Source organism: Melitaea cinxia, chromosome 13 (genome assembly GCF_905220565.1).
Source record: "Melitaea cinxia chromosome 13, ilMelCinx1.1, whole genome shotgun sequence".
Taxonomy (NCBI): domain Eukaryota; kingdom Metazoa; phylum Arthropoda; class Insecta; order Lepidoptera; family Nymphalidae; genus Melitaea; species Melitaea cinxia.
In genome coordinates, this window is record NC_059406.1 from 3,463,568 (window position 1) to 3,607,746 (window position 144,179).

General features: G+C 31.9%; 3 protein-coding genes and 3 long non-coding RNA genes across 6 annotated transcripts; 4 read left to right on the top strand and 2 right to left on the bottom strand.

The window, feature by feature from the left end:
• Positions 1-2,572: 2,572 nt before the first annotated feature.
• Positions 2,573-14,911, top strand: LOC123659244. Its single transcript, XM_045594493.1, has 4 exons — positions 2,573-2,722; positions 5,917-6,098; positions 6,308-6,418; positions 14,767-14,911. Exons 1-4 carry the CDS (start codon positions 2,573-2,575, stop codon positions 14,909-14,911), a joined length of 588 nt encoding a protein of 195 aa, XP_045450449.1.
• Positions 14,912-20,503: 5,592 nt separating this feature from the next.
• Positions 20,504-22,883, top strand: LOC123659245. The gene is made up of 4 exons (XM_045594494.1): positions 20,504-20,656; positions 21,121-21,332; positions 22,030-22,140; positions 22,673-22,883. Exons 1-4 carry the CDS (start codon positions 20,504-20,506, stop codon positions 22,881-22,883), a joined length of 687 nt encoding a protein of 228 aa, XP_045450450.1.
• Positions 22,884-29,584: 6,701 nt separating this feature from the next.
• On the bottom strand, positions 29,585-108,139 carry LOC123658862 (acetylcholine receptor subunit alpha-like 1). The gene is made up of 7 exons (XM_045594154.1): positions 107,954-108,139; positions 55,180-55,224; positions 39,768-39,877; positions 32,876-33,056; positions 30,917-31,504; positions 29,876-30,151; positions 29,585-29,797 (listed from the first exon to the last, which is right to left on the bottom strand). Exons 1-7 carry the CDS (start codon positions 108,137-108,139, stop codon positions 29,585-29,587), a joined length of 1,599 nt encoding a protein of 532 aa, XP_045450110.1.
• A 3,231-nt stretch (positions 108,140-111,370) lies between these two features.
• Positions 111,371-121,581, bottom strand: LOC123658865. The gene is made up of 3 exons (XR_006743947.1): positions 121,501-121,581; positions 112,264-112,266; positions 111,371-111,381 (listed from the first exon to the last, which is right to left on the bottom strand). It is a non-coding gene; the product is annotated as an uncharacterized LOC123658865 (long non-coding RNA).
• Positions 121,582-123,379: 1,798 nt separating this feature from the next.
• LOC123658863 lies at positions 123,380-124,562 on the top strand. Its single transcript, XR_006743945.1, has 2 exons — positions 123,380-123,670; positions 124,071-124,562. It is a non-coding gene; the product is annotated as an uncharacterized LOC123658863 (long non-coding RNA).
• A 5,037-nt stretch (positions 124,563-129,599) lies between these two features.
• On the top strand, positions 129,600-130,499 carry LOC123658864. Its single transcript, XR_006743946.1, has 2 exons — positions 129,600-129,890; positions 130,291-130,499. It is a non-coding gene; the product is annotated as an uncharacterized LOC123658864 (long non-coding RNA).
• Positions 130,500-144,179: the final 13,680 nt, after the last annotated feature.

Below are 144,179 nucleotides of genomic sequence, written 5' to 3' on the forward strand. Positions count from 1 at the left end.
TTAAAGAAAAAAAGTAATAAAGCATTAGCAGTTATGCTAATAGTACTAAAGTAGTGCTAGTATTAAACTGAATTGAATCGGCCAGTAGCCTATAGTCGCGAAAAACCAAAAGCATCGCAGGCGCAACCTACCTCGACCCTCCCAAGGATTTCTGGAACGGCCGGAATCCTACTGTTCCCTATTTCAATAAAAGGTGCTTATTATAATAAGTGAGACCAACATCTTATCATAAAATTAAATAATACTTAAGCGTGCCTTAAAAAATAAATGATATTCAAATCGTTTTATAGATAGTTATCTAGAAATTTGATAAAATCCATTGTTTAGGCATTGTTTTTTTAAAGAGACAGAAGAACAAACCTACAAGTATGCACAAATACTTTAATAATATTTTAAGACTTTGAATCGATTTTATAAATATATTATAAATATATTTTATAATACACTATGTATAATATCTATATTTTTTTTCAAATACTTATCTTAGAGGTAGGGATAGCAACTTTATACCACTTTTTTTCACCTTAACAAGTTCTTGGAATATTGAGTTTACTTAGAATTTGATTTCGTATAATTTGTAACGTAAAGCCGATTCATCTTCTTAGAAATAAAAAAAAAAATGTTATTTCAGAAAGTCAAAAAAAAAATCCGAGCAATATTGCAATTGTTAAAAAGAAGTTAGACTTGAAACTATATCTAATGCTTTAACTTTTACTTTTGGTTCACAAATGGTTTATTTAAGTATCGTAAAGCTTGCAAACAAAAAAAAAGCAATTTTGCATTTAATCGAGGATTGCGATGTATATTCTACTTTGACAATTGTTATAAAAACAAAACATTGAATAGGAAAATTGAAAATCTAACATGAGTTTTTATTCAATTTATATTTAATCTGATATCTCTCTGTCATATGCGAATGGCTCCGCATTGCACTGGTCAATGTAAACTAAAAAAAAAAAATCCCATAGCAATTGATATATTTCAATTTGTTTTTAGTACAAAAAAAAACATTTTAGTTTCGAACAGATCGCAGTGTTTTATTATAGATGAAAATATTCTAAAAGTTTTTTTTAACAACAATAGTTTATTGAACATTCCGTCGGCTTATTGCAAGAAGTCATTATGTGACAAAGTCATTATTCTGAGATAAACGGTATTTTAGTTCGATTTAATTAGTGGTTATGTTGATTGGCCCATATTATCCTAAAGATAATTAAGGTGACTAAAAATTTAATGTTTTCGAGTAGCCTAATATGTATTTTAATAAAAACAAGTAAAAATACCTAATCCTACAAAGTTATTTATTTTTTAAAAACTCAAAATAAAAGTTAATGACTTCTGACTACTGTAAGTCTGTTCGGTATGTGAATTAATTATTTCTTAAATTGCAATAAAATAACGAAAATCTAATCACTTGTTATCAATTATTTATAACAGAAAGTAATTAAATGCAACTAATGAACTTTATCGAACCTAATTCTAAGCTATTTATGCTACACTTGTTTCGATAAAGTTAATTACATGGTAAAAATGAGTTCTGTATTATAATGTATCTTGTTATTTTAATAATTATCTATTTAATAAAAATAACTTGTACAACTTAGTGATTTTTTTGTAAATGCCTGATTTCCAAAGTTGCAGTTATGGATTTAATGGTAAAGCCGTAACGCCTAAAAATTGACTAGATAGAAATTAGTTAGTTTTTGCCTTTTGTAGAATGTGCCAAAAGAAGTCCACTATAGATAAAAACGTATTTAGTGATTTTTTGCAGTTAATGAGTTCTTGCAATAAGCCGACGATTCTAAAAGTGTTGGTCATTTTAATTTTTATCGATGTACCGTTTTTAAAATGGTAAAATTATAAATGTATCATTCATCTATTTTCATGCGATGATTTCACTCATTCACACCACACCACAGACGTTCAAATTCCACATTTTCTTTTGAGGATTTTCTTTTGAGAGAAAAGTTTTTGTTGGTTAATCCACTGCTCTATTGAAAATTGACGCATATAATTTCTTCTAAATGAGTTATCAAAGATTGCCTTCTTTTGCCAATTATTACGAATTACGAATAGTCTCAAAGACAAAATCTAAGTGTTAGCCGTTATATTTTGATTTTGAACTCGTTACCAGCTTTTGTTTTAATGTTCTATCTACTAAACCATGTTGGCTCAACAATATATTAAGACATAGAATCGAAACGTAGCATTAAAGAAGCATAGACGATTTTTTTCTCTTGATCCATGTATCAATGCAACAAATTAGTCTAACTTCTTTTAAACATGCAAACAAGACAATTATATCTCGTTATTGTCAATATAGTGAGCTTCTATTAACTTAATTAAAGTACAATAAATGTTAAACAATTTTAAATAGGTGTAAAATTGACACGTCTCACGATTCTTTACTCCACGTTATGTCACAAAACAAATAGGCGACGTCAACAAAATTTGTGACAATCACGTTCATTACGAAACAGGAGTTGTCATGTTGCTGTCGTAACGAAATTATCGAAATATATTTTTTTTAAATACTTTATACGATTTTGTAAATATTGTGATATAACAAAAAATGAGAGCATATTTAATTGTCATCTTAATTGCGACGATTTTGGAGTGTTTATGTACAAATTCGACTGATATTTGTCCCAACATAAAGACCTCGTTAGGATCTGTGAGGAAGCGAAGACATTTGACGTTTCCTGATGGAAGTAATTTTGTTGTAAGTACTACGCGATAGACTAATACTTACGAGTGTTTTCGTTAAGGAATTACTCCTGCATTTTCAACTAATTTGACGTTGGCGCAGTGGTTACAGCAACTAATTGTTACGTCAACTATCACGGGTTCTATCCCCGCTTATGACAATTGCGTTTTTATATTTGTTGTTTATAAATTTTCCACCCACTCGACTCTAGTGTGAGGTGATTTTTGTATAATTTATATCATGAACTTTGGTTACTAATTAAATTTATACCCTATTTATTGATTGCGAATAATAAAATAAAAGCTGTAAATTTTCTCATATTATTTTACAAATTCTAAAACTTTATCCTGTAATGTTGACACCAAAAATGAATTGTAAAAAAGTAAATTTTAAAATACTTTTAGCTTCTTAAAAGAAAAAGTTTTAATTCAAAAGACAACCTTGAGCTTTTCTTGCTTAAGTTTTTGTGCGCGATATTTGATTATTTTCAGCTAAATATACTTTTTTTAGGAAAAATTGTATGGTTATATTACTCTCATACATATACTTGCAACATCAAATAAATAAACTACAAAATAACTTATAATATATGTGATGACAAACCACAATCATGATAAAATATATTCAATTAAATTTATTCAGCCATATATATAATGATTTTAAAATACGAGTGTAAAATCGTGTTGCATAATATAAATAAGTTTTTGAATGATAAAACATATATATAGGACATATTAAATATTCGATATCGTTATAACAACGAAAACCTGTCAATGTCGGATCCTACCAAATCTAGACAGTTTTAGAACTGCTGGTCTGAAGTTAAACTATTGCAATGCACGCCGTATAAGTAACAAATGTAAAAAAACTTTGTAAAAAAAAATCAAAAATTCGATTTATAAAAATTTACTTGTTCATCATTCAATTCGAATAACAGATACTATATCTGTTTTTAGTACTGAGTATCGTTTTAAGATAAAGTATATTCCGCTAGGGAAGCAAGGACATAATAATACGAGTATGTCTCGGAGTTTATCTCGAGATATAGAAATATCCTCAAAACAATTTTCATAACCTCTAGGACTGAGATATATTTTTTAATTGCCGTTATCATAAAATCTAACGTCTAGATTTAAAGTCAAGTGGTTAAAAAATATTAAAATATTAAAAAAAAAAAACATTTCTCGTTCAAAGGTATCCAGTATGATTTTTTTGAGATGCCGATAAAACACAATCAAATTCACTCAAATCATGATAGATATCTGTTGGAACTGATAATATTTTTCATATTCAGGGGTTGAACTAGTAATTCCTATGATGACATCGTCGTCTTTTAATCTTTGGTAAACTTGATTGTCATATGTTTTAGTTAACACACTGTCGTAGATATCTTGCAGAGTTTTTAAGCTTTCGTTCACATTATAATGGTCATGGGAGGACTAGGGGTGGTTGCTGTAAAGTATCTGAAACGTCGGGCATTCAAAACTTAACAAACCGCGATAAAATCTGAAAAAATTCTTTCAGTAATAATTAACATTTTCATTTATTACGGGATATTCAATTTGAGGTTCCCCGATATTCATTTATTGATAGTGACGTCCTCGACGCCGCTGCCGCCAATATATCGAGAGTCTCAACATGAAAATCATAGTAATTTCAGTAAAAGAAGGTACGAAAAATTGTGTGATTTCCGGGTTATTTTTCTTCATAAGTAAATTTAAAATAGTTTACTTTATATTGTTGTATTATCGTATAAACTACGGATTTTAATATACTATTAATAACTGCAGGTAAAAGATCTCTTGAATTTCTATTGTTGGATGGAAACCATCCTAGTAAAATAAGACTTCCGAGATTAGAAAACTGATCAGCTGTAGATAGGAATACCAGTAGGTACATAAAGGAAACCAATTTAATAGCATTTTACCTGCTTTTGTGTAATAAGCCGATTTAAGTTATCTTTATAACCTTAATTTTATTAATATATAACATTTTTACTAAAAAGATAAATGTTTCAAGTAGGTGTAGATTATATAGGTACCATATTACAAAAATATTTAATGGATTTGCAGAGCTTTTTTTGAGGGCCAAGAATGTTAATAAACATAAAATAATATTTTTATTTCTTAGGTAATAGAACCAGTAAATTAAAAAAAAAATGCAGTTTATTTTTTGATTCCATAAATTCGCTAGTAAGAACTTTTAAGAATCTTATAAGTTAATAAAATGAAATATTTTTATCCAAGTTCAACTTTATTGCATTCCAATTTAAACTAAAGTGATATTTATACGCTGTATTTGCATGGATGATACATTTTGAAGTGAATCATCCCCGAACCTAATCGCCAAATTCCACAGATGCCACAGATGATGAATGAAGATGGTAGCAATGTAAATTTCCTCTGGATAAAATTCCCTTCTCTTATTCTTGAAGGGATAAGCTTCATGGGAGGGATTACAGCTTAATTTGTTAAATTATTTCTTGCTAAACTGTCAGATGTAGATCTGTAGGAGTTTCCTCAGAAAATTATAGCTTTCAAAATACACGACAAATAAAATTTTCTTGCAATCCTAAACTACATTGAAACTGTCAAGTTACTAAAGTTTCAAACTTATTTGTACAATGCTACTTCCAAGTAACTTTAAATAAAAATATTGTATAATATATATAATAAGTACATAAAAGTATTTCGGAAATTTAGTATTTTAGAAAACAACAAATACCGTAAAATAAAATAAATCAAACAAAATAATAATAATAATAATAATAATTCAAAATATTAAGTGAAATAAAACAAACATGGATTTATTTAATTTTGTCGACAGTATAAAATTACATAAATAATTTAAAAAAAGTTTACTAGTAATATTTTAGTTTTACAAACGTCATTATACAGAATATTAATAATTATTAATTATACAGTCGTGTTACTGATATTACGTCACTTCCTTTAAATATTTTTCTTATGGTTTTAGTATCACATTTTTTTCAGTTCACTCGCCCAGCCAAATACAATCAATCCTCAAGCCTTACTTCGTTACAATAAAAATATGATAAACGTAAACAGGTTTATTACTATGTTAATACAATCACGCTGATATGGCTTACAAGGGGATGTATTTGTCCAAAAATTCCTATAAGATTAGGCAAATCAACATATAGGTACATCTTTCTTAAAATTTCCTTCATGAACTAATTTTGTTCTCAGCTCACGATCTCGTTGGTAAAAGCGTTCATGACTCACGCCCCGGCTGGTTGGAACATAGTTTTGGAGGTAGACGTTCTCTTTCCTCTTCCTGATGCCAAGTTTACCAGTGCTTATTTTAGGAGGAAATTACACCATCGACAGAAGAGAGATTTCTGGGAAAGACTTCAAAATGCTATAGATTTGTATGTACTTAACTTTTAGTTGTTACTTATTATTGTATTCGTTTTTTAATTCTAATATAAAATCTAAAAGCGATTTCATCTATCTCTTCGTTTGTATTGTTATTATCTCAATTTTCGAAACAAAGTGGAAAAATATCGAATTGATTTGATTTACTCTAGAAAAAGGATACCTTTCTATATTATTCCTAATAAAATGAGTTCGTTTTTAGGCACAATTTAAATGGTCGAGCATGTGTCATAAGGAGTATATGTGAAGCTAAATCACACCTTGCTCCACCAGGAAAGTCTTTGGTCCACGATTTATTAAGGGCTATATTTACGTAAGTTTATTTTATAAATTTTATTTTTTTATTAAATTTGATGACCCTAATGTGGTGTGGTTTTATGGAAAACAATTTTTTATAAGAAAAATAATTTTTTGCTCGCAAACGAAAAAAAATGACTACCATACTGTTGGTCTACATCGCCAAGTAATAAAACATAGTCGAAAATGGTAATTTCAATAAGCAATATTAGGGATATCTCAAAAAGTACTCATCGTATGTCGATTTGGAACCTTTGATTAAAAAAAGAATCATTAATATGGGTAAAACCCGTAAAAAGTATAAGGTTAACACATACATAAAAATACAGTCGAACTTAGAACCTTTTTTTGAGTCGTTTAAACTTTAAGAAAAAGAGTCGCTATATAAGTATATTTTCTACAACATTCCAAAGTAGTACAATATTCTAACATGTTATTTTAATATTACGTATAGTTTATATGTAAACCGTATCTAATTTAGTTAAAATTAAATATGTAAATGTGAACCTTGAGGTTGTATTGGTTTAGTATAGTCTTATATAACAGGAAATTTTAAATATAGCACGTTGGTTAAGTACTAGATAATCGTACACTCCCCAACGTTTAATGCTGTTGCGTGTTAGAACAGAAACATACGGGATCGTAAAGCGAATAATAAACGTCGTGGTTCTGATAATAATAAAATTTTTAAAATAAAAAAAAAACAATCACTAAAATCTACTTGATTCAGGATTCTAAAACAACTATTGTACTAACTATAAATTATAAATCATTATTTCACAATATTTTATAATTAACTGGGAAGTTTTAATACTATGGTCTAGACATGTGAATTTGGCTATAAGGGAAACAGATGTAACTTTAGAATTATCCACTTCTTTTATTAAAAAAAAAAGTAAGTAGTGTCTTTGATTTTTAGATCTTTGTAATTAATTCTGATTTTTTTTAAAGTATTGCGTTGTGCCTATTTTTATACATTTGAACTTTATGATTAAGTAAAAAGAATTTTTTTGGGAAGGGGAAACTTAAAATATACGCAGTCTGGATTTAGGTGAAGTGAATCATTAAATACGTTAAAAAAATCTTACATATAGTAAGTGATCGCGAACGATGAACCGCACAAAATGAAATAACGTGTATTTTCATTGGGTATATTCTTCATATCAACTTAATTGCCTTATAATCCGCGTACGTGACGCTTATCTATACGTGTTCGGATTTAATTCAAAATATTAATTTCAATAGCGGTTTTATGCTAAGAGCCTCTAGTGGAAACTGGTTGGTTGCGGTGATTTTTTTTTTCTTTAAAATTCACCATCTTTGAACTGAATTATTAATTTTATTGACATTGCAAATTAAAGGTCTTTTTTTCATATATTCTAGCTAATTTAGACCTAGCTTGGCATTAGTCGCACCTTTGTTTACATTTATTTGTAGTATCTGTCGGAATCTCTAGCAAGAGTCGTAGCTAGTTGATAATCTTATAATAATTAATATTCCTTCGTAAACAATCTTTTCATTTGGTAATGTTTTTTCGAATATATCCCAAAATCAAACCATTAAAATATCATATGAACTAATCGGCTTTATTATATTAATAATAGCTGACGTGGCGAACTTCATAGCACCTTGTTTTTTTTTTCTTGAATAAAATAAATACATATATCTAAATAAAATATACCCTATCTAATATCTAACTTGAAAAAGTTGGATCAAACTGCACACGGTGTACAAATTTCGATTAAAATCGTTTAAGTAGTTTAGGATCACGTGGACAAACAACGTAACGATAATTATATATATTAGGATCTGTACATTTAATGTGAGTCTGGAGGAGATAAAATTGATGCAGAAGAGGTTATTTGTCTAATAATAAAAGTTCAATAAGATTACAATAAATATTTAATTCAATTATCACTAACTAGGTAACCCAACACCGTTTCTGATGGCAGATGTTGCTCAAATTGCAAAATCCTATTACCCAAGGCTTGTTGTTTTATTTCAAATAAGCTTAATCCGATATTTCTCGCTTTGTCAATTTCTGATCATCACTATGTCTACTTGTGGGCCACGCTTGCGCTGCCCATTTAAACACAAGGGTCCACGATTAAGAATTCAAGAAGTTTTGTCTGTTTCCAGAACGCTGACCTAGGTACTACTAACTCCTCAAATAACCTACTAACTCCTCAAATAAGACAGGCGATGGCAGACAGGCCAGAACCTCAAAATTTAAATATAATTACAACTCATAGACTACATGTTTAATTATAGTAGCAAATATAAACGATTACGAAAGCTTGAACAAAACTGGTAGTAGATAAAGTCAATTTAACGTACACGTAATACGTCATTAATGGATTCATTTCTTCAGTTAAATAATTAACATTTAAATCTTGAACCACTCCTGGCTTTTAACTTGAAAATTTTATTTCTATTTTCGTAAAATTTTAATGTTGTTTAAAAACTAATAAAATTAAATACAACATTTTTATAAAATAATAGTTAATAGTAATTTGGATGCTTAGCTTAATTATATATATTTTAATTTGAAAGTTAGAGTTATCGATCTTGAAATCGGTGATGACAGATTAGAGCTGCCACAGACCAGAACAGGTTAAATTAATTAACAAAATGTATCAAATTTTATTCTTAATATTTTTTTCTTTGCTTGCATTTTTTTGCATTCGGGTGGATTTGCAGTCAAACCGAATATTTTAAAAAATGCAAAGAAATAAGGTATTGGCTACCTTTAGTCAATCAATAATAAACTTTTTATTTCAAAGTTTTACTGTCAACATTATGGTTTAAATCTTCAACACAAACTTTTTAAAACATGATTGATACATAATTTACAATCGTTAAAAATATATACATTATTACAATCGCTAATTATATCATTCGGTATACCAAAAAGGATCACTGTAAAAAAGTAATTATTGAAAAAAAAAGATAAAAATTTACATTTTCCATTGTGGAATTTCGTACAGGAATTTAAAAATGGAAGATCAGTTCCATTTTCCGTAATATATTGGTCAACTGGACAATAGGAAGCTGAAAGACCACGAAAGTCGAATTTGTCACATGCGGTTTACGTAGCGCGTGATTGATGGAACTATGCTGTGTATAGAATCGAATTCTTTGACGTCAGATAGATTACATTTTATTTTTAAAATGCAAAAAAGAGGTTTATATTTTTTATAACATAAAAAATAAAAATTAAATTTGTATAATAGGTAAAATGAGAGTTGAAGTTACATATAAGTATAGGTGTATATGTAGTGTAAAATATTGATAGTTAATTTATTCTTGAGAAAAATCATAATCATCACCATCATCATTTCAGCCTATTGCAATCTACTGCTGGACATAGGCCTGCACAAGTTCGCGCCAAAAATGCGTGAACTCATGTGTGTTGCCCATAGTCACCACGCTGGGCAGGCAGGTTGGTGACCGCAGGGCTGGCTTTGTCGCACCTAAGACGCTGCTGCTGGTACTTGGCAGAGCCATCCCATAAATGGCTGCAATACTCTATGCACGATCGAAATTGTGCTTGGTACAGAATAAGAAGAATTCCGGTGTGAAGTACTGCCTGATTTTATTGAGGATATCAAGTTTTTTACCAGCAGTTTTTGCCTTGGATTCTATTGAATTGTCCGAAGTTCAGATTAGATGAGACATTTATGCCTAGAAGTTCAAATCAATCGGTTAAAGATATATATATATATATATATATATATATATATATATATATATATGCTTAAAAATTGAGTTTCAAGATCCCACCCTAAAAAACATACATACTTATATACTGCTTGCTAGCTAGTTTAATGAAAGCTTTAAAAATCATTTTGATCAATATCTTCCATAATATTAAATGTATTATATCTACTAAGTTCTGCATTATAGTGTGTACTGTTACTCTATGTAGTTTAATAACAAAACAACATGCTTGTCAAAATTTGAATTCTACATACGACGACAGTAAATGGCAAAATTACTGAAGCCTCTTGTTTATTGTGGTTCAAAAGTATGTCAATTTTGTAGCAGCTTAGATGAATGAACTTGAAAATATTTTATTATCAAATATTTTATTTTACATCTCATGTAATATTCAATCACATTGTACGTAAATTATTAAGACCAAGGATCACCTTTAATATTAATAATGAAAGGATGACAACACGTCTTATTACCAGAATCATAAAACTTGGGCCTGAGACAATAAACAAATCAGAAGTGAACGTCAAGGGTTGTCCATATAGATAGGATGTTAATGTGTGGGCCGAAAACTTTTAGGTGACACGACAGGTATTAAGAAGTACGGTTTTCCAGGACAGAGCGAGGAGATTGAGCGGGAGAGTTGGCGATCGTATCGTAACGTATTTATGAATATTATTATAGATATTTTATAAGGTGATAAAAAATTAATGACGTAAAATTTGACAAACATTTGTATTGGTCATACAGATGTTTGCCGTGGTCTGTTTGTTTGTGCAGTCTTTGTGGGTCTCCCCACCGTGCCTCGGAGAGCACGTTAAGCAATCGATTTCGGTTGTTATCATGTATATTGATCTATTTGTGTATAAATATATAACCAAATAATTATCAAATTAGACAATTGACACGACTTTAGATAAAGATAGAAATTTCAACTGTTTTAGTTAAAGCTCTCTGTTTATACTTTCAATTAGGCGATAATTTCCAGGCACTTACGTTAATACAGTTTTCGTTATTAATTTTGTGTGCAAAACTGACAATACCAATTAGACAAAGGTTCTTTTTTGTTTTAGTGTAAAATGTAATATCGAGCTTGTTATTTGAAGTTGATTTATCGATGTTAGTAAAAAGATTAACTATAGACTAGTATAACTCAAAATATTACATGTATCTTTTATTCAATATTTTAATTGATTAAATGTCTTAAGCCAAAAAACAATTCGTGAGATCGATATGTTTGAAATAGAACAGTACGTAGGCAGAACAGATCGTTAAAAAAAATCGAATGCGAGCATAACAGTAAGAAGTTTAAATTAAGACTGGTTCCTACATTTAAAAAAAAAACAACTCGTTTTGTAACGAAAGAAAAGAACGAAAAAGTAAAGAATCGATTCGGGTTCTCAATTTGACTGTATTTTGTGAAGCCGACATATGGTCTAGGACTGCCTACCCGGGCGTCCTAGATATCACCCGTAAATGGGTTCCCCTGCGATACCAAAAAAAAAAATGTTTGGTGCTGTAATTAATTATGGCTAATGTGACGCTTCTAATTCGGAAAGTTCTTATATTCTGTAGATATGTATAGGCCAAGAGGTTTGAGGCTACTATTTTATTACTTCAGTCAAAATTAGCTTTAAGTAAAGCATCATTAAACACAAACATTTTATATTAGCGAATGAGCTATTTAACGATATTTCCTCCGATTTTATAACAAAGAAAAATTGAATTAAAAACAACATTCACGGAGCAAAATATATAATAGAATTCATAGATGATAAATTTAAACTATAAAGATAATTTCCAAATACAAATTCTTGACATCTATCAATTAAAAAAATATATATAAAAATTAAACATAAAATGAGGTTAATATATAGGAAACGAGGTTATTATTATTATGGTCATAGATATAGTAAAAAAAGTAGATAATGCGCGGCCTTTGTTGTTAGTGAAGCCACAAAACTCGGCTCCTTCAAGTAAATACACGCGCTCACGCACACATATGCATCAAACTACGCTCATTTTCGTTAGTATGTCACGAGGCTTCATACAGTAACTTTGCTTATAAAATGCCGTCTTGTTTGATTAAATGGTGCAAAAACAATACCAATGTAAAAAAAAATCTGAAGGAATATCGTTTCGCACGTAAGTACATATAAAACTTTAAATTTATTGTTATTCCAAAATAATAATGAGGTTATTCGGAACTTATAATTTCAATGTCACGAAATGACGTACCACGGGAGTGTTGCCAGTAGTTCTTTTTTTCAATACCCCAAAATGTAGATAAGTAAATTGTACGCAATCAGAAAAATAATGAAGTAAAAAGTAGACATAGTTATTGTTTTTTTTTTCTCGTGTTATTTTATGTTACACAACTTGAAAATAAAAAAATCAAAATATATTTATGAATTATTAACTCGTTTGTTTTATGTTTTAACTTTTTACAATGTTTGAGTAAACTAGGTACCCATATTTTACTATCAAATTTCATGGTTTTAGGTTTCCAACGAATATTTTAATAAGAGGTGAATGGGTAGCGGCTGTAAGACTGAGAAAATGACCACGATTATGCTGGCCATGCGCATAAAGTCAATTTAATACGATTAGAGATTGAAAAATATTTGAACATAAGACTACATCATATTAGTAAAATGCAAACAATGACGATGACTCTGAGTTCTAAGCGACAAAAATTTAAAAAACTTATACAACATAAAGGATTCTAGGTTTAAGAAAAATAGTTAAACAAAAAACCGACTGCAAACTGAAAAGAGATAAACAGAGGGGATAGGAAGTGTCCATTTTACCTATATTAAATTAATTGTTTAATAAAAAATTTTTAGGGACTTTTTTTAAAAGGTGTCAACACTTCACTCACTCACACATCTTTAAAAAAGTGGCTTCAGTTTTCTGTTCTAGGTGCGTTATCTACCTTTTTTTACTTGATCTATGATTATGGTATAAAAAGTTTGTATATTAAATTATTATTACTCTAATCTGGGACGAAATAGTGTGCCTTAGCTATACAATACTTTTCAATTACATTTGTGTGATTGAAGGCTATTGAGAAATTGATAATCTTTTTATACTTGCTGATGCTATTGAAGATCGGTGATAGAATCATTGATAAATTGCCAACACTCGAACGATCAGTATCAATCACATTAATTAACAGCTATACATACTATACGTAGTGTTTAATAATTACTTCAATAATATCTGTTAATAAACTAATGGATTTGACAATCACAATGAACCATTTCGCTTTGTATTTTCGCATTTCGTTATTTATATTTTGTCTAATTTTTGTTTAGATAAAAAATTTCTTTACATAATAAAAATCTCAAAAATTATATCTTAGGAATTATCGCAAAAGCAAAACTTACGCGTGACCAAATAAATTCAAGCGGTCTCACTTCAACGCTTCATGAGCAATGAAAGTGCCCCCGCACGGCTCCCCGCTGTCGCCAGAAAATGTAGGCATATAAGTAATGGTACCCACGCGACGTTGGAAGCAGGTCGCTGCTAGAGTAAAAGTATTATACAAAAATAAAAAGTTACACAAAGGCGTTAGTAAATCGTTTGCTCTCTAAATTAATATTTTTGCACTGCTCCTCATTGAATATTTGACTATATACATACTTTGAAGGAAATATTATAAGTATTTTATTTGCTATGTCAGCCATGCGATCAATATTATTGTCATTTGTCCCATCGTCATTTGTCATTTCTGTTTCTTTTATAGACATTTTATCAATGCTTATACAAATTAATAATTTATTCATCACAAGTATTTCCCTTTGAACCAAACTGTCCTTGACATCATTTGATTTCATTGAATATCTTAGAAGATATCATAGTTTAAAATAATTATCATAAAAAATAAAAAGTTGATTTTATTGCATTATTATTAGCCAGGTCAATGAATCCTTACAAATGAAAAGTACCTCATCAGCACGGCAATTTCATGAATATAAACTGTATCTCTCATATCATTTAATTTGGTCACCTAATTTAGAAGATAATATGAAATCAAATGAAACGATGCCGCGTCGCACCGCGCTCCCGTGTAAGTCGCTCGAAATCTACAACAACGGTTAAAAATATTATAGTTCGTTTTTTTCTCAAACTAATGTGAATGAAACCGCGGTTCCAACCACAGTTTGTTGTTTAATATGTGTATGTCATGTGGTGTCGTCCGAGTAGTGTTCTTCCCATGGGGGTCGTAAAAAGCGACCGAGGGATAAACCTGGCTCAAAATCATCAGGGTCCTGAAAAAGGAAAACTTCATTTGAAACCCGGAATGGGGTCTCCGTCAAGCATTCGTGGCATAGCTATAAAATGCGAAAGACTCCTGCAAGCAAACTGGCTCCACACGTATCGACTCGTCGTTCCTGTGGGCCTAGCCAGTGAGGTCGAGAGGGTGGCGCAGAGCTTAGGCAACTCTGCGTTTTTCTGAACAGTGTTCTAGGCGACACAGTGTTTGTCTGATACTGTCTAAATCGTCTGCAATAGACGGACTAAGGCCAAAGAATGTGTGTTCTAATTAAGTATGAAATTAATGGCAATTCAACTAAATAAAAAAAATATATTTTAATTTTTACTACGTCAACTTAATAATTTCGTTTAAAATAATTTTTTCAGAGCTCCCGTTCATGAAGAAGACTTTACAAATGAGGTAGCGGATTCGTACAGGGAGATACTGGAACCGAACTTCTGCGATCAAGTCAACGATTGTCCGTTTTCCCTTTTACATTTTACTTTATCAATGAATAAACAAAAATATTAAATTGTGTTTTACACCACCTTATATATTTCGTAATAATGCCTTTGTCCAGCAATAGGTCCCTTACACAAGTTATTGTTTTGTGTAGTTTGATTAAAAAAGAAAAAATAATAATAATGCGTTAAGCTTTGTTTAATGTAGGTATTGAAAGATCACTCTGCACCTGATGAACACTGTGAATACTCCACTGTCCGTCCGTTAGTAAGTCTAACTAGTCTTTATTTTTAAAATTCATAATAGGTAAACATTTTTTCAAAATGTGTGTTGGTATTGTAACTATATACATATATTGATAAATGTGGAATAAAACAATTGTTTGTTCGCAAACAAAAAAAAACCGACTTCAATTACACCGACCAGTATATAATACAACGTAAGTAGACGAAAAAGAGTTAAGTAAATACGTGTTATCAAAGATTACTCAAAAAATAGATATTAAATCTCAATCAAATTTAAATGGTTACCAGATGACAAGCATCATTTTTCGATTAAAAAAAGAATCATCGAATTCGGTTCACCCAGTTAAAAGTTCTGAGGTTATCATACATAAAAAAGCTGTCGAATTGAACCTCTATTTTTGAAGTCGGTTAATTAAGTTAAAATTTAAAGGTGTATCAACTCAATATTTAAAATATGTAGTATTAAATATTAGTGGAGTAATTAAATAAAAAATATCGTTATTCAAGAAGGCTTCGAAAGTGATTTTGAATCGTCATTTTAAAATTATAATTATATTAATCTTTAACAAATTAATCGAGAATGTAAATCTACCCACAAATTCGGAATGTACTTTCTGCATGGAAGACAACTAACAAAATAAAGTTTAAATGTTACGTAAGAAACTTTTACGTAGGTAATGAAACGAGGTAAAGAAAATATAAAGGATCTCGATACAAAGTTTACGGACTTATGACAGTTTTATGTGGTTTTTGTGATCCTGTGTTTTATTAGACTACTAGTACCCATGCAATTTCATCCTTATTAAGTTCCAAATTAAATTCTAACTTAAAATAATTGTAGTTTGTTTTGTATATCCCTTTGAAATTCGCAACTTGATATTTTAAACCTTTATGAACCGTACTGCTCGACGAGGCAGCCATAGATAATAACGACACGTCCTAGATTATCAAAGGACACATGTCAGGAAAATATATGGCAGCATATAGCGGCACAGGCGGTTTTGTGGGCAAGGTTGAGGCTGCGAGGAGAGAAAATACGTCACCAAAATTTTTAACACCTGTGAGAGTTTTGGTGGTTGCCAAGTGCATGAGAGTAATGCTGGATGACAAGATGCTTAAGATGACAAAATCCATTTCAGGGGATCTTAACAAATGGATTCAAAGAGGGCACGAAATGTAACCGTTTAACGGACCGGAGACCGGACCGGTTACCGGAGTATATGCCATCTGTGAGGTATATGAAAATATGTACTCGTCAAATCCGACCGTCCACTCCCTCAGAATGAATAGATACACTGACGCGCCAATACCAAAACTTCAAAAGGACACCCTATACTTGGACTATACGCAGGAAGAGAAAAAATCTTGATAGATCAGGGATAGAGCACTGGAGAGGGATCGCTCGTCATGAGCATTCATGAAGCACAAGGGCAAACCTACGGCGAGGTCATCATCGACTAGACAAAGACCGAGAGGCTACAAATCCACGACAGTGTGCTTCATGCGGTACTAGCGTTGACAAGACACACTAACACCTGTGTCTACTACACCGACGAAGGTGATGACGCAATCGGCAGGTTCGTTAGCCAAGCGCTGGGTGCCTCGACGAAAACCATCTTGGAGCACAATCTAAAAAAAACTATCTACAAGCGTTATATGCCGCTGGCAAGGGCTTATGTTCAAGATGCTGGGGGCAGGCGTGACGTATGATATACAAATAAAGTAAATATAGATATATAATTATGTAGATGTATTTATGTAAGTACGCAATGTAGTGAAATTTCAGTAAATAATAGAAATAAATAAATTATCTTATATATAAAAATGAATCGTAAAATGTGTTAGTAAGCGTATAACTCAACAACGCCTGAACCAATTTTACCAATTCTTTTTTTTTTTTAATGTTCGTTGAACTCCAAGAATGGTTTTTACGGCGAGAAAAATTCGAATAATCTCCGTGAAAACCCTAAAAACAGCCCTTTTCTTTTTCCAATACAAACGTTTTCCAACTAAAATGTAGAGTCAATTTTATTGCTATTCAATAAAGTTCATGTTAAATAATATATTAAGGCGCATTTTACGTAAGTTATTACTTATTCTTAGGCGCCATTTTAATTTAATTTACATACAGTAAAAATGGTATTAACTAGCTATTTCACATTGCTTATAATATTGTTGCGGGGAACAATAGAAAATTCCCGTTTTTAAAATATCGACTGCACTGAGTATTTGGTACGAATCTCTTATATGTGATGTAGAAACGATCGATGATAGAATTTTCGGATAACCCAACCAACAAGGATACCCAACATACAAATCCAATAAGGATTACGAGGGTGGGCGTTAACAATGAAAATTTTAAATGTATGTAACTCCGAAACTACTGAACCAATTTTTATTAAATTTTTTAATCATCTGTAATTTGGTCCAACTTGGGAGATTATGTAGTTTTTATCTCAATTGGACCCGATAGGTGGCGCTGCTATTAGTATGTAACTCCGAAACTACTGAACCAATTTTTATCAAATTTTGTACGCATCTATAATTTTGTCCAACTTGGGAGATAGGGTAGTTTTTATCTCAATCGGACCTGGTAGGTGGCGCTGCTATCAGTATTTAACTCCGAAAATACTGAACCAATTTTTATCAAATTTTGTAACATCTGTAATTTTGTCTGACTTGGAAGATATGGTAGTTCTTATCTCAATTGGACCCGGTAGGTGGCGCTGCTATCGGTATGTAAGCTATCAAATTGCTGCAATCAAATATCAAAAGCTGTTTTCCGGGCAGGACAACGTCTGCCGGGTCCGCTAGTAAATAGATAAATATAAATAATAACTATATATAAATAAATATATTAGAAATTTAAAAAAAAATCCCTTACTAACAGTAACATAGGCTAAGTGTATATTGTAAGTAGAACATAAGTGTACATATATGATAACTTGGAAATAAGTGTACATATATGATAACTAGCAAATAAGTGTAAATATAGACATACATGAGAAAAATAATAATATGTTCAGAAATTACAAATGAATGATGTGTATGTATACTTTTCCATCAAACAGTATTTTGTAAAAAACCGTCAGCGTCGGACCACGTTCCTAGGTTCCCTAGTTTTACTAGGCAGTCACAGGACTGTCGATCTGTAGTAATAAATGAAAAATCGCCTGTGGTATTATTATAATGCATGTATGCATGATCAACAAAAGGCATGGGCATTTTGAGCCCATGGATGTAAATTTTTAAATAATAAAAATAAACCTTTAATGAACTTCATTTAAAAACAAATTAGACAAGATAAACATCTGATAAGAAAAAAATATTTGTAATTTATGTCATTCTGCTTATTGATCTCGAGTGAAAATTTCCATATTTAATAGAAATTCTTAGACACGTTCTTATAATCACGTCAATCTACAATACCGAGCGTTGCTGATTACGCCCTTATCCTTAAAGTAAGGATAGCACTCAAAGCCAGTACGAATGTTTGACATACCTACTACTACTTAAGTAATTACTTAGTACCTACTTATTAAGTAATTTAATTACAATCATCCTTGGCAGGCATATATATAAAAATCAATTGCTGGTCGTTTGTCTCGCTAAAACTCGAAAATGGCTGGACCAAATTAGCTGATTTTGAATTATAAGGAAGGCTTATATGGCGAAAAATATAAATAATAGGTAACGAAAAATGTCCCAAGCTGCCAAGCATTTGATGTCATTTGTCTTTTTAGAAATAAAAAAAAAATTGACACTTGGATGTCAAATATTTATTGACGCGTTCAGAAAGTCTTTTAACAAATATGAGTATATGTAGGTGAGACCAATTTCTCCAGGTCAACTAGTAGACAATATTTCTAGGTTAGCGGTATGCAACACACTTTTTTTATTTTAGATGTTACAATTAAATATATTCATAAAGAAATATGTTTAAGCAGCATTATTCTTCTTGATAACAAGTGCGGTTTCATTTATGTTGTAGTTATCCTTGTCATTCGTGGTCGCTGCTCACTTATATTTATAATAAAGCCATGCCAGCACATAAGCCTAGTAGGTAAAATCATTAGCGAGGACAGGAAAATGTATTAGTTATTACTATTCTATACTTAAATAATTATTTTCAACCAAAATAAACTTTTTGATGTCTAATTTATTTATTTAGTAAAAATTTACTGCACAAAAAAAAGATACAATTTAGATCCTAGGCCTTAGCGCTTATAGCCATCTCTTCCAGACAACCTTTAATGAAAGTAGTATAGGAAAAATGTGTCGGTAATAGTGCGGAATCAATAACGCCAATTTATACACACAATGAAATCAATTTATAATACTAAACATAGTTATATGATATTCATCTAATATTAACATCTATTTTAACACCTCCCTGAAGATGCACATAATATATTTAGTAGTAGAATGTAAAATGGAATTAAGATGATGATGAAGGTAACAGAAACTTTCTCTAATTTCAATTAAAAGTAACATATACTACAAAATAAAAAAGTGATTCTTATTTCTGACCCAAAGGAGTCAGGAATAGCTAGGCCAACGAAATTATTCTAAGCATCTAATATTAGAATGACTTTTTAGCACTTTCTGCTTATACAAATAATATAATGCTTTTTTCCTTGATGACCCCAATATTAGACCCGAGTCAATGTAGAACGGTCTAAACATTCCAGTGATATCATTTAGCGATAATTTCTCATTCACTACCGCTTTCAAATGTATTTGATATATATAGCACGGGTGCAATGCTGACACTAAATATAAAATATGAAATAAATATTTTGCAATGTAAGCGCAAAAAAATGTGTTTATTTACGACGACACAACACATTAGAAACCTCTAAAACTATCAGTATGTCTCTACTATATTATGCATGTATTATACATATAAACCTTCCTCTAGAATTACTCTATTTGTAAAAGAAAACTGCATCAAAATCCGTTGCGTAATTTTAAAGATCTAAGCATACAGACAGCGTGAAGCGACTTTGTTTTATAGTATGTAATGATATTGCATTATCGCAGTATAGTCACTTCTATGTTGTATCTATCAGTGGGTGAGCAGGGAATAATACTGAAGGTGAAGATTCTAGATATTTCTAAGTTTACTGAAGATTAAGTAAATTTATTTTTGATACTTATTATTTTCTTGTTTATTTTTTTTTACATAATCAGAAATCAACCTATTATAAATAAATAAATAAAATAATAAACGGCCTACTTGTAAGAGTTAGTAAACATTTGACTTTCATTAACAAGTTCAAGTACATGGTAATCATTTTTACCGTTAGAGTGGACGTACATTTTTTACCACAGTTTGTAGTATAGTGCTTGTGATTTAACAGTGTGAACATTTTTCTCATTTCTAATACAACTCCTACAATTACTTTTACTAATAATGTGTGTGAAAACGCTTTGTAATATGAGATATTCTATTTTTTTAATTCTTATTTACGCGGTTTTTATATCATCTGAAGATAATGAAAAAAAATTAAAAGTTCTTTCCAGGAAGAAAAGATATGTTGCGTTTCCAGAAGGTTCGAGTTTTTCTGTAAGTATCAGTCTGTAGTTTTGTGACACTTTTAAGCAAACGTTTTACAATATTTGTTTGAATAATTAAAAAGGTATGTATACATCGAATTCGGAATACGTTAAAAATAAGGTTAAGCATATACTGTTATAAAACAGTACGGTTCAAAACTGGTAGATATTAATAAAAGATTTTGGACTATTATTACATGTTTCTATAATAAATTATTATGTGCTGCGTCCTTAACATGACTGCCTTAATAGTTGTAATAATTAGACTTCTGATTATTTATTGTGGAGAAAACTATTTAATTGCGAATAAAAATCATTTGAAAGATGATAGCAAATTGAACAAAAGTAAGAGAAAAAATTTATAATAAAAGTCTTAATTAACATATGATAAGAATTAAATAATATATAATATATACTCATTATAAATGAAAATATATTTTGGTTTAAAGACGTTGTCAAAATTTTTCTTTCTAGTGTGCTGGCTGCTTGACTGTTGGTGTTATTGGTCAGCCAGCGCCAGCTAGTTATCCTGGAACATTCACCTTCGGTCTTAACTGGGGTATAGCTTACGAATTGCCAAATAACACCGAGACGTCTTTGTTTTATAGACGCAAGCATAAGAAGCCCCTAGCTCAGAGACGAAGCAGACGAGAAATTTATGAGAGGATCGAAGTAATTTTAGATAAGTGAGTATAGTAAAAATGATTTACTAGACTCATATCTATACATTAGCAGATGTGTTTATGATCACGATGTTGTGAAGTTCTCCAGTGGTTGTTTTTTCTTTTCATCACCTGACCCGTAGATCCTTCGACTTTCGAACAAACAAAAATTTGTATTTTTTTTACCATTAGCTTAGAATTTATTTACCATTAGCTTAGAATATGACTAGCCCGTTGGCGCAGTTTGTAGTGACCCTGCTTTCTGCTCCGAGGGTTGTGGGTTCGATTTCCACCCCGAGTCTGGGTGTAATATATATATATTATTTATTTGTATATTTATCAAAAAAATATGTAGCTATTATACCATATACCAGTCGGCTGTTACCTATAACACAAGCATTAAGTTGCTTACTTTAGGAACAGACGACCGTGTGTGTATGTTGTAAATATTTATTTATTTTTTAAAAAGACAAGCTCTCGAAAAAAATAACAATACAGAAAGAAAGTATGACACTATTGTTCTATTTCATGGAATGATGACAATTGATGGTGTTGCCATACGCATGTAGGCAATTTTGGCGGTATCTGTGACATTTTCTTAACGTGTACCTAAAACTGTAACTGCTTGTAAATTCCAAAACTGGACAACGGTTTCCTGGTCTATGAACTGATTCTGTTTATTATTTGTAAACTATCAATGTATGTTGTGCTTATATTTTAGCATGGGGTATAATGGAAGAGAATGTATATTGAAAACTCTATGTGAAACAACCCAGCGCATCATGCCTCACGGCGAAAATATGATGGAAGAAATCTTTAGAACTATTTTTACGTAAGTAAAATATATTTAACATGACAGCGTAAATAATCCTACAATTACAAAAAAAAAAACCGTAGTTTTACTGCTAACTGATTTTCTACAGAAATATCCTGCTCATAATATAGAGCAGCCCGACTGGCGTAGTCAAGGAGAGTTGTGTTCCTGTGTTGTGTAAGGTGACCAGAGCTCCTGGAGGGGAGGTGGGGATTTAGGAGTACGGTTGGCAAGGCGCATGCGATGCTTGTAGTGTTGCAGGCATCTATAGGCTACTGTAATCGCCAACCATCAGGAAGCCGTACGCTTGTTTGCCGACCTAGTTGTATAAAAAGCTTTTCTCATAGATATTTGACAAAAGGAAATATATATGTGTATTATAAATAATAAATATATCATTAAAACTAAACAAAGAAGACCTATTCCATTTCGCCATTCAATACTATTTAGTCAAAAAGAAAAAGCGACTTTTTGAAACAAAAAATTATAAAGTAATACTTAATTTGATTGGCATGCATAAAGTTCTACATCCTGATTTTTTTTGTTTCAGTTTACCGATGATGAAGGTTCTACCTTCAGAGCCACCTGAACACGCTTTATACGACGCAGCTCATCGGCTTGGAGTTTTGTTGAAGTCTTGTGATAACTTCAAATGTCCACTATCATTAGTAGACTTAGCTAAGGGATATTACAACGCACCGGCACCTACCTTAGATATCGCAAGTCAACCATGGGCACTGTTTAGCAATACATTTGGTTAGTTAGAAATAAATAAATTTACAATTAAACCAAGTTAAACTTTTAGTCGAAGTTGTAATTACAGCAAGAGGAATATAACTAGTACGCCATCTTATGTCTTCCACCATGTTGGATTCAGAATGACGTCATAAAGCTAGCCTTTTATTGTCATTTAAACTAAAGATGTATACAAAATTTCAGCTTGATTGGATGAAGAAATGTTTCGAAACTGAGTTGCAAAATTCCACCCGAACAAACATAGTTATACGTAAAAATTATATATTGCATATAAAAAAAATGTATGTAATTAAATTATATAGTGCAATTTAGTAAAAGCTCGTAAAATATAACGTTGTTATGATTGTTTGTAATTCCTAAATGTTTTTTTTTTTAATAGAATACTAAATGAAACACTAAATTATTATTAACGCATAACATTTAATATTTATAGTTCATATTTATAATACATTTCAATATTAGCAGTAAGAATGAGTGTTTTTGTAATAATACGTGTAGTGCTCGATTTTAATTAACATTACAAAATGAGACTTATTAATAAACCTTAGACGATATTATTATGTATATTATTTCGTATTTCTTACACGATACCTTTTCTTACTCTAGACATACACAATTATGTTACAGTTTAGGTTATTGAGCTACACGAATTACTTGTTATTAGTATCTGTTACATGTAGGTAGCATGTATGTAGTGCATAAACCTTACATCAAACTCTGTGGCAAGTCATTTGTCTTATGACAAACTGTTCAGAATGTTGTTTAATCTATACACTAAAATATTATGTGATTAATGAATTTTCATTTTTTTAATGTATTAATTATATTTAACTTACATTATATTAAAATAAATTTAGGAATTCATGTGTATCTATATATTAACAATTATTTTGTAATATTAATGTGGTGTTCGTTTGAATGTGCCATTTTCACCGTTCGCAGCATTTGTACGAAAATTGTAAAGTTATTAGACGTACTCGTTATGAGAAACCGATTTTGTTCATCGAATCTATAAAATAAAAATGAATGTTGTATATATATGTGAGAAAAGCGTATAACTCGAGAATGTGTCGATCACTTCGGCTATTTTTTTTTTGTATGTGCCTTAAGGCCCGGCCCACAGAAGGTTTTAATACAAAAAAAAACCTATATGAATAAAAAGCTTACTAACTTTTGACATAACGAAATCTGTCAGGGCAGCTAGTATATTTATAAAGACGATAATGACAAATAATTCGTAAATCGACTATTTGAACTATTTGAATCTTTGAATTAATGAATGAAAATATCAGATCAAAGAATTCTTAAACAGTTACAATTTTCGCATAAACGTGCCGTTACTCGTGACTAGAAAAGTGAAACATAAAATTTAAAATCAACTAAATGTTCATTACGACTAGTATTACAGGACATTAATTATATTAATATTAACAATATAAGATAAAATTCCAAATTACATCAAATCTTATTATCCTAAGCGATTCGCTTTCGCGACATTTTTAACGAAACTCTAAAGGGTTTACTAACAATAATATATGAATATCTTATAAAACAGCGTCAATGCGATTGATTTGTTAAAAATATAACGTAATCATATTATTAATAATTAATCAGCAACAAATGTTACTCTAGAGAAGCTTAATAAAATTTAAGGCACCAAGAAATAAGTTTAATACAAATATCAAATTATTAAAAGCAGCGTATTATAGATACAGCATAAATTAAATATAATTTTAAAAACATTTATTACAAAATGTTACAATATTCTCAAACGCATCCATAGTTAAACAAAAATGTTTTTTGTAATATCATTTTTTAATTTAGAACATTATGATTATTCGGTACGATGGGTTGATAACATTTTTTGATACAAGGTTTTTATTCTAGATTTATTGTTTGTAGTGTTACTTGTATTTTTTTTTCAGAAATTTATTTTACAATAAATCCTAATAATTATGTTATAAATTAAAACCTAACTAAACAAAGCGTTACTCATATTGTTTCATCATTTTTTATAATGTGAGACCAATAACAAATTAAATTACGAAAAATAAATAATATATAGCAGTATATTTTTTACATTTATTATACATATAAAAGAAACAATTAGTAAACAATATGATAAAGATCTTTTAATTACTGTATTTACATCTAATCGTGTTGGAAGCTCAACGCAAATTTCGTGTGTTTTTTCCACTACTTATTTATTTATATTCCTTAATTTTACATTTTACTTAATTATTACACACATTATACTAGTACGAGATATTGAAAACTTTTAGATTAGTATACGGGATAAGCTAAAATAAAAATAAACATAATTTTTTTTTTATTAAAAAAAAATGTGTCAATTAAGATTCTATATTTTTATTAAACTCATATCTCGTGTTAGCAAATTAAGTAATGTTTAAATTAATATTTTTTTATCTTGATCAGATTGTCAAACACATATTAAAGATCACAAAACAAAACAAAAAAATTAAATAAAAATATCTTACGTCACTTTTGGAAGACGTTTGATTAAACATGCAGATACGCCTAACTTACGTAGATATTCATAAGTTTAAAGATTATAATAATATTACAATATCATAGATGTAAACGGTAATATAATAAACGATAGACGTGCGATAAAACATATTTCCAAAAGTGTTAAAGAAGAAATTGCTAGACGAAATTCTAAATTTCGACGAACCTAATTATAAAGCGTTACGGATTATCTGTTAACCATTCGTGAACTAAAGCTTAAAATTACGAGTACAATGAATGGCATTAAAATATATATTCAAAAGGAAAGAAAGGATGACCGAAATCAAGTTATTCAGAATTATTGCTGATTGATATTTTCCTTACGGATAAATAAAAAAGTTACATTAAATACATACATCTACAACATTTATTCACTACGATTCTAATTTAGCACTAAAGGTACTGTGAAAGGAACGTAGAAAAATAACTTGTCAATTTAACATTATTTTTAATTTATCTGTTGATCAACTATATTTACATGTCAACACTTCGGTTTAGTTGATTCTTAAAATTACTGACAGCCATGTGATAGCTGACTATGAGTTCGAAGTCCCATCACACGATGGAGACAAACAAGGTGTTCATTAGATCAAAACAACAGAGTGAAAATTGAAGTAAATAAACATATATATATATATATATATATATATATATATATATATACTAAAACTTTATAAAAATACTTAAAAGTGACCCATAATAATCAATATAAAAAAATAAAATAGAAAAAATTAGTTTTAAAGAAAAAATGTATATTAAACTGAAATAATAAAAAAAAAATCCTATATTAAAATTAGTACTCATTTTAGTATCATATGTTTAGTAACGAACGAACTAGCTTTAATTGACATTAGTTAAATAATAATAGGTAACAACAAATTTGTCAGACATCGTGCTTACGAACCGACTCATTCGTCGACTAACTCTAATAAACATTGAGAAGCTAAAACACCACTTATTCTTATACAATTATATTAATTAACTTACTGACGACGTGATTCTAGCGTTATTTATTGTAAATTTATTATTTACCTATCTAAATTCACAAATACGACAAAACTACTTTCTCTTACCCGTTTATCACCCGAAACGTGCATATACAGACATAGTACAATTATAATAACGACGTCGTTCTAACAACTAAAGTATCAGATCAAACACAACAGGGAATAAATAAATAACTTACGAAGATGTCTTTCAGACCACAATAACAAGGGTACAACCAAGGTTACAAATCACAGAAAATGTTTAAGTAGAACGCCCTCGAGCAAAGATAACAAAACTGGATGCGAGCGTAACGAATTGAAGGATTTAAGAGATTGAAAGCTTTACCATAATCGAAACTTCTTCCGTACTAAAAAGAATTAGGATTATTAATCGTTGTATCGGCTTAGCTCATCCAGTTTCACCACTTGTGGGGCCTATTCTAGGTTATTTATATTCACATCTCCTAAGATTGAAATTCATGAACCTTTCAAGTCTTTCCAAAACTTATTGCAAAACGATTCGTCGTATTACGCATTTACATTACACTTGAATTCCAATTTCACGCTCTCTTCGACACAGAGTTATTTACATTATTTTCCACCTTCACTTCTAATATTTCAATCGGCTATCATTCAGTATACTTAATCGCGACAACACTCGTCTTCTAAATATTTTATCCTATGGTGTTTCTTTAGAAAATCTATCTATTATATTATTATTTGCAGTCATATAAAAATAACAACAGACCGTTTATTTTCTAGCAAATATCTACAATAAAAGTCGGATAATCACGGAATAGTGAGGGAAGCCAGTGGACTTAACTAATTATTATTTTTAATGACAATAATATTACTAATTTGGTGTATTTCGGTGCGTGCAATAGCACATTCCTACTCAATTTACCAATGTGACTTTTATCTTAGAAAATTAATTCTAAATATCAGTTATGTTGAACAATTCCATCCAAAAATTCCATCGAATAAAAACTGGCGTCGTTAGTGCCAAAGTCACAACTTTAGCAGCAGCTGTATACGAGGTATTAATGGCTATCACGTGAGCGTTGACCGATAAAACATTTGCAAGAACAATGAATTAAATTCTATCGGTCAACTCCCAATAAGAAACATTTCGAAACATTCTCACAAAATACTCGTATAATTATTATGATTTAAAATACTCAGAGCTGCATAAAATGAGCGTGACTTCCCTAAAGACAGAGCTAATATTTTAGTTCTTTCAACCTTTAGCGAGCTTTCGAAGGGACGCTTACGAATAAGCACCGACCGTTCTCCATTTACAACTAACGCATTTTTACGTATTTTCTAATCTACTCTAGCCGAGTGCATTATTGGCACAAACAGCTACACATTCAATAACACTTATAATATTAAGACGAATCACACAAAACAATTTGAATTATTTCACTATAACCATCCCTGTTTTCCTAACTGCTCGCTGTTGGATTCATTAAAATATTATTAATTTCAGTAACTAGGTAATCATTATCTAATCATTATCATGAATTACTTTGACATATCAAATACGCGGCTCGAAATTTTCTTTTTATTACGACAAAAGGCTACATTACCCTACGTAATGGGTTGAGTTGACTTTATACGTAATATGTCTAACATGTAAGGTAAACGTTTTAAAATTATTTTGAAAATACAACCTACTTAATAATATAAACATGAATAGGTAATTAACAAAAAGTGATACCTAATATAGATTCTAGTCTAGAACAAAAGAACGCAATGCTACCTAAGTTTTTGTTACATACTAATTTCACCAACCTCAACAATGACTTTATTATCTAAGACGAGTGGTAAAGTGCCTATATAAGTGAGTAAAAGATTTTATAATCGGTGAAAAAGTGAGAATAAAAATCAGGGGAAGTTATTTGTGTACTAATTTTACCCTGTACTATAGGATTAATGAAAACTGTATGTCAGTTTGTGAAAAATCCAAAATTCCTAGTTCATTGCAGACATAACGGTATAGCTTTTCAGTCGTTGCTTCAAAGGGCAAGTATTAGATGTCACAGAATGAACAAGCACACTTAAAATAACACGACAGCTCTCACAAATCAATTTATGAATATTTGGCCTTTTATAAGAAACTATGATGGCAATATTTGGCACTTTAAAAAAATTTATTAATTAAATAAGTTATCAAACTATCTAAGAATATCGAATTTTATAAAAATTTAAATTACAATTGGCAGTCAATTGTGTATTATAAATATACCTATAATGAAATAATATTATCACCGTCGCAACGTGACATTTCTGCTTTCATGGCGTATAATGTCAATAGTCATCGTTCCTGGTGTTTCACTTATCTAATTAATTAATTATCTACAATCCCTTAACTCATTACATCTACGGGGAAATTACGATTCATTCACGTTATCGATCGATATTGTCCTTATAATTTTTACGCGAGTACGTAGTTTATAAAATACTAAATGTATATTTTAATGTTTAAACTCACCGATAAATATTAAGTACATCATCTACAATGTCCAACTGCCATTGAGGACGTTTTCAAGAAAATGTATTTATTTTATTCAATTAATATAGTACGTTCGAGTGAAAAGTACCTCATTACAATCTAATTATTACGAAATTGAGCTCGAATTTATTCGAATAAATCCTATATTACGGTAATTAAATATAATTATGTTTTTCCATACCAAAAATGCAACATAATTAATGGCAACAAAATTATTTAAAAAAAAAATGTAAACTCTACATTACAATGTTTGTGCGCTCATGTCAAAAAATATTTAGAAAAATAAACTAAATTTAAAATAAAAATATCTTTAAATATACACGCTTAAAATTATTTACGATACAGTGATTCAAATATAAAAAAATATTGACGCAGATTCGACGTCAACACAAAACGGCCATACATTTGAGGTTCTTCCGTTCCTGTTTCAACTATCGACGGACACAGTCTCGCGTATGAGTTTATATAATTATATATAAAAAGACGGTTTTTGACACGCTAGCGGCGTGAACACGTCCCGCGGCGCATCGAGCGCTTGGCACCACACTGAGCACAAAACATGTTCTCGCCACACAGTTCCCATCTGGGCGCTTTACATCGATCATCCGTGCCACCACATCACGATCAGCTCCCAGAACGTCTTCGGCGGCGAGTGGCCGAAGACGTAAGACGAATTTCAGAGACCCGGATCACCTTCCGAGCCCATTTTGAGCAACTCCAACTTCTTCTTGGCAATTTTCGAGTATAATATGTCAATGGGCTTTGTGTTATCGTAGAACGTCGGTGCTCTAAATATTATGAGAGCTGTACCGAGAACACAAGCTATCGTGAATGCGAATAAGAAAATTCTATCCAGTACCATGGCTACGTATTTCCAGTCGTCCTCAACCTGTAAGTATGAAACAAAATAAAATAATTATACTATCTATTAAATTGTACAAACAAATAATTCAAACTTTACGCTTACACTCTCAAATTTATCCTTATTTTTAACATGCTGTGCAATAAATCTAGATCCCTCTATAGTTTTTTCCATCTCTCTAACATAAGGTTTTTCTAGAGATGGACTATCGTCATCTAGATCTAAGCGGCAAGGGGATCCTGGTGGTGGAGAAAATAGTTCATCGTCACCACCTGGAGGAGGCGGTGGTGACGGAGGCATTCCAGGTAGTTCATACTCCTCACAACCCCATTCCTTAAATTTTCCATCCATGTCATCGCCGCCAAAAACATCTGTAAGTACCTAAAACATATAAAAACTTCATTACTATTAAAATCACAAGAAAACAATTTTTTTTTATTCTATGTGCTATATGTGTTAAAAATTTAAGTCGGTAGTGGCACCTGAAATCCTCACAGATTAAAAGTCAAGTCGCATTCTCGGGGATCGGTATATCGACATAGCTTGTCGGCTCATGGAGTACAATTAGGTTGGAGTGGAGGTTTCGGTTTCGGGCCGCGTCTGTCGGCTCGTATATCGTGATCCGTCCGCAGTCACCAGAGAAACATAAATAACAGGGGCCGTGCGCGCTCGTTAAGCCCTCTGGCATTGAGTAATAAAGGAAAATCGAAATGGAATGAAATTGGGCTGGAAGCGATATTTTCGCGATACATGCGAAATAAAATAGATTTAGAATACTGTTGAAGGAATGTTACCCAGAAAGTTCCACGACGTAGGGCAATTAAAACGGTTATTGTTATAGGTGGCGTCGTGTCGACTGTAATTGTGTTTTGTTTGTATTGAATCCATTGTGATGGAAAATGTTTTGAATAAAGGAAAGTCATCGAGAATAAGTGCTGTGTTGTTTTTTCTCTTTAAAATGGAATCCTTTGAGGAACTTCATCTGTTAGAACTTTTATTAAATACATTAAATTAAACCCTTCGATACAGTGATATTGTTTCTAAGGCAAAAGTATTCTATTTCTTTGAAATAGGGACATTTATCGTGCTTCTTTTATACTTTAAAATTTTCTGCATTGTTTTATTATCGTTTATAATATTTCTTACCTCAGTCGGCTTATCATTTTCATCATCATCAGGCGGTTTTTCAGGTCTTTGTATACATAATATTCGGGGTAAAAAATCTATAAAGACTTTTCGTACCCAAGGGGCCATATGATGTGTAACTGGAGACCTAAAATTTACGTTTAGCACCACAATAGTGACTACAACTGATAACGTGACTAGCATCATTGTAAATAATAAATATTTTCCTAATAAAGGAACAGTCAGTGACGTTGGAGGTATAATTTCAGCTAACAATAAGAAGAATACGGTCAATGATAGTAAAATTGAAATACAAAGTGAAATCTTTTCGCCTGAATCCGAAGGAAGATAGAATACGAGTACTGATAGAAAAGAGATTCCAACGCAAGGAATGATGAGATTGACCGTGTAGAAGAGAGTCTTCCTCCTGAGGGTGAGGTTAAAAATAATATCAGGATAGGGTTCTTCGCAGCACGAGTAAAACTTTTCGTTCCGAGTCGCCGGTACCCGCATGATGTCCCATTCGACCGAGATGTAGTACTCTGACAGATCTATGCCCATTCCTATGTGATCAGAGTCCGGAGTCTGCTTCAAGTGCCTCAAATCAACCTAAAAAATATTAAATTTAAAATTTTGTACGAGATATAAAACTTAATCAAGTTCACAAATTTGTTTTACTTTAACTGATTTTACTAATTTTTAAAGCTATCGAAGTTTACTCAAATTTTTATTTTCTTTAAAATGCCAATTTTTTTTTATATGTCATCATTACAGCCTATACAGTCCACTGCTGGACATAGGCCTCCACATGTTTACGTCAAAAATAACGTGAACCTATGTGTTTTGCCCATAGTCACCACGCTGGGCAGGCGGGTTGGTGACCGCAGGGCTGGCTTTGTCGCACCGAAGACGCTATATTTTTTATATGTAGTTGGTGTTATTGTATGTAGCTTATGTGATTTAGTTTATTGCAGTTCGCTTAATACACTATGTAATAGCTTTATTTTTTGCCTTTGGTTCAAATAAAATGCCGTTACGGTTGTAACAGCATATTATCGTTAATCTCAATGTTTAATACGTCAGTATCAATGTTTAATATTATTATATTTAATTAATTTTATATTCTAAGCTTATCGTTTCGATCTTAAAAGCGGTTTCAGTGATTTAGTTTTAGTCTAAGTTTTAGACTTTTTTATGTCTAGAAATCTGTTTGTTCCGACTCATGCTATTTTTTTTATATTGAACTTTATCATTCAATTAATTATTGTCAGAGACTAATGAAACAATAATGTTTTTTTTTAAACTTTAATGTTGGACATCGATTTCGAAAACCAGAGACAAAATGTAAAAAAATATATTGAGTAAGTATTATATTGTATAACGACTACGCCTAAAATAAAAATACTCAGCAAAAGATAAATATTTCGAATTGCCGTAATAAAATAACTTTACGCAGTAATGTAACTCGGCTTAAGACAAAGTGAAATTGGATTTTTTTTTTGTTAATATCTTATAAAGAAAGATACGAGTAAAAATATATAATAACCGCCACCGACAAAGCCAAGACTTCAAATTATTTATGAGAAAGTTGGAACAGCTCAGATTTATTGTCTTCCTCGCTTTGATAGAGATAGATATCCGCCTTTCAGAATCCTCACTCTAAAGTCCATCCCGAACTTCTTATAACACCCGCCTTTCAAGACATATCTCATAGCTTGTATTATTTATCGAATGCCAATATATTTTATTTTTACTGACATTGTATCAGAAAAAAATACTGTAATTTATCTTACTTTATTGGTATTATCAAATAAGATAAGCGGAATAATAAAGTAATGATTTGTTTACATAGTTGTATCTTGTAATAACTAACACGTGAATGAAAGTAACCTTGGAAAACAATGAGCAAGGGAAACGTTTTAAATTTCGAATTTTCTAGATACAAATTCTGTTTTAGCTGATATCAAAAGATCGTATTACCGTGTAACCGTCGTAACTCCATGAACCGAACTTCATGAAACAGGTTTGCACATCAAAAGGGAAGTACTCGACGTCGATCTCACAAAAGGACTTATAGATGGCAGGCGGCTTCCATATAACTTTTCCGTCGTGATGAAGGATAGCTTTAGTCATAATAGTCACTTCGTAGTTGCCATCCGCACTGAAACAAAACGAATTTATTAAGAATTGTTTCTTTAATTTTATGTTAATTTATTTTTATTATTTTTATTAATTCCGATATATTATATGTGGATACTTATGTATATTTTTAGTTTATTATAGTAAATTCGATATAAAGTATCTAAGATATGCCTCAACTGCTGATACAATTTTTGATTTTTTAAATATTATTTGAATTCCGAAACAATAAATTTTCACTCATTAATAATTTATTTTAATAAATAATTAATTTCAATTATTTCATACCAGCTTTAAATATAACCTCGTAAACAGGTGATTAATATCTACAAACACAACATAAAAGCAATAGTACACTAATAATCCTTTCACAACAAACATTATCATATTGAGCAAATACCTTTACGTAATTTATGAGACCAGAGCCATAACAAAACATTAATTTACATCGCACCGTTTGTTGATCTAATCTGTAACCCTTTGTACCACTAACAATGGTTCCCGAACTACGCGATCTGCTGCGTAATTATCAAATAAAACACTATCCATTGCTGTTTACTCAATGGATAAATGTTTTGTTGAATACTGATGTCCGCCAATGGAAATCGATTAGGGACAGGTTGCGGGTGGATCGCTCTCCTGCCGCAACCGCAAATAGCTTGCTGAGCTGGTGAATACATGCTTTAAAGTGATACATTGCTGTTATATATCGTCTCAACTAAGTTTCGAGACGACGTATTGTACTGAAATAATAATAAAAATATATAAAGGCAAGTGTGTATTAAAATTAAAAATTAAAGTTTGTTGTTATATGTATTGTCTAGCTGTGTTTAAAATTGATCAAAGTCTCTTGATTAAAATAGTCAAAACAAATGTATAAAAGTACAATTTTAAAAATAAAATATTTTTTATGTGTATATAATATAAGTTGTAAAGATTGCGTTATATCCTTATTGTAACTCTATTATACCCATTTTTATTTTCCTGATATAATTCCTTATATTAAATGTACGCTTCAGCCTGTAATATTCCACTACTGGGCATAGGCCTCTTTCCTCATGTAGGAGAAGGATCAGAGCTTAATCCACGCTGCTCCAATGCGGGTTGGCGGATGAATTCCCTACTATGAGTAACGATCGCTATCAGGTGTACATGATAACAACCGGGACCGACGGCTTAACGTGCTCTCCGAGGCACGGTGGGAGGCCCACAAGGACTGCACAAACACCCAGACCACGGCAAACACCTGTATGGCCAATACAAATGTTTGTCATGTGTGGGGATCGAGCCCGCAAACGCCAACGCGGCAACGCGCATTAAATGTATACAGTTATTATTTTATCTAATTAACAAACATTAATAAATTACAGGAAATATGAAAAAGTTAAAAAAAAAAAAATATACGTAAAAAAGATTACTTTCCTAGTACACAGACAAGAGAGCAAGATTTATTTTAATTAAAAAAACATCGAAGACTTAAATTAAAATTGTTTTATATTAAATGACGCTTGAGAAGTGCTTTTGTGCTTTAATTTGTCGGGGAGGTTTCAATTTTCAAATAGCCATAATGTGGATGTATCGTTGATTTTACCACAAAAAGATAAAGAAAACTTTTCTGCTTATTATGAATAGTGCATAATGAATGTATTAAAAGTATTTTATGAGTAATAAGTAACATATACTAACTTTGGGAATTACATATATTCAGTAATGACGTCACTTTATTACTATTTTATCATCCAATAAATTATGAGTTGATTTTGTATTTTTATTTTTATAGATCAAATTTAGTGAAATCGTAGGCGATTTAACAATACGCGCGGAAGCATTGAAACAGAATGGTGTACGTTAACCCAAGTAAAACCACTCAACTTTAGTATACGCTTATTTTTGGATGATTATAAATAAATAAATAATAAATAAATAATAAATAAATAATAAATAAATAATAAATAAATAAATATCTACACAATACACACACAGTCGTCTGTTCCTAAAGTAAGCAACTTAATGCTTGTGTTATAGGTAACAGCCGACTGGCATAGCTACATTTTTTTTCGATATACATACTTATAAATAGTACATATATAAATAAATATATTACACCTAGACTCAGGGTGGGAATAGAACCCATTATAATAGAAAAAAAGTAAGTAACTTAAAATAAAGAAAAAACAAAATAAAGAACAATTGCTTTTAAATTCAAGAAGGTTAAAATAAATAAATAAAATATTTTTCATTGAAACTAAATTATAATTGTCAAAGTAAAATCTCGAAAGACAACACGGTAAAGGACAAAGAACGTTCAGTCACGAAATCAGTTTAAGTTAAAATTAAGCCGTCAATTTCGTTACAAGAAAACACTTCATTCAAAGGCCGACTTAAGCAAATTTTGTTGTCGCCTCTTCTAAAAGCGTTGTCATAGCAAAGTTTCACATCCGTGAAAATTGTGTCATAAAATATGGTTCGCGTTGTCTTCCATTATGCTAACGTTGTGCCATTAAAAATAAAGTTTACACCGTATATTCGCGAGAGCTTTTAGGGTAGTCACAGGTGCATTAAGCAGTAACCTCTATCCGCTCAAATTTAAAAATATGATCTTCGCGTCTCGTAATTGCGTCTAATGCCCCCAGCGTACAATAGGGTGCACTACTCAAAACTATGCCGTGAGTTTCATAAATCAAACTAATTCTGAGCAGTTTCAAATGTCAAAAGGTTAATCAACCTTTTTTTTCAAGTAAAAATTGTGGTATCACGTTTTAATAACGTAGTAAAAATGTGGGTAGTTTACAATTTTGTCTATACTCGAATCGATAAATAAAATATAATAAAAATATAATAGGCCATATAATATCCTGCTGCTACTTAAATGAATACATCAATTGATCTGACGTGTATTAGCATTTAAGCTGGGTGAAATTGTATGCGATGCGTAGTTAAATATTAACATTGTTCAAAGTAAATTTAAATAGCCTGTAAATAAACTTGTTTTAATATAAATATTTCCTTTTTTGGAAGGGTTAATGAATTTTTTAAAAAGTATGATACAAAATTTCCTTGTCAGATGTTCTTCGATATTCATGTCCAATGAAACTTACAAGGATAAAAATCTAGTTCAGAAATAAATATTGGTATTTAAAAACATACGCTTCTCACAGGAATCGTGAACATATTAATGGGACATTTGTCACACAAATAAAATCACAATCACAATATAAAATTGTACAAAAATGCGTTACGTATCTAATAGTAATAATTAATACGAACACATTTACGTGAATTTGAATAAATAACAAAGGAGACTTTTATGGGCTGAAGCGTAAGCCTATCAAGAACACGAATGGATGGATGGAAGGGAGATGGTAATAAAGTTTCTCTGAAGAAATATGGTAAAATTTATTCTATTCTCGCTCACACGGGGAATGTATTGCCTATTGATATTTTGAAAAGATAAGTCACGGAAGGTTCGCGGATGACGAATGAAGGATTCTATGAAAGGAATATCTTATGAGTATGTATATTTGAGGAGGTTTGCAGGCATCAGTCAAACATTCAATATTTATTGGTACGTTTTTTTTATGATGAATATTATGTTTCCTGTCTAATAAATATTGCGTTTTAGTATCAGTACAATAATTATATCTTAATACCAAAATTCTTGACAACCTCAAATTTATAATAAAACAATTGATACCAACGAATTACGTACCCAGTGCGAGTACCCTGTTTCAGGTATTCGTAAGTAAAATACAAAATACTTGCCAGGTGTGGAGATCAAATCCTACTAGCACATCAACCGGTAGTTTTGACGTCAAAAAGGAGTCATCTTTGTATAACAGTCATCTGTCATTAATGTCATTAATGTCATAGACGTTTATGAAGTCAGTTGAGTATGAAAAGTTTATTTCTATTCTCTTAATATGAGTTTTTAAATTTTTGAAAATCTCAGCCTCCGTACAATATCTATCAAAAATGAACAATTTTTGTTATTGTTTCAAAAAATGCGTTTATCTTCGATATTTTTTCAACTTTTGTGTTTTAAGTTTCAACAAACAAAATGATTATCATGAAAGGAACACTGTTAATTTATAACTTACTAGCGACCCCCCCCGGCTTCGCACGGGTGCAATGCTGATACTAAATATACTACAGAGTGTCTTTATTTATAGTATGAAGCTAGCTTTATAGCATGGTTATTAACATAATTCAAATATGCATCGTTAGATTACACGTTGTTACAGAATGCGTTGAAGAAATAAATGTTTACTGCTCGTTCCCCGTAGCCCCCGTAGGTGATAGCGTGATAATTTGTAGCCTATATGTTGAACCGACTTTTTAATATTATTTGTGCCAAATTTGAAGTAAATCCATGCAGTACTTTTTGAGTTTATCCTGGAAATACATACAGACAAACAGACAAAAATTCTAAAAACTATATTTTTGGCTTCGGTATCGATTGTAGATCACACCCCAAATATTCTTTTAAAAAAATCTTCCATATACAGTTTTGACTTTCCTACCATTTTATTATATGCATAGATTGTTAAATAACTTATTATTAAAGCAAATAAACCTAACAAATAATCAAGCATAGATACAGTTTTGTAGTGGAAGTGTCAGATACGGAAGAAAACGTTCTTGTATTTTACTCATATTTACCACAAGGATAACGTCGTCAGAGACTCAAACATTATGCATAAAGGATGTCCACTTACACATGATCGGGCATAAAGCTGTGAGCACTTGAACAAACATGGTTGTTTCACAGCAAAGTAAGCTGGGCTGTTACCAGCTTCCTATAAGCGTTATCTGAATTGCAATAGCGGAATTATGGATTGCGTCTTAGTTGTTTGTTCAGTTGTTTGTAAACAGCCACGATGGTATCTGTTTGTTTAATATTGGAGATAATACACGTATACTGCACTGTATTAAACTTGGCTGCAAAAATGTTGCAAAATAAATTGGAAATTATTGTATAGATTTTTCGCGTGTGAGAATTTGAAATATCAAGATCCAACCAATACTCAAATCTTAGATGAAATAGTATATGAAAAAATATAAAGATGAAGAATAAAAATTTGTTTCTACAGATAACAATAAAAGTGTAGTGTTATAGAAAGAAATAAAAATACTAACTCGGCTTCAGTCGTAAACTGCACTGAATAGAATATCACCAAACAATTGTTATTGCCCTTTTTATTTCTACCTTCAAAGATTTAAAAGTGCTCGGCTACTAATCCTTTGCTTCCTTCGCAATTACAGTTAAAAGAAGCGCCTGTCCCCGTTTGATGCGATTTAGTCAGTGTTTATCCCACCGTATTTAATGCTACCTTGATGCTATTTAGATTAAAGGCTGCACTTATCGTGCCTTTCGCCTGGCCGACTTCAGGCACATTCTACTCTGCCATTTAACTAACCGCATTTGAATTTCAACTCTATTTTGAGGACCGTAAGCAGGTCGATACTGTTAGTGGCGTCGTTGGGTGGCGTTAATGCATAGAAATGCGGTGAGCTGCCAGTGATAATGGGTGACGCTGGGAATATATGGGATTTAAAAATGGCTTTAAAGTTAGCGAGACGATCCGAATCGAATTAGTGCTTGAGTCTTTATCAAAAATCGATTACTGATTTAGCTACGTACACTGTGTAGCTTAGTGATGTGATTTTTGTATGTAGATTTTAGATATCGATAAAATTTTAGCATAAAGACAGATTTTATATCGATTATTCGAATTATATTGATTCTTTTTTTTATTATAAGTATTAGAATGTAGCCGTTTGTATGTAAGTTTATTATACATCTACACCACCCACCCAATTTTGATAATAAGTTTCCTTTTTATGTCTGGGTTGTCTGGAAGAAATGGCTAATTAGCCATAAGTCCGCCTATTGTACTTCACTGTCTGTAACTACCTTTATGCTTTGTTTGTAATATATTTGTTGTGTACAATAAAGTATAAAAAAAAATATTTATAGATTTTAACATTAATCAGAAATAGACTTACTAAAAAAGTTTAAGATCCTTTCTAACTTATATCTGGTCTTCGCCAAATGAGTCGTAAGAAAAAAAACACATAAAAATATCAAATAGAAAATTACTTTAGAACTGACACGAGGATAATTCCATGTTTTTCAGGGTGAAAAGAAGGCCGGCTTTGGAGTTTTTGTTGCGGTTTGGATGCCCCGATAAACTTGTCGAGTCATCGTGATAATGCAAAATAATGGCAGTTGCCCAAGGAAATAAGGAGATAAGGGGACCGCACAAATAAAATCACATTTTATAGACGAAGTTTGAGTTCATTGAAAGAAATTGGACTAGTAAAACTCGTGATAGCGGGACGCAGGTTTCTAGTGAACTTTCTTAAATTGATTTCATCGTAAATAGACCTCGAGTTGAACTAATGTTTGGGTTACTTCACAAGACTTTAACTTCTTTGATGTAACGTGGAAATACAGAGCTCCTATAACAGAGCTACAAAAATCTATCTTTAAGTACAACAAAAGGACGTGTAAAAAAACTGAATCCTTATTTTGTAATCTCAATTTTAGTAAAGTCAAGATTATATAGTCTATATTAAAATAAGTTGGTAGTGTTAAATCGAAAATCTTTATCTGCAACTGCTTAGCAGTTACGCTAATATTATTAATTTTAAATATTTAATATACTATAAATATTCTCTTTCTTATCACAAATAACTATTGCTGTATCTGATATTCAAAAAATTTACTCACTTGTTATACAGCACGATATCCGGGAGCCATATGTGTTCAGAAGGCACGTGCAGTGTTTCGACGCCACCGTAATCGTCGGGGTTCCATTTCAGCTTGTAATCATTCCATTCCTGTGACAAAAAACAAATAATTTATATTCACACAATTATTAGTGGTCGAAATCCGATAATTAATTGAAATTATAATTTTGAACATTATTAAGGTTCTGTTGTCAAATAATGTTTTCTACAATAAATAGAACTACTACACTACAAAAAATAGTATATACGCGTGTGTGTGTTTAATATATGGTCGTGTTTTTATTGTTATTTTTAATGTATTTTCATGCATTATTAAGAAAATAGCATTCTGCATTCCTTCTTTATATAAACTATAAGAGTGCGAAATGTCATACTCCTCCGTCCGCGCAATTTACGTAAAAAAAGATACAAAGTTTTTGCTTCGCGTATTAACACATAGATGACAACTGACATTTTTGGAAAAAAATCGATATTTCATTTTAAAGTTTATTGTCAAATCAAAAATAGTTACAAGTAACTTAACAGATTCGACGGCGCGTTGGCGCAATGGTCACAGTACTGGGTAAAACATTTGTATTGGCCATACAAATATTTGCGTTGCTCTGGGACTTTATGTTTGTGTATTTTGTATGTTTCCGGACCCCCGACACAAGAGTTAATCCTAGTAGGAACTGTTGAGTGTGAGACGTTTATTATTTGTTTATTTTTTTTATTTAGATAATATTTGTTTACGAGAGCTTGTCTTTACTCTTATGGAACTGAGTACTATTTATATGTTCTGAAAAAGATATATTTCTTTTACGTGTTTTGTATGTTTAGGACACAAGAAAAGGAAATAATAAAAGGTTCCTTCTAATATCTTGATAGCACATGCGTCATTAAGTATTTCTTTATCATTCATTCACTCAGGAAGTTCTATTCCATCCATTATAAAAGCATTTAAGCCCGAATGTCCTCGGGCCACATTCGTATATTCTTGAAAGTGTTCTTAAAAGAGTTTTCGCTTGGGCCCAAATAAATCCGGTCTGTTGGCTTAGAGCCGTTAGCGTCGGAAATTGCGGGGCCTTATTAGATTCCGGCTTTAGCGTCAATTGGGCTGGATGTAAGTGAAAATAGACTGGTCTATTTTTTACTTTAGACGTATCAGGAACGTAAAAACTTTCAAAAGTTCATTATCATTGTGTCTTCTTCTACCATCTCCAAGACCATTGCAAGTTTAACTCATATTATTTTGTTATTTTATGTGATGTTAGGTTATTATGTTAGGTAGGTTAGGTGTGGTCATTAATGTTGGCTGTTAGCAGTTACGGATTATATCTAACGACAAATGTTTGTGTCGGCTGGGCAGACATTTGTCACGATATTTGTCAATTTATAATTTTTTTCTTCAATGTTTGTAATACAAACTGGTACGGGATTTCTTCCTATTCAGAAGCTATTTAGAGGTGTTTATTGTTCAAAGATATTGATATAAGCACACAAAGCTTAATTATAATCTTAGATACAATTGAAATAATAATCGTGTTGACAATTTAAATTATTAATTACGAGTACAAACTCTTAAAATAAGAAGCATTTATTAAATTTTAGTTTTGTATAAAACTAATGCCTTGATAAAAAAATGGACAAACTGAGACTCGAGAGAGCTAAAGTAACAATTATTATGTCCAACTCAAAAAAAAAACTACAAAATTGAAAAAATCTATGTAATAAAATTACCCTATTCATTAATAAAACGAATTTGAAACGAGATCTCTTAAAACACAACTGAATAGCTGCTTCATCGTGAAACTCATTTATTATTTTGTTGAGCTTTGTATGTTAAATGAAATTACTGTTACCAAAACTCAATTTAAATTAGACGACGTGGCCTTAATTCGGAATCGTCTTTGTAAATAACCGCGTATAGGAAGCGTTATGGTAGATATCTAATTAAATTACTCATTTAATGAACGCGTTTTGGTACTGTAATTCCAGTCTTGCGCATCAGGTTTGAGGAAGGTATTGCGGGAATCAGAAAGTTGCGTTTATACTACTTGCTTTAGATTATTCCGTGTGATTGGTTTTTGCGTTGTATCTAATATATACGTGAATAAAATTTAACTATTATTTAAAGACAAAACTATTACAAAATTTATTAATTGTTATTGCTTGATGACGTATTGGCGCATTGGTCACATCAACTGGCTGTTTTACTATTTGTCTCTGATTCAGTGGCTTCTCCTGACAAAATATACAAATATATATAGCCATTTGTTATGGGCTTTTGTGTTTATATTGCGTATATTATTGTGTTCCAGATACAGAATTTTTACTCTATGGGAGACGTTGATTTTAATTTAATTCTTTTAGTTTTAATTACAATTTTCGTCATCACTTCATAACAAATGTAATCATTGGAAATAATAAAACAACAAGTTTTTCTTACAATAAAGTATTAATTGTTTGCTATAAATATTTCAAAAAAGACAAATAATATTGGAGTCCTGCAATAACAATACAAATTTGGTTCGCCGAAAGATATCTTCATTATATAATTCATTTCATTGTTATAATATATGAAGTAGTCACAATGATAAAAAAGTCCTATATTACGATATATTAAAAGAGAGTTATATGCAATTTTAATTTTTACATGTTGAGTTACATGTATGTTATTCTTTATACGGTTGGCAAACACTCGTACGGCTCACCTGATGATAAACGATTACCGTAGCCTATAGACGCCTGCAACACCAGAAGCATTGTAGGCGCGTTGCTGACCCAATCCCATTCAGGAGCTCTGGCCACCTTACTCACTAGAGGAACACAACACTGCTTGAAAGCAGTATTATTTATCTATAATCTTCTGTAAGGTCAAGATAATGTCCCAGTCGGGCTGCCCCGGATTTTGAGCAGTACATTTCATACTGTTGCATACTATCTATTTATATATGCTGCCGAAATTCGATTATTTAGCTGCCCTTTGTAATAAAGTTTTTGGTAATTTTTATTGGCTGAAAAACGTAAAATGTTGAAAATGTTTTACGTTACTACTGATAAAAACTCTGAAACGGTTTTCTAAAATGTGCGGATTCCTGTTTGAGATTACAATTTCATATCTTAGTTTAGCGTAAAATATTACTAGAATTTGCTATTTAGATACACATACATAGCTTTGAATAAGCTAGTGTAGATCAATAGCTTGATTTAATTTAAAAAATCTATTTTTATACCACTACTTAAGGATGTTACGTTTCTCATTTTACTTTGAAAAGAGAACCAACAATATTTTGTCGGGCTTTCGTTTTAATTTAAAACGAAAAAAAAAACGCTAGACCGAGATACTTTTTTAATTAGTAAAGGAAGAAATGAAAAAAAAAACACAATTCGTTCATGAGAAACGGAGTGGCGAAAAATCCTCTATAAAGCCGGAACATTTACTGGAATAATGCAGAAAGTTCGAAGAACTTTTGTTACGTTGTTTACAGAATAATCCAGATTATGAAATGCGAAGTAAAGAAATAATATCGGATACGAATAAAACGCCGAATATAATCTACAAAGCGAAAAAGAAACGGGCAGTTTGAGAATTGTTTGAAACAAAAATGTTGAAAAGTTCAACACTCGGCTCAAAAGAATGCGCAGCAAGAATGCGTTTCAGTGCTATGTTTCGTTAGTTAATGAATTAGTACCTGGGTGACCGAGCTCCGCTCGGTATTTTTAGTAAATCGTGAAGGATTAGTAGTAGAAAAGAGTTAAAATGATTCGCTGCCAGTTTGGATGAAGTCTTTTTTAACCGACTTCAAAAAAAGGAGGAGGTTTCTCAATTCGGCTGAAGGAAACTCAATATATATATATCGCACCTTCGGTGCAACAAAGTCACAATTCAGGACACTTTTTTTGTTATGTCTTTTATTAGGACTTTTTGATAATTTAATATAAGATTTTTAAACTATAGCAAAGAAAGTAAACTATTAATTTTATAAAGATTTCAAACCTACCATAAATAATAATCCAGAAAAGAGGAAGTAAAAGCGAAAAAAAAAAATTAAAAGTCCTCTCCTGTAAAATTAAGAAATAAGCTGTTGTGACTTTGTTGCACCGAAGTTGCGATATATATATCACTACATAGCATAAAACAAAGTCGCTTTGTCTGTCCCTATGTCCCTATGTATGCTTAAATCTTTAAAACTTCGCAACGAATTTTGATGAGGTTTTTTTTAATAGATAGAGTGATTGAAGAGGAAGGTTTATATCTATAATAACATCCATTAAATAGTGGAGATATACTGTTATTTTTGAGGTTTCTATTGTGATGTCGTAAATAATTACAATTTTACCGCTTACATTGCAAACGCAGCCTGAACCCTACGAGATTTATCAAAATAATGTACTAAGTATTATACACATTGAAAAGTTCTACAGAAAACTCCGCTATGGTATATATGTCTATCTCTTATGAATATCCCACAATAAAATTTTTTTGTCATTTACTTTTTACGACAAATAATGGCTAATTTTCAAAGCGATTTTAATCAATACAGCATTAATCCTTATCTAATTAAATACCTTAAATACATTGTTGATTTAATATAGATCTATATGGCCCTTTACAGTATATGATTTAAATAAATATTTTTGAAGATATTGTAGATTTAAAAATTGCGGTACGTAGCGTTTGCGGCAGCTCCTGCCGGCTTTTACTCTAAAGTTAACGCGTGCGGACCACAGGCAGTAATGAATAAATCAAAACTACTGGATCGATATTAATCGTTTTTTTTTCAGTGAATGACATAGGCTATAATTATATTTTATACCCGTGCGAAGCCGGAGCGGGTCGCTAGTATATATATTAATGTATGTTCAGGGATAACTTCGTCGTTTATGAAAAGATTTTGATAATTCTTTTTTTGGTGGAAAGAAGATATCCCTGGTGTGGTAGCATGATAATGAAACCAGGATCTGATGATGGGCTCCTAGAGAAATCGAGGGAAACTCTCGAAAATCCACATAACTTTACATTAACTACATAATACTTAACATACTACTGGGTGTACTGAATTTGATGATTTTTAACTTAATCGAAAGCCGATATTTATCATGTGGTCATATTTCATCGAGATCTGATTACAACTTTTGGAGTAATCTTTGATAATGCGTATTTCTCGACTATTTTTCCGTGTACCTACATTGTATTACCTGTCGATGTAATTGAAGTCGATTTTTTTTTCGTTTGCCTGCAAACACAATTACTAATAATTAATTAACACAAAATAAAAATAAAAAATAACGATGAATTAAAAATTGATATAAAATACACAATTACAAGATTGAGAGTAATTGCTTCTCAAAACTGATAGGCGCTCCAACAAATCGTTTTTTTTTTTTTGAAAATCATATTTACGAATTACATATTTATAAAATATGAATAATATTTTTTTTTACCGACAATAATAAAAACTATAAATAAAAATAAAAAATCAAAAATCAAAAATAAAAAATAATTAAAAAATAATAATGATAAAATATGAATAATATTTTTCGATTTTACCGACATAATAAATAAATAAAAAGGAACAGCCTATTTAAATAAAAAATAACCAGTGCAATTAGAAAAAGAAAAAGAAAAAATAATTGACCAGGGACATGGGGATTTGAACCATGATCTTCTCGGTTGGTCCCGACCGACCGATTTCCCACCGAGCTATTGCAACTAATTTGACAAATGCGAAATTTACTTTCGCATTCTAACGATATTTTTTTCACTCCCTAAAAACAGGGATAAAACGACATTTCCTGAAAATGAATCCTAGCTAGATAGATTTATCTCCCCCGAAACCCCCTATATACTAAATTTTATGAAAATCGTTGGAGCCGTTTCCGAGATCCAGATTCTATATATATATATATATATATACAAGAATTGCTCGTTTAATAGTATAAGATATTATTATGAAACTTATTTCATAACAGTCTCGTTTGATCTTGAAGCTCGTATTTTATTTTAAAGAATTTTAATTTTATTGGATTTACTTTAATACTTGCTTAACCCTCCGATGGTCGCGTGGGGTCTTTGAAAGCCCAGGTGTTACAGAAATGTAAAATAGTATAAATAGATAGTTAACATTTAAAACCATCTCAGCGATTCAACATTTTGGGTACCCTCCTAATTTGGATTATACTTGCTGCGTATCCCCGTTAACTTCAATTCACGCGTAAGTGCCGTGAGATACAAACGTGTTTTGTGCGTACGGGCTTTGAAAGACCCCACGCGACTAACCACGTAAGTAAAATTGAATTGATTTTTTTAGTTTAGATTTCTTTTGTAACATATTTTTATGTATTTTTTTTTTTGTTATTTTAAATTTTATTAACTGGTAAAATGGACAAAGAACAACAACGTCGTATATCAAACTGGTTAGATGATGAAAATAGCGATGTTTACGGTAGTAGTGATGATGAAGATGGTGAAGGCGGCATATATCCGGAAAATATAAAAGGAGTAAGCATAACACTGATTCTGAGCAGAAATGTGAAGATGAATCTACAGAACAACATGAGGTATCTCGGGACGAACTGCTTGAGAATTGGGAATCTTTGCGTACGCTCACGCAACAGGTTTTGGAATCGTTGGACGAACAGCATGTGGTTTTGGAATCGAATGAACAACATATAGATTTGAAAAGTTTGTATAGAGATGATGATGAAGAGCCATTGAAAAATATATCGTCACAAAAGTTTTTCATCGTCAAAAAGAGGGACAGAAATGGCACCTACAAAATAATTTGCAAATCGAGGAAGACACCTTTGCATTCATTGTCCAAGACCAACAGACGAAAACACACCGAAATCACAACAAAAATTCAAATCTGTTTACCATTATTGTAAGGGTAACATATGCCCAACACATATTAAAACGATATACACCGATTGTGTTCAAGAAAATAATCGATAAAAAAGGACTGACTTCAATTGGTAAAAGTTTATGTTTTTTTTTTGTTCGTGTTTTGCAAATTTTACGTAACTGTCTTTGTTATTTTAGTGTTATTGTATAGAAATTTATTAAAAGGAGAAGTTCATGCATTTAGTTACATTAAAACATTTTTTTTTGTGATTGTGATCTCAAGGAGAGAAAATTAGGTGCCTACTTTTAGATTGTAAGTTGAAGGCAGAAATAAAGGAATATTTTTACATAACTCGTTGTACTTTTATTGTAATTAGGTTAATTACCAATAATTTGCTAAGATAATTAAGAAAAATTAATTAGATAGTTGTTTTTTAGGCTGTTTCTTTTTGGGGTCTTCAAAGCGACCCCGACCCCACGCGACCAACCGCGTAAACAAAAAATGCGCGACTGACCGAAGGTTAATTTAATACTTTAATTATACCGCAAGCTTCGTGGTGCTTCATCATTACAGCCTATACAGTCCACTGCTGGACACAGGCCTCCACAAGTTTACGCCAAACATAACGTGAACTCATGTGTTTTGCCCATAGACACCACGCTGGGCAGGCGGGTTGGTGACCGCTTAATCAATGAATATTATTTCACCTTGTGTGGAAGAAGATTGGATATATATGGTCATACCACCATCATCTACGTTAGGTGCGAGAGTATATATATCATAAATAGTTTTATAATACATTTAGATTTTCGTATCAAGCATTTCGTTAATAATAATAGGATAAATTTACTAGACAATTTCAACTCTCAAGTTAAAATTTCACGCTTTAAATTTTCACGATCACTATTGATAATTAATTTGTATGGAACTTACCAGTCGTCTCATAATCATGGCGTCTGCAACATCGTGTAAATATCGGGAATATCAAAAAGATGAACGAGATAAGTCCCGTGTTAATGAAATTACTAAGTAATAAGAATATCACAATAGCATAATTATTAATCATGTGTTGTGAGTTCAACACATTCTTTATTTGTTTCAGAAATAGTGTAAGACTTAGGGCTGAAGGAACTATAAAATAAGAAGTAAAAATTGCTAAGCTATTTAGTACACGGGGCGAAGTCGCAGCCGGCAGTTAGTGCTAAGTTTTCCTCGAAAGTAACATTTTGTTTTACAATCTCTAAAATTTCTTTATTAGCCATAGCGTTAGCTTTCAATAAATTCTTGTTTTGCTAAAAGCTCCGAAGTAAACAGTTTACTACAATTTAGCCTTGATGTCACGAATGTTGGTAGTGGTTTACGAGGTCAGAGTTCATTTTAGTTTTATAGTATTTTATTAAACTAACGTTGTAAGATAAAATTTGCCAAATATAAATTTTGATTTTGGCTTGTGAGTCAAGATATAAGAAAATTACTTGTTTTGATAATATCGACTAGTCAAGATATTGGAAAAATGCTTGCTTTGGTAATTTTAGCTCAATACTTATCGATAGGGCTGCTACTGGCCTGAGTAGGTACGTCTATTCCAAAATCAACAATTTTGTTCAAATAGGCATCAAAAGCACTTTTGAATCTTCATTTTACAAATTAAACTTTTAAAGTGATTATTATTTTTTAAAGTAAAGCTACCACCGATTCAAAATGTAAATTCTGCTGAGAAGAATCGACAAGAAACTCCGCAGATACTACTTTGAAAATAGCATATAAACTGTTTTAGTAGAAATATTTATGTCACTTAAGTATCTTCTTTGAAGGTCTAAAAGTTTTATAAACCATCAAAATAGTTACAAGATAAGTTAAGACAAATTTTTAAATAGCGCCAAATTTGTGACAACAAAAAACATTTTTAGTAAAACAGCCTTAAAATGTCCATAACTGGGTAACAGCATCTTTTGCAAATTAACAGAAAAGTTTTGACCTAATACAAAATACTGAACAACTAAGTATTAGCCTATATAAAGCGAAATTTATACATTTATTTATTTATTTTATACGGCAATCCAATAGCGTTATGACACAATAGTATGTTACAATATAATGTATAAATATGGCCAAAATAGGATCACACTGATATGAAAAAATTAATCATTATAAAATGCATAACTAGACATTATATTAAAAATTAAAAAATTACTAAAAAATAAGACATAGTTCTTATGCACTGTAGTTAGAGGTGTGTGCATGACATGAAAAGGTGTGTTCGTGTAGGTGTGTGCATGCATAAATGAATAAATTTAAATATATTATACAAACAACCCGCCAAACCACATTGAAGCAGCGTGGTGTCCTTCTACTACATTGGGAAAGATGCCTATGCCCAGCTGTGGGATATTACAGACTGAAGCGTAGCGTAAGCGTATACCCACAAGTCAGTCCCTATAATAAGCATATAAATGCTTGTGTGATAGGTAACAGCCGACTATTACAGCTAAGTATTTTTTTGATAAATATAAATAGAAATATTACATATATTAATATGTAAATACGAATATTAGAAACAGAGTTTGGCGGGAATCGTACCCGTAACCCGCGGAGTAGAAATCAGGGCCACAACTGAGCCAACAGGCTCGTCAATAAAAAAAAAATACATGTATCAAGAAAATTTAATATGTTGATTGATTGGATTTATATTCCTTTATTTCGATACGATAGCAAACACACCTCAAAGTGGTCATATACATTCAGAATTATCTTCATGTTTTATTCATTGTACACGTGACACAAACAAAATAAGAACGTGTACTCTTTCGTATCCACTAATCATTATGTATTACAGACGCTCTTTTATCTTGTAGTACGAAAAATATTATGTTAGACGAAACTGAAGAAAATACATGAAAAGATCGCTGACAACCAAGTTCATATAAAATTCATTATCGACACAACACTGTCCTACTTATAAGAACTTTCATCCCAGTTCGTATCGTTAAGGTCTAAAGGTTACAATTTTTTGTCCTTATCTGACATATTCAAAAGACGATTATCTATCTCTCTCTTTTCTATATCATTTATAGAGAAGGTCACCCTCTGGCCCTTTCGTATCATAAATCATCGGGGGACTAACTTGCAGTTAACACGTTTTTGAGTAACGACGAGTGTAGAGCCGTCAGAATAGATAAGCGATACGGTACACTGAGCAATTCTTGAAAAAATATGCGACCGTGTTACACTTTATTGCTACGATACGGTTTCCTTATACTTCAACTAATAATATGAGTTTATAAATCAAGATTGATATTTTTACGGCAATAATAATTTACTTAAAAAAAATTCATTATTTTTTTATTTTATTTATTTCAGTCACCAACTTACAATTACAGGTACTACCCAATTCGATAGTGAAGTACACATAAATTGTCTTATATAACAAATAACATATAACGCTATCCTTGTGAATTCATTCAGTGTACACGTAAAAATATCTGTCTCCTCTGCTACGAGGTTGAGAGGGCGAATTTATAGTTTTTATCTATGTAATTATTAAGAATCGCCTAATTGCGAGAGATAAATCACCTATGACTATGACGTTTACAACGCCAAAATATCCGATAGTTTCAAAATGACAATCGCGGTGTCATTTATAAGTAGAAACTACATTTATAACTGCTAAAATTATTTTCTGCTAGGTGTCCGGACAGACTTCGTTCTGTTAAAAGTTAATAACATTTTTTTTTTTAAGTATTAAAACCTTAAGGCCTTAAGGAACATACAAAAAAATAAATTTGCCGAATCGGTTGAACCATTCTCGAGTAATAAGCTACTTTATTGTCATAAAGTTTTCTATCTAATCAGTAAAGAGAACTAAACAATCTGAGTTTATCTTCAATGTAATTTTCTATTTTGATCTAGTTTAGCAAGTTTAGTGATCAATGTACGTAAAAGAATATAATGCAAATATTTTTTTTATTTTCTTATTTATTAGTGGAAAAAAATCTTTCATCTATTTTAAAATCTATTTACAAATTACAAAGTCTTAAATAAATAATTGAAAAAATATTAAATAAGTCTTATTTTTTGGTTATTTTTATATTTGATGTGAGAAACTAAATTTTTAATCTAATCTGTGAGACGTCAGACAGCAGCTTCAATTTTAAGTCCCGTGGATAGTAACTAATAAAATTTTATGATGTCTGTTCTTCTATTTGTGACTCTTCAGACTTCAGAATTTATTAAGACAATATATCGAGGCTTAGAACGCTTATTCATTTATTAAGCTTATTATTTAAGGTTATTTTCCCTATAAGTACAAGGAGAATATAATTATTTTTAGGATTCTTTTTTCTACGGAGCGGGAACGGGTTTCTTAAAGGAAATTGAATTAAAAGCGATTTTGGTCTATAAAAACTGTTTTTATAAGCTTTTTATTAGTTTCACCTGTATATTTGTATGTTTGTAACTGACTTCTTTGTACTTTATTTTGATCATTTAAGCTTAGTAGAGTTATTTAGGACCGATGACAATACACTAATTTGAAAAGATTTTTCCATTATCTTAATTCGGATCATCAGGATTAAATTATAAAAGCGTTTTTTTTTTAAACTATTATTAGATTATTAAATTCAGAAAATTAATCTTAATTCGCATGCACTACATATGAGACAAAAAACTTTAACAAAATAATTGTTTGCAGGCAAACGAAGAAAAACCGCCTTCAATTATACAACGTAGGTAGGCAAAAAAATTGTCGAGTAAATACGCATTATCAAAGATTACTCCAAAAATTGTAATCAGATCTCGATGAAATTTAAATGTGACCATATAATAAATATCGGCTTTGGATTAAATTAAAAATCATCAAAATCACCATACACCCAGTAAAAAGTTATGCGGCTTTTCGAGAGTTTCCCTCAATTTCTCTGGGATCCCATCATCAGATCCTGGTTTTCTTATCATGGTACTAGGGTTCTAGGGATACGTAACTAGGGATATCACCTTCTCCAACGAAACAAGAATTATCAAAATCGGTTCATAAACGACGGAGTTATCCCCAAACATACATAAAAAAAATATATACGGTCGAATTGAGTAACCTTTTTTTGAAGTCGGTTAATAAACATAATTATTTTGGAAAAACCAATCATTCAAGTATAAGAAAAGACTCAGCGTGTAAAAATAGGGTTATATAAGGAAGAATGTAACAAAAAGAGTCTATCCTTGTAAAATATAGCTTCATTATCTGGTATTTTGTTTCATATTTTTTATTTATTTATTTATACTTAATGTACACTGAAATACAGACACATATAAAGAAAGATACAGTTTTTTATATTTTAATTTATAATTTTAATATATTTTTAAAATAGTTATTAAAATTGTGTACTTATATTTTTTACGTGTAACTATCATTACAGCCTATACAGTCCACTACTGGACATAGGCCTCCACAAGTTTACGCCAAAAATAATGAGAACTCATGTGTTTTGCCCATAGTCACCACGCTGGGCAGGCGGGTTGGTGACCGCAGTATTGGCTTTGTCGCACTGAAGACGCTGCTGCCCGTCTTCGGCCTGTGTATTTCAAAGCCAGCAGTTGGATGGTTATCCCGCCATTGGTCAGCTTCTTAAGTTCCAAGATGGTTGTGGAACATTGTTATCCCTTAGTCGCCTCTTACGACACCCACGGGAAGAGAGGGGGCGGCTAAATTCTTTAGTGCCGTAGCCACACAGCACAGTGTAACTATATATTTAATTTTTTTTTTCATTGATACATAAAATTTTTCAGCTTTAAATTTAACCAAATTAATAGTGATAAAATACTCAGTAGGTACACGTCCTTTTGAAGCTTTAAAATACCGTACTAAAATTTCATAATAATTATTATAATTTGGCCTTGAATTTCAAAAAAATAATAATAATAATACAAGAGATGTTATAATTTATAATATTATTGTTGATTGCCTTTGTAATTAAATCAGTAAGCAACCCGATACCCTTATTATTTGCGGGAGTAGAAATATTAATTAGGTATGTAAACTGAGCCATAAAACTCCGAGATACATCGCTTATATAGCCATGCTATGTAATAAAACCTTATTTACTCCACACGATATACATATAAACATCTCCATCTAACGTTCTTAGTTCGCTAAGCGTGTCTATTTGGACAAACTTTCAAAGCCGAATATAAGTTGCCGTCGTGATAATAAAAATGTTATGATCGTCGAATCCAAGTTTATGATTTATTTATACGCCTCGCGTAGTTCGCGAATCTGCGGAATATATGTATATATAGCGAAATGGTAATCCAATACATAAGGGCACTCAAAAGGTAAAACAAAGTAAAGTTTTCATCCCTAAAGGGGAAAACACGACGAAAATTATACAGAACTTGAACTGAGAACTAAAAGTATACTTATGAAGAATGTTTATCAACTTATACTTTCTTCGCTCTTGTAACTAACGAATATTTTGTTCACATACATTTCTTGAATGTGTTGAAATTCATAAATATGTTAAGAAAAATAATAAGTTTCTCTCGCATGGGTTGAGTTTTTATAGAAATTGTTTGACGTGTTCAATGAAACAAACGAATTCTTAACCGACCTTCAAAATAGGAGAAGTTCTCAATTCGATTGTACTTTTTTTATGTATGTTACCTGAGTACTTTTGATTGGGTACATCGATTTCGATGATTTTTTTAAATCGCAAGGTGATTCGTGTCATGTGGTTCCATTTAAATTTAATTGAGTTCTAACAAGTACTTTTTGATTAAAATCTAATTACGAGTATTTACTTGACTATTTTTTCATCGATCTACGTTGTATTATACCGCATAACTTTTCACTGGGTATACCAATTTTGATAATTCTTATCTTAATCGAAACCTAATACTTGTAATGTGGACTCATTTAAACATTATTGAGATTTGATGACTATTTTTTGAGTATTATTTGATAACGCGGATTCACTTGACCATTTTTTCGTGTACCTAAAACTTGTCGATGTAATTGAAGTCAGTTTTTTTCGTTTGCGAGCAAACACAATTATTAGTTTTACTTTATTATTGCGATTTGTTTATGAATTTTGTTTTGTTGTAATATTAATAAAAAAAAATCTGAAACAATCAATTATATCGAATACTAGATAATTCCCAAGAAAAATACCCTACAATCCTTTTTTTCTTCATTGCGTTTCCTTAAGGAAAAATCTTTTTCTTACCAGCAACAAAAAGTGTAAACTCGTAGGACTATGGATTTTTATATAATGTGATTTTCGAAAAATTTCACAATTAGGGTAATTTTTTTTTAGGTATCGAAAAAATAAGGCTTATATTAACTTCACGCTTAAATGTTTAATTTCGAAAAATGATTGATATTGGTGTTTGCTTATGTCATTAAATCGCACGTTGATATTCATTAACGTCCTTTGCCACTCCGAAAAACTCTCGTCACTACATACTATGTATAAAACAAAGTCGCTTCCCGTTTTCTGTATGCTTAGATCTTTAAAACTACGTAACAGATTTCGATTAAGTTTTCAGTAAATAGTGTGATTCCAGAGGAAGGTTTATATGCATAATATAGCAAAGAAACACTGACAGTTTTTGCATTCGTGCGAAGTCGGGGCGGGTCGCTAGTTATTATATAAAACGAATATTTAAAATGAAAATTACATATCACAAAGTTGAATTCTTTTAAGAAAATGAATTGAAAATCACCAAGTATCCAATAGCAAAACATGAACTGTACTCGAAGTTGAGACACGTACTAATTGACAGCTAGCTATACGCAATTCATAGCAGTTTACTTCAGAATTTTATTTTATTTTAATAAAAAACGAAATCGCAGAGGACATACATGGACGTTCTATTAGTTACGTTGAATCTTGACAAGAACTGAAAGAAAGGACCACATCTTCTTTCAACGTCAATTCCCGAATGACTACTATCATTTGTTAGCTACGTGACTTGACATGGCTACTCCTATTCAGCATTTTACTGAACTTTTTACCCGACAATGGATTCTTGAAAAGGGTTTTGTAAATGTCGCACGTGTGAAGAATTGTCGAGTGTCATAGACTGTGTGCACTAATTTTATGACAGGGTACGCCTCTGCGTACTATTATCTCTATACTAGTGTGCTACAAACGCAACACATTCGAAAAAAAAAATGTTTTGTTTAAATGAATTCAGTTCCCAATAATTAGTAACAAGAAGTTTGAATCTAATTTTACTTGTATCTTAGAGTTCTTGCTACTGCTTTCGTGCACAAATCTTATTTGTGAAGTTAATGTTAAGACATGTCAAAATATTTTCTTGAGACTATTTTTTTATTTATATTTATTGAGGCTTATATTTATAAATAATTATAGTAATTTAAAAAAAATTAAAAAATTAAAAAAAACCAACGACGAATTTAAATTAACATAAAATTTTGACAAATGTTCTGTCGAGAATTGTTTTACGAATTCCTGCTAAAGATCTTTAACGGCACATTTAATATTAAGGAAAATGTCGTTTAAATATTAAATTTTGAAAATTATATAATTAAATATCATGCTCACTTACCTGTTCTACCCAAACATTCGTTGTCATGATTTGATTCTTAAGATTCTGAAAAGAAAAAAGAAAGACAGTTAATATACAAAAAATATGAATGAAAAAATTTAAAATTGTTGTTAAGATTATAAGCAAATACAATAAATAAAATTCTTACGACGTAACAAAACAATTATCCTCGAATTCAATCTATTCGTAACATTATAAAAAGTACAATAAGGAAAATCTTTTATTTGTACAACCATTGGCTTATTTCGTGCCTTTCGTTTCTTCATTTATCTTTCACATTTTATATCTGCCAGAGAAGTTGACATATTTGGCAAGTCACCAGTTCTTGTGAGACTGCTATTGCGCTCCAGTGCATCGGAAAATAGCCTTGATATACTATAAATATGTGTCGACACAGGTGATAGAATCTTTTATATGAAAAGTTTACCAGTTCATGCGTATCTACGTTTGTGGTTTGAATATTTAGACCATTTTGAATAAAATATAATAATTAATTTAACAATTTGCTATATGTACAATGTCTCAATATGTATGTCAAATATGTATGTCGCAAACATAAGTGTAAAGTTTATGCGTCCTAAAATGATTTCTTCCAACACACTTGACAAGAAACATTTACAGATAGAAATTAGAGAAAAAAACTAAAAAATAAATGATTAACTTAAAAAAAAGATACGTAAACAAGCCTAAATGTACTTTAACACGGTTAAAATTTTTAGACAACGAAAAAATTTAAACTGTAAAACATTGAAAATTTTTGAAATCCATGAAATGTAAGTAATAACTAGTTTGATCATAGTTTCAGTCAGCGAGCCTCGAGTTGGAGTAGCGAAGTCAGTTTAATGAAATTTCTAGCGAACAATCGGCAAAGTTAACTCAGTTTTGATATATAACGAAGGGTTGCCGATATCATCTTTGTTCAGAGTTCACAGTTCGACATAATGAAAACGATCCGATTCGTTGTTTTTCTTGATTATTATATAAATCTTTTAAACGTATAATCTATTTAAAAAATCTGAGTTTGCCAGCCGGGCTGCTCTAGATTTAAGATTTGACATTCTGCCATTTTTACCTCATGTTTTTTGATGGGGGTATCTCTTGTATACCGTTCTCTACCTTAAGTGGTTCAATTTAGCAGTCATTACTATTAATCAGGCTGTTTAGTTCACACAGTAACAAACTTATACCCATACTTTTTTTTAAATATGACCATACCGTTTATATTGCCTAGCAACATAAATACACTTGATAAAGCAACTAGATGTAATGAATGGCAAATAAACTGACAAACATGGCGCGCTGCCGTGATGTATGCAAGGCAAAAAACTCGTGAATTAATTAATCGATCGCCTTTACGGCGTGTTGCGTACTATTTAAATCTAATTATTATAATTAATAATATAAGCGGATACAAGAGACATTCAATTAAACAACAACACATACGATTTCTAAACTGTACACAATACAAAAATTGCCGTTAATTCACTTCTAGACATTACCTTGTGTCTAAACGACTGTTTTTTTTCAACTGTTGTTTTTATATATATTATAACTGACATGTATATATTTTAAATATAACATGTAATGATTTTTTTATGTTTTGATAGAATATAGGGAGACATTTTGAATTTAACTGAAGTACTTATAATGTATTAGAAAGTAATGTATTTATTATATATCCGTCATAATATGATTTTTTCATGCGAAATGCGAAATTTTTCCGAGAAACTCCATAGGCCATAAAATACATTACTAGGAATCATTAGAGAGGAGCAGTGATTCTAAACGTTCACCTGTAATAAAAAATATATTTATTAAAAACTAGCTGACTCGCCAAACGTTGTCTTGCCGTTAAACGCTATTTAAAAACAGGGGTTGATCGTAAAGGGTTGAAAATTTAGGGTTGTATGTATTTTTTAATGTTGTATCATAAAAAAAAATATCTAAAAATAAAAAATAAAATTTGAGGTGGAGTACCCTTAACATTTAGGTGGATGAAATAGATGTAGTTCGATTCTCAGACCTACCCAATATGCATACAAACTTTCATGAGAATCGGTCAAGCCGTTTCGGAGGAGATCGCGACACGAGAATTTTACACATTAGATTGATAATTTACAGTAGAAGAAACTTGTAGCAGCATAAAACGAATCGCAGTTAAAAGTTATTCTAGATTCCCCCGCATTAAATCGACTTGAAAACCTGTTATCGCAATTTCAATTGGAAAAAAAAATCTCTGAAAACGTTCTACGTTCGAAAGAATGAAACTTTATCTTATATGGAGTGTGAAGTCTTCGGTAATTAAAGTTAAAGGAAGTGAGTTTGCAAGGAAGAAACTTTTCGAATGAACTTTTGTTTGTATGTTGAGTGATGTTCAAGTTGCAAGTTTGTTGTGTTCAATTGTTTCATTCATTCTTACTTCTGTAGTTCGAGAAAGTTTGATGTTCGTTTTATTATTAAGCTACTTTAAAATATTTGTCTAATATTTAAAGCGATATTTTAATTTTTATTGAAGGCTTCATCTTATTTTATATATTTGTAGATGAAACTATTTTTATATACATTTATCAAAAAAAAAAAAAATAGTTATATCAGTCGGCTGTTACCTATAACGCAAGCATTAAATTGCTTACCTTAGGAATAGGCGATCGTGGGTGAACTGTAAAATAAACGATAAAATAGGCCGTATCCTTTACCTATATTTTAAAATTTCACGAACTACAATTTGTTAATAAGTTATAAAACAATTTTACCGTAAAGCGATTTGTTATTAAGTTTATTTATTTTACAGGAAAACTTACAGCTAAATAACATGGATTTAAATTTACAAATAGGTACATAAAGGCCAATTAAAAGTTTCCACATAGTGGTATACAAGTAAACTTAAATATAGGATAGCCTCGTGCACTAATGCGCTAACACAAAACTAGAGGATTATAGTTAATACACAAGAAAAAAATAAAAAATAAAAATTTGATTCCCTAAACCAACAGCCTACCTATGGTTGAAAAACTGATCGGCCATAAGATTGAGTTGTTTAATATTGTTGGTTTTTTTTATGTTAAGCGAAAAAAAAATGCTTACAAAATATTACAAATGTCAATATTTTATAGTAGTGTTAATTGTAAAGGTTTTATTTTATATTATGAATATTTCTGAATATCAATTTCACCCTGAACACTTTTAACACTATCTCATTTAAGATAAAATAGCTTTGCCTTTTATAAAGATGCTCGATTATCTATTTATTTTTTTCATGATTCTGTACCTCTGCTGATTTTTAATAAAAATATTCAATATATTATCAGGTTTTGAAATAATTTCAACAATATTTGAATATAAAATGAATTTTACTATCATCTATCTATGGCTTATTAGTATTGTTCATTCATTTGCTCTTTGTGTCACTTTACTAAATAACACTATCTAATTTTCTTTGGTCGGAAGTACGCCATATTTGTTTTATCATTTAGGAGACTTCTAAAAAAATGGACTAGACAAATAGACACACTCCAACGTATTCATTATTTCACCAAAAAAACCCTAAACATTTATAGCTATTAATGTTAAATGAGTTCGGTTTTACATACGTCATATTATACAGTCGTGTTACTGATATTACGTCACTCCCGTTATAATATATTTTTTTAGGGTTCATTCTCAAATTTTTTTTAGTTCGGTCGCCCAGCTCTATCTCCTCCAAACCTGCCGTAAGGAACTTCGTTCCAAAAATAATTTTTTTTTTTACTATTTACGTTTTGTTGAATGTAACGTAAAAAAGTAAATTATGAGTGAGGGTAAATGAAAGCAGATAGACTAAAAAGAAATCTGCTTTGATAAGCATGTAGCAAGAGCGGCATCAATGCATGTATACAATGTACAGTACGATTGGTTGCTCCTGCATTCCCATAAATTGCTTTTACGTATATCCGATGGAGCTTACCACCTTTTTCATCATTCCATCCTATACCGAAGCCAATTATAAAGTTTAATGAGCCTGCATTGCCGGGCACCAGTTGGCATTTATTTATATCAGCACAACCCTTGGTAAAAATTAAATTGGAGAGACGCCACTCACGTAATGACCTTACTTGAATACATAAATTTAATAGATATATTGTTTTTAAAGTAAGTATTTTTAGTTCCAAGTTCAAAAAACCAATTTTTTTTTTAATCTTTACTAATATTATAAAGCTGAAAAAATTTGTTTCAAGAGTTCGGTCACCAACCCGCCTGTCCAGCGTGGTGACTATTGGCAAAACACATGAGTTCTAGCCATTTTTGGCGTGAATTTGTGAAGGCCTATGTCCTGTAGTGGACTGCGAAAGGCTGATGTGATGATGATGTGATGAAGAGTTTGTTTGTTTGTTTGTTTGAACGCGTTAATATCAGAATATACTGGTCCGATTTGAAAAATTCTTTCAGTGTTAGATAGCCCATTTATCGAGAAAGGCTATAGGCTATATATATCATCACGCTAAGACCAATAGGAGCGGAGCACCAATGATGAATGTTTCAAAATAACTATTTCACGCGGACGAAATCGTGGGCAGAAGCTAGTTTTACAATAAAACGTATAACAATAAAACTTTTAATACGCAAATGAAGGAACTTAATTCTAAAATAAGAGATAAGTAAAACAGATAAGGGGGATACATTAAATGGGAAAATGAAATTGCCTATTAACTAGTTCAATATTAGACTACACGGCCACAGAGTAGCATCTGAACGGCGGCGTCCGAAGTTACAACATTGGAGGATGACAGGCACCTACTATCCACTCTGATGAGTAATTAAACTTTGTAATTGGATCAGGCAGGCCTGTACTGGGAATAGCGAAAGTTATTTTAGTCACTTGCTCTGCCACTAAACGTTGTCGCTTAATATTTGATGAAGATAAAAAATTATGATCTAAGTTTTACAATTTATCAAGTTTTATGTGATTATACAGCTTATGCGATACATTTTTTGTAGGAACACTTAAGCATATAGCTTTACGCCGACTAAAGATAATAATTTATGAACGGTGTTGTATACTTAGGAGTTTTAGTTTTTTTTTAAAGGGTAGTTCTATTTTATATTTTATATACATAGATATATTTTATTAATTTTTTTGCTTTTATTAACTGGGAAATATAATGACAATCTTATTAAATCATCTTTATTATGTAAAACTGATTTTTCTTTACCAAAAATTAATTTATACAACAAAATTGTACATAATGAATGAGTGTAAATCTATGGGTAAAACATATCAGCGTTACACCATAACTTATCTAATACCTTTAAACGAGAAATTCTTAAATATATATATATCTTTATGCTTTGCTTGTAATATATTTGTGGTGTACAATAAAGTATAAAATAAATAAATAAATAAAAATATATAATCTAAATCTCGGAAACGGCTCGAACGACTTTCATGAAAATTAGTATGCAGGGGGTTTCGGGGGCGATAAATCGATCTAGCTAGGATTCATCTTTAGAAAATGTCAATTCCTCCCTGTTTTTAGGCAATGAAAAAATGGCTACAACATTATTAGAATATATGAAGGTAAATTTCGCAATGGTTTATAAAATTATAATAGCTCAGTTGGGAAGTCGGCCGATAGAGACCAACTAAAAATGCCCCGGTTCAAATCCTCATGTCTCCAGATTGGTTATTTTTTCCCCTTTTTTTCTAAATACATTCGTGATTTTGTATTTAAATAACCAGTTAATATTTTTTATGATTACGTCGAAATATTATTCATATTTTATCAATATGTAATTCGTATTTAAATATGATTCCAAAAAAAACACGGTTTACTAAAATATACCGAGCTAAGTCGGTCACCCAGGTACATTTATGATGTTTAAGCCTTTTTTAATACAGAAGTTTTGGATTCTGATTTTATTAATGCAATAACCAAATACGCATGCAAAAAACTGTATTATTAATCTAACAGTTCAATTACATTTCACTGTGTTTAATTGTTCCTTCAAATATGGGTCTAACTAAAATTGGTTTATATTCTAGTGATAATATTAATACTGAATCGACTCATTTACAATATAATTGTATGATTTTCATTGAAATAATTAGATTATCCAATAAGCTAATTAGAATCAAACCAAGCAGCTACTATTGTATAACTTAATTATTATTTGATAAATTATATGAAAATGTATTATCTAATTATTCAATTTTGAAGCGATATAATATCAAATTTATTTGAAATTCAATATACATATAAATACTAGTGCATTTTGGTTTTAATAAATTTTAATTAAATCGAAACACCTATTTAGAGAAAATACCGTGAATCGTCATTATTAAAAAACTATTTGTGGAGTGAATTGAATTTGATTTTTTATGATTAATTTATTTTCAGCGAAAATAAACTGCATTTAATTATAAATACAGCAATTGAAATTCAAACATGAAACACATAATTATTATTATATGTCAATTGGTTTTATAATTTTATTTTATTTTTTTATACTAATAATAAAAAATTCCATTTTAACACATATATTAATTACAAAATCAAATAGTAAATTCAAAGTTATCTGTAAATGTATGTATGTACTCATAAAAAGAAATACTTCTGTAATTTGTGCAGTTTAAAATACGGATAGCTGAGAACTGATTGGACAAATCTTTCTCCGAGTGAAACAAGCCACCAGGTTGAGTTTTATTGACGTTGACAAATTACTTCCACCGCAAAAAGCAATATGAAGCCGGAGCTCCGCTTCAGTTTTACCTGTTCTTTGAATGCCCGCGAATCATCTGCTTTTATTAACCGCTCGGTAAGTGTTATTATTTTAGAATAAACTTTTTAAAACCGAGAGTTACTTTTGTTGAGTGACTCGTTATTTATTTATTAATTCATTTATAGCACACCAACAAGTATACAACTATACTTCAAGTTGATCTTACAATCAATACTAAGTCTAATCATTACTTTAATTATAGATGATAATTACGTTCAACATGACCAACATACATGAATAACATATAATACACATGCCTAGAACTAAAATATATAATACTGTTATATTCCTGCCTCTGATCTGTAGGCTACTAAAGTCGTATGTTTTGTTATTTTTGTGTATTTCAACTTAAAAGATTAAGCAATTCTAAATATTTTATTTTCATTGTTTATTATGTGTACCAATAGCGACGTACCAATATTATACAGAGATAATAATTAATATCTACGATTTTATTTTTGTGCTACCCACACATTAGGAATTCTGAACATTTTGAATATCATATCAAAAATTTATCGCTCCAGCAGGGTTCGAACCCACGTCTCCGACTGACCGTGTCGACCGTTTAGAGATAATAATTATTTGTTTGCTTATTATCACTACAATTTTAAACTTAATCTTTCATTTCATACCTATAACAAGTAAACTGTAGATTAAAATTCTTTAGTAACATATTCCTTTATATACTTAATAATAACTAGTAATGCTACATACGAATATAATAACTAAAAAGATTACAAAAATATTTTATTCGTAATAAATGTTACTAAGGGAGCAGAGATAAAATCCCGAAGGACCGATTAAAATTGTTTATTGACAGTTGAACCGTAATCATTCCGATCGATGTGAAAATATTATTCATTCAAGTTAGTCACTCGTCGATGAAGCTTAGGTCGCTAAACTCGTGACATCAGCAGCTGATATGCCACTTGAAAAAGCGTCGCGCTTTCGAGTTTAAACACTACTTATGAGTAATGGAAGCACGATCTAGTTGCATATTTGAAAAACATACCTTTAAAACCAACGATTATGAGATCAAATATTTTTTTCTATCCTATATATTTTAATCCATTAATTTTGACGTCATCCCCGAGCGAGATTTTATAGAGTATTTTTAGGATTTCGTCTTTTGTTACTGTATAATTATGATAGGAAATTGAATCTACAGTAATTTGCTAGAGTTCCTTTTTACTAGTATAAACACTACGACAACTTGTTATTTCTTCATTGAGTGGGAAAAGTGAATTGAAAAATGAATTGGTAAAATCTCTCTCTAAAAAGTCTCGACTTGATCTAATACTTTGTGTTTATATCATAAGATTGCTTTTTGTTGCTCGGATAAAACCCAGCAATTAAAACTATCAAAAATCTCGTCAATCAACTAATTAGTTGAAGTAACTTTATGTGTATTGACCGATCCATCATCAAACAAAATACTAAATTTTGTACAAAACACATAATTAAAGTGATGAATATAAAAAACGTATCTGTCAACTGCTATTACATATTTTCAATCTCCACTATCGTTTCTCAAATGAATCGTTACATTAATGAGGTGTTACGCAGCATTATGTAACGAAAATTCCATTATCCTCTCGCAAAACCGTCATAAATCAAGAGAGGCTACTAAAGTTGACGTCTTTTTTTAATAACAATGGACGGCATGTCATCTTTTGTGTACCGCCTATCGCAAACAAGCCTCGGAAATAAAGAGCTTTGGTTATTTTCAGCAATATCTCGAGCTACGTTTGTCGAATTTCCGCTATCCAAAATACGACTCCGATAAGTTAAATTAAGATGACTTTTGAACGAGCTTAAGATCGTTCCGTAATATTCTTATCCGAATCGAGTTTTAATCCGACTTGTAATTAATTCTTTTGAAAGTATTTTATTACTTGGAATTATTAAAATTGATTTCGATATTTATGTACAAGAAAAGGCTTAGTAAATATAATCTAATACATTTTTATGACTACCTCAGTATATAAGCGGAACAATAATGATACGATAGAATTTAGGTACGAGTATTTTTAAATGTTAATAATAACGGAATTCTTAATTTCTCTAACTGTTGTTACCAAAGCTGTCATAGAAATGTTTTGGATTTTGGTTATTTTGGGTCTCTCACTATATGTCAGTATAAACATTTCTCATTAGTACATCAGTCATATTTTGGTAGGGAGAATATGTGTCAAGCCGCAGGCACTTTGTCAAGGTAAGTTCCAAGCCCGTTTAGTGTGACAGAAGATTCCTATGAGTAGTGGTCAGATAAATTATTTTACGTTTTAAATAGTGGCTACAAAAATAATTGTTAATCAATTTGAAGGATATTAAAATTAAATGCAGGTAGGTATATGTATTTATATTAAAGCTTTATAATCACTCCTAGCAAAAATAATAATCATGTGGCTTTACCACTGATTAAGGATTAATTTTCTTGCAAAAATATAGGATATTATTCGATGTTTACGGTAACAACCACGACGGTCACATTTAAGTGTTTTGCGTTGTCATCGCTAATATAGGACGGTCATCAACATTAAATAATTATTCTCTACTACACACCTAATTGACATCACACGAATATCTATCATATGTGCTATGCTATAATATTCGATATAAGTCGATTAAGCCTCATTGTGACTGAGACAGTGAAGACATTATTGGTTATATGATTGAACTTAATAGATCTCATAGAGTCCTGATAATGAACACGATACACTTCCGCTTTATTACTTGGATCTACTCATTTATCCTCTGGAAGAGATATCCAATAACTATACATATATATAAGAAGATAAAGATATTCCAAAAAAGAACTACTTTTTTGAAAGATTAATGTCTAACGAAATTTTTTCCAGAATCAAAGTAATTTTTATTCATACTAATGATAGTACCTACGCTTTTTATTACAAGTACTTTTATTTTTATTTTCTGCAATTTTTCTATTCATTAGTAATAATAATAATAATAATATACTTTATTGTACATTTAAACAAAGAACAAAATTAACATTACCAACAATTATGGCCACAAATAAAATTAAAAAGCAATCCCTACCAGACAACCGATAATGAAAGGACATAAAAATTAATGGCAAATTTTATGATCCTTTATTAATTGAATGTAGTGAGATCAAAATAATTTATACACCAAGTTTATGTTTATTTAAATACTTTTTACAATTTGGGCACGAGTAATGCTCCCATTTTGCACATGTCAGATACAATCCCACCCCTCCCCCTTCTTTACGCAACAGAAAAAAATCTGACAATCTGAAGAATGTTTATGGCTTTTAGGGACGAGGGTTTCCCTATCCGCTGACCTCGTTGGAAAGCATAAATAAAAAACGACATTCTAATAACATTGGCCTCTCATTTTTCATATCTTTCTATCTTAATACATATGAGATGAAAATTATATGGTCATAATTTTCCTTTATTATAGATTTTCTTGTTAACTTAGAAGAGATTAAAAAGAAATTGATGAAAATGCATATAAGGAAAATAAAGATCAACTAATAAAAATTAAAATTTGAATCGTCTATCTGATTTTGTCTACCAGTAGGATTTCACCACAATTCTATCTGTATTACGTATAATCAAAGTTTTATAGTAAGCAGAAACTGGCCGTAAACGAATACAGAATCGAAAAATCCGAAAATAGTGTCACATCTAAACATGACGGAGAGTATACTTGCAATAAAAAATAAAAGTACGTAGAACTCATAACACTTCGCAACCAAGATTCAGAACTAGATGATATAAATAAACATAATAGCACGAAATATTAACGGGTCACTGACTTTCAGACAACAAAAGACATGTTGTAGTTTTCGCATTGCGTTAACGACAATATCTACTTTTGTTAAGACGTCAACTTGATGTATTGTTGAGCAAAGGATAAAGTCTTAAGATAATACAAACGACCAAGTCTTGGTCATTTTGGAGTATTTGAGTTAAGAAAATACATAATTTGGGTCGTTATTTCGTATTTTGGTTTGTAATGGTAATGTTTTTATTTTAAATGTAAATCGCCTGGAGTTTGCAAAACATGTCTGAAATATTTATACATTTAGGCTGTTTTATTAAAAATATGATGCTCACATGAGGGTTTGTTGACACTTCAAAAATTTATTTTCAAGTATTTACTACTTAGGCTTCCCCGAGTTCATACCAAACTTCCCAGTTCTTCGCAGCCCTCATCCAGCCCCCTCCGACGATCACACGTAGATCCGATGATTTCGGTTGATTGGACTAAGGGCGTCACACACTGTGTTTGTCAACACGTGGTCTCCACTCTAGAAGACGTCTGCACCAACGGTCCTGTGATAGAAGTAACCAACCCACTGCCACTTAAACTTGCGTATTCTACAGGCATATCATTAATATTGTTCTCTCTCGGATAGTCTCATTTCTGATCCTATGAGAGTGACCCCAAGCATAGCTCGTTACATTGCAAGTTGAGCAACTTTAAACCCTTCGTCAGTATCCACGTCTCGGCACCATATGTCAAAATAGGTAGGATGCTTCTGCTCGCTTCTATGCTTGAAGACTATTTTCTTCCTATATTCCGGAATTCTCGACTTTACAAAACCTGTCAAACGCCGCCCAGACTAATGGAATCCTCCTATCAGCCTCTCGAAATTGTTTCGGCCCATTTGAATTGTATTAGCTGTGTGGCTACGGCATTAAAGAATATAGCCACCCCTCTCTTCGCGTGGATGTCGTAAGAGGCGACTAAGGGATAACACAGTTCCGCTCTGAGAGAAAGAAAATATGTGCTCGCACCTCTCGCTCTTGCTTCGTTCGTCTCGCCTCGTTCGTCTCGCCTTATCACACGTTTCGTAACGCTCTCGTCACGCATTCACCAGCTTACTCCCCAAGTCAAGCGTGCGTAAAGAAGTTTTACTTCAATAATTGTGTTTGCTCGCAAATGAAAAAAAAAACTGATTTCAATTACACCGACAAGTAATACAACCTAACCCTACATTATGATGTGATTGTGAGTAAATACGCGTTATCAAAGATTACTCAAAAAGTTGTAAATAGATCTCGGTGAAATTTAAATGTGACCACAGGATAAGCATCAGCTTTCGATTAAATTAAAAATCATCAAAATCGGTAAGGATCTCTTCCAGGCAACCTAGGGGCAGAGGAGATGGCATTGTGTCGGCGTAGGTTTATATGTATAAACGTGATTATGTAGTTCAAATAATAAATTATTTTTCATATATTCCTTGATTTCTTGTAAAATCCTGTTAAATGTCGTAGTTAATCTTTTTCACACAGCCACTAACAGTAATCAGTGTAGTGGAAATAATTTTGATAACGATCTGAGATTACGGAATCGGTTATCTAGCTGAATTAATACTAAGTTATGTCATAAGGTTTTTTCATGGCACGGTATATAAAACTGCACTGGCCGTATTCCAGATTCATCGATCAGGGAGGCGAGGATTTGGCACAGATGCACAACCTCCATAACAGAAATAAATACTATTTTATGTAAATTATTAATGTCAATATTTTTAATTATTCTTTCCCCGTTGTAATGAATTTTTCAGATACTTTTTGACTGGGTATATTCCCATTATTTTTTTTTCTTTTACTTGCATATGCTTATTGGTATGCTTATATTATAGTTATAGTATTTTTGCTCATATTTTGTGTATAGGTATGCAGATGTGTTTGTTTTGATGGTCGATGGAAAATAGAGAAAGAGCACTTTTGTCATATTTATGTGTTTAAATTTTAGGATCCAAATTTTGGATTCCCAAGTCAGATACAGACACTTTGATGACTTTATGCTTTAACGTTACATTACATGTTACATATGTCCAGCAATGTATTCATAAGAATAATATGTACTCATAAGAATAATCCTGACCGCCAATAAAACGCATTATTCCTGCCTGCTTAACGCATATTACTATTATCTTAGAAAGTATATCAATTAAACATTTTACGAATTTTTTTAGAAATAGTTTTGTCATAATACTTACTGTTCTTTTAAAATACTATTTACGTATATAATTATATTCTCTGTTCTATTCATTTGCTTCAATTTATTATTAATTATGTAACAAAGTAACATCATAATTAAGTATACTTCTCAGAAATTAAAGCAAATTAATTTCGTCTAATTTATTGTTTCTACGCGAGAGTTTCGTATTTAAATTATGTTTTTAACACTTAATTTCAAATTAAACTATGTTTAAGACAGAAAGCTGTAATATTGAGTTAAGTTAGAAATGTAAATATAGTCAGAAGCGGTCTGATACTTTGGGGTTCTCGCTCCTAATATAAATAATTTCTATTCCAGTTTTATTACAAGACTCAAAGTTAGTTGCTGGACCTATTCACACTGCAGATACATAAAGTTCAATTGTGTGATATCGAACTAAACGTTATGTAATTCTATAAGTATATATTTTGTAATACCGGTTGGTATAATCCAACAAATGAGACGGTATAGGTAAACAATTAGACATATTTGAGTAATCAAACCCAGTGGTCGGTCAGTACCAAAACTGCGAGAGTCATTTTTTACAATAAGAACAATTAAAAAAAGTATTCCCAATATTTCATTATTACTATCAGTCAGTCAGTTCAGTCTATTGCAGTCCACTACTGGACATAGGTCTCCCCAAGTTCGCGCCAGACATCCCTGTTTTCCGCAATCTTCATCCAGCCCACACCGGGAATATTACTTGGTTAGTGAAATTCAAATATTGTTTTTTTTTATACTGCCAAGAAAATCTTGCATAACTTTCATTTAAATTGTTTATTAAAATTATTTTTACAAGAACATTAATGTTGAAAAAGTCTTTAACATGACAGTTACGGCTCAGTTGCGGCAACTCGTTACAATTATTACATTATAGGTATACTGTACATACTCTGGAACCTTTCTGATTAGGATGCTTAGTATAATAGAAAGTGGAAAATGAAAAGATTTGTAGTATGTTGTATTTAGTACAAGTTACCTTCTTTCACTAATACTTATATATCAACCTTAGAAAAGACGTCTGTCCGTTGATTTATACCTACCTATACCTAGCAAAATCTAGAGATAATAATTATAATTATAATAGATCTGCTCTATAATTATCTCTGTAGATAATTTTAGAGCAGATTTCATGACTAATTTATTAAAGAATCATTTGATATTGCACCCATTAAATATGAAAACCCAAATGTAAACAGAGCGAATGGATTTCTCATAATGTTCAGCAATAACGCAAGCATTATTTACATAAAATTATTATTATTATTATTATTTTGTGGTTTACGTCCAGTTACAGTGTTAGCAGTAGCGTAAGCAGTGGTTATGTGTTTTCGTATATAATAGACTTACGATTTGATTCTCAGTTAAGTAAAACAATTAATAATTGCGTTTGTAGGCAAACGAAGAAAAACCGACTTCAATTATATCGACAAGTAATACAACGTAGGTAGACGAAAAAATAGTCAAGTAAATACGCATTATCAAAGATTACTCCAAAAGTTGTAATCAGATCTCGATGAAATTTGAAAGTGACCACATGATAAACATCGGCTTTCGATTAAATTAAAATTCATCAAAATCGGTACACCCAGTAAAAAGTTATGCGGATTTTCGAGAGTTTCCCTCGATTTCTCTGGGATCCCATCATCAGATCCTGGTTTCTTTATCACGGTACCAAACTAGGGATATCTCCTTTCCAACATAAAATAATTATCAAAATCGGTTCATAAACGACAGAGTTATCCCCGAACATACATGAAAAAGTAGAGTTTAAAGTAGAGTTTTAGATTATTATTTATTATTGCCTAAATTTATGCAAAAAAAATATCTCAAATTCAACAACTAGTATCTAATCGTACATTAAATTAGGCATTACTTTTTTCATAAATTTACATATAGTAATTGATAAAACAATAATTATTTAGAATATTTTAAATAATTATAAAAGTAAGGCTTTATCACTTAGTTCGCTTTTGCATTTATTAAGGGATTTATTTTAAGACAAAAATAGTCAATTTATAAAGTACTCCTGATATTAGGATAACGTAATTTTGTTAATCAACTGTAAACAAAAAAATTCTTTATATGTATTGACAATGTTTTCGATTCTAGTACACGATAAACAGCTTACATTAAAAAATTCGTTATTTTCACGTACTTGCTAAAACGGTTTGTCGCTAGTAAATCTTGTTGAAATAGTAGTGAGTTGCCCGCAGTGCGCGTGTTTCCCATCTTAATTCCAGGCAGCTTTATGCCCCCCTACACCCCCATCACGATACTACGTTATATATTACATCATAAACATCTTGTAAACCATAACGTAAAACATTCGTTTTTATAACCTAAGATAAAAGTAGACATGCATACGTTAGTTTCTGTGGAATAGTTTCGTGGAAGTATGTTGATTTTAAGTATAATATATTAACGAATATCATCTCTTTGAAAAAAACATGCTACTATGAAATTTTTCTTTTTTTACTTTATTAATTGATATTAAAACCAGCCAGAAACAAATACTAAATTCAAAAAGATTAATTTTAAGCATATAAAAACGAAAAGAGTTTTCCCTCAAACTTTTATAAAATAAATTATGTATATAAAGCTGCGGGAATCGGTTTATTTTTTTCAACCTGTTTTAAATATTTTGATTGTATATATTTATACATCTATCTATTACATAATTTAACAATATCTGAAACATTGTCTAATCTACAAAGTGGCAATGGACAAATGTATCCGGTCTATTGTATGACGGGTTCAAACGCATCCATTTAAGCTCTAGGCTTAACACTCCGAATTTGTTATCACGGTTTCGGGGATATATTTCGTAAAATTTTTGGTCGAAACATCTGTTTTCATTTTATCGACGCTTAAAATATTTATCAAAATATAGTCATAACAGTCTTACTTTTTAAAATATATTTACGTTTTATTTTATAATTGTATAATTGTTTTATTTTTAGTTTCATTAATAAAAAAAAAAAAAAAATAATAATAAAAAATACAATTCAAATACCTTTGTATTTAATAGCATTTTAGATAAGTGTGTAAAATATATTTAATAATTGCATTATTATATAAAGCTTATTATATAATTACTCTTCAAATAAATATACATAATATATATTAAATATATTGATCTCAAGTTTAAATATAATTATAAAAAATATTTAAAACGCGAATATAAGAAACGATAATAATCAGAAAAAAAAAGCCAGGACTCAGTTACAAAAGGTTTATAGGGAAATCAGATTGTTGTTAAGCCGAGGAATCACGTACTAATTGACTTACTAGAAGCAGCAAAATACCGCGGTAAGCCAGTCTTACTAGCGTTTCCGTTTTTATAACAAGTTACGCCGGTTTGAAGAATGACAGATGCCACTCTCTCTGTCTTTAATGAATGATTAACGTCAAATGATTTAACATTTTTAAACACCTTAAGCTCAAACAAAGTATCAAAACGAATAGTAGTATTTATAAGAAATCAATTGTATTCATATTACTGAATAATAGCAGCTACTCGATGTTACTACAAATAGTTCCTCTGGTATATATTTAACGTGTCACACACACTCTTACATCGGTTGATCTGTGGCGGTGTCGTGTGACTTAATGTGACGTGACGTGACATGACACAAAGTAACGTAACGACTTGTGTGATATAAGGCTAGATATTCTTCAAATTATCTAAATTAATGTCATTGATATTGACTATGAGATATTTTTGTATCATCTTGTATTGCTTTTATCGTTCATTTAGAACAACCTGGACTAAAACGGAAAATAATATTAACAAAAAAATAATAAAATTACTCAAAACAACATTATAAAGTAAATAATATACAGAAATAGAGGCTTTATATATTAGGCCTTATTAGATTTCTGAATTTCATTAGTGGACAATTTCATAACGGTAAGATGTTGAGTACAGTTATTATATTAACTCCTTATGAATCGATTTTCATATAAGGTCCCCGGCATGAAAAAATATAAGGGGTAAAATTTAATAAACGAATGACCTCGTTACGTTTTTGTTACGCCATCTATCGGAACCCTATTGTTTTCCGATAGATGGCGTTATTTGATTCGTTCATTTACCATTTGATATGGTATTAATCTTTTAACCGACTTCAAAAAAGATGGAGGTTACTCAATTCGACCGTATATAATTTTTTTTATGTATGTTCGGGGATAACTCCGTCGTTTATGAACCGATTTTGATAATTCGTTTTTTCTTGGAAAGGAGATATCAATAGTTTAGTACCATGATGATAAATAATAAATAATCGCAGGAAACTCTCGAAAATCCGCATAACTTTTAACGTGTAACGTGTGCGTTAGTGTACCGATTTTGATAATTTTTAATTTCATCGAAAGCCGATGTTTATCATGTGGTCACATTTAAATTTCATCGAGATTTGATTACAACTTTTGGAGTAATCTTTGATAATGCGTATATATAGCGCGGATTGATATAACCGTAAAGGGAAACAATTCAAAGGGTTCATTACGTTTGGAATGTGAGACCCACAGGCAGTAGATAAATTATACGATAAGAGAAAAAATAAAAATAATTCACCGACGCCGCCTCGGGCGAATGCTAGTTACAAAAAATGTTTGCATTAAGATTCGTAGCTTAGGTCATGTATCCTGCGGGCTACTCCACTGTGTTCTGATTTTTTTTTAATAACAGCGACTTACATTTCTTTTAATTATAAGAATAACATAGTTTCTGTTATGAAAATAAAAACTTATTTTGATATAAATTACTTAAGTACTTTTAATAAGTATTTTACGTTGCTTACTTTAGACGTACAGTATAAACGCTCTTATATTTAAGACTACGTGCAAAATGTAATGTAAGGTTGGAAGCGGTGTTTAAAACTTTTAAAACAGCTCTGTTCTCTTTAAAGTTTTAAGATATTATGTATTATATATATAAAGTTTTTTTTTGTATACATATAATTAAGTATATGTATACTAATATTCTAAAGCTGAAATCATATTCTAAAACAATGGTTTCTCATTCGTCGTGGTCTCTTTATATTACCACATACGTATTTCATTAAAATGTATCCAAGGTATCTTTTACAGGCAAGTAATATATAATATGAAGCTCGTAACACAAACCTCATCAAAATGCAACCATATTTTTATTAAATCAGTCTCCAGTTAACTCACGGAGTATAAAGCGTTTGTTGGAAATATTTTATGAAAAAAAAAATATAAAAAATCTCGAATGAAATAAAAAAGATTTTTAAAGTCAATCATCATTCTTTATTCCCATTATTTTTAATAATTTTATTAATTTTATGTAACCCACACGATGTATTCGTTAAATATATTATTATTGGATTCAATTAAAATGTAACTCCTTCTACGTAACATTGAGGGCATTGGCAAAGTTGGAAGTCAGTAAATAAAATATAATTGTGTTTGCTCGCCAACGAAAAAAAAAACCAACTTGAATTTACGTCGACAAGTAATAAAATGAGAATATTATCGATGTTCATAGTCGAAAAAATTGTCAATTAAAAACGAATTATTATGAATAACTCAAAAACTACTCGACACTTAGAGCAACATTACAAGCAACAGCTTTCTAATAAAAAAAGACTTATCAAAAACAGTACACCTAACGTGTAAAATATTAAAAGTTACATAAAAATAAAGTCGAATTAAAAATCTCCTTCTTCTTTTGAAGTTGGTTAAAATATTATTTTATTTATAAAATATAATCCAAAACCGACAACTACATATCCAATGCAGCCTGTATAAACTGTAAATCCTGTAAAATGTAAATATATATTTAACGAATCCTTCTCTTCCAGTACTTATCCTTCCTGCTGGAAAGACGTTCTAGTAATTCCCTTACCCAAAAAACCTAATCATCTGAGTTTTCCGAATTTCGCCCCATCTCCATCCTACCTTTCTTGTCCAAGGTTTTAAAGCGTCTTGTACATCAACAGCTAACATCATTCCTTTCCTCGAACAACCTCTTAAATCCTTTCCAATCCGGCTTTCGGAGGGGTCATAGCACGGTTACTGCTCTTGTCAAAATTTCTGACGACATTAGACATGCTATGGATAGCCGAAGTCTTACAGTGTTGGCATTACTTGACTTCAGTAATGCCTTCAACACTGTGGATTTCGATATTTTGCTTTCTGTCTTGCGTTCCTTTAATATATCTCCACCGGTTATTGATTGGTTTCACAGTTACTTGTATGGGCGCCGGCAACGGTTGCGAGTTCAAGATACTTTCTCTGACTGAGCTAACGTTATTGTCGGCGTACCGCAAGGTGGCGTGTTGTCTCCTCTCTTATTTTCTTTATTTATCAATTCAATCAGCAAAAATATTTCTTCTCTCTACCACCTGTATGCGGACGATCTCCAAATTTATACCCATTCTAAGCTGGCTGACTTACCCTCAGATATCAATCAACTTAATAATGACTTAAATAACATTTACAAATGGAGCAACTCGTTCGGGTTAAAAGTCAATCCTTCAAAGTCCCAGGTATTGTGGGTAGTCCAAAGTTAATTAGTTGAATAGACTGGTCACTTATACCACCTGTAGTATTTAACAATACAATTCTGAACTACAGCAAGAATGTTAAGAATTTGGGAGTAACTCTAGATCAGTTTCTCTCCTGGTCACTTCAATTAACTGAACTTAGTAGAAAAATATTTGCAGCCGTCGGGTCACTTCGTCATCTTCAGGTCTTTCTTCCTTTGCCTACTAAAATTGCACTTGCCCAATCATTCCTTTTGCCGATTCTTGACTATGCAGATGCATGTTTCTTAGATCTTACAGAGGAGCAACTGAATAAGCTTGAGCGACTCCAGAATCTTTGTATAAGATTCGTATTTGGGCTTCGCAAATACGACCACGTCTCCGATTTCCGCAAGAAACTCAAGTGGCTCCCGATTCGTTTTCGCAGGAATACTCATGTACTTTCCCTACTTTACTGTGTACTTTTCAATCCTGATGCCCCTCAATATCTTAAAGAACGGTTCACGTATCTTTGCAATTCCCATGAACGTTCCCTTAAATCTGATTCCAATTTACTTCTAAAAGTTCCTTCCCATAAATCCTCCTTCTATTCTAATTCCTTCACTGCTAAAGCTGTCCGCCTTTGGAATTCTCTTCCGCTTTCAATAAGACGTGCTTCTACTCCAGCCAGTTTTAAGCAACGTCTAAAGAAGTACTATAATTATGTCTGTCCTTAACATATAATAATATTCAGAATTTTAACATGCATATTTTATATTATCAATATATATTTTACATTTATACACGTGTATTAATACTATTTTGATTATTTATGTATGGATATTTGTACTTATATGTGTATTTGTACGAATTAATGAATCTATCATACACTATTTTTATTCATCCTTAAGGATACTGTACACTTCCTATCCGTCACTACTATATGATGTCCTGTGCCCAAAGGTTATCTGGAAGAAATCGCTCTTCAGCGATAAGATAAAGTAAGATCCTTTGTACATCTTTTTTTTTGTAATTACTACTGTTTGTTTATATTTTGGTGTACAATAAAGAATATATTATTATATTAATATTATATTTAATAAAGTTAAAGTTATTTTGCCTGTGTAAATATGTTTAGGATTTGCCAGTAATATATTTTTTTAATAGGTTTTTTACTGTTTGTTACTTTGTAAACTGTAAAAAATACTCAAAAGTAACTAATATTTAATTCTTTCATGCAACGATTAATAGTAATCTTCTGAATAGGCGCCCTTTAAAAACTTACCAATGCAATTATTTTAAAATTATTTGTGTAAGAAATATAGATAACAATGGTTAAAAAGTAATGATTGTGAAGGTAAGAATATCAAGTCATTGTACTCCCTAATCATCGTAGATTATAAGTTTATAATATACAATAAGTTTATAACTTTTTGAAAATAAAAATTATAATTCGCCTTAAATACGATCAATAAAAGCATGCCCCCATCAACAATAATTGCTCACAGACTTCAGAAATACGATTACACACTAATGATTGTATAAGTAATCTTTTCAATTAAATATCTTTTCAGGCTTATGACTATTAAATTGAATAACAATTCGAAATCAGAAGTAACTTTTCATTAATTATAATTAATTATAAAAATTAAAGGTCTTGAAAAAATCGTACATTATTTAGATTATTAATGCGGAATATTTTAAAAGTAGTTATAGATCACATTTATAAGGCTATTAAAACGTAACAAACGTTTAACACGAATAAAACTGTGACGTATCATCGAAATAATTTAATTTTACGACTTTTCTTAACTTACAACTGCTTGGATTTCAGATCCTACCTTAACTGTGGCATTCGAACTTTGCATACTTTATTAAATGGCATGGGTCGGTGTAATTGACCTGGATTTATGAGTCTCGAACTAAGAACAGCGACTTTAATGGAAATAGCAGGATTTGTTATTATTTATGTGTCGTTTTAACGACGTTACTTTCTGGCTTTGGTTTGTTATTGTAAATTTGGAATAAATTTACTGAGAGTTTAGTATCTGTAATTTTATTTAATTACGATTATTAAAAGTATGAAAGTATGTATAAACTGAGCTTTAAGTTGATTATTATTACGAATATTTGTGTAAGATAAAAATTCATAATAGATTTTCAGACCTTTTCAAATCGAAGTGTTATAATTTTAACGTGTGTTAATCACACATTTCTATTTTTAATACTTCTGAATCTAAGGCCTAGGCCTTAGATCGAGGGATATCTAGATATCCCCACTCATTATTAAGACAAAAACAAAGCTAAGAAATGGGACCCGATAATTCAGATCAAAAGTAATAATTCATTTAATGGTTTATTTTAGATAACTATCATTCTTTATAATTCAACTTTCACACCTGACTTATTCTGATAGTATCTCTCGTAACAATACGATTATAATATTTAAATATATATAGCATTTTCATTCCGCCCGTGCCCTTTTTTATACATCATGCAATTTGCTTATTCAGGTGAATGTTACAATACACTTCTGACTAGCTTTAGACTTTCGACATCATGGCTATTCTTTTAATGATATTTAATTTCACCCGTACACGTTGAGTAATAAACAATTTTATTCTCAAGCCACGTACAAATACGCTTAAACTATAAAAAATCTAATTATTAAATTATTTAAAAAAATAATTCAACAACCTCTAAATTTTTAAAACCAGCACAACGTGATATTCTAATTAGTACACTTTAAAAGACTACGACTGAATCTCTGCTGTATGTAGGTTACAGTTGATGATATGGTCACTTAATTATTTTTAATTACTCTGCGTCAACTTGGTACAATTCAACAATTTTATATATAAGTGTTTTTGTTAATTGTTTTTGTTGAAATAATTGTGTGCAAATGAAAGAAATCGACTTTAACATCGACCTATAACCTACGATAACTTTTAGATCGACCAGTATTATAATGCAGGTAGTCGAAAAATTAACAAAATAAGCATTAATATAGCTAAAGATAGCTCAAAAATCACTCGTCATATTACAATCTAAATGACACAAGTCAAGTATCAGCTTTTGATTTAAAAAAAGAATAATCAAAATCGCTACAAAAAATAAAATCGAGTTGAGAAAAACAGAGATTTGGCTAAAAAAAGGCCAACAAATATGTACCTTTAGATATATGGTAAAGTAAAAAATAAATTTTCCACTATATTATACTTATATAAATATAACTAGGCAATTTTAATATAAATGTAATCTTTCTGGGTTTTAATCAATTAAACACCACATAAATTATTCAGACTATTAGAAAATTCTATCGCGTTATACGCTTGTAGCACTGAATACTCGCTGGACGTTACAAATTTCTAAAAGAGAATATATAGTGTGGGTTCTAGTGCAAAGTTTATGAGCACAGTACCTTTCGATACACATGCGATTGTCTGGTATAAATTACTAACAATATGTGGCGAACCTTAAGGTAAGGTAGAATAAATAAGGAGGCTGTAATAGTTGACTTGGTTTTCAATCGGAACTCGATCACGGATGTGTGTGTATTTGTAGAAAAACAAAAAGTTACGTATTGATTTGTTACTAATCTGATGAATAAATAAAAATAAATAAATATAGATATATATCTTAGGGTACCTACACGGTTGTCCGTTTCTACGGTAAGCAACTTAATGCTTGTGTTATAGGTAACAGTCGACTGATATGATTATGTATTTTTTTTCGATAAACTTACTTATCAAACCCACAACCCTTGGAGCAGAAAGGGTTACTGTATACTGCGCCATCAGGTTATTCAAAGGAAATATTACTACGTGATATGAAAATATCTAGTACTTTTTTTGACTGATGTATGATTATTCTTGTTAATTAATTTATATTGCGTTAAGTGTTTGATCGTGTTACATTCTATTGTAATACTTCACAGGGCCTCTGCCACTTACTCAGGAAAACAATTCAGACCAGGTATATATCCTTTCTATTTAAACGAGCTTAAAAAAGGTAGCGTTTTCTGTGCGACAAGGCCAGCCCTGTGGTTACCACTTGCCCATCCAGAGTGGTGACTATGGGAACGAGTTCACGTCATTTTTGGCCCGAAATTGGTGAGGCCTATGTCCAGCAGTGGACTGCGATAGGCTGAAGTGTGTGTGAAAAAAGGAGGAGGTCCGCAATTCTAGTCTCAATTATAATTTTTTACTGATTGTACAGATTTTCAATTTTTTTTAATTCCATAACTGTTGCTTGTCATGTGATAAAAACTGATCAAAATCTGTAGCGTTGTTTTTGAGTTTTCTCAAGTAATGTGTATTGTACTATACTTGTCAATTTAAATCGTTTTTTGTTGGAGAATAAACACAATTATTTAAGTTTTTTTTTTCACACACTACAGTAAAAAGGTTTTTTTTTTTTAAAGATTATTATTAATTTTACTTAATTATTATACATATTTACAATTCAAAACTTAAGAACTAAATAGTTACAGATAGTTTTGGTATAAATCATGTCCGCAAAAGTAAGTTATTTTAAGTTAAGCACTTCTTATTAAGCAGTAACGAATAACTTATTAAAGAACGTATATAGGAATAGACAGTGAAAGAGAACTGGCCATTTATTCATCAACTTAAACGCCTCATCAGAAATCCGACGCTCAATATAAATCGGCTTTTCGATACTGGGTAGACTAACGGGATTTATGTGGTCGAATTAATGGAATTTAATACTAATTCCGCAGTAAAAACGCTGGGATTAGTGTATGAATCCTTGGCTTTAGCATTCCTTAAGTAGTTAACAAATTGCTTATTTATATTTTTAACGTAATCTAGTGACGTGTCTAACGAATTTCTTATTCGGATGGTAAATCATTTATTCCTTGGAGTACGAAATTACAAATCCATTGACTGAACAAATTCAAACTCTTGCAATCAAAATTGGTTTTTCAGTTGATTCCGTGTTTTATTTAATTAAACGTGATTACGTGTTAAGAAAAAAAAAAAAAAACTGAAACAAAACATATGAAATTTTATATCTGTAGCTTAACTTCTGTTAAATAGGTAGTTAGGCCTCTTTCGAAACACTGAGAGAATCTATATTGATCATCAAAAGCGTAGTGAGGACTATTGCTTTTTTATACTGTTTAAGCCGAACTAGTTTTCTTGTGAATTTATAGAGTTATTTTATGTTTATATGGCTATATTATTTTAAAAAAAAACAACATACAATAATCTAAAATAAAACAAAATTAGTAATATATGGATAAACTGTTTCACAAGTATATATACAGCGACTCTTGTGTGAGCAACAATGTCATCCGATATTAATCTGCTGTAAAAAAATATTTCACATACATTCATGACGTTGTTACCGTTTTATTAAACGCATAGAATGTGATCGCCTGTTAAAAAGAATTTCCATTCGATGCTTAAGCGTACGTCGTGGGGTTGCGTAATATTACATACTTATATACTGCTCTGTGGCTACGGTGGTCTTCCCGTGCGTGTCGTAAGAGGCGACTAAGGGATAACACAGTTCCACTACCACCTTGGAACTTAAAAAGCCGACCGATGGCGGGATAACCATCCATCTGCTGGCTTTGAAATACACAGGCCGATGACGGGCAGCAGCGTCTTCGGTGCGACAAAGCCAGCCCTGCGGTCACTAACCCGCCTCCCCAGCGTGGCTAAACATGTTAACAGGTAACTGTGGGCAAAACACATGAGTTCACGCCATTTTTTGGCACGAACTTGTGGAGGCCTATGTTCAGTAGTGGACTGCGAAAGGCTGCTGTTATGATGATGACATACTCATATATTTTTAATATTCATTGTTTTTTGAAAGAAAATGAAGTAATAGTTAACTACAATTTTAAATTTACAAACGGAATGAGCTGTTTTAAAAATATAAACAATCGTCTGTGTAAGAAAGTGAATAAATTAATATGAATGATCGGCGATATTTGTATAAAAATTAGACAAACGAAATCTTATAACATATTCAATAGTCACCGTTACGAATTTATAAATAAAAAAGAAAAGTTCCTAATGTAATAAGCTTCTAAATTTGATTTTTCTCTAGAACTAATTACAAAACAAGGAATGAATAGAAACAATTATCGCTAAAAAAAATGTTTTTAAAAAAGTAGCACATTAAACAAACAAATACAATTTAAAAAACTTCACTGGCATGATGACCTCATCGTTTGGCCTGATGATCATGGCATCGAACCTCCTCCTTTTTTCGAAGCTGGTTAACAAGAATACCAATATCAAATGGTAAATAAACTAATCAAATAACGCCATCTATCTATCTAATATGGCGTTATTAGAAAAGTCGTTACGCAATCAATTGGAACTCTATTTGGTTTCGATAGATGGCGTTACGAGCAACGTAAGGAGCTCGTACGTTCAATAAATTTTACTCCTCATATTTTTTTATACGAGTGTCCTTATTTGAAAAACTCCAAAAGATCAAAATCGGTGCACCCAGTAAAAGTTATATGGTGTAAATTGTAATACAACGTAGAGTGACGAAAAAAAAGCTTGTGTGTCAGCTCCGACGCACGACTAAAGTTTACTCCTTCAGATCGACTGTCTAAATTGGCACAAAAGGGCTTATTAGTCTAAGAAATACATTAATACCATATCAAATGGTAAATAAATGAATTCAATAACGCCATCTATCGGAACCGGGTGGCATTATTAGAAAACGTCTAAACGCAATCTCGATGGATGACGTTAACAACAACGTAACGAGGTCATTCGTTCAGTAGATTTTACTGTTCACATTTTTTTCATTCCAGGGGCCTTAGATGAAAATCAATTCATAAAAAGTAAACTCTAAAAACAGTCAAATAAGTACGCCTTAGCCACTACCTTTCGATAAAAAAAAGAATCATTGTAACCGGTCAGCCCAATAAAATTTTTTGATGTAACATACATTAAAAAAAATACAGTCGAATAATGAACCTCCTCCTTTTGTTTAGTCGGCTAAAAATAACATTAATTCCAATTTACTATTCTGTAAATATCATGAAAGCATTTTAAGCTAAGCATATCATAAATTAATCCCGAGACTGTATTTGACAAGGAAAATACAAGTAATATCAATGTTCATAACAACCAACGCAACGTTGCATAATAGTATTTCAACTAAATATAGAAGCAAGGAGCTGTCACACAGACTTAGCTTATATCATGAAGAGGTCTTTATTAAAATCAGCGTTGAGATCCTAATTTCCATAGTGTCAACAGAGGAAAATGAGGAATGCATATCATGTAAGTTGTATACAGAATGTAGCGCAGGGATAAGACGATGCAAACAAAAACATACAAGGTAGATTTATGGGCGTTTTCTTGGAGGATACATAGAGTTACAAACATTTTTATTGTTAATCTATTGTATATAAAGTAAATATAATTTACTTCACTGAATATGATTTTTTTTTGCATTGTGTTAAATGTATGGGTATTATAAAGAAAATATCTATAGTTACAATATTGGACGAAGATAATCATCATACAATACACGAGTAAAACGTCATTTCTAACACTTTTCTCAATTAATCGGCTGATTTAGAACCAAAAAAAATAATGGAACCAAAATTATTAGTATCTGAATAAGCTTATTTTAATATACGCGGGATTAATTGATTTATTAGAATAGATATATAGAATCGTTGGTATCGTCTCATAGGAGCAGAGCACTTACTGTTTACGCTACAACGCTTCAGCTTGTAGTATCCCACCGCTGAGTATAGGCCACTTTCTCCATGTAGGACTTAGAATCAGAGCTTATAGCATCCACCACGCTGCTCTAATGCCGGTTGGCGGATGTTACTGTTTACTAATAAAATTATCTGTTCTTCATAGCGAACTATTTAATCGTATGTTTCGCAGAAGTAATTATCTTTAGTGAAACAAGCGCAGTGAACGGTACAGTCGAGTTATTGGAAACTGAAAAGACTAAATTCTATCAAATGTAATTCACCTGATGCCTTTGTACTTCCGTTACTAGGGTATTTTATTGTATCTATTTTATAAATACTAATATTTTCTCTAATTAATATTAAATTAGCTTCTAAATTCAAAAAAAGCTCTGTTTAAATATAGAACGTATATAGCTATGAAGCTATGAAGCTATAGCTATGAAGTTTAACTCGCGTTTACAATTTTAGAGACTTTATAGTTGTAATCTAATGTTAGGTAGACATTTTTTTATCTAGTTCATTAGTGTTATTTTATTTAATAATTAACTTTTTACACAAACAAAACATTCCATTTATTAGATTCATATTATTTTTTCTAATGTTTACGCGAATTTTACTCATTGTAACGAAACAACTTTTTCGGATTTTATCGCGGTTTATTAGTTTTTTTTTACTGTACAGTATCCGAAACGTAGAGTTTTTCGGGTAGATTAATATGAATAGTATTTATAATTTTCCAAAATATATTTTGTAAAATAGTGCAAACAAAAACTTAACTTAGTTTGGTTCCACTTTAAAATGAAAAGTATCTTCGTCAATCGTAGAATTTTTATGTTGGATCGATGACTAGTTGTTGATAACTCACCGAGCTTAATATTATATGAGCACAAGCTTTCTTAAAAAAGATGCAAATATGAATATTGATGGAGAGTTCCTAAAATAAACAAAAAATCAATATCTTTTAATATTTATGGGAGGAAGCAAAACGAAGATATTAAAATGAACGCCTTGATCTTTTAAATATTTAAGTAATACTTTTAAACTTGATTAAGTCCTCTTCTGATTTCCAATCTCGGTAATCATTCAACTCGCCTTATATACTTTTTCATTAAAATCTAACATTAGTAAGTTATTTTTTAATTAGAAATAGGTAAGTATGTGTCTTTTAAAATAAAGGTACATAAAATAATTAAATTTAAGGAGGAGGAGGGTATATCCAAAGAAAATGACATCGTAAAAACTCCGTGAAGTTTAAAACCTAACAAAGAAAATAAGCCCTAAAATAATGAGTTGAATATTAAGAAATAATTAATTCCCGGGTTAAGCACAGCCAAGCCGTATAAATGTATAAATAGTCCTGCTTGAAAATGCTTGGCGGTCCATATTTTTTCATTAGTCGCACTAAAAGAAACTTAGCGCTCTTGGCCGTAGATCTAAATAAACAGCGCGCTTTATAATTCTTGCTTTAAAGTTTTCATGGAAAGATAATAAATAGAGAGGCGAAGATTATTCGTTTAAGTTTATTTTTATTTATAAGACACTGAATTGATATTTTATTTATTTAACTGTATAAATTGTCCTTCCGTGACCACTATATATATTCTTATCTTATGATACTTATATATATTATCAAATATTATAAATTATATGGCTATATCATAATTTTGCTAGTCACATATCTGACCTATATCCTATTTATTCACGCCAGTAAACACATAACTCACGGTATATACGTTGTATATGGCATATGGTAAATAATGTTTATATTTCCAGACCCTTGGTTCCATCTAAAATCCCTTCCGCTTCCATTGATCTTCAGATTAGCCTATAATCAATCTTGTTGATTGAAATCGCCATTGATTTAAGAATCTTCAGAGTGTGAAAAAGTAAATTCGATAGACGTTTTAATCTTGCGAGTAATTTTATTTGATGGAATTTTTGCTCGATAAAAGCGAAAAATGATGCGTGCAAGTAATCTTTTAATATAATTCTTTATTTTTGTAATAATTAAAATTGGAAGAAAATAGTTGAAAAGTAAAAAGTTTTGTGATTTGAAAATTAAAAAAAAACCTTAATATTAATTTATTATATTAAATTAATTTGAAGTACGATTTTAAGTTTATTATTGATCGACTGATATACCTTGCTATAAGTATAGCCATATATAATAAGGTTGTGAGTATAAAGAGGAACATCTGCAGTAGCATTTTTATTATATTATTATATTATATTGGAAATAATAGTGTTTGTTAAATTTTGTTTGCTTGCAACGAAACCGGCTTCAATTTTCATCGACAAGTAATACAACGTAGGTAGTGGAATAAACTAAAATTGAAAAGTCAGATTTCGATCACATTCAGTTAAACCACATGACAAACACCATCATTAAAATTAAAAAAAAAAACATGAAAATCGGAACACCCAGTAAAAAAATATGAGGTAACCCATAAAAAAATATAGTCGAATTGAAAATTACCTAAGGGATAACAAGGTTCCACAACCACCTTGGAACTTAAGAAGCCGACCGATGGCGGGATAACCATCCAACTGCTGGCTTTGAAATACACAGGCCGAAGACGGGCAGCAGCGTCTTCGGTGCGACAAAGCCAGTACTGCGGTCACCAACCCGCCTGCCCAGCGTGGTGACTATGGGCAAAACACATGAGTTCACGTTATTTTTGGCGTAAACTTGTGGAGGCCTATGTCCAGCAGTGGACTATATAGGCTGTAATGATGTAATGATGAAAATTACCTTCTTTTTTTGAAGAATGAAATTTAAGTGGAGTTATAACGAAAAAGTACCTCAATGCAGTAAAGAGGCTATACATACGTGCATACGTAGGTTTGTGATGTGCGTCAAATGTGAAGGCTAACTGCCCAACATATCGTCCGATATGACGGAGATGTTACCAGAGAGACGCGTAGGTCATTGTTGTCACTGATAGCTTGATTTAGAGTGCTTTCGTGATAAATGAAGGCCTGGCCTATTTGAAGTATAAAGTATATTAAAGTAATTTCATTATATATAATATATGAATTAGTGTAATGTGCCGAAGTTTTGTTATACTAGGTTTTACAGTCAACTTCGAACACATGGGTTTAGAATTAGTTATGTAAACATTTCTTATTTTAATGTGACATTACTTAATTCTACATACGAAAGTAAATCTGTGTCACGTCTATCATCAACGCCATATATTTTAAATTTAGCGCTGTCTTATTATTATAGCAATTTATTAGTTTTATTTATTTAAGTTCTTTATTGTACAATAATTACACTAATAAAAGTGTGTACAAAAGGCGGGCTTAACGCTAATGCATTTTCTACCAGCCAACCTTGGTATGTGGAAGAAAGTATAGTGTGTAAGTGTACAGTAAAAAATAAAACAAATAATAATAATATAATAAAATAATACAATATAATAAAACAAAATATAGCCTAATATAATATAATACATTTCTGCTTCTTCGTAGTAAAACAGCGTGTATTACAAACCGCACCTGTTTTGTGTAGCAGCAGCAACAAGCAGCGTACAACAAGCCAATATATTTTACAAAGAACAAATACGACTGTAATATAAACGAATACAAGACTGCAAACTCAAAGTGAAATTAAAAGAAAATGATACCAAGAAAAGATTTTTTGATAAAATATCAACAATCTTCTAAATCTTCTTTATATATAGATAGAAAAAAAAATAGAACAACTGGATTATTTAAACCACGCTAAGAACTGAAATATTCACAACACTGCTCAAAATAATGTTATCCATTCACACAACTACCAAATTCAACAATGGTCACAGTTTCAAAACGTGATTTCGCTAAAAGCAAAGTTGGGCTTATGATATTAGTGGATGCTGCATGAAAGCCTCAACAAGTTTAGAACTTTCGATGTTCTACCACAATTTTAAGTTATATATTATACGTTAATCTGTTTTGAGATTTATGTATAAATTACTAGCGACCCGCCCAGGCTTCGCACGGTTGCAAAAACTATCAGTGTTCCTCTATTATATTATGCATGTATTATACATATTAACCTTCCTCTTCAATCAGTCTATCTATTAAAGAAACCGCATCAAAATCCGTTGCGTAGTTTTAAAGATTTAAGCATAAATAGGGACAGAGAAAGCGACTTTATTTTATACTATGTAACATATAGTGTTTTATAACTGTGAGAAAAACAAAAATTTGCACCCAGATTTTATTTACTTATATTTATATAATTTAAAAAACACTACCTACATTGTTTTTGGTTTCAGTAAGGTACATACATACAATGATACCAATTTTAATGCAATGGATCATAATATTCTAATTGATAAAGGTTTCACGTAAAATTCTGTAGTGGTTTCTAGTAATCAGTTGTATTCGTATTGAACCTCGTAATGTTAAATTTTTTCAAATGTATTTACACCAATTAAGATTGAGTTATAGTCTATCGCCTTAATAAGAGTATTTTAAACATATGTACACACATAGTTTGAAGATTCGTATTACTTATTTAATGGTTCCGTTCACTGCTGACCGAAACACTAGTACCGAAGTTACAAGTGAGTTGCTGACCTTTAAGTGTTGCATTTAGCTGACATTTTAGTGTTGTAAGCATTGAATTTCTTTCATTAATTACACTGTAGTATCATACAAAATTATTTAAGGAGTTTAATTGTGGTATTAAAAAAATGCTCTCAAATGTAAATTAAAGGATAACAATCTCAATCATCATCCATCATCATCTTCTTCTTCTTTAGGGTTAGGGCTTTCGATAGTGCCAAATGAGTACAGATGATTGCGCCAATGTCACGTAGAATGGAGAATAAATCATCATCGTTCATAAAATGGAAAAGTATTGACGTACGTAAGGACATTTGTTTTTAGTGGCAATTGATATATCTACATATTTTGCAATTAAAATTATTCATGTGTCTCTAGATTAATATATTTGAGCTACTGAGATTTAATAATGAAAATGAAATATAATACTTTAACAACGATGAATATTTCGAGTGACTTATTAAATGTTATTATAATATTATGGAAAATCTTTTCAAAAACCTCGTTTTAATTATACTTAGTTTATTGATATGAAAAAAAAAAATGTTATACAAACGGAATCAATTTATTTTCACACAGAAACAAAAAAATCAGTAAAGTTTAAGTCATCAATTGAATTGATAAGTTTTATGAAACTACCTTTTTTGTAAGACAGCCATTGTTAAAAAAGTTTAAATGGGTTAAAATAGTCAGAAATCAAATGTCTCAAAAACTTACGAATACTAATAAAGTGTTAGTGGTAGCTTTACGGGGATGTCCACTATACACGTTGGGTAGATTGACAGGAACAAACATCTCTACCAAAATAATAATAATAATAATAATAATGGGATCGTAGCCGTGACAATATTGCCATTGCACTGAATTACTTAGAAAAAATAGTCACCCATCGATATAGTCTGTACAAAAAATAATAACGGACGATACGACGACAGACTAAACCTTTAATTTAATTAGAAATATTGTTTAATGCCTTTAAATTAATGAGAACAGGTTAAAATGAAAGTAAAAGTTTGCTGAGATGGAGCGTATCTCTTAATCTCACCGGTAAGGGGAATACCCAAACATACTCGATATCGCATTAACGATACTATGTTTGGAGCAGCCAATAAATCATAATCTGTCAAACAATTTTGTTTAAATATGTATGAAAATAATCAAGTTTATGGGAAACACATTACCTACTTTAACTGAGGAGGCAGCACACAGCGGAAAATATTCTGCTCAAAATCTGGAGCAGTCCGACTGGGGAAGTACCTCGATCTTACAGAAGATCATAGTTATAAAAAACTGCTTTCAAGCAGTATTGTGTTCCTGTGGTGAGTAAGGAGACCAGAGCTCGTGGGACGATTGAGGCTAGGGTCAGCCACACGCCTGTGATGCTTCTGATTTTGCAGGTTTATAGACATAAACTACGGTAATTGCTTACCATCAGGTAAGCCGATAGATAGATTTGCCAATAGTTTGTGTAAAAAAAGAGCTACGATTTTTTTTAGTAATATTCTTTATTTTATAAAAGAATTATTAAAAATGTACCAGCCATCCATCAATCTTCAGGTATAAAAACCTTGAATACGATCATTTTCTTATCTGACATCGTTCATTAATAATCATTTGTGACTGAGGTCATTACGGTAGCCCTGAGGCAGTCGGTTCCCAGCGTTATTAATAAGAACAAAATCTGACTTTGTTATCAATTACCACATCAATTTTGTAACCTTTAAGCCTTGAGGGCGAGGGAAAAGGACAGATACATTTAGATACGGTTTAAGTGATTCAAGAAAATTTGGGTTGAGTCCGTTTTCTAATTTAGTTTGGACCATGCAACTAATTAAATTTAATAGTGGAGTTATTTAGTGAAACCGTAGGTTTTCTTACACAACCGTGTGTTTATTATTATCTCAAATAATTATTATTTGACCAGCCTCTTGGCGCAGTTTGTAGTGACCCTGCTTTTTGCTCCGAGGGTTGTGGGTTGTATTCCCACCCCGAGTCTGGGTGTAATATACATATTTATTTATTAAATGTTTATACATATATGTATTATTTACTTAATGTATTTTCATCGAAAATCGAAAAAATGTAGCTATACCAGTCGGCTGTTACCTATAACACAAACAGTAAGTTGTGTGTGTATTGTGTAGATATTTATTCATTATAGCATAATAACTAGAACTTTTGTATTGGCCAAAACAGGTATTTGCCGTGGTCTGGGTGTTTGTGCAGTCTTTGTGGGTCTCCCCACCGTGCCTCGGAGAGCACGTTAAGCCGTCGGTCCCGGTTTTTATCATGTACACCTGATAGCGATCGTTACTCAGAGTAAGGAATATATCCGCCAACCTGCATTGAAGCAGCGTGGAGGATTAAGGTCTGATCCTTCTCCTACATAGGGAAAGAGGCCTATGCCCAGTAGTTGGGATATTACAGGCTGAAGCGTAAATGACTAGAACCTATTATTAGTAATTGTAATTTTACTGTTTCTCATGGATGGATCACGATGTTCTTTAATAATAATAATAATAATATTCTTTATTGCACACCATTAAAATATACAAACAAAAGTAGTATAATTAGAGGAAGATGTACAAAGGCGGTCTTATCGCTAAAAGAGCGATTTCTTCCAGACAACCTTTGGGTATAGGACAGCGCATAGAAAAGCGGTTAGGAAATGTACAAATAATTGTTATAGAAATTATAATACATCACAATAGATTATAAAATTATACATACATATCAATGTTCAATTTATTGTGTTGTGTGTGTGTGTGATGTTCAAGTTATTTATCCGTGAACAATTTCTAATGTTTCCAATTCTATTATTCGGTATATATCTTTAAATTATCTAGTCGCCTTAGTACTGAAAGTGATAGAATAAAACCAATATCACTAATATTTTTGTCGGTCATGTCAGAATGTAACATAATCTGGTTTGCATTTATTTATGTTAATAATAAGTCAATCGTTATGTGAATTTTAAAAACAAATCTTAATATAATTTGAAGATGATTTAATGATGAAATCAGAGACAAAACATGTTTTATCTATGGGTGACGTTGAAGCAATGAAATTTAGTGTTGGAATTACATAATAAACAGATTATTATGTGCATATATATATATGTATGTATGTATTATATGTGTATATATATATATGTATTATATGTAGTATATAGCCTGTAAACTCCATGCCAATTCTTTATCAACTATTTGTACACTTCCCTACCGCTTCTCATTTTATATGCCCTGTCCTATATACCCTAAGGTTGTCTGGAAGAAATCGCTCTTAGCGATAAGACCGCCTTTGTACATCTTTCTTCATATGTATCCCTTTTTGTAACATTTCTTTGTAGTGTACAATAAAGAGTATTTATTATTATTATTATTATTATTTAATCGAGTTTCATACTTCTAATCTAATTAAGTTGAAATAATGAAAAAAAAGAAATGATATGAAATATATAGTATTTGTTTTATTTGTTGTTTTAATTTATTATTCGTATTTAAAACTTCACGATATACTTACAACTCATTCGGTATTAAAGAACTTTTTCATATCCACGTTATAACCGTAATAACCAAACTTTGAATTTAAATTGGCTGTGGGATTTAGAGCTAATAAAACTCAAGATGGAAGTCAAACCATATAAGGTGGAGAAATGAAAAAGTTTTTTAATCAACCACTATTCGAACCTCATAACATGCTGATCCGAACATAAGGTACATCAATTAACGCTGTGAAACTTTGAGCCCGCAGCTCCCGCAGGGCAAACTTGCTTTTAACAAATTCCATCAGAACAATCCCCGAGCACTAACCCGTGATCGATTTACCTGTTAACATATTTGCAAGTTCAGCATATACTGGGAACATCTTCCACAATTATTATCCTCAAACAAATTTAGACTATCAGCAGTTGGCGCATAAGTGAAATTTGTTTGTTGCTCATGGAAATGCCCTTTCCGCTTAAAACATGCATAATATAGTGTCCGGTTGCAGCTGTATTTCTAAGCTGAGTCGTAGGTAATAAAAAAAAAAGGAGTGGACGATGAAATTTTGTGACGGTAGTTTAAACTAACAAAAAATAGTAAACGTCTTTTAATTGGTTCAACTTTAAAGAAAATTAAGTTGCAAATTGAGACACAGAAAAATCTTTCTTACTTGAATTTCGCTAAATTATGTTTTAAATTATTAAATTTTATCACTTATCATATTTTTACTATTGATAAAATAATAATTTTACTTAATACTGCTATTATTTATAGTCTATAATTTTCTAGCATCGTCATTTTTGTTTCATCTTTTGTGCTAGTTTCAACATCAGCCTTTCATATCTTTGCAAAATGTATCGTTTCATATTCATCGCTTCCGACGCTAACAGATGTTGCACATGCCATCGAATACTTAGAAAATTTTTACATTGGATAAAAATTTTATATTGCAAATGACATTTCAAATTATTTTTAAAAATAAATCAACAAGTGCTTCTGAAAATTAAAATATATTCTGACTTCTATTATTCATTTGTTTAAAAAAAATTTAAAAGGGAACTAATTGGATTATTCGGTTTATTAAAAATGTTTATAGATATCGAATATTCTCATTTTGCCATTTAATAACTATATTAGTAACTTATATAAAATATCTATAACTTATTCTACGCCCAAAATATTTAACAAGCCGTCAAAATTTAGGTTCTACAAGCAGAAAAAATTATTGAAAAATTAACTTATTTTGTCTATTGTAGCTTTTGTATTACATATTATGTTATTCCTATGTTAGTTTCTCTTACTGTTTATTAAGCAGATTGTGTACGATATTTGCTTATCACAGATTGTGTACTTAGCTATCAGTTTACAGGTACGATAATACTTATATCTTACCTCGAACCGTCTGAACTGTAAGCTGATCTCCATAAGTGCCTCGTCTCTTTTTAAATGCACCGAGATCGGAATTGGAGACGTTGGATGCTCGTAAATAGGAATCACATATGTGAGCTAATTTTGAACCAATATCTGTTCAGTGAATGGACGATCTTACTTTACTTACTATGCCACCATTGGCGATTCCCGACAATGTTACTTTCCAAACTTGACGTTAAGCAATTTGATCAGTTTTTAAGACAATCCTTTTTACTATTGTAAATCTTTTTCAAAAATTCTTACCAATCAAATATGAATACCAATTAAAACCATCTATCGTCATTTTCACCATTTACTGGCATTTATTGATTGTTTTTGTTTATGTCTATGATCATGAAGGTCTATTGCTAACTTAACTAGCTTTGATTCTATATATATATATATATCTTACGTAAAGATAGTTTTATAGCTACAAAATGTAAATCAAATTTAATCTTGGTAATATTCTCTTACTTCAATGGGCAATACATTAAGTTTTCATATGCTTGCTGCTGTATTCAACATTACACTCTAGTTTAATTTTAAGATATTATTTTCAGATGCTATTCCATTTAAGTGCCGTGTTGGGTCGTAAGCGTGAGCTGCAGTTTGTTCAATAATGCAGAGCGTGTCTTAGGAGCATCTCTGAAAGTCCTGTGAGATTTGAAATCATTATTAAATATACAATGTTCAACTATGCATAAAAATTTAGCAAAATGTAATTTCATCGATATGATTTTTTTATATATATATAAAAAAACATCTTTGTTTCGGAGTAAAAACTGAGATTTATTAGGTGTAGAAGTTTTTTTCAGGTAGGTAATTGCTCAGCGATGTACGTACAGTTATTATCCACATCTAGATATTTAAAGGTTGAAAATGGAGCTCAAAAGAGTGCATTTTTAAGACCTACTAAAAAAACGAGCTGACGATTGGAAAAAACATATTATTGCATATTAGTTTCCTTACATTTAATTTATAGGTACACGTTTTTTACTAGAACATTCCATACATACACGACTACGAGTCTTTCATCTCAGTTTCATTAAACATTAACCTCTTTTACAAGGTATACAAGAATATGTTCATGAATGTTTGCTCAAAAATGCAACATCCAGCGAACCTTACGAAAACTTACTAAAATATCCCAGAGGTTCCTCTAAATTGGTTTTCTGTGTGCGACGTGAACTTTTGTAATATAGTTTTAATGGGAACTGAAAATGTGCTTATTATTTTTCATAATTGCGGTGCAATTTGAGTAAAGTACATTTTAATTTCAATCCGTTATACTGAAATGTAAAATATATTTCATGTTGTTTTTTAATTACCCATTCCCAAGTACGATGAATTTGATCAATCGAATAGTTTTATATTATGAAATACCTATGTTAGAATTAAAATATAATATTTTTATACATTGGTTTTTCTTTTATAGATAGCTAATATTCTAATATTTCTAAGCCCTGAACTACCCTGAATAAGTTTCAATCCCGCGGAGTCTTTGAATATCAAGTCTATGCTTTAATCCGAGTTTTCAACTATTTATTACCAAATTCCAACGCAAATATTTATTATATCCACTCACCTTCTCAAACTTTAACTTTCATTTGTCTATAGAGACGGGATAAACTTATTAACCTTAAAAAGAGGACAAGTGTTATGTGATTATAGAAAATCCTTTTTCATTTTAGCAATCAGAAAAATAAAATGCATACTATGTTTGAACCCTTTTTTTAACCTACCTAGTGAGGAGATATCCTAAGTGTCAATGAGTGTCGGTGGGTCCCAGAGAAATCGAGGGAAACCCTCGAAATCCGCATAACTTAATAATTATAACTAACACAGTAAACTGAGTGTAACGATTTTGATGATTTTTAATTTAATCGAAAGCCGATGTTTATCATGTCAACACATTAAAATTTCATCGAGATCTGATTACAAATTCTGGAGTAATCTTTGATAATGAGTATATAATTGACTGGATTGGACTTGATTGGACTTTCATGTTAAAATATACATAAATATATGGTTTCTTTATTCATGGTAGATCTATAAATATTTTTGAAAGATATTTTAGTACATAACTACTAAGGATACTACAAGGAGTACTTCGAGGAACGAAACAAATAAAATTTTGAAATACAACATTGAGATCTAATAACTACTTTTCAAGTTATATCTAATAATGCGTTTTTACTTGACGCTTTTTTCGTCGACCTACGTTGTATTATATCGCATAACTTTTTACTGAGTGTACCGATTTTGATAATTTTTAATTTAGTCGAAAGCTGATGTTTATCATGTGGATCATGATGGAATGTGTATCATGTACAATTAATTTTTATCGAGATCTGATAACTACTTTTTGAGTAATATTTGATAACGCGTAGTTACTTGACTATTTTTTCGTTTACCTACGTTGTATTACTAGTCGATGTAATTGAAGTCGGTTTTTTTTTTCGTATGCCAGCAAACACAAATATTATTTATGTATGTTACCTCGGAACTTTTGACTGGAATGGTCGATTTTGATGATTTTGTTTAATCGCAAGGTGATACTTGTCTTATAGTTTTAAAATTCATCGAGATCTGATGACTTCTTTTTGAGTAATCTTTGGTAACGCACATTTTCTTGACTACTTTTTCGTATATCTACGTTGTGTTACTTGTCAGGGTAGTAAAAGTTGGTTTTGTTCGTTCCTTTGCGAGCAAACGCAATTGTGTTTAGCAGCCAAGTTATACTGAGACCGGTATCGGTCGATGGTTTTCTCGAAGTTGTAGAGGAAATGTAAATGATTATGTCGACTTTGATCATACCATTCAACTAGGCTGAAATAAATTCAAGAACGAAACCGATAGGTGGATTTGTTGGGCTGGGCGGTGTTTTGGCAGGCTTCGTTCACTTCGCTTCAAAGGTTCCGCAGTGTTTAAAGAAAAAAGTCTTCGAACAATGCATCCTGACTGTTATAATATACGGTGCCGAGACGTAGACACTGACGAAGGGAACAGTCCACAAGTTCAAAATTGCTCAAAGTACAATAGCCTTTCAAAAAGATAGGATCAAAAATGAGAATATTTGCAACATAATAAATGGACATAGCCCACAGAAGTAGCTAGTTGTACTTTACAACGATGTTTTTTTGTAATATCCGTTTTAATTTTTTTATTAGAAATAGATTGAATTTAATTTGAAAGCTGGATCGTGTACGAGACAAATTCAGTACAAATGCAATTTAAAGTCTCAGTTGACCGAAACATTTAATCAGAGCCGTGTTTCAAATTGTAGTCAAACCGACCGAACGCCCAATTGGTTTTTCAAATATCAATAGTTTTGTTTCGGCTCAATGAATCGCTGTATACGTATGTACAATATATAAATAGTATACTAATTGTATTAGATTATTCATACATTTGAGTACAAATTTGAATTTTATTTCCATTTTGATAAAATTGTTCTTTTTTTAAACTTATCAATATTAGTCATCTTCTGTCGATGGATTTCAGTTTTTATGCATTTCGACCCACTTATATTCAACAATTATGAGCAAGTGAACCTGCAAATTTCGTTAAATTTCTTTAGTAGCAATATATTTTTTTTAATTGTGTCGTTTATAGTTACAATAAATCGAGTTGTATTTTTTATATTTGTTTTTATTTGGTAATAAAAAGACGTCGTGTTATTTTTTTTTTAGTCCGGATAGATTTAATCAATATGATAATATTGTAGCAAAATACTTGTCAATTATATTTATTTTGAAACTTTTGTTGAAAAAATAATATAAATATATTATTATCCGAATAATACTAAAGAAGATTAAAAAAGTGAAGTCAAAGCAGTGCAAGAAGGTTAGGCTTTGCAGCGCCGTGTTTTTACATTTCTTTCAAATATTTTTAACTTGTAAATTAGATAAATGTATTAATTTTTAACATATTAAATTAGTTTTGTAGCAATCGGAACTGTGCCAGTTCAAACGTAACTTTATACTTTTTTCAAGTACCAATATTAAATATGCATAATAATTGAAGTTTTCAAAATAAGTTACTGTTTAAATGCGAATTTAACAAAATATGTTTGTTAAATAACACGAGAAACATTAATGGCTTATTATTTCTTTTTGAGTGGAACGTATATTAGCAGTTAATATGTAAAATGAATGTTTTCATAAACTATGTCTCCACTCATACTTTGCATTAGAAACGTGCTTGCTTCTGGTTGCTCGGATGCGGAGAAAAACCGATCTTTGGCTTGCTCCTCTGGCACTGTCGACGACAGAATTCCAAATATCCTTCGCGAACCGTGTTTGTAATGAAACTTTTATCTCACAGCTCATTTTTGATTTGATATATTTTCTTATAATATACCCGAGTTTATACTTTGTCCTTATATTATCTTGTGTATAAGATATTTTTTTTTTAAATATATTAATATGTAATTAAATTTAAACATTTTATTCAAGTAACACCAATGGTTTAACATGTGATTTTGAAAAATAAATTTTAATTTAAATATAAAATTTAAGTAAATGTAAATAATCACTATATTGTATCAAATCCGATTTTAATAATTTAATATTGAAGATAAGCTAATTTTACTTATATATAAAAATGCTTAGTGGAAACTTTTCTGGATAATTAAAGCTATAATAAAATCAATTAATATAACTAAAATTTTGTAGTGTATAAAAATTAAAAAAAAAATTGGTTTAAATATCATCTGCAGTAAAATAAAATACTTTAAATCCCAGTAGGACGCTACGAGACGCTTGTAAGAGTCTCTCGTGAATATAAATTCTTGCACTTTCCTTTTGAAATATCTTATTCAGGATCGAAAGCCACGTATAGGTTTACTATGCTGTCTCGAAAATTGCACTTCTAGATATTTCGTACTTTGTATTAGTAAAGTGACTATTATGGAATTTTAGGAACTTGAACTTAGAATTTAGTACATCGTTAGGTTAAGAATCGTTTATAGATTGCTAATGGGTCTTTGAAATCTTCTAACAAAAGAAGAGGACAATCACGTTTCTACAGTTTATCTGTATGTTCAGGCAAATTATTCAAAATGTTACAGTATTTCCAAAGTAAATATTGAAACCAAAAGTGTTTGTGTCAGTTCCGATGCACGACTACAGTTTACTCCTTCAGATCGACTGTCTAATTAGGCACAAAAAAGGCTTGCTAGTCTAAAAAAAGATTAATACCATATTAAATGATAATAAATGAATCAAAATGTCGTAACGCCATCTAATGCTATCGTAACCCTATTGGGTTCCGATAGATGGCGTTAACAAAAACGTAACGAGGTCATTTGTTCAGTAGATTTTACTCCTCATATTTCTTTCATACCGGGAGACATATATGAAAATCGATTTTTAAGGAATAAACTTCAAAAAGTTATCATTACAAAAAACGATAAATATATTCTAACACATCGACTTCATACAATCATCAGTAATAATAATAAATATCTCGAGAGACTTGCATCGCAATGCTCTCCTTCAACATCGAGTATGTCGTACATTTTTAAACAAAATGAGCACTCCTTAATGCAATGGTGCAACTCAGGAACCATATACTTCTCACGTGAGATTAATGTTTTACGATAGCAACAAAATTTCAACATTTTAACGTGGTAGAGATTGATATTTAGAACTTAGGTCGTCAGTTGTATTAGTACATACAAATAACTTATTAGATTTATTTGTCACATACAAATAACTAATTATAATATATTGATATAAAACATGACGAAGCGTTGGCGCATCGGTCACAGAACTGGTTTGTGGCTGTTGCGCTGGCGGTTGCGGGTTCGATCCCCGCATATGACAAACATTTGTATTGGCCATACATATGTTTTCCGTGGTCTGGGTGTTTGTGCAGTCCTTGTGGGTCTCCCAACCGTGCCTCATAGAGCACGTTAAGCCGGCGGTCCCAGTTGTTGTCATGTACACCTGATGGCGATCGTTACTCATAGTAGAGAATATATCCAACAACACGCATTGGAGCAGCGTGGTGGATTAAGCTCTGGTTCTTCTTCTACATGGGGAAAGAGGCTTATGCCCAGCAGTGGGATATTACAGGCTGAAGCGTCGAAACTTCGATATAAAACGAAGAATATACATTTACGTGATTTATTAATACTTTTCAATTTTTTTGAAGCTTTTTACAGTAGGAATATCAACTAAATCAAAACTTAAAATTAAAAATTTCTCTATTCAAGTAGGCTTTAAACTTTCAAATTGTTATTTTATAGGATCAACTACTACAGACGAAACTAATCTTTTGTAAATAGTATTTTATATAACTTATATTGTAAAATGGGTCCGCTGGCTAGCAATTTTCTCTTCAGTTAAAATATCGATTTTGAGTTCGTACTACGGTCTCTCAGAGGTATTTTTCGGTGCATTAAACTCCCTTTTGAATGCCGAATCTCTCATTTTATTTACCCTTACCTCCCATATTTATTTTCTCGAAATTTCCAGACTCGCATTAATAGTGCTTACGAAGCAATTTTGTTAGGTATAGTTATAAAATGTGATTTAGTACATTAAATGTAGTGTCAGTAAATTTTAAAGGGTTTTAAGAATTAAATTTTTTTATTTTAGATATAGAACATGAAAAAATATTTGTAAGCAGCCGACAGTTGGGATAAATCTCTTTTCGATCATCTGTTTTATTTATTAAGTTACAACAAAAATAAGGCATTAAGTTAAATATTTAATAACTATATCGAGCTACTTTACTTCCACAACGAACATATTTCAATTTAATGTTAACGTAACGTTTCCAGAATAGATAAATTTTGCTTATACTATGTAAAGTTACAAACAAACGCGTTCCTACATGTTTTAGTAAGGAACTTTCAACAATACGGGGCCCAGAAGCTCCTAACTATTCATAGTACATCCTTGTACATAGTTTAGGTAACTTTACTAGGCACTACTTTTTACTTAAGTACGGGATTCAGTGTTATAATTTTTAATAATATTTTATTTTCAGAGTAAAAATTTTCATAAGTGTTAAAAAATTATTTTGTTTTTCATTTTAATCGTCATAATAATTTTATATTATGTAATTTAAAATCAAAAATTCATATAATATAATTCTATATTATTATTTTTTTGTTTGCTGTTTGTATATTCGTTGCTATTTATATGCTAAATAAAATTAGTCTCAAGTAGGGTTGTCTCCTCTTGGAGAGGGTTAGGGTCAGCAACGCGATTGCAATTTTATATACAGGTACGGTAGCTACGGTACATAAGTTGCGGTATCCGTTTACTATCAGGCAGAACGGTCCGCTTGTTCGCCACCTTTGAACTATAAAACAACGTGCGCCAGTTTTACCCGCATTTAAGGTTTATTTCGACTACATAATCGTACATCGATCAATATTCCCCAGCTAACGATCAGACTGCATTTTCCTAACCCTATACCGCGCCGTGTAAGTGCCAAGTGCCGGTGCCAAGTTGTTGTCGTCTTTAGTTATAGGCAAAATATCGTTGATATTTGAAAAAAAAGAAAACTGGAAGTATGAAATAGGAAACATCGATAACAAAAAATATTACCTTGTAAGTTGATAATCAAAATAAGCAGATATAACAAATTTTAATTTGAGAGTAACCCTTGCACGTTTTTTTATAATTTTAAAAATTTAATTATATTTTATATTAGACATTAGTTATTTTTTAAGAATATTTTATTATAAAAATAATTTAAAATGGAAATTATACACTAAGAAGAAAGTATATTAATATAAAATAAAATATGAATAAAATATATATAAAACTAATTTAAATGTACAAAGAAGATTAAATTTTTATTCCATCAAGCATATTATCAGGCTTATAGTACCCGTGCTTTTGTTATTCCCGTTTTTATTTTTATTAGTGATCGTTACTTGGTACACTACTGCAGCTTACATTAAGAAAACTAATTATTTTATCTTAGTGTTCCTAATACAGACGTGAGTTCACCGACCAAAATTATGCTAACTTAATTACATCAAGCATATTAGAATGTTATAAAATAAAATATAACCTTACTGGGTGACCCAGCAATCATTTTCTTGCTGCTAAACGCTATTACAAAATAGGGCTGGTGGTAGAAGGGTGAACATTTAGGGTTGTGTGTAATTTTCAATGACGAATCATAATAAAATAAAAATAAAAAATGTCCAAAAATAAAAGAAAAATATTTAGGAGTGTCTCCACCCTTATCATTTAGGGGTATGAAAAATAAATGTTAGCCTATCGTCAGACCTACCCAATATGCACACAAAATTTCATAAAAATTGGTCCAGTCGTTTCGAAGGATAACAAACACCGCGACACGAGAATTTTATATATTAGATTAAAATTACAATTATATATTAAAACAAGTTTTGATGGTACCAAATTATCTTACACGTGAAAGAGAGGTCAAAATTGTTATAAAGTAAGAGATACGAACATTGTTATTCTGGATTTCCTACATTTCTTAGATTTTACTACAAACGAGGGAGCAATTTTAGATTCAACGTTTAATATTGGAATTGGTGAGTCAGCTATTTCATCTTTTAAAACGTGGCGATCTATATTTCAAAATGAAAATTTTAACATAGTGTTTCTTTAAGCATTTTTGAAGAATAATTTTAAATATTATAATATTTTTAATATGAACCAGAAAATAATATATTATCCGTAATTTTATATTATTATAAGGCCGTAAGTTATGGTTTACAAACAACGTCCGTACAAAATAAAGAAAAAACAAATGCCTTATTTAATATGTTTGTAAAAAACATGTATATATTTAAATGTAAAATTATTAGGAATACGTGGTCACAAAAGTTCTATACAATCCTCTTAATATTGTTATAGAACAGCTGAAAGTTAAGTAAGAGATATTTAAATGTTGGTAAGCGGATACCTTTAAGTGTTTTAATAAAACTGTCAAAGTGCTTATTGCTTTCAGTGATAGTTATTATCGTGAGGCCAGTGGTCATAAATAATATTCCAATTGCTCTATTTGGAATATCTGATTGCTTTGAATTTTAATTGGATTCAGATTTGATTACAATCACATTTGTTTATGTTTAAATACAACTAAGGTAGTAGATTATTAACAAAGTTACTAATAATCTCCTTTTACCTGGGGTTGTCTGGAAGAGATTGCTTAAAGCAATAAGACCGCCTCTGCATGCTGTCATAGTAACTACTTTTGTTTAATTTTATTTCTGTACTGCCAGTTTTTTTCCTTTTTTTACGACGTAAAAGTGTTTGATTATATTTATGCAAGAAGTAATAAATCAATAAATTAAAATAAGGTAGGGTACAGCAGGAAACTGAGGTAGGGCACATCAGGAACTTTCTTGCTCAAAATATGGAGCAGCCCGACTTGGGTAGAATCGATCTTTGACAAGATCACAGCTAAATAATACTGTTTCCAAGCAGTGTTGTGTTCCTGTGGTTAGTAAGGTGACCAGAGCTCCTGAGGTTGGGGATATCGCTTACCATCAGGTGAGCCGTACACTTGTTTGCCGACCAAGTTATATTTAAAACAAAAAACAAAAATTACGGATGCTATCAAATTAAAAAAAAAATGATTTTTGACTAAGACATTATGTAAAAGTGTAGAAGCCACGTCTAAGATATTTATCCATTCTATATGTAATGTTATGTAAATAAAGCTTACGGTCCGCCGCTAGTAGGTGGTTAAGGACGCAACCAACACCAGGAGAACATAACTTGCGCATTGCCGACCTTATCTGAGCTGCTAACACAGCGTGTCCCCATAAGCTCTGGATATTTTACTCATCACAGAAATAAAACACTACTTGAAAACAGTATTACTTTACTGTCGTTGCATTATTAATATTAATATATTTATTTTCTTTAGGCCTTGTGCATAATTGTAATAGTAACTAAATCACATTTTGACCCTGGTTTTCTATAAATAAGTCTAATATGACTGAATTATAGTAACTATATGTATCCGACGGTAAAACTAATTAATATTCGACATAAAATAAAATGGCATCCTTAAAAAAAAGACAGAAAAAATCAGAGCTAATCTGAATATCAAAAGTAAACAGAACCAATTTCATTTATAAACATTTCACTGTAAAAGACGGGGCGATATTGACTTAATCAAGCAATCGCTTTGAGGCACCCAATCAGACCTAGCTTAGTTGACTTGGAAAAAAGTACATTCCATTCGGTTTCAACTTCAGGGCCCTAGACAATTTAATGGATGTAGCTTAACGGTTTTTTATTGTTGTCTAGTGATGTATATTTTAAAAATTTTAAGATAAAATTATTTAATTATTAATAAAAATAACGTAAGTATAAAGTAAATGCACAATGACCAGTGTAGCCAACTTTATTTTTACCAACCCACCAAATGAAGCCTTGTAAACCACCAGAAACCACTAAAACGTATTGGCCTCTCAAACCACCAGAATTCCACTAAAAAAAATCAAAGACAACGGCTACCTACCTAAATATAATTTGAAAATACAACAACAACACCGTAATTATTATCATGAAATAAAATAATAATTATTTAAGTTACGTACTACAGGAAACAATAATTAATGTAACTACAGAAAAAAAGGAAACAATTAGGTAAGTACATAACTACTAAAGAAAATCGTCTTCTGATGAATCAGCTTCATCTGCAATTTGTAATGTAATTACTTTCTGCTTTAGTAACAAAAAAGTAATATAAACAGATAAAAAACTAATTTTAATTACATGTTCCGATTCATGCTTAAATAACTTTTGTTAAATTGATTCCGGAAAAAAATTTGTTAGAAACAAATTATAGAGAATTTAATTATTAATAACATTGTTCTCTTTAACAATCTTGATAAAGTTCATAGTTTTTAAGATAAATGACAAATAATGATTCAGGACACAGAGAGGCTGGTGCAGCGAATACTTGTGAGAGCGCGAAATTAACAATAAAAAACAAGTAAGTATACACAATGAAATTTTTTAAAATATCTATTAAAAATATCATTAATTATTTTATAAAGAATTTTAAAATATATATATAATTTATATTTTAGTTTTGACGACTGAGTAAATAAACAACAACTTGGTCTTTCGAATCAAATCAAACTTAACTCAATAGTTGAACATATAAAGGTTCATTCAAGAAATTCATAAACAATTTTCAGGGAATTCCCAACAGCCGACAGGCTTAAAGTCGTTCGGTGTTGCCTACATAACAAAAATATACCATTTTTGCATGGTGTGTCTGCCTGTAAAAAAATCCTAGAAAAATACTAGATCATTCTTTAGTGGTAAGCATTGAAGCTTACCACTAACTGGAACATACCTAAACCACTAAAAAATCCACTAGCCACTAAAACCAATTTTTTCTCGCCAAAAAGGGTGTCTAAACCACCAGATCTAGTGGAAAATCCACTAAGTTGGCAACACTGACAATGACGCCCAAATATCATGATAGGTATAATTGAGTCAGTATATTTTTATTTTATCAATTAAATGTTGATTATGTCTGTTAAGATATTTTATTTTTATTTATGAGAATAAGTTGTTCCTAACTATTAATTTAAATTGTGTTTATATAATTAATAACTCAACTACTACAAGTTAACGAGATAAACATTTATTAATAAAGCTATTCATATTAAATACTTGCAAAAACATGCTAATAGCATTTAACGCAGTTGTATATTTAGCTTCGCTTTTACTAAACTTTTGATAACCGAAGCAATTAAATTTATATCAATCTATATTACTTTTTCGTTTGAAATAATAGTTTCAGTTGCACGGTTGATTGCTTCACGCGGCTACGTCTGGACAGTGCGGTAAAACTTTATTTATAAAACTATAACCTTTCAACGTAGAATCGATTTCAATTCTCGGATCTAGGTTTAGTTAAATGAGTTTTCCACTCGTTTGAATAGTTTGAAAACTAGACTAGTTTAATTTGTAATTGTAAGTAACTTTAATATCATTTTATGGATGTACTTCCAGCAGTTTATTGAATCTCGGTGATTCTTTTTAAACAAATTCAAAAAAGTAGCTGGCCGGACGGGTCGGTGATCACAGAACTAGCTTTATTGCACTGAAAGCGCTGTTGCCCGCCTTCGGTCTGGGTATTCGAAAGCCAGTAGTTGAATGTTTATCCCGCCATTGGTCGGCTCCAGCAGTTCCAACGTAGTAGTGGAACTTCGGTATCCCTTAGTCGCCTCTTACGACACTAATGGGAAGAAAGGTTACAATACTTATGAGTATATCATTGATTGTTTCGATTCGTAGTTTACATAACAGAGGAACTAATATAGGCATTCATTCTAGTTTATGTATATTTATTTTTCCGTTACTATCATACTTACATATTTGTTTTGGTTTTAAAATGGAAAATTTCCTTCAAAACCTTCAATATTACTACTCGTTAATTATATCTATTGTTGTATTCTTAAATGGCAAAAATATTAATTTCCTTTTGAAATAAGTTGCCACAATCTTGATAACAATGCCTGAATCTGCAAAAACTTTTGAATTACTGAAGTTGGATGAATAACGAAAACCTATTGTTTGTTCGACCTTCAATCAAAGTAATAAATTGTTGTAACCACTCAAAGGTCCGCGTTAAATAAGCATTCTATGTGTGGTATGGCCAACCGAAAACTCGGGACAGATTTTAGTACTCAAATGTTAATGAGAAAAACTAATATTATTTCAGGTAGCAGTATAAGTAATTTGTTCAAGTTATTTTAAATTAATTTATGTACCGTATTTAATAAATGTAATAAATATTAAAGCGATGTAATTTTCCAGCTAATATAAATTATGCCATACTGATGATTACTTTAATTTATCGTTTACGACTATATTTATTTAATCATTTATATTTTACGATCTTTAAGTCCCAGTTGAAAAGATTCCGTCTAGGTAATCGTGCTCCTTCCTAGACCGCATTTTCACTTGACATCAAGTGAAATAGTGGTCAAACGCAAGCCTATCATAATATTTAAAAAAAAATTGTGCATTTACATAAGTGTTGTGTGAGTAATAGGACAAAAAAAGTATGTCAACTTATTGTGGCTCATTAAATGGGAGACGTTTGTTTATGTATGTTCATAAAGTTAATTAAACACTTGAGTATGTATTTGTTGACAATCGAGAATCTTATGCTGTTTTTATGAAAAAATTGTGTGATTACAAAACATTGAATTTAAAGTGTGCATACTGCTGTGTAGTTACGGCAGTAAAGAATATAGCCACCCCTCTCTTCCTGTGGGTGTCGTAAGAGGCGACTAAGGGATAACACAATTCCACTACCACCTTGGAACTTAAAAAGGTTAAAAGCTAGCCCTGCGATCACCCATCCGCCGGCCCAGCGTGGTGACTATGGGCAAAACACATGAGTTCACACCATTTTCGGCGCGAACTTGTGGAGGCCTATGGCCAGCAATGGACTGCGATAGGCTGAAGTGATGAAACCGCTTTGATAACTAAGAATATTCGTCAGAGAGAACGCCTTATATTATTATAATTTACAAATCGTTTGAAATAACATTTTATAATTTTATACATTTTATTCCGTTCTGTTAATAATTTTTGTATGAAAACAATAATCTCTTTTTTATATTGTTTTGCTTTTTTATCTACTTTTCCTTTTATAATATAAAATCAACACAGTGTGGGTGAAAATTTCCAGATGTTAAACATAAACATTAGGCCTTAGCCTTAGTCTTAGCTTTCGAATATCGAAAACATTTTCTATCTCGATGTATTTTTTAAGTAAACAGATGGTAAGTGCTATGAAGGTAAAAAATTTACAAATACAATTATTTTAGCTGCATAAAGGTAAGAAGCACAATGGAATGGCGATATTCACTACATATAATACTGTGTTTATTATTTGTGTATTTTGAATTCAAATGATATTACGCTTTAGTCTCTAATATCCCACTGCTTCTGCTAGGCTTCTTTTCCCATGCAAGAGAAAGTATCAGAGCAGCGTGAAGGATTCCACGCTGCTCCTATGCGGGTTGGCGGATATATTCTATACAATGAGCAACGATCGCTATCAGGTGTACATGATACAACCGGGACCGACGGCTTAACGTGCTCTCCGAGGCACGGTGGTTAGACCCATAAGGACTGTAACCACCCAGACCACGAAAAACATCTGTATGGCCAATATAAATGTTTGTCATGTGCGGGGATCAAACCCGCAACGATCAGCGCAACAGCCACAAACCAGTGCTTTGACCGTTGCACCCACGCATCGTAAAATGATATTACATTTATACTAATAAATGAAATTGGAGTTTCTGTTTGTAATATTAAAATAACCGCTTTTTACTAAATGCACATGGACACACACACGGTGCTTATAACAAAATAATATTTTTCACAATTTTTGTCTGTCTGTCTGTTTGTTCCGGCTATTCTCTGAAACGGCTGAACCGATTTTGACGAGACTTTCCCTGGCAGATAGCTGATGTAGTACTTAAGGAGTAACTTAGACTACTTTTATTTTAGAAATTTATTTATTTTATAACTCTGCAAACTGACAATAGCTTTTTTGTTAAATTCCACGCGGACGAAGTCGCGGGGACAAATATATTATAAATCGGCAGTTACGTAAAATAGGCAACTCTATAGTTGCTGAATTTAGTAGAAGATGATGATAAATATGTTAAACACGTTTTAAATTCACTGAAATAATTAAAATGAGTTTAGGACAATATTAATTTGAAAAGCACAAACAATAATTTGACTTAGACTTACTTGTAATCCAATTCTCGAAAACGAATTTAGAACCGAAATAGGTCACCTGGAATATAAACGCGTGAATAGTCCCCAAACCGATGACACAATTAAGTCTAAACAAACCTTATTAAGTATAAATAATATTGAGGATAATTTATTCGCAAACTAAAAGTTTTAACGTAATGGAAGCGAGCAGGAAGTGGAACCGGTTTTAACGAAGGGATTTTAGTTGTAGTTCGGGATAATCCGGGACGTTTCGATTTGAAACTATTTACGTGTAGGAGTTAACGATTTTGGTATTAATTTTATACCACTATTAAACTAATGGAAGCGTGATCTTTGAATCATTTCATATGTATCGGCTTAAGCGGATTACGTTCAATTATAATTAGTTTGATGGATTAGATCAATAATATCAGTTAATATGTATATATATTTAGCTGGTGATGTAACCCAGTTGGTGATGATTCTGCTTTTTGTTCATTTGTATTTGCCATACATATGGTTGTCGTGGTCTGTTTGTACAGTCCTTGTGGGTCTCCCCACCGTCTGAGTGTAATATGTATGTATAAAAATGTATCTTCATCAGTCGGCTCAAAACGCTGGTGTTTAGCTGCCTACATAAGGATCGCATGACGGCGAGTGTTATAAAAACACACACACACACACACACACACACACACACTTGTTTCAATTGCATAAAGTTACAAGTTTTGGTATTAAAATATATTACCTAAAAATGCCTTCCAAAATTAACTTTATTTCATTTTCTTGGATATAAAATAAACAGCCAATAAACCAAGCAGTTCATGTCGACCGCGTGAAATCATAAATCACAGAGAGAATATTTCAATTATCTTCAACAAATGTTCTTCTGTAAGAATTTTCGGATATCTTGGAAAATATCGTTTGATAAATGTGTTAGTTTTACCACCGATATATTGTAGACGTTCTTTTAAAAGTAATATCTGATATAAGGCTTATATTTGAATGAATAATTATTGTGATTATTATGACCGATGCACTGGGTTATCAGTAGTTAGGCAGCGTCGCAAAATTTATTTTATTAGGTTTGTCGCGGGTTCGAACCTTGCTCACGACAGACGTTATATTGGCCATATAGATATCTGTCGTGGTCTGGGCATTTGTGTTTGTTATTGTTTGTGTTTACAGACTAATAACTAAGGAAAAAACCCTACTGGGGGCCGTTGAGTGTGAATTATTAAACAAAAATTTTTATTGAAAAAATTGTTATATGTAATATATACAGTTTAAAAAGTTGTGATTTTTTCTTGATTGAAAGAAATAATAATAAAACGTAACTCTATTTAAGCAATAACTAAATTTATGAATCCTTATATATTAGTTTGTATGAGTTCAAAATTTGGAATTTCTATCTTGAAAATTGACGGAATTATAAATTTTTTATTCGATGTGGACCCAATTTTTCCACTGTACGTCGTCGAAATATCACCATTTATGACAATAGCAGTAACTAACTTAAAAGAAGAGTGTTTATAGCGACTGTGAATGCTTTCAAACTCATATAAATTTTTATTGGTTGCTGATATAATTATCTGAGAGTGGTTTAAAGTTCATACTGAAAGTACTTACAACGTCGATGAGTTGACTAAGCCGCAGTCCCATCTTGACGGTGAGCCGATCCGAGTTGTTACCGACGGGCCGAATCAATCTGTTGTAGTTTGAAAGGAGGTCGTCGTACAGCCGCTTCGCTTCAGGGTTTGCGACGCTTAAGCGGCCCCACACGCACAAAACTCCGACCACAAACGCCAACACCATCTTAGGCTAACACCACCCCTGGGGACAACGGAGATATATATATTAAACCTTTATTTTTGAAATAAGTGTTACATATTTGTATATAAGTTATGAAAGTTTATTTAATGAGTTACTGAGTCTCAACAAAAAAAACTCACTCAATGACTCTAAGCTAAGCTTCAATATAAAAATAACTAAGTTAATTAATAAAAATAATATTTTTTTTTTTGAAATTGTAATCAGTATTAAACAATACAATGCTACCTCAGACAGAATTATTATAAAATAATGAAAAAATTAGAAGGAAATAATATTAATCTGAGTTCAGTTTATGTCAATTCCCAACACGCTTAATATTCCACTTCACAGAAAATAAACATTACTACTCATTAACTGTTACCAAAACTCTCATTTAACGATCATCATTATAAAAGGATCATGGCATTCCCAAAGCCGTTGCTACAATAATAACTACAATATTAAACAGCACTTAGTTGAATCTGCGAAGAATCTTCCCCGCTCTGATATTTACTGCCGATAAATTACTTTGAAATTAATTTAGGTTGAATTTCAGCAGCACTTGTTGTTTGTAGTACGGTGATTTTGACAAAGCTATAAATTATTTGGTTATTACGTTTTCTTATTTACCTTCGTTTTGGCAAATCAGTCTTTTGTATTGAATTTATAACATCTGCTGTTGTTAAATAAAACTCGTCAATGAAAAACAGTCCAAAAGTATAATGTTGTATTTCAAAAATGTGTTTGTTTTGTTCCTCGAAATACTCCTTGTATTTATAGTAGTTATGTACTTAAATATATTTCAAAAAAAAAAAAATATATATATAGATGTAGCATGAATAAAGAAACCATATATTTATGTATATTTAAACACAGTCCAATCATTTAAAAAAATGAACTTAATAGAAGCGACATTGTAATCGAAGGCAGATTATTGTTTTTTTTTATAAACAAGGGTTATGATACGCGCGATGATAAATTATTATTGTAACTTATCCATGTTTAAAACACCAGAAACGTCACAAGGGCGTTGGCAACCCTGACGGGTAAGAGTTTATTGAACTCTATATCTATCTTCTAGTATTCAAACTTGTGTCCATGAAATTTTATTGGCGTTATATCTTGTGACATTGCAAGATATAGCGCCCGTAAAATTACTTGCACTGAAAAACACGACGGTGTGGTGTAGTTTTTAAGTGCGATCAAGCATCGATACACCTCATTTGAACAAAGTTGTACGTCAAACGACTAAACAACTAAAAGCAATGACTGCACATATATTAAAGATAGATGAAGATGACTAAATTTTATTTACGCACATAAGATTTTATAACTCTACGGTCGCTGTCAGATTTTCCCCTAAATTGGGGTTACGTAAACACAAACATATTACAAGCACAAACACCCAGACCAGTGCTAACATCTGTATTGCCGATTTACAAATGATAGTCATGACTACATATATTTCGCGATCGCAAGTGCAACAGCCAGTGCGGAGAACGTGTGCCAACCTGCCGTTAATGTTGTATATTATGGCATAAAAAATGTAGCAATTAATAGCTCAAATATAGGATGCAGACGCCGAAGCACGTCGTGGCATAAATATGCGACATTGGCGTGACGCTTCGATTTTATACCGATATAAATAGAACGGCGTTTTTAAAAAAACTGCTTTCTATTACAACAGTAAACTAATTTATATTACTCTTCAATTAAGCGTCGCTATTATCACAACAATAAGAACTAATTGGATATCGTTTTAACTTATTTACAAAGTTGTCTTTTCTATCATTTTCTCCTTATTAAAATAAAATAAAGTTCATTTTACGAAAAATAACAAAATACAATTACCGAGTAAAAATTGTTCTTACGAAGTAGCTATTAATATTTTGATATTGTTACGTTCGAAGTAATTAAATTGTCTAAAATTTACAATCTCAAAGGAATATTTTGTATGTTATTTTTAATAAATTAAAAAACAGAAAGAAATATAATGCCAGTGGAACGTCTCAAACGTAGCTAATATTCTTTTTAATAAAAGAAAAATTCTCTCGCAAAACTCCGAATGTAAATTACAAAATTTTATGAATCTTAAGACTTTAGCCTCGTATTTTGTCTTGAGGCGAGACGTAATTTTAAACAAAAGTTGATAAGGGCAAGCGTACATAACTTATCCTTGCATAACTTCCAAGGAATCTCTTAGTACCGCTTTATCCTTGATAGAAATTTCTGTAGATTTCTATATTATTTAATTATAATTCTATATTTAACACAATACTTATATTGATGTAATTGTTATTATTTTAGTATGCTACGTACCAACTAAAAATGGACTCTCTTATAGCTTCCAGATTCCATATTAAAATTTCCAAAAGAAACTCAGCTAACACTACTTAGGCTATTGCGGTCCGTTTAGACTGCAATATCACTGCAAAATTACGCTTGCTCTGACGGCAGAAAGGTCACCACTCACCATTGAATAGAATATCCACACATCTTGTAGATAATTTTAAAATTGTAAAATTATTTACAATAAACTAATTCAAAATAAAAATTATCAACAAGAATAACAATAATAAATAATAATAAAATAACAATAAAAGTTAACAATGCACGTTAAGCACGATAAGCCGTCGTTCCTGGTTGTTATCATGTACACCTGATAGCGATCGTTACTTATAGTAGGGAATATCCACTGACCCCCATTGGAGCAGCGTCGTAGATTAAGCTCTGATCCTTCTCCTACATGAGGAAAGAGGCCCATGCCATGCAGTGGGATACTACAGACTGAAGCGTGACAACAAAAATAATCAAGGAGTGGAAAAATCTTTGGAAACATTTTTGTTGAAAATACATAAAAATTGTCTAGTTGTTTTAATATTGTTATCAATATAAAAAGCTTTACTATATGTTACTGAGTAAACATTTAATTAATACATTACACAGAGAATATTTATCTTCCTACCTACAATAATAATTTGATATTAATTCACCACGCACTTTGTAATTCACAAGTAATTTTCCTACTTTTTATCAGGTTGCTATTTTCTCCGAGACTTATAAGAACGATCTCATAACACAAAAAATATATATACAAGTATTATTTAACAATACACGAAATTTCAAGTAAATATCTGTTCTAAATTAATGGGCGTTGAATCGTCTTCCCAAGGATAATGCTACTTTCGTTACAATTATACTAGGATAATCGCAATTGCGTCAATCAATAATCTTCATAAACAAAGCTTCAGCTTGTAATATCCCACTGCTGGGCATAGGCCTCTTTCCCCATGTAGGAGAAGGATCGGAGATTAATCCACCACGCTGCTCCAATGTGGGTTGGCTTACAATCATAATTATGGTTAAATCAATATCTGTTACGTACAGTGTACCGAGAGAGTACCTATTTTAAAAATTAAAATATTGTTGTTAAGGTAGCGTAAATCTATATCACTCTTGTACCGATTGAGTCTCGTAATATTTTACTAACCAGACTATAAATACTTGTATTACATAACGACTACAAGTGTTACTAGGCCACTACGAAAAAATAAAAATTACAAATTAGCAAAAAAATTTGTCTGTTAACAAGCACCGTAGTACATTTAGGCAAATAAGTCCGCATCCATCATTCTGAAACACAGTATGAATAAAATCATGCTAAATTAAACTTTATAACTTAGAAAGTAAGGCCTCGATTTTAATAAGCTCCCCGTGGAATTAAATAAATGTGGTTTGTGCTGTGAATAAATTAAACCTAAACATCGTTGCTTTATGGTACATTTTAGCTTGTCTCTTTATAACTTTTAGGAACGTAATGGAAGTAGAGATTACTCACGATCCTGATTTTAATGTTTTTTTTAAATTATTTTTTGAAACAGAAATGCACTCTCTCGTTTATTTTTATTTATTTTTATTAGTTTAAATATTTAAAATTGTATTCCATAAAATCGTGATTTAAAAGATTACTTTGAGTACAGTTCTCTACTCCGTGTTCTTGAAAAACACAATACGATTTCGTAAAAACATTATATTGAACAATCTATTTTTTATTCATAGAGGAATCGAAATAGAAAAAGAATTCTAACTAATTATAAATTAATATACCTAATTAATATCAATGTAACAAGCTTTGTATTTTATTAAAATAAAACTAATTTCTATTCATTCAAATAGCCTATATATATATTACTAGCTGACTCCACAAACGTTTTTTGCTATATATATTATAAACCCCCTTACCCCCCCCCCCACATAGCTTAGGGGTTTGAAAAATAGATGTTGGCCAATTCTCAGAGACCCGATGTGCACACCAAATATCATAAATATCGGTCTAACCGTTTCGGAGGAGTATTTTAACTAACATTGTGACACGAGAATTTTATATTTGAGATATTAAGGTTTAAGCTGGTATACTGAGCTTTGTTTATAAGTAAGCAACTTGGTTAAGTCTTAAAACATCATAATGCAGCGCATGATAGAACCAGAAGGAATACTCGGAAAATGTTAAAAACTTTTAAGTAGAATAATCATTCCTCACGTACGTGTAAGTGGAAATATTTTTGAATAAATCAACTGTCATGAAAGGGGTCCCTTTGAGAACACCCATCTCATTTGATAACGATGTCACGTCATTCGCAAGTATCAAGACTACTTTCTGTACGCGTTTGTGACAATTTTAAAGATAATAAGTAGTTTCAACAGACAGACACAGACATATAATATTTTTACGTTACACTTTGTATATCATATTCCAATTTTTGTACTATTTACATAAGTGTTTATAAAGTAATTAAAGTTTACTGTTACTACACTTCTAAGACACTTAAAATCTTTTTAAATGTCTAATGTCGATCTTTTTTAACTACTTATCTGTCAAACTACTGTCAATAAACGTAGTTTTAGAGGCGCTGAATATATTTTACCCTCCAGCCCGCAGTTGAGCAGCTTGGTGAATTAAGTTTCAATCCTTCTCCTACATGGAGAAGGAGGCTATTCCCAGCAGTGGGACGATACAGGCCGGATCGAGTATATTGTCAAATTGATGGTTATTAGTGGTTAATATTTCATCACTTTATACCTATCTGAGGTTTAAAATGATTAAACATCAGTTGGTCTTCCTTTTTTTAGCTTACAGGTAAAAAATATTTACAGGTAACATCCTAGCAGCTAGCCATTATGTGACAAGAGGTATGTTCAGTATTTATGTTACATTTCATCAGTGAATATCTGAGATGAATCCATGAAACTTCTATGAATTAGTCGAGAATTTTAATTGTACTTTATTTATTCTCTTCATACAAGTTATTATAACATAGAAATGTAAAAATTAATTCATAGCTTTAAACTTTGATACGAAGATAATTTTAAGCCTTTTTTTATCTTGAACGAAGAATATCAATTAATTGCGTAATGTAGTGATTAAATATTGTATCATTAAAAATTAGATACCTCATTATGAATATCAAAGAACAATGACGAAATACATTTACGACTCAGATCACAGAATGGAAAAGTTTTTCGTTTTGTAAAGTACGATTTCTTTGACAGTTTTGACAATGACGCTTATGACAGTGTTTCTGTTAATTAATGTGTACTTTTGAATCAGATATTCTCAAACGTTCATATTTATGACTTCAATGTTAATTTAAAGCTCTTTCAACTATGAAATATATATATATATATATATATATATATATATATATATATATATATATATATATATATATATATATATATATATATATATCATCTTCACTACGGCCCAGCTTTGTGGGACACGTCTTTCTAATCCGGGGTTTATGGGTTCGGTTTCATCCGCCTGGTGGTAATTAATGTATTTATTTATTATATAACATTGCCAATTGGAAACAGACGGCGTTGTGTGTTTGTGAAATATATTATACAAGAGAAACTAGTTTTTTTTTCACGCTACGTGACGTATTTTATTTCTAACTTATTTTAAAAAAGACGAAAATGTCAAACACCATCAAACCATCCTTTTTCTTCTTTTTCTTCTGGTTAAAATGGTTTTCAATAGTGCCAAATGAACACAGATGATTTCGCTGAATTTACGTAGAATGTAGAATACAATCAAACCATCCTTTGACTTACGCGTCGAACAAAACCACTCGCTGTCAAACATTTTAAACAAACACGTAAAGTTTGACACGGAGATTGTACACGGCCTTCCCATATCACTGCTGTGTGTTGTACGAAATGACGTAATTTTAATTAAGGAGGTTCTATAATGAGTTATAATATAGTAGCTCATTGAGACATCATTTTTTTTTTTTTTTTTTTTTTTTTTTAAATATATAGACTAGCGCTTGACTGCGATCTCACCTGAAGTCAAGTGAAGATGCAGCCTAAGGTGGTGCGCGCTTGCCTAGAAGATGCCTATTCACTCTTGATTTAAAGATACCCAAGTTATAGTTCGTTGGAAAAACGGAAGCCGGAAGGGCATTCCAAATTTTTGCGGTGCGTATTAGGAACGAGGAAGCAAATCGTTTAGTGCGAGATCGTGGGATTTCAACCACATAGCGGTGCAGATTCATGCGATGCCTTGCGGTTCGGTGGTAGAAAGGTGATGGGGGAACCAAATTGTATAGTTCTAGAGCACACTCTCCGAAATATAACCTGTAAAATACCGACAAACAGGCAACCTTGCGCCGAAGTTCGAGACTTTGAAGTCTAGAGCGAACCAGCGATTTGTCACCGATGAGTCTTCTGGCGCGTCGATCCACAGAATCCAAAGCAGCGAGCTGGTACTTGGCAGAGCCATCCCATAAGTGGCTGCAGTACTCCATACACGATCGAACTTGTGCTTGGTAGAGAGTAAGAAGCTGTTCCGGTGTGAAGTACTGCCTGACTTTATTGAGGATACCAAGTTTCTTACCAGCAATTTTTGCCTTGGATTCTATGCATTGTCCGAAGTTCATATTAGACGAAATATTTATGCCTAGAAGATCAATACTATCGGTGATCGGTACAGATACACCCCGGAAAGTCGGAGCCAATGGGAATGGACTCCGTTTAGCGGTGAAAAGACACGCTTGCGTTTTGGAAGCATTAAATTTGACTAGGTTGGCGTCACCCCAATCGGATACCTCTTTCAAAGCCAAATTCATGCGTTCAACCAGAGCCTCTCTATGCTCATGAGTTTCAGCCCCACCAGCTCGGGGACCGGACACGTATCTCTCCGTAACAGTGCTGTCATCCGCGTATCCAAAGATACCGGGCCTGAGGAGGTCATTTATGTGAATCAAGAAGAGGGTTGCAGAGAGAACTGATCCCTGAGGGACACCGGCATTAACCGCCATCAAGTCAGACGAGGAGCCATCTAAGACCACCCGGAATGATCGTCCACTCAGGAAATCTGATATCCAGTCACACAAGCCCGGGGGTATTCCGTAAGCTGAAAACTTGCTCAATAGGCTCTCATGCCAGACCCGGTCAAATGCCTTCGATACATCAAGTGAGACAGCTAGCGCTTCTCCGTGCTTGTCCAAGGCTTCGCCCCAGATGTGCGAGGCGTACACTTAAAGATCCCCCGTGGACCTGTTATCATTTCTAAGTGCTGCCAAGTTACTACCTTTTCAGAAGCAACGACCATTTTAAATTGCAAAAGTAATAACGTTACCTTCCTTTTTAATTCGTTTCGACGTTCATAAATAAAAATTATCAAGGAAATGTATTTTATAATACTTGGAAGAAATTATATCAAATTGTGTAGGTATATTTTTTTTTTTTTTGATAAAATTTAATAAAACAGCCATAACGGTAACACCAAGTTTTTTTCATCATTACGGTATTATGTAATATTATTTGGATTTCCGTAATGTGTTTAAATCTATACTAAAATTATAAAGCGGAAATTTTGTTTGAACGTGCTAATCTTATGAACTACTGATTTGAATTTAGAAATTATTTTTGTGTTGGACAGCCTTCTTAACGAGGAAGGCTATAAGGCTATTTTTTCCTCAAATTAACGTTGGCGAAACCGCGGGACACAGCTAGTGTTATATATTTTTAAAAATATATTTTAGACAATTGTAACAATCAAGTCTAAGAATCGAAAATCTTTATAGGAACATTAATCAAACAGTAAAATTAATATAATTCATATAACAGAATTGTATGGTATCCAACTACATTGTCAGCAAGCAAAAACAAATTTACGACATTAAAATCTCAAAGAATTTTTATGTATATTGGCATTCATTACGCACGAGTTCACTTCAGAAGGTTCAAATGGGATTGGATATCATCTTGTCGCTGCCAATTCTACGAAATTCGAATAAACAGCTTGACAGACTGTTTTATAAATTTTATTGTGAGTTAACATGCTCTTGTACATGTTATAATAGCTTAGGTTGGTACGCGCTTCAGCCTGTAAAATCCCACTGCTGGGCATGGGCCTCTTTCCCTATGTAGGAGAAGGACCAGAGCTGAATCCACCACGCTGCTCCAATGCGGGTTGCCAGATATATTCGCTACTATAAGTAACAATCGCTATCAGGTGTATAGGATAACAACCGGGACCGACGGCTTAACGTGATCTCCGAGGCACGGTGGGGAGACCCACAAGGACTACACAAACACCCTGACCACGGCAAACATCTATATGGCCAATGCAAATGTTTGTCCAACGCAAAGTGCAACAGCAACAACGTCAGCTGTGACCCTTGCGCCAATGCGCCGTCAAGTCGCGCGCTTAGGTTGGTAGCATTACTAGAATCATTCAGTTCAATTTTCTCCCGTTAAAATAGCCGATGTTATTCAGTGATAACACGGTATTCTCCTGGCGAAAGTACTTTCAAAATTCTATAAGATACTTTTTGAGTTCGTCTGTTTAAATTTTTACTATGCAGTATAGATATAAGGGACTGGACAGTATTTCGAATCATATTGTTTCCTACTTAATTACTATAAAATAATAATACTTTATTTCAGACTGATTTTAAGTTCATATTGGGTTAGTACAACAAAACAAAATTAAGAAATCAATAAGTAAAAATAAAATTAAAAATCAAAAAATTCAGAAATGGTGTTTAATATATATATAAAGACTTATTATTATTATTACTATTAAGAAGATTAAGAGCTACTTATATTATTGACTTCCCCCTTGGCGTAGTGCTATAAGCCTGCATTGTGCTCTGGAGGCCATGTATTATATCTGGCCTCAATTCTAGATGTAATTGATATATGTATTTATTTATAGGTGTATTTAGAGAAAAAAAAAATTAGCTAGTCGTTAGCTTTTCGTGTACATTACTTATTTTCGGAATAGACGATATGTACCCACCGGTCATATATTTTATCTATTCGTTTATTACTAAAACTTTGATTACAACTTTCTATCTGAAAATTAACTTCTCGAAGCATAAATTCATTTATAACAAGCCAGTATAAAATCGAAGCGGCTGTGAGACGCTCTCGGAAATCAAATGTCGCTATCGTTGCTTACACCGGATGCCTGTAGATGATGTCGTTGTCCGACTTCCGGTTTCCATCAAGGGGTTGAATATAAAGGATAGCGTTTGTGTATTTTACATCGGCCACAGTATGGAGTGTATAAAATTTGTTTTTATAAGCGTGTTATGATGGTGGTGAGCGTAATTTGGTGTGAAAGGTAACATGCATAGCGATCGTAAGGATATTTACGTGATTTCTTGATAAAATAAATATTTTTTTCACTTTTTTTTTCTTTCTTTCCGTAGCTAATAAGATTTCTTTCATTTATTTAATACTTTATTGGAAATTTAGAATTGCATTTAAGAAAATAACAATATTTTAACACATTTAATTGTCACAATTAATTGTATAATTTTTGTTTGTATGACAATTACTGAAAAATAACTTAACCGAATCGTTTGTTTTGTAAACATTTCAAAGCAAGCTTAGGAAGTTTAGTCGAATGATTTATAACTATAGAGATAAACGCGACATTACATAGCATGTATATCGTAGATACAAACACCGTACAAGCACTTTTGAAGTTTACGTAGTTAGTTATCTTCACTACTAAGCGAACAAGCCTTCAAGGCTTGTTAGAATAATGACAGTAGATATTATAGAAAGAGGACAAAATAGAAGAGAAATGAACATTTAATATCATAGTAACGCGAGTATAATCTTCCTAATAAATAATATTGACGTAATTTAATATAATTCATCGAAAGTATTATTATAAATGTATCAATCGAAGTTAGCAGCTTTATAAACGGAACCAAACAAAAAATAATGTGTAATGGTGCGAGTAATTATAGTAGTACTAAAACACTTACGGTTTGCGGATTCGATTCCCGCACGAGATGTATTTGTACAAATATTCCTTTCCGGTTTGGATATCTGTTCTTGTGGGTCTCCACGGAGAACAGGTTAAGCCGTCCCGGTTGTTATCATAAATACCTGATAGCGATCGTTACTCGTAGTAGGAAGCATATCCGTTAACCCTCAGTGAAGCAACGTGGTAGATTAAGCTATTTACCCCACTATTTGGATTTTCGACTTCTCCTACATAGAGAAAGAGGCCTATGCCCAGCAGTGGGATGTTACAGGCTGAATGCGTTCTCTATTTTTAATGTTTTGTTTTTAAATAATTTGCTTCTAAATAAATGCCTCTATTCTTCTATAATAATAAGGAAGGTTAAAAATTAATTTATCTCACTACTGTAATACAACCTCTTTTAAAGTAATTTTCTCAACCAAACCAACCTGTGTTAGATCTTTATTGGATTATTGATGCTTATGACAACAGTCAAGACCAACAATTTTATTGATTCTTCAACTTTTAAAAAGGAGAATCGCAAATACAAACACTGTACTTAAATCAAATCCTCAACAGCAATCATTAATTAAACTTTTCGTTCCAATTATACAAGACCGATCGTCAGTCGCAAACGTAATTTACAGAACTCTTAATACAAATAAAAATAAGAAGTGATTTACTAAAGCAGCCTGAAAAAAAATATACTTTTAAAATTTATCTGAAATTTTCATCCGCCAATATTTAACAACATTTGCTTATAAAAGTGAAAGTTAAAGCTGAGAGCAGTCGAGTTGACTTCAAAAGCCTTTCGCAACAGGTATCAAGTTAATCGAGTGAAGTGTTCACAAAAGGTAGACAAAATATATATGGAAAAAGGCGACCTTAAAACAAGCGTAGATGGTGACTATTTTTAGTTTATTTTTTGTTATTATTTAATACGAAAACTCACTCACTCTCACTCACTCACTTCAGCCTATCGCAGTCCACTGCTGGACATAGGCCTCCCCAAGTTCGAACGAAAACAAAAAACTAAAAAAAAAAACTAAAACTATTGTTGATACTTCTTAATACGATATTGATTTCTCTTTAAGATTTTAGTGAAATGTTGTAACGGAACGTTACATGACTTCATATTTATTTTTAATAAAAATATCACATTATTGATTTACATCCATATATAAAAAAATATACACGGTGATTTTATAACCGTTTTGGAAACGAAATATTTTACTTTGGAATCATCTATAGTACCTATAAAAATTGATAAATCAATTGTAATGTTGATTAAAAAAAAGTTTCAATTTTAATATTCATTTTTACTCGATCGACTTGGAAAGTAGTAAGGCACTGATCATTCATTCATTATTTTATATGAATGAAACACGTCCGTGCGCGTTTCGGTTGATAAAAGTATACCTATAGGCGCGAGCTAGCGAGTACTTACGTAGATAGACTCGTTTGTCCTTCATACTTTACACGGGCTTAGGACCGTCAGAAATACCTATTTTATTTAAACTTCTTTTCGATTATTAACGACGATTGTTCTTTTCAGAACAAATAAATTTATAAACGGACTGTAGGTATAAATTTCTGGCGTATTTAAAAAAATCGGAGCTATCTACAGAATAATTAACTTACATACGTATTAACAGTTTATTTACACTATTTACACTTCTCTGTATCGAAACAACTGCTCAAAATGGAGTCCGCTGCGTTCAATACACAAACGTACACGTTTAATACAATTCTTTTAATTTTCTTAATGTGTCTTTATCACTTTTCACTTCATCAAAAGCGTCCACTATCGCAATGCGTAAATCATCACAGCTTTCATATTGACGTGTACAATTTTTTATTTCCGACCACAAGAAAAAATCCAAGGGCGTTAAGTCCAGACTTCCAGGTGGCCAAGACACAGGCCCTCCTCGACCTATCCACCTATCACTAAACTCATTGTCCAGGTACGCACGCACTACACTCGCGTAATGAGCGGGACAGCCGTCGTCTTGGTAGTACATACCTCTCGAGTAAGCTAACGGCACATCGTCTACTAACTCAGATATTATTCTCCTTAACATCTCTAAGTACGAGTTGCCGGTTAGATGACCTTCAATAAAAATAGGCCCTATTAATTGGTCGTTAATAATACCGGCCCCTACACGTTCACACTGAAACGAACCTGGTGATGGTTTTCTCTTTGTATAGTCCCACTTGAGTAAACAGTGACTCGTCCGTCCAGAGTATGTTGTCGTTTGTATTATTTAACAACCACTGGCAAAAGGCGATTCTTGCCGGTGCGTTGTTTATTACGTGAGCCTTACGAAAATGATACGGGTGTAATCCTTGTGTACGTAATATCTTCCATACGAAGTTTTGGCTAACATCGAATTCTCTTGCTGCCATCCTTGTCCTCCGCCGGGGATCGCGCTCGAAGTACTCAAGAACATCTTCAAACTCCGGCGAATAATAATTTAAACGTCCTTGACCTTGTTTACACATGTACCGCTATGGTATTACTGACCGACTGAAAGCCAGGGACGCGGGACGCCGTCGATTACAGGTGAGCCGTCATTGGTCGACTCCGGCGCAACGCGGTAGCTTTGTTTTTATTGGCTAATACGATTTTGGGTAAAGCTTTAGATTAGGTAAAATCGAATTTCGGGACCGTGGGGGGAAGGGGGGGGGAGGGTGGGGAACACTACCCCTGGTACCACTATCACACCTCGGAACCCCATAGTTATGGAGATATCGATGGTTAAAGTTTTGAGGTTAGAAGAAGAATTTCGTACCTTTCACACGTTATTTTCACATTTCACACGCGTTTTTTCACATTTCACACATTATTTTCACATTTTATAAGCTATTTTAAAAATAAAAACGATTTCGACTCCAAAATCAACAAACAATACAACTTCGATACTCATGCTCCATTCTATAGTTTTCACATCTTATTTTCACATTTCGCACTTAATTATAACATTCCACACGTTAATTTAACGTTTTCACACGGTTTTCACACTTCAAAACCCCATAGTTATAGAGATATCCATGGTTAAAGTTTTGAGGTTGATTGATCAACAAACGATACAACTTACGGTAACTATGCTTCGATCCGTAGCTTTAAGATGTTATATTCACATTTCGCACTTGATATTAGCATTTTAAACGTGAAGTTATTGTTTTTACACGATTTTTTTTAACAACTGAGAAATAGATGTTTTAATAAAAAATGACAGGCCACTTATCGTTTCGTTCTAAAACAATATACATTGTTTTTGTTTAAATAACTGTAAAGGCAAAAGTCTTACACCATACAGCCTTGTTTCATATTATATTTTTTAATTAAATAAATAAAATATAATGAAGTAAAAAACATGACATGAATAATTTTTTTTTTACAATAATCTGACTTCAGAAAAAGACCGAAAGAAACCCATACCTATCTAATTTAAAAATTACACCGTTTGTAGACATAGTTTTGTTACAAAAAAAAAAACCCTAACCTATCTAATTTAAAAATTATATCGTTTATAAACATAGTTTTGTTACAAAAAAAAAAAAAAAATAACCCTAACCTATCTAATTTAAAAGTTACACCGTTTATCGACAATTTTGTTACTAAAAAAAAAAAAAAATAACCCTAACCTATCTAATTTAAAAATTATATCGTTTATAGACAGTTTTGTTACAAAAAAAAATAATCTACCACCTTTAAAGTTAGAGGAACGCTTGGCTCCGGCGCTGCGGGAAGTGCAGCCCTTCCGCCCTTGCGTGCGAAAGCACGCTCACTCATGCTCCGTTCCGCAGCGGAGGCTGGTCGCCTTCGGCGACCAGCCTCAGCCGCTCCTCTACGCATTCGTTCGCGCGCTTTCGCACGGCGGGCGAGGGCTGCCCTCCCTCCGCGCCTCCGCGACACAAAAAAAACACTCTAGGGGTAGGACAGACCAAGACCACGTGAACAGTGGGATGCTCCGATTCGGTTTTGGGTATTTTTCGAATTTCTAAACCTATATTCTAGCACGCAATGTTACTAAATATAAATAAATTTTGATAATATAATTTAAAATTATAGACCATAAATTTTGAAAATTAACTACATAGGTATTTATAAATTTATTTTAGTTCTATAGAATATTTTACACAATTGTTTGTTGAGAACAAAAACAATGAATTTGTGCTTATATTGTTTTAGAACGAAACGATAAGTGGCCTGTCATTTTTTATTAAAACGTCTATTTCTCAGTTGTTAAAAAAAATCGTGTAAAAACAATAACTTAACGTTTAAAATGCTAATATCAAGTGCGAAATGTGAATATAACATCTTAAAGCTACGGATCGAAGCATAGTTACCGCAAGTTGTATCGTTTGTTGATCTTGAAATCGAGATTATTTTTACGTACTTCTGTTCGAAAATAACTTATAAAGTTGCAAAACGGCGCATGAATTGCACTGCCCGCAGCGTTGGAGCTAAGGTGAAGTCAGACGCGGAGCTCAAAGGTATAATAATAGCTTTAAATTCTTCTTCTAACCTCAAAACTTTAACCATCGATATCTCCATAACCATGGGGTTCCGAGGTGGGATAGTGGTACCAGGGGTAGTGTTCCCCACCCACCCACCCCCCATCCCCCCACGGTCCCGAAATTCGATTTTACCTAATCTAAATCTTAGCCCGATTTTGTGACGCAATATTAAAACGTATAGTATTTCTATTTTTAGAATTTACCTACCGTGTAGCGCTACTACTGGTTCTCACTTTTTGTCTGTAAACGATATGAATATCGACTTTGATGAAAAAAAAATTACATATATTTTTAAATTAACGTTATATATAGCTTCTGTTATTGATAAATAATTCAAAATTTTCGTTTCCAAAACGCTTTCAAAATCACCCGGTATATAATTTTTGTTTTGTCAACATTATTTTAAAGAGTATAAAAAAAAAATAAAATCAAATAGGTATTTAATGAACTAATTTACAAGAAAAAGTTAAAGCGAACGTTCGATTTGTTTTCAATATAGATAATTTTATAACGGGTTCTCTCGAGCGTTGCCGAGGCGGCATGCCATCGGTCATGTCATTCGGCGTTAGACTGCGAGGTAGTTGTTAATACGTAATGAACTTTGAACTACGAGAATATTAATTTGCCTATTTCTTTTGTAAAACGCGTTAATAAGATTAATCTGGATCCTGATTCAATATTAATATAATCAGCATAATAATCAATTGGAAATACACTGGAGAAATCCCCGTCTTAGGGTAAGTTTTATTATCACAATTATTTGTTTTAAAAAAAACCTTTTTATTATTACATTAGTATATATGTAAACATTCTGTTCAGCTTGTGTGAGCTTTAAATAATAGTTATCCTTAAGATTATTTGACTTAATAGATATTATTTAAACAGTTAATATACATATATTTTTATTTGTCTACCTTCAAGCTTTCATACCGCAGTAAAAAAAAAAAATTGTTTTGTAATTAGATTTTATGCATTGTTGTAATTGTTTTTATTTCTTAAATGTAATTTAAGTTCTGTCGCCCTTCCACGACAATTCCGCTACCACGGTAGGTGGCAGACGCTCCTCTTGGGGCATCGTGGAAGGGCCTCCGGACAATGACGAAGGAAGGACTAAGGCGGGAAAACATAACATTCCAGGGACCCTGCTCCGCATTGCGAAGACCCTACTCCGCATTGTCTCCACTCTCCACCCGCTTGCCACGCGAAGACCCTGCTCCGCATTGTCTCCACCCGCTTGTCACGCGAAGACCCTCGCCTTGTTCCACGGTTGCCAGGGGAGTAGTCCATCAATCCCTTGAGTGGCAGTATCATTTTATTTAAGGCCATTATACCACGTCCCTTACAAATTTGTGTCTCATTGCGACACTGGCGCCCTACGTGGTTTAAATTGATTCTGTCACTTTTGGAGGTGGTAGCGGATTGTTCGTGTCTTGTTTGTGTCTCGTTTTGTCTATTGTGATCAACTGTGTTGAAATCTGGGCAAGTTGTGGGTTTTTATTCTAAAAATTGTGTCATTGTGTATGTTTTGTCTTATTATCTATGTGAACTACTGTATGTTTCTGTTTTCTTGTGAACTGATATAATGTTAGATATAAAATATTACTCAGCATAAAAGAGAACTATTTTATACTTTGTACGTTTTATTATTATTATTTTTTTTTGTTTTTTTATTTTTACATTTCCTATATTTATTAAGGCAATATTTAGAAGTACAGTCAGGAAAATAATTTAATAGTTTTAATTTCTTTGTTACGATGTTTAGTTTTATTATTTAAAGAGTTTTACACATTTTAGCAGGACGAATGAATAGTAATTATTAGTTTTGTTAAACATTCGTGTGATACTTAAAATTTACCGTAAGATAGGCAGTAGAAAAGTTGCTTCAGTATGTCGTTTCCAATTAAGTACCTTTCCTTGCAAAAACCTGAATTAGAATATGAAGTGGCTATCAGAGGCGAAACACCGGGCAGTACTGTTGTTGAACTCAGGAAACAGATCACTAAACTAGTACAACTGTTTCCAGCTGAGGACATAGCTTCTTCCCATCTTGAGCCAGTAGATGACCTTCTGTCCGTGTCAGAATTATTAAATAAAGTTAATAATACGCTTGAGTCAGGCGCATGTGACAAAGGAACACTAACTCGCACGGAAAATATTTTACATCACATCTATCATAGGTTGAATAGAATAGACCCAAGCGACGCAAAAGAAACGTATGTGGCCTGCAGTAGTTTGTATCGAGATTGCTATGAATCGTACCTTAAAATCCTAAACAAATCAATAGATCCACTTAAAGTAGAAACTTTAAACTCAGCGACTGCTATTTCTAGTAGTCAAGCACCAATTAACGTTTCAGTCACTTGTGACAAAAGTATTACCGCTGAATTGGGTAAATTAAAATTCGATGGCAAGTCGTGCGTTCGGTCTTTTATCCAACGTGTGAGAGAGTTTAGCGAAGCTCGAAGCATTCCTGACACAAAATTAATTTCATTCGCTACGGAAATTTTTACAGATGACGCTTTACATTGGTTTCGAAGTATAAGGGACCAGTTATCATCGTGGGATGATCTTGTTATCCTTTTGAAACAGGATTTCGATAAGCCTGATTATGATTATCGCCTATTATCCGAGATCCGCGCTAGAACTCAGGGTAAGACGGAAAATATAACAATTTACTTATCAATTCTGTCAGGAATGTTTTCAAGGCTTTCAAAACCGTTGTCGAGGGAAGATATGCTAGAGATCGTTTTGCACAATATACGCCCTTGTTACGCAAGCACTCTAGCTTCCGCAACTGACATTCGGGATATTGATCAGGTGAGAATTTTGTGCAGGAATTATGAAACCGTGCAGTCTCGTCTTGCCCACTTTCGAGAACCGTTAGCATCAACTTCAGATACATTGGCACCAGAATTTGCTTATAAACATCCAAAACCTGAATCTACTTATGACTATAAAACTAACACTAGTATTAAACAAAATATCAACACTAATGATAAATATTTACATAGTATTGCAAAAAGTACATCTCAAATCGACAAAAGAATGCCATACTGCCCTAGGTGTCGTAATAATACACATAACTTGAGACAGTGCACTAACACTGAAATCATGTGTTTTAAATGTGGCCACAAGGGCGTCAAGAAGCCGGATTGCCCTAATTGCTCTAATACTCAGAATACAAAAAACTAACCAGGCAGAATTGTGGCAATTCTACACTGAAGAATAATACTACCCGAACTAGTAAACAAGAGTGGAATAACTGGGTTAAGTCTGTTCGTTTATTTTTCAGTGGATACAAGGTTGCTACAATTCTGCACCCTAAGCCTACTAATGACACTAGACCTTATGTCAATATTAAAATTAATAACATGACAGCTTCAGGCCTTCTAGACTCGGGATCAGCCGTTACCATTCTAGGCAACAATGCTCATACCGCTTTGGTTAGTCGTGGTTTGGAGTTGAGTACCGAAGACATGGTAACCATCGTGGCAGCTGGTGGACAAAACCTGCGTAGCATAGGCTACATAAATTTGCCTGTCCATTTTGATAACCAGTTCCACATTATTAAGACCTATGTAGTTCCAAAAGTCCAATCATCGCTGATTTTAGGGATTGACTTCTGGCGCGCCTTCAAAATTTGTCCTAGATATTTGGGCTCCCTCAATTTGACTAACGCCCCTCTAGCTGATTTAAATACGGTTAACCCAACTGTCATACAGTCATATGACAATTTAGATGACTCTCAGAGGGCTATTGCTGATAATATCATACAGAAATTCAAAGAAATATCATTTGAACGTGTAGGATTGGGTCGTACGCACTTAATAACTCACCGCATCGACACTGGCAACTCACCTCCTGTAAGGCAACGCTATTATAGGCTTTCGCCTGTTAAGCAAAAAATTTTGACTGAACAAGTAGATGAGATGCTAGAGCTTGATGTGGTGGAACCTTGTGAAAGTGCATGGCAATCCCCAGTCCTATTAGTAACAAAGAAGAACGGCCAGCCCCGTTTTTGCCTGGACAGCAGAAAACTTAACTCTGTCACAAAACGGGATGCATATAACTTGCCTTACATATCCGAAATTTTGGATAATTTGCGTGACGCTAGGTACTTGAGTAGTATAGATTTGTCGAAGGCATTTTGGCAAATACCAATAGCTCCTGAGGATAAGGATAAGACGGCATTTTATGTTCCGGGTCGAGGTACGCTACGTTTTAAGACCACTCCGTTCGGATTAACTAACGCGCCGTCCACGCAGCAACGATTAGTGGATCGACTATTTGGCAACATGGACCACAAGGCCTTTGCGTATCTGGATGACATAATACTAATAAGTGGTACATTTGAGGAACACGTATCTCTCCTTCAACGTGTCTTTGAGAAGCTACGTCAAGCTAACCTGACAATCAATCTGGAGAAATGTGAGTTCTTTCGAAGTCAACTTAAATATCTAGGTTATGTGGTTGATGCGAATGGTTTACGCACTGATCCTGACAAGGTGGCGGCTATATTAAATTATCCAACTCCTACGTCCCGCAAGGAGCTTAAACGTTTTTTTGGCATGGCATCTTGGTACCGTAGGTTTGTCCCAAACTTTAGTACGATCACTGGACCGCTTAATAAGCTGACATCTAATAAAAAGTCTGCAGCTCCCTTCCTGTGGACTGAAGAAGCTGACGTAGCATTTAAAAAACTCAAAGAATGCTTGGTCTCGGCACCTATTCTCTCCTGTCCCAATTATGACCTCCCATTCGAAGTGCATACCGATGCTAGTAACTATGGGGTTGGTGCAATGCTCACTCAAACCATTGATGGAAAGGAGCACCCCATAGCTTACATGAGCAGGTCTTTGACTGGGCCAGAAAAGAATTATAGCATTACTGAACGTGAGACTTTGGCTGTTCTCGTAGCCCTGGAACATTGGCGATGCTATTTAGAGAATGGTCAGACTCACACGGTCTATACAGACCACAGCGCGCTTAAGTGGTTCCTTTCATTGGACAATCCGACAGGTAGGCTTGCTCGCTGGGGAGTTCGACTCTCATCCTTCAATTTTATTTTGAAGCACCGACGTGGTGTGGATAATGTTATACCTGACGCTTTGTCCAGAACTGTCCCCGTTTCAGCAGTCACTACTGCCAATTCTGTCGCGACTTCTAGTGATGATTGGTATAAGAATATTTATAATGGCTGCCTCGATAACCCAGAAAACTTTCCAAATTTCCAAATTAAAAATAAAATCCTCTTCCGACTTAGCAAAAATAAACATCAACTTACAGATGAGTTTTCATGGAAAGAAGTGGTCCCATTAGAATTACGGGATAAGATTATCGCTGAAAACCATAATGAGCCTACGGCGGGTCATATGGGCATTTTCAAGACATATAGACGTATTGCGCTCAGGTACTATTGGCCCAATATGCACAGCGATATCTCTAAATTTGTTAGTTCTTGCTCCGTATGTCTCGCGTACAAACCACAAAATCATGCAGTTCTTGGAGAGATGGGACGTCCAAAACATTGTTCTCGTCCTTATCAGATGATCTCAATGGATTTGATGGGACCTCTTCCTGTAACACGTAAGCAGAATAGCTACATCCTAGTAGTTACTTGCTGTTTCTCTAAGTTTTGCCAGATTTTCCCCATAAAAAGGGCCACTTCTGACATTATAATCAGAATCCTTGAGGAACAGGTCTTTCTAGTCCATGGTGTCCCTCAAAGTATTTTTATGGACAATGGGAGTCAATTTATTAGCGAGCGGACCAAAACCTTGTTCGATAAATATAAAATACCGAACGTGTTCTTTACACCCAAATACACACCCCAGGTTAATACAACGGAGCGTTACAATAAAACAATAATCACCTGCCTCTCCACTTTCGTTGAAGGCGATCATAGAGCTTGGGACTTATTTATCCCGAAAATACAATTTGCGATAAATAACTCTGTGAACGAAGCAACCGGTTTCTCACCGTCGTTCCTTATATTTGGTAGAGAATTAGTGTTATGTGGTACTCATTACACAGATAACGAGTTGGGTAAGGAGGTTCTGTTCTTGCCTCGCGATGATTATGTGGAAAATCGTGGTTGTTTAAGTACAATTTTTGATAAGGTACAAAAATCCCTGTACCATGCACACCTAAAAAACACATCCCATTATAACTCGCGTAGGAAGGCTTTCGAGTTTGAGGTAGGTGATATTGTTTATAAGCGAGCGTATATACTAAGTGACAAGGATAAATACTTTAGTAAGAAATTAGCTCCAAAATTCATCAAATGTCGCGTGACTCAGAAGCTGTCTCCCCTCGTTTACGTCTTAGAAAGCATGTCGGGAAAAGATTTAGGTACTTGGCACATTAAAGATCTAAAAATGGTTGGCCGTAACACATAAGTAATATTATGTTATCTTGAAAGGTCTGCGTAAGTTATTTACCTACTTCTGTGTTTCAAGTTCGGATTTTGTAAAATTATACCAGACAAAATCCTTGCGGAGCGAGGCGGGTAATGTAACGGAACGTTACATGACTTCATATTTATTTTTAATAAAAATATCACATTATTGATTTACATCCATATATAAAAAAATATATATAATTTTTGTTTTGTCAACATTATTTTAAAGAGTATAAAAAAAAAAAAAATCAAATAGGTATTTAATGAACTAATTTACAAGAAAAAGTTAAAGCGAACGTTCGATTTGTTTTCAATATAGATAATTTTATAACGGGTTCTCTCGAGCGTTGCCGAGGCGGCATGCCATCGGTCATGTCATTCGGCGTTAGACTGCGAGGTAGTTGTTAATACGTAATGAACTTTGAACTACGAGAATATTAATTTGCCTATTTCTTTTGTAAAACGCGTTAATAAGATTAATCTGGATCCTGATTCAATATTAATATAATCAGCATAATAATCAATTGGAAATACACTGGAGAAATCCCCGTCTTAGGGTAAGTTTTATTATCACAATTATTTGTTTTAAAAAAAACCTTTTTATTATTACATTAGTATATATGTAAACATTCTGTTCAGCTTGTGTGAGCTTTAAATAATAGTTATCCTTAAGATTATTTGACTTAATAGATATTATTTAAACAGTTAATATACATATATTTTTATTTGTCTACCTTCAAGCTTTCATACCGCAGTAAAAAAAAAAAATTGTTTTGTAATTAGATTTTATGCATTGTTGTAATTGTTTTTATTTCTTAAATGTAATTTAAGTTCTGTCGCCCTTCCACGACAATTCCGCTACCACGGTAGGTGGCAGACGCTCCTCTTGGGGCATCGTGGAAGGGCCTCCGGACAATGACGAAGGAAGGACTAAGGCGGGAAAACATAACATTCCAGGGACCCTGCTCCGCATTGCGAAGACCCTACTCCGCATTGTCTCCACTCTCCACCCGCTTGCCACGCGAAGACCCTGCTCCGCATTGTCTCCACCCGCTTGTCACGCGAAGACCCTCGCCTTGTTCCACGGTTGCCAGGGGAGTAGTCCATCAATCCCTTGAGTGGCAGTATCATTTTATTTAAGGCCATTATACCACGTCCCTTACAAATTTGTGTCTCATTGCGACAATGTGTACAAACGATAAACTGTAATAATAAATAAATGTGTAATGTATGAAATGTTTTTTTTTTTTTCAAAAAGAAGATACGAACTATTTTTTTATAAGCATTATCATCTATAGCCGATATCAATTTCATTTTAATGCAAATTAAATAGTACAATGTTACATTTAATATTTACCACTTCAATATGAAAAAAATCACATTACATCCTCAGACCCGATATTACACACAAATACGAAATCGAGACAATAATTCGAAAATACGTAATACTGAAAAAGATTTATAACATTCGAACTGTAAACACTGTTAAAGCTGAAAACACGATGCACGTTTTCGCAAACATAAATTGCGATCCGGAATGCCACCGCGGGCAAGCGTGCTGTTTGAATTTTTAATACGTCGACAGTTTCAGTGCTACTTGGAAGCGGTCCGAAAACATGCCTTTTTCGACTACTTTAATTTGTACTGGGCGAGTGTACTGACACTACAGTGGTCGTTTGAGCTGACCCACTATGTAATATATCTAATTCTTTATTACACAGAGCTTGTTAAGATAGTTTAATTTTTCTACACTACAAAATCCTTTTGTTGCGTTTTGCGCGTCTGTGTGCGTGTACAATTTTCGAACATTTAAATTGATACCTAATATAATATATGCAAAATAGTTAATAATTAAAAATATATTTCTTTGATAATGAAAAAATTAAATTCGTTATTTTAAAGGATGCCAAATACTATAGAATTATATTTATATATACCTGCATTGGAGCGTGGTGGATTAAGCTCTGATCCTTCTCCTACATGGGAAAAGAGGCCAATGCCCAGCAGTTTAATATTAAAAACTGAAGCGAATACTTTAGAAAACGAGGTAAGTCATTATATATTTAGAACTTAAATAATGTAAGTAAATAACTAAAAGTTCGGGCAAGTAACTTGCGTCGAGTAAATGAACCCTACCGTTACAAGTTTTTAATTTTTTTAATGTTTCGTAACAGTTTACTTCAAATTTTGTATGGGAATGCAGCGCTTGAATATGAAGATACGTCACAAGGACGCCAGGAGGAATACGATGGTAATTGGTCCGAAAACATATTTTTTAACGACAGCTTTCTACTGGAATGAATGGATGAACGTGCTTTATACGGTTCATCATAGAAAATCCTCTATTTTGAAGACTAAGTGCTTGTATAATTGCAGTTGATTCATAGGTTTCTATTCGGTTTCTTTTTTGTATATTTTTATAATTATGTTTTATACGGCAGAAAAGAATATTGCCATCCCCTCTCTTCCCGTGGATGTCGTAAAAGGCGACTAAGGGATAACAAACACAGTTCCACTACTACCTTGGAACTTAAAAAGATACCATCCAACTGCTAGCTTTGAAATACACAGGCCGAAGACGAGCAGCAGCGTCTTCGGTGCAATAAAGTCAGCCCTGCGATCACCAACCCGCCTACCCAGCGTGATGACTATAGCCAAAACACATTAGTTCACGCCATTTTTTTAGATATATATATCTAAAAAAAATGATGATAGGCTTAATTGATTATCGTGATTGTATTGGGGTTAGACAAGTGGTACACCTAATGCTACGTGACCATTTGAATCCGAGAAGTTGTATATTTTTTAGGGTTTATAGGAATGAAAGAGAGAAGAAGATTAAGGATGAGTAAATGAGATAGATGTTGCACGTCTTCCTATCTTTCATTTTCTGTTAGAGTATGGAAATGCGGGTACCTTCGTCGATTAAGCTGTTTTTGACGTAGAATACTACCAACAACTAGTCAAGAAAAAAAAGAAAAAAACATTTTTCCTTCTTGGAATTAATATTGAATGATTGTGATCGAATAAACCAATCAAGAGGGATAAGATATTCCTTTAGACACAATGAGAAGACTCATAAATACGTTCTGATCAAAAATAATATCACGTATCATTTACGGTTCATAAAGTAAATGAAGAAGTAATCACTTTTTCTTAGTAAAGCATCTAATATCGAACCCGCACGTATCAAATTTGTAAGCAGCTATTGATCTAGATGTTTGTAGTGAAATTAATTTATTCTAATTCTTTTTTTTTTTCATCATAATAATAAGAAGGTTACTTGTGGAAGAGTTGTGCTTGTAAAAACACTTTTACTAAAACATGTTATATTTATATATATATATCTTCTTCTTACGGTGCCTCTTCTCTACGAAGGTTGGCGACCATCATGGCTATCTTAATCTTCGAAGCTGCAGCACGGAAGAGAGAGAGAGAGTAAATATATATATATATATATAAATACTTTTTAACGATTAAACCTTATATGGGTGTGTTATGTTGATTTAGAGGATGCGAGATGTTTACACTTGATCAACATTTCAAGTCCATTTATGAAGATCCATAAGTCCATTTAGGATTAGAGCATATACTTTTCGTTGGTCTAGATATAGATAACAAATAAGCCTAAATAATATATGATTAGTTTTAAAAGCCTACTTACTCTTCCCTAAAGTTGTTTACGTAGACTCAAATAGACATTAAATTAAACAATGTAATTACAAATACAAAGAATGTGACAAATATTTGTATGACGTACACAAATATTTGCTTTGAGCAAGTCGAACCCCTAGAAACAAACCTGGACCAAAGCATCGATGCGTTGTCCAGTTATCCTTGCTTGGCGTTTTTGGATTAGGTAATGAAAAAGTAATTTTACAAATGGTTTCAATAGTTATTAAAAATCAAAAATTACTTAATTTAAATACCGCGACTGGGGAAGTACTTCGACCTTATAGAAGATCACAGCTAAATAATACTGATCTCAAACAGCGTTGAGTTCCTGTGGTGATTAAAGCGACAAGAGTTCCTGGGTCCAGGTACAGAGTCGGCAAAGTGCTTGCGATGTTTGTAGTATTGCCTGCGTCTATAGGCAACGGTAATCGCTTAAAGTTGACACAACAGATTAGTTATTATAAGTATAACTAGGTGGAGCTAGTAGTACCTAAATTTTGATATTTACAACAATAATCAGGTGAGCCGTACGCTTGTTTGCCTACTATAAAAAAATAGAGTTACTTTATATCAAAACTGCCAATACTTATAAATTTAGTCAGATCTAACGTTAAATACAGCTCCACATATTTATCATTAGTATCATTTTAAATCAATCTAGTAAAAATAAATGATGATATCATTAAGATAATAGTATATGTAATTTAATTTAACGCCATTCTCTTTGCTTCTTTTCTCGAAAATTCCAAACTTTCGGATCATTATATGGAAAATTCACTCCAGTCCCTATCCGTTTGGCCGTGAACGTGACGTGAAGTGCCATTTATCAGGCTCATGCTTTCTGATTTTAATTAAATGTCATTTTGTCACGTCATTTATTATTTCTAGTGTGAGATAACTATTTATCGTTTTGCCCTTATTTAATATTAATTAAGTTTATTAATATATTATACAATTATCTTTAATGTACGAATATTAAATATTACGATTACGATAACAATTCAGCCTGTGACATCCCACCGCTGGATAAAGACCTCCTTGTATATGTAAGAGAAGACTAGTAGCTTAACCCATCACGCTGCTCCACTGCGGGTTGGAGGTTATAAAAGACTCAAAATATACATTTTAGTTGTAATTGGGCATATCCTGTTAAAATATTTTATTTTTTTAGTTTAGTTATATCGGCCGTTTGGCTGTCGGTTGTCAGTAGGTACCTTTTAACTTATAATTTATCCACCCAATCCAGGCAATGATTTTTTAATAAATACATTTTACACACTTTTTGTGGGGAAAAAAAACATCACAAAAATTCGAACCGAGGCCAAAGTAACAAAAAAATATATATATTTCAAAGCGTTCTCTTTTCCAAGAGCAAAGGCACACTCAATGTCAAGTGGCACAGACAAAATAAGGGAAAAACGTCAAAGTCACCGGTCAGTTTTACCCCCAGTTCTTTTACGTTGACCCGCCAGTTTGGAAACGGCACAACGTCGATTCCATTACTCCGATGAATGATGCGTCGAGTGAAAATGCGTTTGATTGATAGGCCGGTAGCTTGTACCTCGGTCAAAGGGCTTTGTTTGAACATGAAAAAGTAAATTTTAATTTTAACGATTTATTTAAAGCGTTATTTGAATTTACGACTACATATATACGACATACATGTTTCCGGATCCCCGACACAGGAGAAAATCCTACTGGGAGGGGGGGGGGGGGGGGTGAGTATGAAGCGTTTATTTATTATATTGAAATATGTGCTATATAAAATTGTTTGTTCGCAAATAAAAAAAAAACTGAATTAATTTTACATCGACAAGTTATACAAAGAAGGTTGTTTAAAAAATATGGAATACATATTATTGAGTATAAATAAAAAAAAAAACGTGTCAGCGTACTTGAGATGCTCAAAATGGGACCACCTGACAAGAACCAGTTTTTGAATAGTCAACACCCAGTAAAAAGTAATGAGGAAATACACGTACAAAAAAATAGCATTGAAAAACTCCACCTTCATTTGATGTCGGTTTAAAAAAAAACAATGTCAACATAATATTTCCCCTTTTGCCCTATTATAGTTACTTTATATATATATATATATATATATATATATATATAGTTACTTTATATATATATATATATATATATATATATATATATATGTGTAGTTAAGGTATTAGAAATAAATAATATATAATATAGAAATAATCATGCAATAATAAATTTTAGAAAGTCATTTAACATCCTCAAAACTTATTTTAAGATAACTTCGTATTTACTCCACAACAATCGCTGTGGTGTAGTGGTGCGTGTAGTCATCCAAAACACCGACAGTTAGCGGGTTCGATTCGGTTCGGAATGAATATTTGTATGAGTACAAATTCTGGTTTGGATGTCTGTCCTTGTGGGTCTCCCCACCGTGGCTCTGAGAGCACGTTGAGCTGTTGGTCCTGGTTGTTATCATAAATACTCAAAGCGATCGCTACTCATACTAACGAAAATATCCGTCAACCCGCAGTGAAGCGGCGTGATGGATTAAGCTCTAATACTTCTCCTACATAGAGAAAAAGGATATGTAAAAAAAAGGAATGTTACAAACTGAATCACATATTTATTATTTTAAGTTCCGTTTAATTTTATATACTCGTAAATTAGTTCAACGAAATATGTTACAAGTCTTTAAACCGTCTTTAGCACAGTGAGTTACTAAGAGCGCATCGTTATTTACCGAGTAAGTCTGAACGTAAGTTATGGGTACTTTTGCGATTCAGAACTCTATTTGTGACAGGGAAATATTCTAAGTACGTTTCTGGCTAACTTAGTTCTGCTTCACGACTTCAACTGTTAATTTAATCCCTGACAAATTCATAAGAACAGAATTAAGACCTAACGTCATATTATTTAAATCAAGGTTGATGATCAAAGTTGAATTTATCAAGTTCAAGAATTTAGTATTTTTATAAAATTTCGTATTCACATCACTACCAGGTCCTTTTCACTTTACAAAATTAATTAATTAAATAAAGTATAGATTAAGCACATTATTATTATATTATATATTTTTGGGCGGTGCGTAAATTTTTAAAAACATTGAATAAGATCTTTTAAGCTGTTAAACATAATCAAAAGATAATAATATTTTACGGATAAAAAAAAATATTTTTTAACATTTACTTTATCGAGGAGTTATTCTCTCATAGACCCCATACAATTTTCATACAAATTTTTAGCGCTTTGATTGTGTTAAGATTCACATATGGTTATACATCTTTACACCCCAAGAAGCAAGAATAAGCTAGTTGTTAGTAACAAATGATTTATGGAACAATCTTGATCTCATATATGTACGTTATTCATGAATTATAAAGCGCTAACTAGCGAGATAGCTTCAGAATCAGCTGGTTGTAAAGGCCAACCCCTAAGGGGTGGTGTTACCCAATTTAGTAAGGAACACTCTTATCCCTTGAGGGCTGTCGCTGCATAGATTAGAACTCGTGGCCTTTGTAAGACGAAATGTTCTGTGTTTGTTTGGTGTAATGTCAAATAGACTAATTATTCAACGTGATTTGGATTAGACTTGAATTAACACATCGATTGTTCTTTTCGGAAAAATAAAAGTGATATTTTCTTTTAAACCTAGTATAAATCATTTATGTTTTCACCTAATTGAATACCAATTTGTAACACACACACTCTCTCACACACACACACACACACACTCACACACACACACACACACACGCACGCACGAACACACCCACACACACATACACATGTGTGAACATGGCGCAAATATTTTATAAAGCTTCGTCTTCGATTACTGATACTACTAAATAATATTCATAATAGTAAAAGTTTAAGTTTGAATTTGAAATTTCGCGTTTAAAATTTCAACGGAATAACGTTACCGTTTATGAGAATTGTAATAATGTCTATTAATCGACTATAATTGACCCTTTTACTTAAATTCACTTAATTTATATTTCGTCCATAATCGTGTTCTAATAATGTCACATAGAGTTTGCAATTTTAGATGAGGATGAGAAGTGAAAAACTTCTTTCAGACTAGTAATTAGACACGAGAATACGACCTAAATACAAAAATAACGGAGTAACTTCGTACAGTAAATTGATTATACGATTGTGTTAGAATAAGAAATTAAATTTAAAATTTGGAATTATATACTGTGTAGTTTAGGCCATTCTTTTCTTTCATAATTACAAAGTAATATAATTTTCTCAATCTTTCCCAGGTACTTCAGGTTCACGTGCCTATTTATTTGTTTTTTTTTTTTTAAATCAATTTCTGTATCTTTATCACACAAAGGTAAATAATTAGACTGACTTCCTCAGTAGTAGAAATAACAAAAGTGTATACTTTATTCGTACAAATGAGACGCATTACATTAAACCACGCATGCTAAATTTTTAAGCTGTGAATAAAAATTTGTCAAACGAAAACAGTAATTTAGGCACAACACGTGTTTGCAACTTATCTTCTATAATATAAAAATGAGACGCTGAATGTGTTGCTAAGCGCAAAACTCGAGAACGGTTGGACCGATTTCGCTAATTCTTTTTTTAAAATATTTCTTGAAGTACGAGGATGGTTCTTACGGAGAGAAAAATTCTTAAAAAAAAAAATTAATAAAATTAAAGAATCGACTGTTAGACGATACGAAGTTCGCGGGGTCAGCTAGTATAAAACTAAAACTGATTTTATTTGACAGTTTAATTGACGCAACGATCACAGTGGCTGTCGTGCTAACGATCGCTGGTTCAATCTCTGCGCATGGCAAACATTTGTATTGGCCACACAAATGTTTGCCGTGGTCTAGATGATTGTGCGTGTTCACAGGAGTTTTGCGGAATTCTGACACAGGAGTCAATTCTAGTAAGACCCGTTGAGTGTGAAGCGTTCATTCTTTTGTGATTTAATATGTAAATTTTATATAAAAACTCGATACAATTATCGTAATAGAAATTATTTGATTTATGTATTTTTCCAAAAGCATTCAATGTTGCCAAATGACACATCAGATAACAATACTTCTTAAAAACAATGTCACGTATGTATACTAAGCTTGAAACGTTGCCAGCTCGGATAAAACTACTGTGACATAAAAACGTTGTACACTTCAAAAATTCAACACTGTACATGAAACAAAACGCACTTTTCATTTTTGATAACTGTATTCTATTCATGTTTTCATTTTTTCTCCACTTTATTGAACAGTTTATGGAGTAAAAATTATATATATTATATATGAAACAATTAATTAAAGTACAACGTATAGAAATAAGAATACTAATATATACCTACCTACACTATACAACACAAATCAGAGCCGACGTTTTAAAAATATTTAATAAGGTTACTCAATATGAGATTAATTCATTTGAATTAAAGAGATACGCTATTTAAACCAAATATTATACTCAATTATGAAATTATGAGAAAGTACTACTTCATCACAGTCATCACAGCAGCCTTTCGCAGTCCACTGTTGGCCATAGGCCTCCACAAGTTCATGCCAAAAATGGCGTGAACTCATGCGTTTTGCCCATAGTCACCACGCTGGGCAGGCGAGTTGGTAACCGCTGGGAAGGCGGGTTGGTGACCGCAGAGCTGGCTTTATCGCGTCGAAGACGCTGCTTCCCGTCTTCGGCCTGGTTATTTCAAAGTCAGTAGTTGGATGGTTATCCCGCCATCGATCGGCTTTTTAAGTTCCAAGGTAGTAGTGAAACTGTGTTATCCCTCAGTCGCCTTTTACGACACTCACGGGAAGAGAGAGGGTGGCTATATTCTGTGATGCCGTAACCACACAGCGTGTACTACTTAACAACTAATAAGTATTGACTGGCCATTTTAGTTTCTTTAAACGTTTATCCACAAAAATGTAAACATCGTCATATGGATAATTATTTTTCGTATTTTATGTTATATAAATTTTCTTTACACTTATGTTGATGAATTCAATATATGCGTATTGTTTAAATAAAAATTTAGTAAATTACATTAAAAAGTAAGATTGAAATTATAATACAAGAACTTCATTACAAACTTCAGAATACATTTAATTTATTCTTACATGGCTTATTTCAATTATGTCAAGTTATTTTAAATTAGTTTGACTTTGAATCGGCACATGTAACCGATACAGCCGTAAAAACAGAATACGTCCAACGTGACGCGTCAATTCTCCTGTCACGCCAACGTCACATCAATTATTTAATCAGAGTGACAATATATCTTATTCATTCGATATATTTAAAACAACTTAGACTGAAAAGTTTTTTGATTTACACCCGATACTGAGTTACTTCGCCGTGTTAATCATCATCAGGATTTGAATTAAGACTCATGGAAAGTTTTTAAGGTCGAATGTCAAAGTTTTTCATACAAATATGTTCATCGTGTCTTTGATATGATATACTCGTAACTGTACGCTTCATTTTCGCTTTATTAATTGATAAAGAGAGGGAGAGGGTTTAGTTCAATTAATGAGTTCGTACTAAAGTATTTTGAATTCTTGAACATTATTAATTTTCTTTATATTAAAAACTAAGTGTAGTTTTGATACAATCACATTGCAAATTGTCTTATTTTCAAAAATGAATCAAAAGATTTAGTTAGTGATTCGTTTTACAACGTAATAGAATTCGCCTATTACCTACCGAAATACGATATTTTGTTAATTAAGGTATACACTTCCTATTTCAGAATTAAATTGACAAACAAATAAGTATGAGATTATTTTAATACGGCCTGACTTTCGTATCTAATTTCATTCCCCAATTTTGTTTTGATCTAACTTTAAACTGTAAACGCGTAAGAGAAATTTTAATGTATTCAACAGGGCTGTAACTTTATACGTAAAATATCTTAACTTAAATTTAGCCACGAGTTCTATGACGACTTTGGCCTACTTCTACGAGGGCCTAAAACACTCAAGCTTAGCCATTGGAGCCATTAAGATTTTCATACCGGCTAAAAAACCAACATCATGTATAAACTTGGTTTAAATAAAATAACATTTACGGTATACATTATGAGTGTATTTTATTTTAAGTTAAAAGTTATGAAAAACACTACATAAGTATTAAATAAAAAATAAACCGTACAATAGTGAAGCGTTTTTTTTTTTTTTTATAAACTAACTACAATTTTGTAAAATTCAAACATTATGAAGAAAATCTGTTTATAAAAAAAGAAAAAAAAACGCTTTACCTTTTTTTATTGCCTGTTGCAAATATTAAAATTAAAATATACAATTGTAAGTATATTTTCACTTTATAGCGATGGGATTAAATAAAAATCGTCGTAGTGTGCAGATTATACATACGTAGTTCCGCTGCTACGCTGTGCTACAGTTCGGAAACTTTAGCGCGCAACGAACAAACCGATGTCCGCATACAGCATAATTTAGAAAAAGTGAACTCAAAAACATTCGCGCGAATTTTTTTTTTTTTTATTTAATACTGGCTTAACATGATAAAAATTTTACAAACTTATTCGGAATGTAAAAACTAAAATTATATTTTTTAACGATAAAATCTGAAACTGTTCTATAAAAATTATAGCAAGCTTTGAATAAAGGCAACAGCGTCTTCGGTGCGAGAAAAGCCAGACCCGCTTGCCTAGTTTGGTGACTATGGGTATAATGATGACCTCTGACCTCTCTCTCGACGTATTTGGCCCAAGCACGGAGACATATTTGGACAAAACTGGAGGAGGTTTATGACCAGCAAGAGACAGGGATAGGCTGAAGTAACGTGAAGCTAATATTTATATAAAGAAATAAATGTTGTTACGGGGTAAGTAAATAACAGATTCGATTCCCATCCACGACAAATATTCGCAAAAAAATGTTTATTTTTTATTTTTTTCATACATATTAATGTCATATTCAGTGCGATTGTGTTACAGTTGTTTAAAAGTTTTGTAAATTCCCCTTAATTTGAATATTTATTTATTTATTTATTACTTCTTGCATACATATAATCAAACACTTTTACGTAGTAAATAACTGAATAATAACTTTCTAATTGTGAAATATGTATAATAGTGGCTTGTTACCTAAAACGCAGGTAAGCACAGATTTTAAGTTGCTTACTTTAGGAACAGACAGAACTTAATTTAATTCATATATTTGACAAACAACAAAGCTTCTTATGTCTTTTTTTTTCGTCCTCAATTTATGTAGAAAATAGGTTTATCCCATTATTTTTTCCTTACAAGGTTCTAAAATCCATCCTTTGAAGTACCTCAAAAACCATTCTTCATTTTTCCGACTACCGTTACCTTATCTAATTGCAGATTCAGAACAAGTTTTGACGTGAAATATTTTATCAATATCAAAGTCAAAAAAATATGAAATAAAATCACGATAGCAATGAAATTATTGAGCGAAGATTTCAAAATATTTTGAAATTCTCGTAGCGATTTTTCTCAAAACACTATTAATGCTGCAAAAGCAAACAGGAACAAACAGGAATGGGATGCTATCGCTGACAATTGGGTTAAGCATCGATCAGGTCTCAAATAAAACTCAACCTGAACTTCTTAAACTGTTGTCTTAGTCAACAATAGCAGATATAGTAATTTAAGTTTAAACTTTTGTACCAATATATGTTAGTATACTGTACTTATATAAGTTGTTCCCACAAACAAAATTTACATAATTATATGTGTTGAGGTTTCTTCTGAAACTGCCTGCAAAGCTTCCTTGTGATGTTTTCTTTCCTATCTTCAAAGTAAATGAATTCAAAAGACATATTTAGCTTTTCAAAACTCTAACACCCTACTCTGGATTTGAGACCAGCATCTCATATCAGCCGACACATGGGAACATATCTATGCGAACTCTCGACCGCTAAATGAATTATGTTATTGTGAAGTACTTTAAAACGTGTCATCGTTTATATTCTACTGGTAATGTATCATTTTTTTTTGCTGAAATAATAAAAAATTTATATAAAAAAAACTTATAGGTTTATAACAAATGTTATATTGTTTTTACTACTGAAATAACAATTTTATTGTGACTTGTAGTATTGTTGAACAATATTTCATATTTCGCAGTAATAAATATTTTAAAATTATTAGAAATAATATTAAACAAAAAAGAACAAAGTTCTGTAATCAATTTTATGTCACTCTATACGAAATCGGTTATGGCGTGCATTCGAACCACAACATTTAAGGAAATATCGATATTAGATTATCGACGAAGGCGTACCGACCGTGCCATCGCAGGCTAACCAGTAATGGAATGCCAGATTTCAATTTATAGGACTTTCTAGTAAGCGATATCAATAATCCAGTTAGCGATAATATTGATGAACTATGAAGTGAATTTCGTTTCCGATTACTTGATAAGGAATTGTTTATGAATAATATCGGCTCTAGTTTATAGTCGGGAAGTTGTATTGGAATCTACCGATTACTACTTGAATCTGCTATTATTAGGTTATTTAGGTAAGTAAATATTTTGTGAGTAGCTTTTATTGATTTTATACGAGAATTTACCCAAACTCCAAAATCATTTTGTGATAAATTCGAATATATACATATGTGTAATGACATATTATATCTAACGCTTTACAGCCATTTGAGCACAAAAATATCCTATTACCTCGACCTTACAGTAGCTCGCAAACAAATTATAATGCTTTCAAGCAGTATTGTGTCCCTGTGGTAAGCAAGGTGACCAGAGCTCCTGGGAGGGACTAGATGTAAGGTCGGCAACGCGCTTGCGATGCGTGTGGTGTTGCAGGCTACTATAATATACGGTAACAACTTACGATACCGCGCTTACCATCAGGTGAGCCATTATGCTTATTTGCCGACACATATGTATAAAAATTATTAAAAACAACCCACCCCCTAAAATATCCAAGCGCACTGTAGCATTGTGCTACTTAAACATGTACGGGATTGTACCTTAGATTGCTCAAAAGGGCAAATAGAATTATTGAATACTTCGTTCTTAAAAAGCAAGATAAATTTATATGACTTATATAATGTACGTGTATAATATATAGTTATAGTATTAGCAAGGATTGATCTGAAACTCCAAATTCCGTACAAAATCACGATAGCTTCTATTCACATTTACGTTTAAACTAGTATTTGCCAATCATCTAAAATCTGACATAAGATTAACTCCTTTGACGTCACTTCAAATAAGGATATCAGTTTCAGACATTCCAATCAAGTTTCTAATTAGGTCTATATTGAAAGCTGTATATTAAGACGAGCAAACTTAATTAGTTGTACCTAATACACCTTCGCAGCATTCGAGTAATCAAAGGCGCTTTTGCTCCCAGATTCACTAATTGTTTGTACGGTGGAAATCAATCCCTATTCGATTTAAAATCTCGGAATCAAAACGTCTTATGTATAAAATTCAATGTTCACATTATAGACGTTTCGAATCAACTTTGTAGTCGTCACTGCGTGTTAAAAAATTTAGTCATATACGTTATCAATATACGTGAATAAAAAACTTTGTACCCGTTTTTACGAAAATTGCGCGGACGGAGGAGTATGAAATTTAGCGCACTTATAGTTTATACAGAGAAGGAGTGTAAAATGCTATAATTTTTTTAAATTATGAATAAAAAATATATTCAATCAATAAAAAAACATCACACACACTAACATGTATTTGACACATACACGCACATATACTCTTTTGTTTATTGTTAAAGTCTGTGGGTAAATTGTGGTCAAATTTCGACCACTTGGCGACCACTAGTTGTACATTAAAATTACACTGTTGATACGCTAACTTTTTAAAGAATGAGAGCCCGTGGGGGCCAGACTTTTCTCATTTCAAAAAAGCTAAAAGTTCTTCGGCACAGGGTCCCAGCACCGATAGAAGCAATGGCAAAATGTGAATTTACCAAAGGCGTACAAAATATAAACTAACACTATTCATCATTTCGGCCTATCATAGTCCACTACTGGACATAGGCCTCCACAAGCTCACGCTAAAAATGGCTCGCGTGAGCTCATGTGTTTTGCCCATAGTCACCACGCTGGGCAGGCGTGTTGGTGACCGCAGGGCTGGCTCACATACATATAATAAACTAACATACATATAATATATTATAACGTTTTAATGACGACGCGTTGGCGCAGCGATCACGGGACTGGCTGTTGCGCT

Coding starts and splice junctions, on each gene's coding strand:
- LOC123659244 (XM_045594493.1), top strand. CDS start 2,573: ATGAGAGCATATTTAATTGTCATCTTAATTGCGACGATTTTGGAGTGT. Junction 6,099..6,307: donor CTTCAAAATGCTATAGATTT/GTATGTACTTAA, acceptor GTTCGTTTTTAG/GCACAATTTAAATGGTCGAG. Junction 6,419..14,766: donor TTATTAAGGGCTATATTTAC/GTAAGTTTATTT, acceptor TAATTTTTTCAG/AGCTCCCGTTCATGAAGAAG.
- LOC123659245 (XM_045594494.1), top strand. CDS start 20,504: ATGTGTGTGAAAACGCTTTGTAATATGAGATATTCTATTTTTTTAATT. Junction 20,657..21,120: donor CAGAAGGTTCGAGTTTTTCT/GTAAGTATCAGT, acceptor TTTTCTTTCTAG/TGTGCTGGCTGCTTGACTGT. Junction 21,333..22,029: donor ATCGAAGTAATTTTAGATAA/GTGAGTATAGTA, acceptor CTTATATTTTAG/CATGGGGTATAATGGAAGAG.
- LOC123658862 (XM_045594154.1), bottom strand. CDS start 108,139: ATGGTGTTGGCGTTTGTGGTCGGAGTTTTGTGCGTGTGGGGCCGCTTA. Junction 39,878..55,179: donor CGAATGTTTGGGTAGAACAG/GTAAGTGAGCAT, acceptor TTTTTGTCACAG/GAATGGAATGATTACAAGCT. Junction 33,057..39,767: donor GATATCGTGCTGTATAACAA/GTGAGTAAATTT, acceptor GTTTTGTTTCAG/TGCGGATGGCAACTACGAAG.